The sequence below is a fragment of the Colossoma macropomum genome, unplaced genomic scaffold (assembly GCF_904425465.1).
Source record: "Colossoma macropomum unplaced genomic scaffold, Colossoma_macropomum, whole genome shotgun sequence".
Classification (NCBI taxonomy): domain Eukaryota; kingdom Metazoa; phylum Chordata; class Actinopteri; order Characiformes; family Serrasalmidae; genus Colossoma; species Colossoma macropomum.
This window is the reverse complement of record NW_023494793.1, coordinates 9,968,323-10,112,501: the sequence shown is the minus strand read 5'-3', so window position 1 is coordinate 10,112,501 and position 144,179 is coordinate 9,968,323. Positions and strand designations below refer to the sequence as shown.

Below are 144,179 nucleotides of genomic sequence, written 5' to 3'. Positions count from 1 at the left end.
ATTCGCAATCGTAGAGTTACACAAACAGTACAGTCCACTAGCTACTCCCTTAGGAAGGAACTAGCTACTGTTAATGATGCTAGAACTGGAAAAACTGAAAAAGAGCTTTAGCTCATTTAATTCATTCATTAAATTTATCTGACTTACAAAACACATCTCTGTAAGTTGGTTAATACATTTCAGGACAATGACTGTGAGAGGAAATAGCTGTATTTTCCTTAGGATTGGATTGGATACACATCCTACATGTGGTCATGTGATCATAATAAAATAGTGTGTTTTATTGCTATACTTCACTGCGCATGCGCACACCGCTGACAACTATCGCTTACCCAAATTCCATTTCTTTTAGTTTAAATATTTGCTTTTCCCCCTTCTGGCTGAAATGTTACACTCCAGAACTGATCACTCTTTTCCAGGCCCCTCTGGAGAAAAGAGCTCAAGGGTTGTGTGATTATATGTGTGTTGAACAGAATATCTGTATCTGTGTGACTCCTCCCTTTGAGTTTTCAAAGATGTATTATACAACAGTTAGTTCCGGCCACGCAAGCTGATTGGTTGAGAAGCGTTCTAACTGTGCTGTTATTTCACCATAACATCACAGGTTTTTAACAAACACTGTATCACTCCGCTGAGACGCCGTCGCTAAGTTTTTACTTCTTACTTTGCCACAAACAGAAAATGGACACTTTTAAGATCACATTTGACCGACAGCCGATTTGCTCAGACTCTGAAGATGAGACGACAATAAATTCCCAAACTGTCAGTCGGTCTGTGTGGAGCTGGAGAACGAACTGCCGGCTGTGCAGCGAGTGGGCGGAGCTCGTTACTCTGACGTAGCAACGAGCTACTTGTTAAGGAACTATAATTTGGCGGAAGGAACTGCGAACATTAAAACATATTATACGCCACATTTACAGCCCAGTTTATTTATTTCTTACTTTATTTATTTAACTGTTGTATAAAAGCGATAGAACACTAGGAGAAGAGCGATAGGTCGTGTGTTATCACGAATAACATTAGGGTTGTGACGATTTACGGCACTCGCCTTCGGCACATGCCTGCGACCTAATCACAGCCGTGATGTTATTTCGCAGTAACACACTCCCTCTCATGTTCTATTGCTTAAGTAGTAATGCACACCTAGATAATATTTAAGAAATCATGAGAATAAATGGAAAAGTCAGAATGCAGGAAGACACAATTAAGTGAAGATTTATACTGAACACACAAGAATAATCAGTGACATGAAAAAACTACTTTCCATGAAATACAAGCAAAGCAGTGATATACAGTGAAGTACAGTTCCATAACATCTTCCCCTTAACTTGACACCAGATTCATTTTAGATCATATTCGTCATGAGCCCTAAGGAGAAAAAATAACTGATTTACAGAGAACTTACTCATAGTCCCAACCTCAACACGTTTATGTACGATAACACACTGATTGAATAATATTGATCACTGTGTTATAATTTGTGTCTCAGCTAATCAACAGTTTTCCACCTAACTTTATATTTACAACAAATGCATTATATTGAAAAACCTAGAATTGAAATATACATATATATATATATATATATATATATATATATATATATATATATAAGACCTCACTAAATGATCCTTAATCAAAAAACACCTCAAACATTTGCTTGGAGATGTTTACTGAACAGCTAACGAGCAGCACAGCAGAGCTCACTGGATCTAACACTGCGTCCCAAACCAAATACTTCTGTACTTCACCTACTTCACTAATGAGCGCACTTCTAATGGTATATGCGCTACTTTTGCGTACTATTTAGTGTGCTAGTATGCGGTTCGGGACGGGAAAATAACAATGCAGCGGGAAATCTCAGCCATTTGGATTTTAGCTTTCATTTGTTATCACTACAGCAACAAATCAAATGAAATCAAGTCAATACAAATCAAAACACGTTGGTTAATACACTTTAAAAATAAGATTTAAAAAGTGGTTAAAAAAGCACGTTTTACTGCCTTTGCTGAAGTGGTTTTGCTTTTGTTATCACATCACAAATTGTGACATCATCTGAATACTACCAATAGAGTGACACAACTAAACATCAGATGCTGTTTACAGGCAGGCAAAAATAACCACACTTCCATCACAGACAAAACAAGAATTTTGTCTGTTGAATGATGTGACATAATAGACTGTGCTTAATGTGACCAAGGACATGAAGGTGGCCCTGCAAGGTATTCAAATATAAAAACTTTTGTTTTGTTTTGAACCACATGTATCCTCATATTTTAGTAGTGTAGTTTTAGAAATAAGAATATGTGAACATGTTGCTTTCATTTGTGATTAACAGCAGAAAAGACCTTGATGTGAGGTGTTTAAACTCATCTATTCAAAACTCGCTCATATGACTAACAGTGATCACAAATTCGAACAGAACTTTTCTTCGACTTCATTCCAAATCCGGGATAGAGGGGCTGAGCGAATGTGGTGTGGACTCTGTGGAGGAGGGTCATTGTGTCAGAGACGCTGTAGAAGGACAGAATTCCTGCACTGTGATCCACATACACTCCTATGTTGGAGGAGCAAGGTTGTACACTGAGATCCATCTTACCTTGATTTTCTCTGAAACACAAGTTGGAGTCAAGACACTCCAGACTCCACGATTTATTACTGGACCCAAACGCACTTTGACTTCCGCTGGTCTTCCAACTGACGTCTTTATATGACACAGCTACAGAAACATGCCCACTGATCTCAACTTCCCAATAACAGCGTCCAGACAGAGGCTCAGTACAAAGAACCTGGCACCAGTTCTCTGAATATCTTGTTATAATAGACCCATAATAACTTTCCTGCCTCTGTCCAATCAAATCCACTTGCTGGTTCTCTCCATACAGACGAAGACTTCTGTGTGACATACAGGGATTTAGTGTGAGCTGATAGAAACCTGATGAGAAAAAAGACAAGAGTTAACATATTTGTGCAAATACTATAATACCAGCATGTACACTGCAACATTGTGGTTATTTATTGTTAACAAGTCAAGGTTTCTTACTGATTCCTATTGTTTACTGTGACATACAGTCAAATCTAACCTCTGTGAATGTGCAGTGTTGGAAAGCAGCTGTGTATTTTAATTTGATCTTGGTTGTGCTGAGAAAGACCCTGGAAAATGTCAAAGGTGGGCATTTACCATAATCGCATCAAGACATTGGTGCAACACTGGATGCTACAAACCCAATTCCAAAAAAGTTGGGAAAGTATGTGAAATGCTAATAAAAACAAAGAAGTAATTAGGATATTTTGTTTGACCTGTATGTTTACTTGTAGTGTAAAACATGTAAGTGAGCTGAAGTCCTGTTTTGAATGTCTAGAAATGAGATATCTTAAGGTACTGCATCATGTGCCCACCAGGTGGCTTTCCCAGTTTGCAGCTTCCTAGCTCGCTAATGTTACACTTGCAAGCACTGACTTAATATTAAGCTTGAAATTCTTTTGTGTTTTGTATGATGTTGAAATTAGCACACCTCGTACATAACCTGAAAAATAACCAAAAACGGAAAGGAGTACGTCTTCTGGGCCTCCAGTTTTGCAAATAATTAACCCCTCCAAAATATAAGGTTAAAATATTAACAAAAAAAAACAGCATTTGATAAGCTTTTTGCTGAGCTGATAGGATTTCCAGATTGCTACATCTTTGAAGGCTGTTCCATTGTAAAGGATCTTTTGAATACATCCCATTAATTCAAAGTACATTCACAGCGGCATCACAAACACAACATTTTTTCCAGCCTTCTGACAGCCACAGTTCTTTGTGCACGTGCGACTCGAATTTTAAACATTAAAACTTTGCTGGATTCACCCTAATGGTTATATTAACGTGTTGTAGTACTGTATTGTGTAGTAGTCGCTCATCTCAGCCTCAGATGCTCTGCCCACACGTTATAGTGATACCAACTGAATGCTGAGCCGGTCACAACTACAGAGCATCTTGAACACACCAAAGCATAAGTGCACTGTATGTGTGCAGTTACAGAAAAAAAAACCTTGTGTGAATGTGATACATAGCAAAGACAACATATCACTGTTGTTGGAAGAAAACCTTGTATCTCCATGTTTGCTGTTTTTCAGTTTTTTGACATGATTTGAAAGTACCTTTTGCCCTTTACACTGTTTCGAATGGACCAAAAGAAACAACTTGGAAAAATTCTGGTTCCATTTACATTAAAAGTAAAATATGTTTTTTCCTTCTCCTGTAAAGTTACCATTTTGGAGATACGAGGTTTTCTTCTGACAACAGCGAAAGAAAAAGGACCTACATGTATGCTAAAAGTGCTTAAAGGGCCATGCAGCAATGTGCTTGTATGGAGGTGGGACTGTGAATGTAATGTATTGTGAGTGCAATGTATTCATTTCTGTTACTCACATTTCAAGAATTCCTCTCTGGTCTTTGGTTCAGCAGGCTGGACAGTGAGAACTATTCAAAATAAAAACAAACATCATAAATTCTCTTACTCTGTATCACTCATTCACTACCCCTCCTCCCCTTTAAGTGCTTGTAAAGTTAATGAAAAAGTAAGAATGTCATGACAGTCACCTGCCATTAATTAAAACACCAGTAACCAAAGATTCCTACAACAAACTTCATCAGTCATGATGTTGTAGACTTCATTTGTTAATACCTTTAGATATTTCGACAATTTCCAGCTTGCTGAATCCATTCACCTGTTCCATTTCAGAGACGAGTTTCTTCATGAACTCTATAGAAAACTGGGGACTGGTATTGATAGTGGATAGGTCTGTAACTGCAGGAACAGCAGGGAGAGACAGGTAACTCTGCAGACACATATAAAAAAACACATACAATACACAGAGTAAGAAATACAAGAAACTTTAGAGCTCCAGCACACTTTAGTAAGTTTATAGTAGATCCATTAGAGAGCACTTTGTGAAGGACACACCTTCTGTAGATGATCAGAGTCAGTGATGTTACCTGGAGGAAATGGATGTGATCCTCTGAGTGTGAAAGCTGCTCCAGCTCAGCGTCTCTCCTCCTCAGATCAGCAATCTCCTGCTCCAGCTTCTTCAGGAGCTCTTCAGCCTGACTCAGTTCAGTCTTCTCCTGAGCTCTGATCAGCTCTTTCACCTCAGAGCGTCTCCTCTCAATGGACTCAATCAGTTCAGTAAAGATCTTCTCACTGTCCTCCACTGCTGCCTGTGCAGAGCGCTGTTAGGAGACACACAGAGAGGAGGGGCTTCATCTGACGCAGCTCTTTCACTTCACAGTGGGGTCAGTGGAGTCTTCACTTAGGTTAATCTGAGGAGAGCCAGACTCAACACTGAGTACCTCCAGTGTTCAGTTAATGTTTAGGTCAGTGTACTCACCCTGAGATCTTCCATCACCTGTCTCAGCTCCTGCACATCCTTCTCCTTCTGCTGGATTTTCTGCTTGCAGTCTTCTCGGTTTTTCCCTAACTGACTCTAAACAAACAAACAATATATTTTAGTCATACACGCACAGTAGCAATGGAGTCAAGGCCATGCCTCATAGAACTGAGCTCTGTGAATCTTTTTCTCTTTGCAGTAAGACGGGGGTGGGAAATATGACAATGTTAATCATTAATGAGACAAGTCTTCATATTACAACACAGTACGCCTTTCTGAGCATATTTTGGATATCACAGTACTTAAAGAGGACCGGGTAACTGCATGTTTCATCACAGAGAGAGCACAATTAGGTCTGGGTAATTAGATTTAGTACAGTGTGTGTGACTACTCACTTTAAAATCACTGTATTCATAGTGTTTTTTTTTTTAGTAAATTATAGTTTTAGATTAGTATTTTTTAGTATCTGTCTCTTTTTCGTCTCTTCTAACTTACTAAACCTTAAAAACAAAATATCTTATATATACTTCAGAACACTTATATATATGTGTTCCGAAGTATCATCTCAATGTCCGATGTCTGCCATGTCGCTAACCAATAGTTTTTTTTTATCTTTTATGTATAATTAGCAAACTAAAGTTAACTCATTCATGTTCATGATTCTGAATAGTACAGTATGTCAACCTGTATGACTTGCAAATTCATCTCTTCACGAAAGAGGCTTTGGTGGCTTAGCTCGTTTCTCATGTGAGGCAAAGTCTGTGAACAGTGTGTGAACAACGACACAATTTTACATAATTCAGTATACCATCACTCACAGTCTGAGTGCAACACTTATTAACCTCTTATTGACCAGGGTATATTTTGGTTTGTCCATCTGAATTTACATGACCAAATCGTAAGACAAATTATTCAGTAAATGCATGAAATAAACGTACATTTTTATTTTATTTCTTTATTTATTTTTTGTAAAAGCTCCCCTCAAATTAACAAAACATGTGTTTTATGATCACACATACTGCTATATGCTTACAATTCACTGCTGAAAGCCAGACGCTCTTTTAGACGCTCTTTGTATTATTTTATAAAAATAATTTTTACAGAGCAGATCACTGAAGAGACGCCATCTGTTTATAGTTTATAGCCCAGATTTGTGGAAAAATGGGTCGACTTTCAGTAGACAAAAAAAAAACTGAGTTCAGCTTCTTTTATTATAAGGGTTTAAAACATCACCCATCTATTTGACTGGAAAGAAGACAGTTACAGCTCTCATACGACCCCCACCTTTTGAATGTAGCTTATGAAATATGAAAGTTATGAAGAATATGACGAAGTGCGTTTCGGAACCACTGGTAGTTTTCTTAAATGTGTTTTTGAGAAAGATCTTAAGAAAAAGTCTATATCAGATTTTTGTCATATTTTTAAACTCCAGAACTGTTCGCACCTTTATGCTCTTGAGTGTGTGTAGATTCTGTTCTTACCTAAGAACAAATACCAAATAAGAAAACATTGATACAGTCAGAATCTTCATGAAAAGTAAGTGGGTTTTAAGAAGAAATGTCTTCTTAAGAACGGTTTCTTAATGAGCTCCAGTGTTATTAACTGTCAGAAGTGTATGGGCAAGACTACACTGTAAAAAAAATGTTTATGAAATTTACGGTGAAATACTGTTAAATAGCAACAGTAAAAAACTGTAAATGGAAAAATGGGAATTTCTGAAACTTGAAAAGACCGTAAATAGCAACACAAACCAATCTTGTGATTTTTACTGGTAAATCTATGCAAATTTTGCTGTATTAAAATACTTTCTACCTTCAAGAGTGATGGAGAAATGCTCTTATGTGTTAAACTTACCGTTAATTTTACAAACACAAACTGGCACATATATTGACTTCACTGACTTGTAGGTCAGTTGGCTTTTTTTATAAAAACCCCAAAACTATATGTATATATATATGAGTAAAACCTTGATTCTAAAGAGAGATTTGTTAGTTAAATAATGAAACACTACTGTGAAATACTGTTATATAGTGTACAGAGGTACTGTTCTTCATACAGTATGTCTCTGGCAGCTGTGGTCAAGCATCTCCTCATTGTATGAGCTCATCGAATCACAGGTATCAACTTACATCAATCGCATAGTACACCAAACTATTTTATTACGATAAAAAAGGAAACTGTGACCCACGTAAGGCATATTTAGAGGAATTTCCACAAAGCTCAACATTACTTCCCATATGAGGAAGAAATATATGGACAGGTATTTTTATATATATGAAACACGTTTTAAATACATTCCAGTCCAGGCCAAAATACATTCCAAACACTAAAATGCATTTCAACAATTGAGCTCCTTTCAGAGATGAATTACTTCATAACTAACAAACTATCCTGGTCTGAAGGAACATGACTTACCTGTTTCTCAGTCTTCTCTGCTGCAGCTGACACTGTCTTATGACCACTGTGTTCATCCATTACACACAAATAACAAATACACTGCTGGTCAGTGCGACAGAAAATCTCCAGAAGCTTATCATGAAGAGAGCAGATCTTCTCCTGCAGATTCATGGAGGCTTCAACCAGTTTGTGCTTCTTTAATGCGGGAGATTCATAATGAGTCTGAATATGAGCTTCACAGTAAGAAGCCAGACACACCAGACAGGACTTAACAGCTTTGAGTTTTGATCCAGTGCAGACGTCACACTCCACATCTCCAGATCCAGCAGGAGGAGCAGCAGGAGATCCAGCAGGAGGAGCAGCTTGGAACTTTGTCGTCTTTATTTTTTCCACCATTTCAGCAATGAGACTATTCTTGTTGAGAACAGGCCTTGGAGTGAAGCTGTGTCTGCACTGGGGGCAGCTGTAGACCCCCTTCAGATCATCCTGATCCCAGCAGTCCTTAATACAGCCCAGACAGAAATTGTGTCCACAGGGAATAGCCACTGGATCCTTCAGTAGATCCAGACAGATCGGACAGCTGAAAGAGTCCCGAGCTGTTAGGAAGGCTTCTGCCATTTTACTGCACACAGAGACGGAGGACAAACTGGTGTAAGAGGCGGAGCAGAGAGAGAGAGAGAGAGAGAGAGACTTTACTTTCGCTTCTCCAGAACTGCTCTGTCAGAGGGAGGGGCTTATTCACAGACTGAGCAGTAAGGCTGTTCGATTCCAGAAATTTGAGTCGACTCCGATTCAGATTCCAAGTGACAGGAATCGATGGAGTCCATACATTAATCTCGTTTCCAAAAAAAAAACATAACAGAGAAAGACATCTGGCAACAAAAAGTACTGTGGCGTCCTGCATTTGGCTCGCGCTGCTTTGAGCGCGCGGGAGGCTTGGCCATGCGAATAGGCTCTTGCCACAGAGAGAAGGTTCTTGTAAACGAGTTGTTGTTGGCTTATTGTTGTGTGTTATTTGTGTCATTCGGTGCTGGGCTGTGAGTGAGTCAGTATCTGCCGTGAAGGGAAAGATTATGGCTAGATGTGCCCTGATATCTGGGCCGTTTCAGCAGCGCTTCCTGTTCAATAAAAGAGCATTCGCCTTTAAAGCGCAGCGTTTCCTGCGTCTTATTCTACCATGAGACCGCAGACATACTGAACCGTCGCGCTCAGCTCCGCCACCAGCGCGCCCATCCGCTCCTCAGGAAGCAGCCGCCTGGCCAGCCACGCCGCCAGGCCGCCACGCTGGGACGGCACATGCAGCTCGGCACACCAACCGGCCTTTAATCCGTTATGGCACGTGGTGGACAGTGACGAAGCAAATGTAATTCGTTACTGTACTTAAGTAGTTTTTTGTGTATCTGTATCTTTACTGAAGTATATCCGTTTTGGGTGACTTTTTACTTTCACTCCACTACAGTTCAAAGTCTCTTACTTTTCACTCCACTACATTTTGCAAAATCTGTCGTTCCTTTTGGTTTATGTGTGTATAAAAACATGTCTAAACGAAAGAAGCGTGAAGCAAAAACACCAATCAGGGCTCAGGGCGCTTTGTTTTGACCTGTTGGACATACCGACCCAGTGCAGCACGCGGTTCAACGACGGCGTTTTATGGCCACTGTTCATAAAAATAAAAATAATAGACTTCGAGAATAAAGTTGTAATATTTCGAGAAAAAGTCGTAATATCTGGAGGATAAAGTGGGCTAGCTGTAGGGGGGCTGCCATAACGTGTTGGGGTCTCGGTTGCTGTACTGGGCCGGAGCTCCACTCACTCCTGTCTCTCTGTGGATCATTTTGATCATCATTCTCACTGTCTGCGAAACTTCACGCCCTCTTTGAATGGGGGGAGATGTAGTACCGATAGCCGTGTAGACGGTCCTGCCTGCGATTCTACTTCAACAACACAGACAGACAGTTTCCTCCGAGTCTGTCTGGCTCTTCATTCTAGATAGTCGGTTCTTATACTAATAACAGGCTGGTGCTGATGTGCAGGAGAGACAGGGAGACTGAGTGTTTCTTTATGGGTGAATCGATATGAAGTAAAACTCCACCAACTCAACGCCCCTCATTTAACATGAGGAGGGGCTGCCTTCACTTTGCAAAGTCTTTGGCCACAATGTTTCCTGGTATTAATGCCACTTTAATGTTGTAATTCTACGACTTTATTCTCGAAGTCTACTATTTTTATTCGTATTAACAGCGGCCCTAAAGCGCCGTCGTGCGGTTCAGCGTCCGAGCAGCAGAGTAAAGGTTTGGGAGAGTTTATTCCAACATAAATGATGAACTAACCTAACTTTGAGTAAATAGACCACAGTATACAAATATGTACACATATTCTGTTGTGACTGGCGTGTGTGCTTTTTATTATACAAACATTTTTTCATTTTATAGTAAATTCATTTTGGCTAGTTTATGTTTATGAACAGAGACCTACAGACGCAGTTTAGTAAAGGAAACTCATTTGTGAATCTGAGTTTAAAGTTTTTATTAAACTTAAACTTGTAACTAAGTTGCAAATAAATCTTAAACTGAAACTTTGCTTGTTTGTAAAAAGTTATTTCAGAGCCACTCAGTTCTACCTAATGGAAACTGTTTGCCTTCAGTGTTTTGTGCTTATGATAATTTTAATAGACATCAGCGTCACTAATTAATGACGTTCTATTAAAATATTGGAGAAACAAGAGTGACACTGGAGTATTTTCACCTAAAATGAGTTAATAAAGCAGAGTCTTGTTACAAAAATGATAATAGGACATTAGAGCTTTCACTTTTGATACTTAAGTACATTTGAAGGCAAATACTTTTGTACTTTTCCTCAAGTGGAGGTCTAAAGGGAGGAACTTCTACTTTTACTGGAGTAATATTTTACCTTGGGTATCTCTACTTTAACTCAAGTACATGATTTGTGTACTTCGTCCACCACTGACCTCTGGACGAGCCACGTAAAGCATTGTTCTTTTGCGCATGCGGGTCAGTGTAGGAGCTGATCTGTTCAGACTGATGTCGCATACAGGTCACATTTAAAAGATAATGTGAACAGCCAAACAAAATCAGATTTGGTGAGAAAATCTGATTTGGGCCACTTTTACCTGCTGTGTAAGCGTAGCCTCTGTGAGCACGCGGATGCGGTTAAACTTGAGCTTCACTGTGTGGAATCAAGCCCGAAGCTTCGGAGTCGACTCTCGATTCACAAATGCCTGGAAACAAGGACTCGATTCTTTTTGGAATCGACGCCTGGCCTACTGAGCAGAGTGAATCTAGTATCGTTTCTTCAGAACTGTGCTGTCTGAAGGGGTGGCAGACAGTGAGAGCATGACAAAGTGTGCTGTTCAGACGCCCCGCAGTTCATGACCGTTTTTAACATATCCACAGATCTTTAAACTTTTAAGGCTGTTTGTAATTTTGCTAAAGCTGCCCCCACACCAGTTGAACTACTGCTGTATTTATATACTCTTACTTTACTTTTTAATTAGAAAAATAATGAAAAGTACAACCTTAATGCACATCTCCTTTCAATTAAATCTATATAACACTGCATCGATGCATTCTCATGGCTTAATATATCATACTAACTATATACTTCAAAAATAGACGTCCTTAAAAATACAGCCCAGATAGAAACTGTCCAGCGTCATTGAGACCTTTCGTTTGAATGAGAGATGAAATATCTCAGGAGTGGGAGAAAATATAACCATGGGCGTCACTTTGTGTTGTAAAGAGCTGGAGACAGAAAAACGATTAAAACATGGTATCAGAGAGAAACTGATTCACAATCATAGTTACACAAACAGTACAGTCCACTACTGCTACTTACTGCTACTCTATGGTTACAGATGAAGAGCATGTCCCTCATTACTGATTATGTCTCTTAGATGTGGCTGTAGTGAGAGATTGATACACCAAATGATTTCGCAATCTTAAATCAGAGATCTCCTCATGTTGTTAGGTGAGGTACAACAGAGATGAAATCATAAAGGTAACTAAGTGCAGATAGTTTAAGTTACTTCTCCAATTGAATTGCCTGAGATTCACTAATACAGCACAAACCCCCCAAAACAAATACATACGTTTTAATCTACCTCAGTAAGTCGTTGAGCTCCACTAGGCCAAGCTAGCCTGACTGGCTAAATTCACAAGGAACCAGCTGAAGTTAACGATGCTGAGACTGGAAAAAAAATCTAAATTATATCATCAGCTCATGTTAATTTATCTTATAAGACATGATTAGTAGGTTAATAAGTTTCAGGACAGTAATTGTGAGGACAACTAAGAAACTGAGTATTTTTCTCAGCCATTCAGCTAACCATTGAGCTAACAGCTAATGTAAAAAAAAAACAAACAAATAAAAAAACACAACAATAAAGGGAAGCAAGTTAATGGCAGCTTAATTCCCAATAAAGGACTGTAAATAATGCAGTATAAAGATATTTTACTGCTGTAAATTTATAGCATTTAAATGGTATTTTATTGACATTTTATTAAATTTTTAATTTAGATGAAATATCTCAGAAAGTAGGCCTAGTTCATGAGTGCACATCATCTCTATTTGGTTCACAGTAAAATACTGGCAACATACAAAAAACATGCTTGCTAGTTTACTGTATGTACACTTTCTGTGCTCTTGAGCTATAAAGTGTACATATATAGTAAACTATCAAGTGTGTCTTTAGTATGTTGCCAGTACTTTACTGTGAACGAGCTAGAGGTAATGTGTACTCTGGCATGAACTAGGCTTACTGTTAAAAGAAACAGTACTTCACTTAATATGCTAGTATGGATAACAATACATGAAAGGTAGAAGAAACCCTTTACTATATAGCTAACTATAGGCCCATAGCTTACATTTCAGCACACTTTATATATACAAATGGAAAAATAAGGAAAAAGGTTTGTTTTCCTTGCTAAACGTAATTTATTCCACAATGTTAGATTCAAACATATTCATGTTCTTTACTCAGAAAAATCAGTACAGTAAAATGACCGATTTACATACTAAGGTGCAATCCAACACTGACCCATCCCATACACCCTTCCTTAAGACCTTATGAGGGTAAGGCTGAATGTATCGGTATTTAAATGTACAGAAAGGCTGTGAGGGAAGTGATCAGGCTGGATTCGGCTGAAGATTGAGGACGGCACCGAGTAGAGTCTGAAGGGACGTGACTCTTGATGGATGGAGTAAAAGCATGGAAATACAGAGAAGAGAAAGCAATAGATGGAGATGCTTTTCATGGGCAGAGAGTGAACAGTGAAAGATATCAACCTAGTTTTACAGGAACAACTGATTGATCAAGGACCTGAGAAGCTTCTGTTAAAGCAAGACGTACTGAATGAGGCTGGACTTCAGATCACTGAACTGGACAAATGCACTAGGCCAAAATGGAGGGATGTGTGGATAAATGGTCAGAATAATGGACAGGTGGCATCTCAGTGCTGAAGGATGTATTTGGTTGCCATGGCAAGCAGAGGGGCCCCAGTGGGGACTCCTGGGAAGGGCCCACTGGATCCAGCGATGTCAATGTGGGAGTAGGGCAGGGGTCTGTCAGAGTCGACTCCATGCTGAGAGAGAGAGTGAGATCAAGCATGATTAATCATTTCAGTGATCTAATCATATCATTGTTTTCCCGTAATCTTCCTTCAAAATGTAGTGACTTTTTCCTGCCTCTAAAACGTCTTCTGGTTTTCGATTAAATCACTGCAGACCAGCAGGCAGAGAAAAGTAAAATTAACCAATCTTTTCATATTTTATTGCAATTATTTATGTGGCAATTTTTCATCAGCTAAAATTTCATGATCATAACCAGCCTAGTTGGAAACTGTACAATACTCCATCTTGGAGAACTAACTAATAATGTGAGAATACTGCAGGTGTGTATGAGCGTATGGGCTGCACAATATATTGTTTATAAAATGATATAACGATGACGGCGCTGAAGGCTGCAAATACAAATGAGCCCTCCAACCAATTAAATCACAGTTCTGGACGAGGTCCTGTGGCTGTTCTGACGAATCAAAGTATTCACAATAATCCAACACAAGTAAAGTATGTGGGTCAGAATAATGCAGGGCAATCTTTAACCATGTAATGCAACTGAATATGCAACAATATAATCGCAGTACTGGTTTTCTGTCCATATTGTGCAACCATGTTTTGTGCAGTCTACCTTGTCCAGTCCAGAGGCCATGATGAGGAAGGCTGCGGGGGCCTGGTGTCCCCTTGGCGTGGCAGAGGAGGGCAGATTATTGGACTGAAGAATGTCCTCATACTCTGACTTTCCTTTGTGGAAATCATAATCCTCCCGACGGATGGTGGACACTTCAAACAAATCGCCCAGAACCTCGCCCGCTGAAATACACACACACACACACACACACACACACACTGTAAGTACAAACATCACAATTACAATAATTACTAGTTAAAAAGTCTTTTGCCTTCTTACACATACCTTTCTGCCACTGTAAGGCATTGCCTGAGCGGTGAGCAGCTCCATTATCCATTATAATCTAGTGAGACAGAAATGAATTACATGTAAACAAGCAATTTTCTTTCATTTCTTCAGGAAATCTTCAGAAAAGCTATTCAAGAAAATAATCCAGAACCAGCCCATCACTAAGTGAGATAACCATGTCTAATTGTTGGTGGAACCCAGAACCCTGGCTTAAAAACTAATGAGACCGAAGCTATCACACATTTTAAGGTCACCATGATATACATTAGCAGTGGAGTTTCAAACATGTATGAACTCACAGAGTAGTTTGGTCCCATGGCTCTGATGGCGTGACCAGTCAGGGTGGCAATGGTGAACAGATGTGGAGACGCTTCTTTCACCGCCTGAAGAAAACAAACTCTTATGTGAACACAAAACGGTCTAAAGCCCTGTTGAAGCTGGATTAGGCTATATTTACCCAGGGAGGTTCTGTGATGTTAGTAATTAGTAGCACAAACACTGATTTCAATCCAGTATGAATCTGCAGTGTGTGTAGTTTTACAGACTGACAGTAATAATTGTGGAGCGATTTTAATCCAGTATGAATGTACTGTGTGTAGATTTTTTTAAGTGTCCTGTTCTAATCCACCTCATGTTAACGGAATAAAATAACCTGCTAACAGACACTTCAGAGTAAGGTGTTGTTTTTATTATTGAGCGTCTTGTGGCAATCAGCCAATCAAATCCCACAATACACGTTATATTGCCAAAAGTATTTGCTCATCTGCCTTCACACGCATATGAACTTGACTGACATCCCATTCTTAATCCATAGAGTTTAATATGATGTCAGCCCACCCTTTGCAGCTATAACAGCATCCACTCTTCTGGGAAGGCTTTCCATAAGGTTTAGGAGTGTGTTTATGGGAATTTGTGACCATTCTTCCAGAAGCGCATTTGTGAGGTCAGACGCTCATGTTGGACGAGAAGGCCTGGCTCGCAGTCTCTGCTCTAATTCATCCCAAAGGTGTTCTATCGGGTTGAGGTCAGGACTCTGTGCAGGCCAGTCAAGTTCTTCCACACCCAACTCGCTCATCCATGTCTTTATGGACCTTGCTTTGTGCACTGGTGCGCAGTCATGCTGGAACAGGAAGGGGCCGTCCCCAAACTGTTCCCACAAAGTTGGGAGCATGGAATTGTCCAAAATCTCTTGGTTCCTGCTGAAGCATTAAGAGTTCCTTTCACTGGAACTAAGGGGCCGAGCCCAACTCCTGAAAAACAACCCCACACCATAATCCCCCCTCCACCAAACTTTACACTTGGCACAATGCAGTCAGACAAGTACCGTTCTCCTGGCAACTGCCAAACCCAGACTCGTCCATCGGATTGCCAGATGGAGAAGCGTGATTCGTCACTCCAGAGAACACATCTCCACTGCTCTAGAGTCCAGTGGCGGCGCTTTACACCACTGTATTCAACGCTTTGCACTGCACTTGGTGATGTAAGGCTCGGATGCAGCTGCTCAGCCATGGAAACCCATTCCATGAAGCTCTCTATGCTGTTCTTGAGCTGATCTGAAGGCCGCATGAAGTTTGGAGGTCTGTAGCGATTGACTCTACAGAAAGTTGGTGACCTCTGCGCACTATGCACCTCAGCATCCGCTGACCCCGCTCTGTCATTTTACGTGGCCGACCACTTCGTGGCTGAGTTGCTGTCGTTCCCAATCGCTTCCACTTTGTTATAATACCACTGACAGTTGACTGTGGAATGTTTAGTAGTGAGGAAATTTCACAACTGGACTTGTTGCACAGGTGGCGTCCTATCACAGTACCACGCTGGAATTCACTGAGCTCCTGAGAGCGACCCATTCTTTCACAAATGTCTGTAGAAGTAGTCTGCAGGCCTAGGTGCTTAGTTATACACCTGTGGGCATGGAAGTGATTGGAACACCTGAATTCATGAATGATTTGGATGGGTGAGTTAATACTTTTGGCAATATAATGTACATTATACATCCTCCTCTGGGAAAAATATGGCTGCAAAATCACAGCTGAAATTAAACGTTAGTTTGGCATGTTTGTGTGTGTGCATACCTTCTCCTTCATCTCACAGAGAAGGTCCACATTGACCGTCCGGCCTTCAACATCAGTGTTTCCCACACGCACTCTACGACCCGCTCGAGACACAATCAGTTCATCAGCCACGTAGCAGTCTGAAGAGAGACACACACTCTATTACACACAACGCAGCAACATTACAGTCAGCATGCAATTAAAACTTATTTAATGGAGTTCAGTACCACAGACAGGAAAATACAATATGGTGAAACACCAGTGTTCAAAAAGTAATTTGACTATTATTAATCATAAACAAATTATTATTATTAAGCTATTATTATTAATAATAAAAAACAAATCAACAAATGTAGTTTTCTCTTTGAAAAAGTGACAGAAATCCCTCGTGTAGATTCATATTGTGAATCTTTTTTTATTGTTGATCTGTCATCTACATAATTTATTTAACAACTAACAACTAACCCACACAACAACAAACTGACTTTTAAACAGGAGTGTGCTGCACTTCGAGAGCCCCTTTGCATGGCCACACCCCTTAAGCTTTTCATAGCAGCGCGGAGTTTGTGGCGGACGCCACAATATCTAATCACAAGGCTAATAATTTCACAAGTACCATAAACAGACATGCGAACTCACAAGCAGTGAAAATGGGACACTTCAGACACCAAGCTCTAGTACAGGGTCAGGAAAAGTGTAATTTTAAATAAATATTAAACATTATGCTGCACTCTGGGAATAAAACACAACAAATAACTGCTGTAGAAGTGTGTTAGATAGGGTGGTAGATCTGCAACACCAAGACTGTCCTACTGTAGAATGATTCAACTGTAGAATGAGTTCAACAACTATGCCAATACAAGTCATGTCAAAAAGTTGTACTGTTTTCAGGTATTTGGAATTATTTGTTTGAAATAATCTCTCATGTACCAAAGTTAAGTCAGTGTGTATGAAATTTCAAAGTCATTTCCTTTTGAGAGCCCTGATTTCCAATCCTACAGAGCCCCTAAGGGGCCGTGGTTAAAAAAAAAGGTAATGACATTGCATTCCCTCGCAAATGTTTTGCACTCCCTCGCAAAAAATGTGTTCCCTTGCAAATAGTAAGTAAGTAAGTAAGTAAAGTTTATTTATACAGCGCTTTTTACAACAGGTGTTGTCACAAAGCAGCTTTACAAGGAAATCAGCATTACAGAAAGAAATCCGGGTCCAAGCCCCCATGAGCGTCGCCAGTGGTGACAGTAGCAAGGAAAAACTCCCTAAGAGCAACAGGAAGAAACCTTCAGAGGAACCAAGACTCAGAAGGGGAACCCACCCTCCTCTGGTCGACACCGGATAGTAAACATTGTTAGTACAAAAACAGGGAAAACAGGTGGAGCACTGATTAATTTGATTAGTTTATGCAGCAGCATCAGCATCAGTGGGGTCAGGTTGTGAGGGTGAGGTTGCATGGTGTGGTACAGCATGGAGCTTGATGGTGGTCAAGCCGGTCCAAAGGGCTGGCGAGCAGTGGCACCCAATCAAGGCAGAAGAGGCAGCAGCATCAGACGCACAGGATGGGCAGCTGTTCAACTCGGCAAAGGAAAGAAAGACAGGAAAAACACACAGAGAGTCAGTTCTGTAATGAGTGACTGGCAGAACTGAGAGTCAGTTCTGTAATGGGTATCAGTTCTGTAATGGGTGTCAGTTCTGTAATGGGCGACTGATCACAGATTACAGTGTTAGCAGAGCAGCAGAGACTCTGGCAGGTATAGAACTGACAGGGAAAACTAATTACCAAAGGCTTGACTATACAAGTAAGTTTTTAGCCTAGACTTAAAGACCGAGGCTGTGTCTGAGTCCCGAACATTAACAGGAAGATTATTCCAAAGCTGGGGGGCTTTGTATGAGAAGGCTCTCCCCCCTAACGTAACTTTATTAATTCTAGGTACTAGTAGTAAGCCAGCACCTAGTGATCTAAGTAGGCGTGATGGTTCATAGTGAGAGAGAAGTTCACTCAGGTACTGAGGGGCGAGTCCGTTTAGAGCTTTGTAAGTCAGTAAGAGAATTTTATAATCAATGCGAAATTTAACTGGTAACCAGTGTAAGGTTGATAGAACTGGGCTGATATGGTCAAACTTTCTGGTTCTAGTAAGAACTCTGGCTGCAGCATTCTGGACTAGCTGAAGCTTGTTAAGGCTTTTGCTGGGACATCCAGCCAGCAGGGCATTACAGTAATCTAGCCTTGAAGTAATAAATGTATGAACTAACTTTTCTGCATCCTGTAGAGATAATGCATTTCTCAATTTAGCAATATTGAGGAGATGCAGGAAGGCTGTTCTAGTAATATTAGTTATGTGTGCGTCGAAGGACAGATCAGGGTCTATAATGACACCAAGGCTTTTTACAGATGAGCTTGATGCAACTGAGAAATTGAGAAATTAAAAACGTTTAAGTGTTAAATTAGACAGTCTGTTTCTAGCCGCTTTTGGACCAAGAAGTAGAACCTCTGTTTTATCGGAGTTAAGACGGAGAAAGTTACTCGACATCCAGTCTTTTATGTCTTTTATACAGTCCTCAATCTTGCTAAGTTTAATTTTATCATCCGGTTTGCTTGCTAAGTATTGTTTTGCGTTCCCGTTTTCTGTTGTGCTGTTTTCCCAGTTTTTGCCAGTTTTTTGTAACAGTGCCAAAGCTTTGTCATGGTTTAATGTGTCTATACTTCTCAAAAAGGTCCTTAAATACAGCCCAGATGGAAACTGTCCACTGCCACTCACACCTTTATTCTATATTTAGATGAAATAGTTTAGAAATAGGTAAAAAAGTGGCCACAGGCATCACTTTGTGTTGGAAAGTGGTTCTCACAGGGTTACACATACAGTACAATCCACTATTGCAGTAGTGGGTCACCGAAAGCACACATGTAGTGTTTTAGCTCCCTAAAAAACAACACTTTGTTACTGATTGTGCCTGTTAGATGTGGCTGTAATGAGAGACTGATATACAAAATGAATCCACAACTCTATCTGACATCTGTCTTGAGAAAGTGAGCTGCAGGCACCGAATGCAGCGCTTTCTGAGGAATTATTTTTATGCACATCAGAGATGAAATATGAAATCAAAAGATAAGCAAACTATTACCAAGTGGTCAGAGTTTAGGTTAAACAGCTAAGCTACTTCACCACATGAATTAACTGAGATTCGCTTACAAATACACCAGAAATAACGATCAACGAGCATGGAACTCTTCTAGTCTGACATGCTAAATTCATAAGGAACTAACTGATGTTAACGATAGTCAGACTAGGAAAAGTTTCAAAAGTTTATCGTCAGCTGATTTTATTTATCTTGTAATTACACATCATTATAAGTACGTAAATATGTTTCAATAATTGTAGGAAGGATAAAAGAAATACAGTATTTTCCTCAGCTGTTCAGCTAACTGTTGAGTTTGCTGTTAAAATGCACATGTGATCATGAACAAGGACTATTTACTTTAAAAAAAAAAACTGAAAAAGTTACAGGAAGTTACTGGCAGCTTAGTTGTCAATAAAGTACTGTAAATACTCAGTTTTGCACTGTAAGATATTTTACAGTTTTTTTTCTGTACTTACACCATTAAAATCACAGCAACTGCTGCAAACACAAATGATGCTTTTTTGTATCTACGGTGATACTCAGCATGTTTTACAGCTAAGAGTACAGAAAATGTATCTATATAGCATCTCTTATGTATAAATGTATATATAAATCTATAGTAACCCTGCAAACACAGTTACGTTTCTGAGAAATTACATGTCAAAGTTGTGACAACGTTGTGGGCACCAAAACAACAGGTTGTCACAACATTGTTACAATTTTGACATGTAATATCTCAGAAATTTCAGTTATCTGAAAACATTGTGACAACGTAGTGGAACAAACTACTAGAATCCTCATAAGTTCCATCATATTATGAATGGGACATGGAATTTTGCTAAGTTGCCAGTAGACAGTCATAAAACTGTACAGCGACGTTACTGAATAATGAGGTTGTGAGAATGTTGTGACAATCTTGTTCAGACAACGTAAACAGCACCACCATGTAACAACGTTGTAGCAACGTTGTAAGAAAGGCAACAATGTTGTGAAAATTTTGTGTGTTTGCTGGGAAACTAGGTGTGTTTTGGTCTGGGTGTGTTTTTGTATGTTTTCAGTACTTTACTGCAAACCTACTAGAGGTGATGTTTACTCTGGCATGAACTACTGTCAACAGAAACGCAGTACTTCATTTAAAATGCTAATATGGATAGTGGGGGCCAGTTAACACTTAGGACCATGAGGTCATTTGTGTAACGCTAACTGGCCCCTTGTAGTTTTAATTTATAGCATAAGTTCCTCTTTTGAGTCTTGGTTTCTCTCAAGGTTTTTTCCTCTCGCTCTTAGGGAGTTTTTCCTTGCCACGATCACCCTCGGCTTGCTCATGGGGGCTTACCCAGATTTTTCTGTAGAGCCGATTTGTGACAACACCTGTTCTCTTCTGAGAACTTCTGAGGCGATACGTCTGCGCGTCCGCCATGTTGGTGCGGTCAAAATCCGTTTGTAAACAAATACACGTGAACTAAGATATTATACGTTCTCATGATTTTATCGGCCATAACTTCCTTATTACTCTTTAACTGATTTTCACCTAATTTGTTATAATCCTCAGACATGGATTAATCTAGGTCGCTCAGACTGCTCTCGGTAGCTTTCATTTCTGTTTAATAACTGATCAGCAGGAGAGTATTCAGTCTACACCTGACGGTAAAAACCGAGTTGAGCGCGAGATCCGGTAGAAACATAATCTCACGATTAGCAAACCCATCTGTGTGTGAATCACTTCTAATCTTAATGCACATAAAAATAAAATAAACCCCCAAAAACACACTAGGAAGGACGATGCTCAAGTTGGCTTCCTATTCGAGTTTTTCTGTTCCACCTTAAATGTTTCAGCAGATACATAGACCACTGTAGTCGTGCGTCATTCTGTAGTCCTCGCTATGTCCATATTAGGAACTCCTCTGAATTACGAGATCGTTAAAGAGCTATAATACTAATATTGCTACATGTGAGCTAAAGCTACTGCGCATCAATGTCACTAAGCTACACGACACTAAGGCGGGCTGTGGCGGAGCTCTGACGAGCTGTGCTACCTTATCGAAATGTTCAACTGTAGCGCATTTTTACAGATATACCCGTAAATAAAACCTCTAGGTGGGATATTTTGATAGACTAAAACTCCTTATCAAAAATACTACCCGTGTTAAAACTACGAGGCTGAATTCAGCTTCTTTTTTCGCAGCTTCTTGTTTGAATGTTCCCGTTCCACCTTAAATGGTGCAGCAGCTGTGACTAGCTATCACAAACATTAGCAAACGAGACAAAATACTGACCTGTCGGTTCTGTGAAACAGAAAAAAATAAGTTAATGTTATAGTCAATTTATAGTGAACTTATAGAGAAACCTCCTCATATCATGCCTTTCAACCCTCCATGAAGCTGAAGTCAGCTTCTTTTTCGCCGCTGCTTGTTCGAATTTTCCCGTTCCACCTTAAATGGCGCAGCAGTGCAGAACGTGACATAACAACCACTGTAGTCCTGTCCTCATTTTGTAGTCGGCGCTACGTTCTTATGTCCATATTAGGAACTTCTATTTCTGCGGTTTCACAGAACCGACAGGTCAGTATTTTGTCTCGTTTGCTAATGTTTGTGATAGCTAGTCACAGCCGCTGCACCATTTAAGGTGGAACGGGAACATTCAAACAAGAAGCTGCGAAAAAAGAAGCTGAATTCAGCCTCGTAGTTTTAACCCGGGTAGTATTTTTGATAAGGAGTTTTAGTCTATCAAAATATCCCACCTAGAGGTTTTATTTACGGGTATATCTGTAAAAATGCGCTACAGTTGAACATTTCGATAAGGTAGCACAGCTCGTCAGAGCTCCGCCACAGCCCGCCTTAGTGTCGTGTAGGTTAGCTTAGTGACATCAGATTGATGCGCAGTAGCTTTAGCTCGCATGTAGCAATATTAGTATTATAGCTCTTTAACGATCTCGTAATTCAGATGATCCAGGGTGTATTCAGGAGAAGAATGTTCTCAGGGCAAAACGTATCGGGCTCTGAACATGTTTATTTAACACAGGGGGCGATAGAGGCGATTTTTCAAAAACCCTGTTCATTCTGCCCATAGAGAAATGGAGCTCAGACCCGGAGTTCCTAATATGGGCATAACGAGGACTACAGAATGACACACGACTACAGTGGTCAGAGCCGGTTTATGAGGAGCCTGGCCACTTCCTATTCCCCCCGTTATATCAAAGACAGGACTGCTAAACAGCAGAGGGCGCTCGCGAGTGAGTCTTCAATGAATGGGAGTGAATGGAGCTCAACGGCTAAAAACGAACAGTTAAAATAGTTTGAAACAAAACAAGGTCATCTTGAACATTTGACATGTCTGCAACTGTAGGTCAACTACAGTTTTCCATAGTTGACCTACGGTTTTCCGAAAACCCTGTTCATTCTGGCCATAGAGAAATGGAGCTTAGACCCGGAGTTCCTAATATGGGCATAGCGAGGACTACAGAGTGACACACGACTACAGTGGTCTATGTATCTGCTGCACCATTTAAGGTGGAACAGGAGAACTCGAAGAAGAAGCTGGCAAATGCTAAAAATGTCCACCCTGTCTTCCCATGACAGGGTAGACACATACATTCCTTTTCTCATGTTGTAGTTGTTCGAAACAATTTCGGAATAAAATCTTAGTTCCTTTGAACTGTTGAACTGTTGGTGTTAAAAGTGTTTTTGCAAGGTTTTAAAATAATTTGACCTCCTGTCACTCATCACATAACAGGGCACTTAAATAGTAAGCATGACCAAAACACAGACACATTCAGTCACTCACTCAAACACTACTCTCCCTGTCAAATACAAGCTTAACTATTTATTATGAACACACTGTTAATAAAACTACTGCAGTTTTTTGTAAATATGAAATGTTCCTGTCCACTCTGTCATTTTCATGTTGTGTGAAAATAAGTAATTCTTCACAGGTAGACAAACAATTATAATTGATTTATTATTCACAGTGAGTTGAATAATTTTATTCCAGTTTTTGTTCAAATATTTTGCTGTTACTATTGTATGGGGAAAATAGGATGTCCGATGTTGAAAGTAATTTTATAGAAAAATCCATAACAAAGATTTTGAGGGGCCTACAAATTACTATTGAAAAGAGGACACAATATCTGCTTGAAAATGACTCTTTAGTTTCTACAATACTTTAGAAAGTGTTTGTCCATGGCAGGGTGTGGTTGCGTCACATAATGTTGGTTTGTCATTGCAAAATGAAATGAGTTGATATATTTTCTGGTTAGTCTATAAATCTTAAAACTGTGATGAATATTCAAAGGAATTTGTTTTTTACCTATGAGCTCCCAAAGGCACAGTATACTGATAATGGCCCAACTATTATACAGTATCCTGCACCTCCAGTGATACCAAACAGGCTTTACAGCTAAAAAGTACAGGAAGTGTTCATCTATTGTGAACGAACAAACTAGTTTCAACAAGTTGCCAATACATCACTGTTCACCAGTTAGTGGTGATGTTTACTCTGGCGTGAACTGTCAACATTAACGCAGTACTTAAAACGTTAATTCAGATATATGAAATACACTAGTGGGGAATATAGCATTTAAGACCATGAGGTCATTTTGTGTAATGCTAAATGGCCCACATCTTTCATTTCAGCACACTTTATATTTTAATTTTGCCTTCATCAGTGAATAAACCATCTTGAGATACTCACAAATGGAAAATGAAGGAAATAAGCGTGTTTCCTTGCTAAAAGTGATTTATTTCAGAATGTTGGATTCAAACATATTCATGCTCTTTACTCAGAAAAATCAGTACAGAAAAAGGGACGGATTTACAAACTAGAGCAAAATCCAGCACTGACCCATCCCATACATCTTTCCTCAAGACCTTATGAGGGTAAGGCTGAATGTATCAGTACTTAAATGTACAGAAAGGCTGTGAGGGAAGTGATCAGGCTGGATTTGGCTGAAGATTGAGGACGGCACCGAGTAGAGTCTAAAGGGACGTGACTTTTGATGGATGGAGTAAAAGCATGGAAATACAGAGAAGAGAAAGCAATGGATGGAGATGCTTTGCATGGACAGAGAGTGAACAGTGAAAGATATCAACCTAGTTTTACAGGAACAACTGATTGATCAAGGACCTGAGAAGCTTCTGTTAAAGCAAGACGTACTGAATGAGGCCGGACTTCAGATCACTGAACTGGACAAATGCACTAGGCCAAAATGGAGGGATGTGTGGATAAATGAACAGAAGAATGGATGGGTGGCAGCTCAGGGCTGAAGGATGTATTTGGTTGCCATGGCAAGCAGAGGGGCCCCAGTGGGGACTCCTGGGAAGGGCCCACTGGATCCAGCGATGTCAATGTGGGAGTAGGGCAGGGGTCTGTCAGAGTCGACTCCATGCTGAGAGAGAGAGTGAGATCAAGCATGATTAATCATTTCAGTGATCTAATCAGTTCATTGTTTTCCCGTAATCTTCCTTCAAAATGTAGTGACTTTTGCCTGCCTCTAAAACGTCTTCTGGTTTTCGATTAAATCACTGCAGACCAGCAGGCAGAGAAAAGTAAAATTAACCAATCTTTTCATATTTTATTGCAATTATTTATGTGGCAATTTTTCATCAGCTAAAATTTCATGATCATAACCAGCCTAGTTGGAAACTGTACAATACTCCATCTTGGAGAACTAACTAATAATGTGAGAATACTGCAGGTGTGTATGAGCGTATGGGCTGCACAATATATTGTTTATTAATTGACATGACGATGATGACACTGAAGGCTGCAAATACAAATGAGCCCTCCAACCAATTAAATCACAGTTCTGGACGAGTTCCTGTGGCTGTTCTGACGAATCAAAGTATTCACAATGATCCAACACAAGTAAAGTATGTGGGTCAGAATAATGCAGGGCAATCTTTAACCATGTAATGCAACTGAATATGCAACAATATAATCCCAGTACTGGTCTACCTTGTCCAGTCCAGAGGCCATGATGAGGAAGGCTGCGGGGGCCTGGTGTCCCCTGGGCGTGGCAGAGGAGGGCAGATTATTGGACTGAAGAATGTCCTCATACTCTGACTTTCCTTTGTGGAAATCATAATCCTCCCGACGGATGGTGGACACTTCAAACAAATCGCCCAGAACCTCGCCCGCTGAAATACACACACACACACACACACACACACACACACACACACACACAGTAATTACAAACCTCACAATTGCATCAGGCAAAATATACCAGTTAAAAAGTCTTTTGCCTTCTTACACATACCTTTCTGCCACTGTAAGGCATTGCCTGAGCGGTGAGCAGCTCCATTATCCATTATAATCTAGTGAGACAGAAATGAATTACATGTAAACAAGCAATTTTCTTTCATTTCTTCAGGAAATCTTCAGAAAAGCTATTCAAGAAAATAACCCAGAACCAGCCCATCACTAAGTGAGATAACCATGTCTAATTGTTGGTGGAACCCAGAACCCTGGCTTAAAAACTAATGAGACCGAAGCTATCACACATTTTAAGGTCACCATGATATATAATTGCAGTGGAGTTTCACACATGTATGAACTCACAGAGTAGTTTGGTCCCATGGCTCTGATGGCGTGACCAGTCAGGGTGGCAATGGTGAACAGATGTGGAGACGCTTCTTTCACTGCCTGAAGAAAACAAACTCAGTGAATACAAAACGGTCTAAAGCCCTGTTGAATCTGGATTAGGCTATATTTACCCAGGGAGGTTCTGTAATGTTAGTGATTAGTAGCACAAACACTGATTTCAATCCAGTATGAATCTGCAGTGTGTAGTTTTACAGTCTGACAGTAATAATTGTGGAGCGATTTTAATCCACTATGAATCTTCAGTGTGTGTAGATTTTTAATAGTCCTGTTCTAATCCACCTCATGCTAATGGAATAACAAAACCTGCTAACAGACACTTCAGAGTAAGGTGTTGTTTTTGTTACTGAGTGTGTCTCATGGCAATCAGCCAATCAATTCCCACTATTTACATTACACATCCTCCTCTGGGAAAAATATGGCTGCAAAATCCATCTGAAATCAAACGCTAGTTTGGCATGTTTGTGTGTGTGCATACCTTCTCCTTCATCTCACAGAGAAGGTCCACCATGACCATCCGGCCTTCAGCATCAGTGTTTCCCACACGCACTCTACGACCCGCTCGAGACACAATCAGTTCATCAGCCACGTAGCAGTCTGAAGAGAGACACACACTCTATTACACACAACGCAGCAACATTACAGTCAGCATGCAATTAAAACTTACTTAATGGAGTTCAGTACCACAGACAGGAAAATACAATATGGTGAAACACCAGTGTTCAAAAAGTAATTTGACTATTATTAATTATAAACAAATTATTATTATTTAGCTATTATTAATAATAGACAAAAAATCAACAAATGTAGTTTTAACTCATTGAATAGGTGACAGAAATCCCTTGTGTAGATTCATATTGTGAATCTTTTTTATTGTTGATCTCTCTGTCATCTACATAATTTATTTAAGCAATAAACGGCAATACAGACATTTGTATTACGTGAAAACGCAACGCGTCTGGTGTGAAATAATGAGCGTCGAGGCATGGTTCAGTATTACCCTTCACGCTGCGTAATGAAATGGGCTTAACCGTACCTGAGCCGACGCTGTTGCGCACCATCGCCATGGTACCCACGACTTTCAGATGTTTGGGCTTCAGTTTGGCCAAAATCTGATAATAAAAGCAATCTTGTTATTCACATCCCCATTAAGATTTACTGCATGGCGATATCACAGTACACAAACATGTGGTGACATTTAACAGAAATGGTATGAACTGAAAATTGATTTTACAGAATGCACTACAGCACTGTGCTTTTGTGTTGTGGAAAAGCACTACCTTTAACCCTTTGAAACTCTGAGAGTCTGTATGTTCCAAGTACCTGGAAGAATCCAGCGACAGCAGCGGATCCACACTTGTCTCTATGCATTCCAGCCATGACCCCTCCAGCCTTAATGTCCGCTCCGCCTGTGTCATAGGTGATGCCCTGCAGGACCGAGCAGCAGCACAGTCAGCATGATCAAGTATGCAGAGACACACAGACATCAGTGGGGTAATGATTCGAAATGTTTTTGATTCAGTTGACCTTCTGATCATAATGCCATGATTTGGTTTGATTTGAATGTGATGGTTTGTTTTTAATACAATCTCTTCTCAAAGAATAACTTTTATTTAATAACATATTGAACTGCAGCATATTATCACTGTCCAAAAAATTAGTTTACATTAAAAAAGTGTACATTAAAAAAATTATACACTATGAATAACTGAGCTAGTTTACACAGGATTCCAAGCAATTACTGAATAATAAGCCTTAGTGTGCCATAAGCCTGGGATTTTAAGGGTTAATGTAAAGACATTTTATTCTATTTCTTTTGGTCCATTCATCATGGAATTCTCACACTGTAAAGGGTATATAAAGGGTAACTGCTTTGCTCAAATCAAAGTAGAAAATAATAGAAAAACTTGGCTTTTTTTGGACAGCGACGATGCGCTCATCAGGCCTTTGGAATGTGGCCCAAGATAAACTGATTAATCACTAAACTTGATGAAAATGAACAAATATCCAGGTGGTACTTTCAATAAAAACATATTATGGAACCAAACACAATAGTACTCAATTCACTCACAGATCGTAGACAAAACCAGAGACTGTTTTTCCTATCTGTTGAATCTGTTTTGAGGTACATTTTTCTGCATCCGCTTTGTTTTTGCCTGCATTATTTCACTTGGCTAAGCAAATGCAAACATTATTTCCTCTGATAAAGGGAAAACGCTATGTACCTTGCCCACCACCATAAGGGTCTTCTGAATGGGTCCCTCTCCACAGTACTCAAGGTGAATCACTCTGGCCTGATGACGCGGCACAGCTGCAAAACACACATACATTGTTCAAGTTTATTAGTAAAGTGTCTTTTGAAAGACAGAGCAGTGCAAACTGCTTTCAGACTGCTGAGAAATGACATCTTACTATTAGCACATCGATTGACTGCAGCCAGGCAGGGGTATTCTTTCTCCAGAGTGCTCAAATCACTCACTACCTTCACCTGAGAGAGAGAGAGAGAGAGAGAGAGAGAGAGAGAGAGAGAGAACAATAAAGATGGTACTGTATGCCTTAATGATTAGTCTCCATTAAGAAACTGCCTGATTCAGCAGTTTGGTGCTCTGTATTTACCTGCACAGGCGAGTTCTTGAAGAGCTCTTTAACATACTCAGCCACGCGAGGTGCAGCCATACGCTCTGGATCAGAGCCACCAATGTCCCGATACACAAACCTACACAAAACACACAAACACAGGATGTTTACACACAAACACAGGGTCTGAGAGAACCACTGCTGGGTCAGACAAAACCAATTCACATTAAAAAACAAAACAGACAAAATAACAAAAAAAAACAAACATACATTTTCTGTAAACAGTGTTTTCTTAAGTAAGGCTCAATTTCAGTAATTAGTCTGTAACCAGTTCAATTAATCATATAACACCTAAAATAAAATATGTCTGAAAAATCAATAAAACAACCATAAAATTGATATAACTGGTCTAAAATGTCCATCATAATTGTGCAAAACACTGCCCCACTGTTAGCTATGAGGCACTGGTGCTGGGTGTTCTCACTGGACTGCTGAACTCTCCGGTAAACTCATTACTGAAACACAGGTACAGTACATTTTCACTTTTCCCTTTTTTATATTTTCAGTTTAACGAGTAAATAAAAGAGTATATAAGAGGTGAAAGGTACATTACTGTATATGGATAAAAAAGGGAGCACTTAATTATTAAGAAACAGGAGAGACTGAGGTGTAAAACAGACCATGTGACTATAGTATTATTCACTGTGTGACGTAGGTCAATTTTTCCAAAATGGACCTCAGTAAATTTTGAGTCTTTGGCCCAATCCCATTTCACCCCTTGCCCCTACACCTCTGTTTTCCATGTTCACTCCAAAGGAGGGGGGGCGGGGGAGTGTAATAAGAAAAAAAGAAAAAACAGTAAGATGGCTACGCGAGCGACTAAAGAAACCCACAAATGTAAGCATTTTCTGTTAAAAATAAATAAAAATAAACATTGTATTGTCTTAGTTTAATGTCGTTTCAATGTTTTATGGTGCTTTTCTTCATAAGTTATGAAAAATCACTAGTTGTATGCTGATATCTCTGTAGCTAGCTAAATTTCACATAGATTTTCAAAATTTCAACAAGAAGCTGACCAAAAGTTGGCTTCAGCTTCATATCACTGAAGAATTAGGGGTGGGTGATGATACATAATTGTCATATCCCCCCTCTTTAAAGGCATATGATTCCCTAAATGTAACTAAAGTCCAGCAGTGAGGAGCTGAACTTTACCCTCCTCTGCAGTCACCGCAGACTGGCAGGGTCGCCTACAGAGCAGCGCTAGTAGCCTGTTAATGAAGTAATGCTCTTCTTTATTTGAGGGTCCCATTTTGTAGGGGAAGATTTCAACCACTACCCCTTGTAACTCAGTTCCAAGGGGCAAAGTGACACTCAAAAACAAGGGGTAAAAATAAGAAATGGGATTGGGCCTTTGATCCTAGTTACGGCCCTGAACCTGACCCAGGTTAATAGGAATATATTGTTGCTAACAGGGTATGATGTAAATAGGAATAAGGCTTCTGCAACAGCACCTGCAGGTGTTAAATGGACATGATATGACTGAGCTGTCTAAACTAATTCATGCCCTGCAGTGTTTTGTAGTTAATAAAATCAAAAATACAACATATTCTCTGCTTGTGTGTTAAGATGTCATGTTCTCTCCATCACTAAAGGCAATGCTAAGGACACTCTCTGGCATCCACTTCTATCTCTTGGCTTAGAGAAACTATCTGTTCTATACTAAGTTGAAAAAAGTTCATTATAGAATTTCTTAAACAGCCAAACATGCAGTCATTTTACTTGTATTCATATTCACAGCTTGCTGCATGCTAAGTAGGGTGTAGGAATGCGTAGACACTGATGACAGCAAGCCGAAACATCTGCTGAGTCTGGTTTTGGCATTTTGGCACTTCATGAAAGAAAAACACACAGTCTCCTGACTTTGTCTCATCTTTTTTGTAGTGTGTGAGCAACATTACTTCTGTTAATCTGAAATACTTCAACACTACAATAAAAATCATTTTCTAAAGTCATTAAAAAGTTAATAATCACTCTTTTCTCACATGGTTAAAAAAAAAAAAGTGCTTTTGAAGTTTTCCACCGAAATTTTCTCTCGTGCAAACGCACACTTACCTGCCACTCTCCAGAGCAGAGGCCAGTTCAGTGATCTGCTCCCCCTGCGTCTGCTCCGTCACCCACACACCCAGCACTGCCACCTTATGAGGGGAGGTCTTCACCTCCCTCAGTTCCAATGGCTACAACACACAGAACAGAGAGACAGAGAGAGAGAGAGAGAGAGAGACAGAGAGAGAGACAGAGAGAGAGAGAGAGAGAGAGAGAGAGAGAGAGAGAGAGAGAGAGAGAGGCTGCCATCTCTTGTGATCTGACACGGTAATGTTTGGTCTGATAGAGAAATATTTCATTCAGTCTGATTGTTCCTGAGGACATAAGAAGTCACATGAGTCACATAAAGGAAACAAAAGGGCCTCACCATGTAGAGCACCTGTAAAGCTCCCAGTACAGCCACCAAAGTGCTCCTCTCATAGCTGCTGTGTGGAGGACACACCAGCAGAGGGCGCTGTATGCCTGCTTTAATTGCCCTGAGAAAACAAAACCAGGAGTTTCAGGCTGGTAACTGAGACGGCGCGGCTGGTCACCCTTCATTTCCACACAAAGCTACAAAAGCTTTAACAGTGCAGTATCAAATTGCCAAACTTCTTCCTTAAACATGGTGTCAAGCTGCAGTTCTGCAGGGCCACAATCCTGAACTGTCGTCTAAACGGTTCAGCTAATCATATGTGCTAAAAATTTCACTGTACAGTAAAACTAACTTCTCTGCACTTAATAACACACAGCCTGCACTGTGCTGTGGGTCGGCCTGTTCAGAGACTGAGAGATATGAATTTAAGAGCTGAGAGAAACGGTTTAAGTATATGGTGTCAGTGCAATTAATCAGGAAAGTCTAAAAAACTATGGCACAATCTACAAAGCCTGTGACGTCTTTCTGGCTAATCATATAACACCGTAAGTGTGACGATGAATCACAGAACTCAGTGCTGTTACTTTCTTACTCAGCAGAGTTTGCTGGAACCAATCAAAACCTTTATCGTCTAGGTTCAGTGGTTATCAACTCTCCTGGAGATCTACCCCACTGCATATCTCGCCTCCAACTCAAATATCAAAGACCTGATCCAGTCAATCATTGACTTCCAAACTCAGAAGACAGATACACTATATGGCCAAAAGTATGTGGACACCTGACCATCACACTTACATGAGGTTGTTGGACAATCCTTTTTCTAAAGCCATGAGCATTGATATGGAGGTGTTGTTGCTCCTTGACGCTTCCATTTTACAATAATAGCATTTACAGCTGACGGGCAGATCTAGCAGTGTAGAATTTTCACAGACTGACTTGTGGTCAGGGTGGCATCCTATGACAGTTGTGCGTCAAGTCACTGCGCTCTTCAGTATGACCCATTTTACAGCCAATGTTTGTCTATGGAGACTGCATGGCTATGTGCTTGATTTTATACACCTTTTAGTAATGTATGTGGCTAAAACACTCAAACTCAATAATCAGGAGGTGTGTCCACATACTTTTGGCCATATAGTATATATCTCCAGGACCAGAGCCACACTGTCCCTTTATGAATATGACTGGTGACCCCTGTTATAATGTCTGGAATCAGGAGTTACTACGGTCACACAGAAACGTTGTGAAACAATGTGAAACAATGTGAAACGTGCCGAGTTGAGGCAATGTGCGAAGGTAAATTAGGGTTATCTAATGTAGACAAGATAACATGAACTAATTATAGGTGCTACAGATAGTGACTGCAATATGTCTTGTAATAAATAAAAATGAAATTGACTATTAAAAATTAAAAAGTGTTTGCAGAAGTGTCAGAAACTGTTTATTGGACCATGAAAAACGCCTTTAGGTTAGTCATGATAACTGAATTTTTGCTGATGATTCATATTCATTTAAATAATTGCAACTTTTAACAGTTGTCACTTGTCATTTGTTCACTGGATGCAACTTTTATAGTACAAGCACAAAGTAACCAAACTGGCTGATTAGCTTTTTTTTTGCTTCCCAGCTGTCGACAATTTTCGGCTCCCAAAGAAACAGCTTGAACTAAAATAAACAAGCCACACTCACTGTTGCCCTCTACAGGTGTTAGAGCACCATTCAGAAGTTGTTGTTTTCATAAAGCCTATTATGCGTCTCAATAAATGCACAGGAGACCAACTTGGAGATATAATTCCTCCAGTTAGTCCTATGACAACTTCGGGGTCTCATCCCAGTCGGCCATGCCTGGTAAACCCCCACCGGGAGGCATCTAGGGGGCATCCTGATCAGGTGCCTGACAGACTTCGACTGGGACCTCTCCATTGGGAGCAGTAGCAGCTCTACTCTAAGCTCCTCCCAGATGTCCGAGCTACCCACTTTATCAAGCAGAGTGTAGCCTGCCACTCTGCAAAGAAAGGTCTTTTCCGACTCTTGTATCCACAATCTTATTCTTTCGGTCATTACCCAAAGCTCATGACCTTAGGTGAAGGTTGGGATGTAGACCGACCGGTAAACAGAGAGCTTTGCCTTGTGGCTCAGCTCCCTCTTCACCACTACAGTCCGGTACAGTGACCGTATTACTGCTGCCGCCTGTCCCAGCCTGCAGCCGATCTCAGGATTCCTCTTCCCATCACTCATGAACAAGACCCCGAGATACTTAAACTCCCGTACCTGGGGCAGGACCTCTCCCCTTACCTGGAGTGGGCATACTATCCTTTCTAGTGTAAACACATGACTGTAAAATCTAATGACTGGGGAAAATAAGTTCAATCAGGCAAATATGTAATCATTGTGACAGGCCTAAATGCCTTGATTATGAAAGACCCACAGACTGGTCAATATGTTCACAGCATTCTGTGAACCACTTACTGCAGCCCTTTGTGATTTCACTATTGCAAAGCCTAAGATTGCAATAACAGTTATCAAACAATATACTGGGCAGAGTTCAGCTGAACGCTGCCTTACTGACCTCTTAATTCCGTTTCCAGCAGCATCGCTGAATCGTCTCACGTCATCATAGTCCCGATTGACTGGCCCAGTGGGAGCAAACACCAATCTGTTACCTGGTAAGTTAGGAACCTTTAGGACGACCACTTCCTCTCCCAGCCCACTGTCCACCTGCAGAAGAGAAAGGCATGATGGTAGATGATTTTAGTCATTGCCCATTCCATTAGGCAGCTTGGTCTCCCTCTATCGCATGATGCCATCAAGCTGGAAGGGTGAACTTTAGCACATGCTTCCTCAAAGACACATGAAGCTCCACCCAAACTGCTGCTAAAGCAATGTCATCGTCATTGTTCAACATGCTTGGAGGAGAAAACTGCCAAACCTGTTATATCAGCAGGGAGGCGGAAGACGGAAGGCCAACCTTTCCACCAACCAGAACAAGGTTCATTATGCTCTCTTGGACTGCCGGACACAAATGGCTGTGGCTTCGCCAGGGACTGAGATACCAATAATATCTGATAAAGTATGCACTCATTCTTTTGGCTAAGCCTCATTGCTCAAATCCGATTTTTTGCTAAAATCCGATCTCTGCGACAAGATGGTTCACACTCGTTTAGGCAAGTGACTCAAATCTGTCATTATTGTGAACGAACCGGCGAAAAAGGTGAGATGAGCTGCTTTTCCACCGTTTACAGGTTTTAGCCTCTGTTTGGCGCTGCTGCCTTGGTAACACTGAATGATGGTGCACGCTCAGTGGGAAAAAAACACATGAATTACAACCTGAGCGTCACATTAAGGTAACACGGCCATGAATCGGATACATATCCGATCTAGAACCATATATGAAAGAGACTCAGGTCAGATTTGAAAAGATCAGATTTGCGTGTCCACACAGCTCTGACAACATCAGATCTGAGTCACTTCAACTTGTGAACGCAGTCTAAATGTCTTTGGCTATTTTGTCAGAAACAGTCACATCTGTGTATTTACTGTATTGTATTACTGAATTGTACCAAAATAAACAAATTGTCTCACATCATGTAGATATTTCGATTTTGTTTTCTAAAGAATTTCTAAAGTGTTGACTTAGTACTGAACTAGTCCTGAAGTCAGTGTCACGTCTCCTTGCCTGTTTTATTCTGCCTCTCTTTTGGAATTTCTTTCCAGTCTTTGTTCACAAAACCAGCCCAAAAAACTGAGTAAAGCTTTTGTGTGCATTTTCAACTTACTGCTCCATAGTCCTGCAGAGGATCTTTCAGACCCTCCAGCTCTTTGGGGAGACTGTCAATGTTCTGCGTCACCAGAAGGATGCCATCATAACTGTGAGGAACAGAGACAAACAGCACAGTGTAGGGTCACATCACTCCCTTCTTCACTACGCAGCTCATGTTAATCCCAGCTTGAGACAGAGAGTAACAGCTTTAAACTTGCTTCTAAAACCCTTTAACTATGAGGTCCTGTGGTTTCATCACTAAAAACTACCACATTATTAATACATGAATAGATGTGGACAGGAAGATCAGAGTGGAAGTCTGGGGGCTGTTAATGGGGTAACTGTGGAAATAAGGCTGCATGATATGGACAAAGTTCTAGCATTGCGATATTTTGCAAAATATTGCGATTGCAATACGCCTTTTATTATATTAAAAATACAGTGAACAAACAAGGTGACATGGTTAAAGACTGGCTTGAATAAAATAATTTACTTTTGTTGTATTACATGCAGGGAAGGGCAATATAACAATATTTATCAATATCAGGATACATTATGTAAAATATCAGAACACTGAACAACTGCATGTTTCATTAAAAAGCATAATCTGTCCTGTTTAACTGCATGTAGTGCAGCGCAGTATGTGCATAAAAATCACTGTATTCATATTTTTGACAATATTTTGTAAACATGGCTCTTTTTTGTCTGTTGCAACTAATCAAAAACTAAATATCATAATGCAGATCATGCATCATGAAAATGTCTCAGTATCGTAATGCCATTTTTGTGCCACCCAAGTACGAACGTTTTGATTCTTCTTAACGGCCACAGACTCACCCATCCGGAGCTGTGACTGTAATTGGTTAGAGGGCTCATTTGCACATCACTACCATATCAGAACTGCGAAGGCAGGAATATTTTGTGCAGCTCTGTGCAGAACTTAGTGGGGCAGTGAGACAACAGTCACTGGGGGTCAATCTTTATACAGCCATCACTCACTACTGATCTGATAGCTGAGGGTGAAGTCTAAAGTGCAGGTGGTTATGAAACAATCAGTGACAGACCTCTGCTCCGTAATTTACTCACTTTGTATCCTTGTAATCAGTGGTCCACTGGATGGGCTGGACGCTAGAGGGGCAAAGAGTAAAGAAAGGCATTTTATGTTATGCTGTAGGCCACCTTTATGCAGATAAAATGTAAAAGAATAAATAAAAACATTAAAATCATGCACAGTGGCCTTTTTATATAACACTGACATTGAACTCCAACATATTTTCTCAGCCCCCAATTTCTCTTATATTCTGCCTCACACTTCTGAGGATATTAAGACTATATATGCTTTAATGTGCATCTGCAACACAGTCTGACTTTGTGTGGTAGATCAGTTCAATCTCACGAACTTAAAGGGGAACTCCACTGATTTTTCAAAACTTCTACAGAATTAAATGGATAAGATGTAAACAGAGTCATTCAGAGTGGTTTGGTGTGAAATGCTCTGTTCCAGAGAAACAGAGTCAAATTTGTTTACAGAAGTGGTGATAGGAGCCAGAGATCCACCTCTAAAAGCTTCCACATAGAATGTTAATATATTATGAATATGCTGCCTGAGACACTGTTTTATGATAGTTTTGTGATAAGGTTTTGGCTAGAAATGTATTTTAAACCATTTATTTTATCCATTTATGGTGGAGGGATACATGAAAGATGTTGTAAGGCAAAACAATCCCCAAAGAAAACATTTTTTTAGATTTATGACTATTTTACCATCATCAACATTACATATAAAAACTCACGTGTAGGTTCACTGGAGGTTTTGGATAGTAAATAAAATGACTATATCTGTGTTGTAGACATGGTGACCCCTGATTCCTGTTCCTAAGAGTCTGTAAGTTTCTCTACAACGAACCATTTCACATCCAAACCAGTTTGAATGACCATGTTTACATCTTAAGGACTGAATTATGTAGAAATCTGGTGGAATTTAAGTCTATAGCAAAACAGGAAACAAAACTGCTGACAGCATCAACTAAAAATCTCAGGCGACAATTGAGGAAATTAAACTAAGCCTCCAAAACTGGACAGTAATGATGTTAAGGCTCGGATTCTCAACTCTTACACTAAAATGGCTGCAGAAAAACAACAAAAACAAAGCAGGAAGATTATAAAAGATTAACAACAGAGGAGAAACAGCTTCAGCTTAGCAAAACCAAGTCCAGAAATAAAGGCACAACAAAGCTTAAAATACAATAAAAACGCCGTTCAAAACTCAACAAAACCTCCAAAAACAGTAGTCAAGATGCACATTAAACAAAACCGCAGGAAAAAGCCTGTTTTTAATAAAACTGCACGTTAATACGTCTTAAAAGTGATACCGGTACCTCAAAGACATCTCGACCGTGAGCTCTTCCCTTCTGGACTGAAGCAGCGATCAGCTGACATCACTATCAAGATGCGGGTCACGTGACTTCGCTGTCTCCCCCGTGACTGTGGGATTTGTAGTTTTCTTAAATCACACAGTCTCGATATATTAATAAAATTATGCAATATCCGTGTTTTTTATTGTTTTCTCTGAACTACAGCGCCTAATTGTATATTATCATAGACAACATAATAGCTTGCATTATCATCCGACCACATTTCAGCGCATTTCTGTATATCCATCGAACTACACTCCTAACTTAGGAAGCGGCGACCCAGCAGCTTTGGTCAGAGCACTTGGAAGGAAGGTGAGTGTAGTGCTTTTAATGTTTTGGCTGTGCAAAGATGAGCGTTTGTGCAGTTTAAAAGCTACCGATGTGAATGTAGTTGCTATAAAAGGCCCGTGTTTTGCTGTAGACAAAACTTTCGACGTACATGACTGTGTTTCGTTAAACTGCTGCTCACTGTATGGATTCCTGGCTGCACGTGATCTGCTGTCATTTTTAAGCTAATCTGGCAAAATGCTCGTGTTGTACTACCACTTTCTGGTGCACGGAAGCCAGCATATATATACCAATCAGCACAACATCAAAAACACCTCCTTGTTTCTACGTTCATTGTCCATTTTATCAGCTCCTCTTACTATATAGGTGCACTTTGTAGTTCTACCAGAAAGACTCCAGAGACGAATGTGAAGGAAGGAAAATAGTTTAATCTAATAGTATTTAACAATTCCATAGATAACAACATTTTGTAAGTTAAAGTCCTTGGCGCGGGCCCCGTCATCAGCCCAGGTATTTTGACGTGTAGAGCTTCGCAGATCCTGCCGTACAGGGACGGCAGGGGGCGGAGCATACCCCAAAAGATTTGTAAGAGATAATGGATACCCACCGGGAAAGGCTTTACCTGGATTGACTAGTCTGAAAAGGAACATAAGAGATATTAGCAAGATGCATCAGTATATATCCAATAAAAGTACAGATTGTGGTATTAGTAACAAGTGCAATTAAATTACTGATTAAGTGTACTAAGTGCTTTTAATTATTGCATATGCTAAAATGGAGTGATAAGTGAATGGGCTCATCATTCTAAATACCATTGTGGTGGTGTAATAAATGACAGAACTTAGTTGTTCTAACGCATCGGTCACCTGGAGTACATAGGGCGGCTTTAAGCTTAAAGTTTTCATCAGGTTAAAAGAAAACTCAAGTTTTAGAGGCCGAGGCCTCGACGCTGTAAATTGTTTGCAGAGAGCAACAATTTCATGCTTACATTACGTAAGGAGTACTGCGGTATTTACTATGTAAACATCAGATACAAAGACTGCTATACATGCACCATGTTTGGTTGGATGACTAGCCCACACATGCACTATGGTTGGGCGACGGGCCCACACATGCAGTATGATCGCTGGGCGACGGGCTCACACATGCATAGCGTTCGTTAGGGCGATGGGCCCTCACATGCATTGCGTTCGTTAGGGCGACGGGCCCTCACATGCATTGCGTTCGTTAGGGCGACGGGCCCTCACATGCACTATGTTCGCTGGGCGACGGGCCCACACATGCATTGCGTTCGTTAGGGCGACGGGCCCTCACATGCACTATGTTCGCTGGGCGACAGGCCCTCACATGCATTGCGTTCGTTAGGGCGACGGGCCCTCACATGCATTGCGTTCGTTAGGGCGACGGGCCCTCACATGCATAGCGTTCGTTAGGGCGACGGGCCCTCACATGCATAGCGTTCGTTAGGGCGACGGGCCCTCACATGCATAGCGTTCGTTAGGGCGACGCGCCTTCACATGCATAGCGTTCGTTAGGGCGACGCGCCTTCACATGCATAGCGTTCCTTAGGACGACGCACCCTCACATGCATAGCGTTCCTTAGGACGACGCGCCCTCACATGCATAGCGTTCCTTAGGGCAACACGCCCTCACATGCATAGCTTTCATTGGGGCGACGGGCCCTCACATTAATTGCTGCGTTTTGCACAGGTTATGAGCCAAAATAAGCATAGCGTTTGCTCAGGTTACGAGCCCATGTGGCGTTTGCTCAGGTGACTGGTCCATATATGCAAGTGTTTGTTATGATGATGGCCCATTTATGTATTGAGATTGCATGGCATTTGCTCAGCAATGAGCTCAGATAGGCATGCAATGGTTTGGCAGATGAGCTCATAAATGCAGAACAAAAGCACCGATTGCCAAAGATTAAAATGTATAACGTTAAAGAGGTTAAATCAAAAATATGAGGCTACTCCTGCAACCGAAAGTAAGCCGGACGGCACAATAAAACCTAGACTCCCACTTAACGCCAAAGAGAGGCCAATCCGATGGGTGAATAGGCCATATTTGAAAGGCGTCCGTAATATCTGCTTTAGCCACGACCCGCAACCTTAATAAACCAGATAGCATCATCAGCAGAGGCATAATACAGGGAGAACGGCTCGAGAGGAATGCACTCGTTCACACTAGCAACCAGATCTGAATGAGGAGAAGACAAATCAAAAACAAGCCGCTTCATGCCAGAATACTTGCGAGTAGCAACACCAAGGGAATTGACTCGAAAAGGAACGACGAAACGTGAGCATCTGAAAGCAGCAAAGCAGGTGTGCAAGTCAAGTCATTTTAAAGACAGGTGGAAGCTTGTGATTGGTCAGAGTAATGAGTGACGTAGCATTGGTGTCTTCCTGGCAGAACTTGCGCTAAAGCTTTCATTTCTACAGTTACAGACTGTAGTCCATCTCTTTCCCCTTTTACCCTGTTATTTGATGGTCAGAACCCCCACAGCAGGTGCTGTTTGGGTGGTGGATCATTCTCAGCACTGCAGTAACACTGACGTAGTGGTGGTGCGTTAGTGTGTGTTGTGCTGGTACGAGTGGATCAGACACAGCAGTGCTGCTGGAGTTTAAACACTGTGTCCACTCACTGTCCACTCTATTAGTCACTCCTACCTTGTCAGTCCACCTTGTAGATGTAAAGTCAGAGATGACAGCTCATCTGCTGCTGCACAGTTTGTGGTGGTCATCCTCTAGTCCTTCATCAGTGGTCACAGGACACTGTTGGCTGGATATTTTTGGTTAGTGGACTATTCTCAGTCCAGCAGTGACACTGAGGTGTTTAAAAACTCCAGCAGCACTGCTGTGTCTGATCCACTCAGACCAGCACAACACACACGGACACACCACCACCGCATCAGTGTTACTGCAGTGCTGAGAATGATCCGCCACCCAAATAGAACCTGCTCTGTGAGGGTCCATGGGGGTCCTGACCACTGAAGAACAGGGTAAAAGGGGGCTAACAAAGTATGCAGAGAAACAGATGGACTACAGTCTGTAACTGTAGAACTGAAGTGCTCCTATATAGTAGGTGGAGCTGAAAAAATGGACGGTGGTTTTAATGTTGTGGCTGATCAGTATATAATGTTAGTGTTTTGTAGATTAGTGAATCCAAGATTACTAATAAGTGTTCAAACGCGAGGCTATGCAGTCTATTCAAATGTAAACAGTGGTTACAAAGCTGGAATTGGCTTCTTATTTATATTTTCCTGCTGCAGCATTTAAGGTGGAACAGACACTTATCCTCTGCTATCATTTTCAATCATTTCTCTCTTTTCAGTAATCCCCCACGTTTTTCTATTCTTGCTCCTCTTTTCTAATTCTGACGTATCCTCTCCTTTCTTTCTGTTTTCTTTGGCTCTGTTCGGTGTGTGGTGAGTAGATGAGAGTTTTGTGTGGTTTGTGGTTCAAATTGAGGAGACTCAGAGATGTATCCTTCTTAGGCACATTCAGACGCCCCCTAAGCTCAGACGCCATGCGACTGGTCCAGTTCTCCCGTAAAGGAAATGAAGGGGGGATCAGGGTTGGTGTGGAGCACGAACAAGGCCATGGTGTCATTGACCTGAAAGCGTTTGACCCTTCCATGCCACCCACGATGAGGGAGTTTTTGGAGCTGGGACAGAAGGGCATGGACTGTGCTCAAAGGTATGAGTGGAAACTGTGCTTTTTGCCTAGCATGTCCATCAATATCAGCTGTTCCAGTTTTCTACCTGTACAGGCGTCTGATCAGGTCCGTGTCTCATAACCGAAATACAAAGTAAAGAGCATGTCTACATCAGCCTGTACCCCATCTGCATAACCTGCAGCACCTGTTTCACCTTTCATATCATTCACTGGGTGCTTCCGACACTACAGTGCTGTGAAAAAGTATTTGCCCCTCACCTCATTTCTTCTATTTTTGCTAATTTGTCACAATTAAATGTTTCAGGTCATTCAACTAATTTTAATATGTGATAAAGACAACATGAGTGCACACAAAGTGCAGCTTTTAAATGATTATTCTATTTCTTGAAGATAAAGATTTATTCAAAACCTATATCACTCATGTGAAAAAGTAATTGCCCCCTAAACCTAATAACTGGTTGTGCCACCTAACATTTACGGTAACTTGCAACCTTAAGTGAGGCAAATGGGGCCTGCAGCTCTTTAGATGTTCGTCTGGGTTCTTTTGGGACCTCCTGGACAAGTCATCAATGGTGAAATTTTGGTAGGTCGGTCATTCCTGGGAAGGTTCACCATTGTTACTAAGTTTCTCCATTTGTAAATAATGGCTCTGGCTGTGGTTCACTGGAGTCCCAGAGCTTTAGTAATGACTTTGTAACCCTTTCCTGACTGGTAGATTTCAGTGACTTTGTTTCACATCTGTATTTGGATTTCTTTATAACAGGGCATCATATGCTGCTTTCTGAGACCATCTAGCCTGCTTCACATTGCCAGACAGGTTCTATTTAAATGATGATTCAGACCATTCAAGGTCTGGCAGTAATCATGTTTGGGTGTGTCTAGTAAAATTGAACCTAGTAGTCAATTAAATGTGGTTAACCGGTTGATTTAGTAGCTAAGGGGGCAATTACTTTTTCACATACAGCCAGATAAGACGGAACAGCATTTTTCCTTCAATAAATCAAATCATCATTTAAAAACAGTATTTTGTGTTTACTTGTGTTATTTGTCTAATATTAGTAGTAGTTTGATGATCTGAAACATTCAAGTGTGACGAGTATACAAAAATAGAAGAAATCGAAAAGGGGCAAATACTTTTTCACAGCACTATGTCTGGATAAAATGTACAATACTCTGTAACTGTGATAATAAATGCTAATGTAAGTAATCATGTACCATGGTACTGTCATACACTGTATGTCCAAAAGTATCCAGACAGCCTGACAAATTAATGAATTCAGCTGCTTTAAGGTACAGCCATTACTGACACAGGAGTTCAGTTGCGCAATAGAGCAGGACACTCTGGAGCAGCCGCACGAGTCTAAAGTCACCAAGCATGGGGTAGAGGGGTATACAAGCCCTCCAACACTGGGCTGTGGAGCAGTGGGACTGCATCCTCTGGAGTGATGGAGCGCCATCCAATACCTTTGGAATGAGTTGGAGTGTCCACATCTAATCACCAACACCAGTACTTGACCTCACTAACAGCTCTTGTGGCTGAATGCAGTCAAATCCTCACATCAATGTTCCAACATATAGTGTACAGCATTCCCAGAAGAGTAGAGGCTGTTACTGCAGCAAAGGGGGATAAACTTCCTATTAAAACCCTTCATTTCAGATCAAAAAGCTGGATCAGCAGGTGTCTACAAACTTTTGGACAGGTAGTGTGTGTATATAATGTCATGTCATGAGTCATGTTACATATAGATATTTATAGCTACATAATACATATGGGACATACATACAACCCCTCCCTCTCTTTCAGAGCTCTGTCAAGTGGTCAGTGTATAGTCCCTCATTCTGATATCACGCTGCTGTCTCCAGTGACCGGCCCAGATAAGGTGGTATGTGTGGGGATGAACTACAGGGACCACTGCTTGGAGCAGAATGCTCCCATCCCTACAGAGCCAATCATCTTCAGCAAATTTCCTTCCGCCATCACTGGCCCATATGATGACATCATGCTGCCAAACACGAGCCAGGTCAGATGAACAGGACTATGTCTACAGCTGCTTTAATTTTTCAGTTTTTTTGGCAAAACGATGCGGTCACATAGCAATGGGACAAAGTTTCCTGTTTGAAACTTACAGGCCTTAGCTGTACTTCCACTCACTGGCCACAGTACAGTTACAGATCTGACGATGCACAGTTTATTACCCCCACCCATTCATCAGTGGCCAGTTTCTGACCACAGGAGTAGCTCTGTGGTCAGAAACTCACCATTTGTGAAGGGTTAGAGGATGCACATCAACAAATGGGCTACAGTCTCTCACTGTGCACCAGCAAAGTGGAGCTACGAGGAACAAGTCTGGAATAAAGTGCCCAAGTGTCCTGCAGTGTAAGCTACAGCACATTAAAGGGGAATTCCAACTATTTTTGCAAATTTCTGCATCGTTCATTCATTGTAAAGGAAGTCATTCAGAGTAGTTTGATGTGAAATGGTTCATTGTAGAGAAACAGCTCCACTTACTATATAGGGGCACTTTGTAGTTCTACAGTTACAGACTGTAGTCCATCTGTAGTTCATCCAGCAGCACTGCTGTGTCTGATCCACTCAGACCAGCGCAACACACACCACCACCACGTCAGTGTTACTGCAGGGCTGAGAATGATCCACCACCCAAATAGAACCTGCTCTGTGAGGGTCCATGGGGGTCCTGACCACTGATGAACAGGGTAAAAGGGGGCTAACAAAGTATGCAGAGAAACAGATGGACTACAGTCTGTAATTGTAGAACTACAAAGTGCACCTATATAGTAAGTGGAGCCGAGAAGATGGACAATGAACGTAGAAACAAGGACATAATGTTATGCCTGATGGGTGTGTATATATATATATATATATTTCTCTAGAATGGAGCAATGACTCTGTTTACATTCTAACCATTTAATTATGCAGATTTTTTTTAAATACAAACAGAAATTTCACTTTAAGTAGTTGGTCATCATCGTTAGTAGTGTAGAAGTCTTGGAAACATCTGAGTCATACATTATTTGTCAGTCTGCTTCGAACAACTGGTAAAGTAGTGTTCTGTTCTGTTTCATTTGATTGAGTGAGACACTCGTGGGATTGGGTCGGGGTGTAAACCGAGTTAATGCATTCACAGTCACCTCCAAAGCTACAAAAATCACAAAAAACTCTGTATGACAGATGTGTTCAGATCCATGTTGGGGCTAAATTTGTACACTGTGACTAGAAGGGCGATCAGCTGATTAACATTTGTTTTTTAGAAAGTTCAGAATCAGTATAATCAGTTTGCAAATAAATAAACAAATATATGAATAAAAAAACAAACCTCAGAAACGGTTCCTGTGTGTAAGCGAGGCAGCTTCACTGAGCAGCACATTATTAGCTATTCTTGCAGTGGCCTTAAAGCTAATCTTGTGTCCTGCAGGAGGTGGACTGGGAGGTGGAGCTGGCCTTCGTGATTGGACAAAAAGGAAAGCACATCAAGGCAAGTTTGCTGCTGTGTTCGCTGTTAAATATAATAAACATTTTAGAGCAGCATCACAGGGAGAAATCAAGGTCTCACTGGACATTTTGGTTTGGGTTGAGAAAAGAACATTTGTTTGTGACTCATTAATTTAATGATCAAGTCTCTGACGGTTCCTTTTACGAACACCATGGAGTGATAGAAACTCTGTCAGAGAGGCAGCTTCATCATTGGTAGGAGAGGGTTTGTTGATTGTAAGTTTGTTTGCAGTTCTAGGCGAAATCATGCCGATACGGGTCTTCAGGCAGCTTCAGGTAATGTTCACATCAACCATCAGAAGGAGGAAAAAATGTGACCAGTGATTTTGACCGTAGCTTAATTGTTGGTGCGAGACAGACTGGTTTGAGTATTTCAATGACTGCTGGGATTTTCATCTGGGATTTTCATGCAAATCAGTCTGCAGAGTTTACTCAGAATGGTGCAATAAAGAAAAAACATCCAGTGAGCAGCAGTTCTGCAGTCGGAAAAGCCTTGTTGATGAGAGAGGTCAGCAGAGAATGGCCAGACTGGTTTAAGTTCAGAGAAACTATACAGTAATTCAGATAACTCTCTGTACAGGTGTGCTGAGCAGAAAAGCATTTTAGAAAGCACAACACATCAAACCTTGAGGTGGATGGGCTACAGCAGCAGAAGACCACGTCAGGTACCACTTCTGTCAACCAAGAACAGAAAGATGAGGCTGCAGGGGGCAGAGGATCACCAAAACTAGACAGCTGAAGACTGGAAAAATGTAGCCTGGTCTAATGAATCTCAATTTCTGCTGAGACACACAGGTGATAGGGTCAGTTTTGGTGCCAACAGCATGAATCCATGAACCCAACCTGCCTGGTGGAGGTGGTATAATGGTGTGGGGAATGTTTTCTTCACACACTTTGGGCCCGTTAATACCAATCAGTCATCGCTTGAATGCCACAGCCTATTTGAGTATTGTTGCTGACCATGTGCATCCACAATTTTATTTTTATGGCCACAATTTTATTTTCTAATGGCTACTTTCAGCATGATAATGCACCATGTCACACAACAGGAGTCATCTCAAACCGGTTTCATGAACGTGACAATGAGTTCAGTGTTCTTCAGTGGTCTTTCCAGTCATGGGATCTGATTCCAATAGGACACTTTTGGGATGTGGCAAAACAAGAGATTTGCAGCTTGAAAACTGTACCTGAAAAATCAGGAAATTCATGGAACCTCAAAGGAAAGTTTCTAACATCTTTCTGGAATCCATGCCAAGACGAACTGAGGCTGTCTTGAGAGCAAAGTGAGTGTAGTCAGTATTACTATAGTGTTCCTAATAAACGTTTGGTGAGTGTATACCAGTGAACTGATATTTATCTTTGCAAGCATCGTTTTAAATCACAAATGCAATTAAAATTGGAAATGCATTACGATTTCATGTTCACATGTTCATCATGTTTAACTTATGTATGTTAATATTATAATTAATGTTAGATCATTTCTAAAAGAGCAGAAAATGGTGTTAAAAGTAAAAACTGTTGAGGTCTTGATGTAACAGTGATGGTTCTTGAGGTTCGAATTAAGCTCTACACTACTTGTTGACCATTCCGACATACACACACCATTTTCCTCTCAATACAGTAAGTATTACTTCAGGTTCAGTAATCTTGCAGTTGTAGACATGGGTGGGGTTTATTTGGGATTCGCTCATTTAGACCATTTTCTCGTTCTCAGGAGGAGGAGGCTCTCTCTTACGTTGCGGGATTCACCGTAGCCAATGACGTCAGTGCTCGTGACTGGCAGCTGGAGAAGAATGGGAAGCAGTGGCTCCTGGGAAAAACATTTGACACGTTCTGTCCTTTAGGACCCGCCCTCGTTACCACAGCAGCACTGAAGGGTAGGCCCAACAGGGAAATATAATCACAGAGGGGTTTCAGTGTTTGGTGTGATGCTGAAAATATCACAGAGAGTCATAGAGTTGCTGATGATATAAATACAGCATCATTGTGATTAATGTGCTATTTTTAATCAGATGTCCATAATTTGGGTATCCGTTGCCTGGTTAACGGCGGTGTCGTTCAGGACAGCAACACCAATCAGCTGATCTTCAAGACAGAGAAGCTGATAGCATGGGTGTCCCAGTAAGTGACCACAGACCTGCCATTCATCATTCTCAGTTACTTTAAAGTGATGGTTTGGCCAAAAACACAATTTTATACAGATTTTTCCCTCAAAAACAGCCCTTATAGTCAATCATTGGCGTCCGAAGTTTGCTTCTTTAGTTTTGCGCTGGAGCTACGAGGCTATGCGTGTCTTTGTGTAGGTTTGACACTGTATTTGACCCTTTAGTAGAAAAACCTACTTTTATCTGCACTTGCAGTCCATTTTATCAGCTCCACTGACCATATAGGAGCACTCTGTAGTTCGACAGTTACAGACCATCTGTTTCTCTGCATACTTTGCTATCCCACCTTTACTCAGTTCAATGGTCAGGACTCCCACAGGACCACCACAGAGCAGGCATTATTTGGCTGGTGGATCCTTCTCAGCGCTGCAGTGACACTGACGTGGTGGTGGTGTGTTAGTGTGTGTTGCGCTGGTACGAGTGGATCAGACACAGCAGTTCTGAGTGATGTCCACTCACTGTCCACTCTATTAGACACTCCTACCTTGTCAGTGCACCTTGAAGATGTAAAGTCAGAGATGATAGCTCATCTGTTGCGTCACAGTCTGTGTTGATCATCCTCTAGTCCTTCATCAGTGGTCTCAGTCCAACAGTAACACTGAGGTGTTTAACACACTAACACGCCACCACCACATCAGTGTCATTGCATTGCTGGGAATGGCCCACCACCCAAATAATACCTGCTCTGTGGTGGTCCTGTGGGGGTCCTGACCACTGAAGAACAGGGTAAAAGGGGGCTAACAAAGTATGCAGAGAAACAGATGGACTACAGTCTGTAACTGTAGAACTACAAAGTGCTCCTATATGGTCAGTGGAGCTGTTAAAATGGACAATGAGATACAAGGGGATGTTCCTAATAAAGTGGAAGTGATGCAATCTGTTTAACTTTGTAATCCAGTCTGGTTTTGCTCCATCCATTCTGGAAAGCACCATGTTTAAGATGACGTTTTAATGAATTGTTGGTTTTATTGCAGGTTTGCGACTCTGTACCCAGGTGATGTGTTTTTGACAGGCACTCCCCCAGGAGTCGGTGTGTTCAGAAAACCCCCCATTTTTCTGAAGGTGAGCTTATCTTTGAGGAAACTGAATCTTTAGTATAGCGTTATTACTGCTGTTTAGCAACAAACCCAATAAAAAAACTTCCAACTAATTATCTTATTTTTTTATATATATGTACATTCTAAATTTCATGCCTGCAGCAAGTTCCAAAAAAGTTGGGACAGGGGCACATTTACCACTGTGTTACATCACTTTTCCTTTTAACACTATTCAGTAGTCATTTGAGAACTGAAGACATCAATTGTTGGATTTTTTTTCATCTTTATACAAAGCCACGCTGACTTTGTCTTGCTGAAACAAGCAGAGATGTCTCTGAAAACGACGTCGTCTAGGTGGCAGCATATGTTGCTCCAGAATGTGTATGTTCCTTTTAGCATTAATGGTGACTCCACAGATGTGCATCCCCATACCATGCCAGATGCTGGCTTTTGAACTTTACGTTGATATCAGTCTGGATGGTTCTTTTCCCCTTTGGCCTGGAGAACATGGCATCCATTATTTCTGAAAACAATCTGAAAGGCTGCCAGACCACAGCACGTTTCCACGTTGCCTCAGTCCATCTCAGATGAGCTTTAGCCCAGAGAAGTCAGCAGTGTTTTAGGATGTTGTTAACATATGGCTTCTGCTCTGTGTAGTATAATCCTAACTTGCATTTGTAGGTGCAAAAAACTTTTACTAACGAGGATTTTCTGAATTATTCCAGAGCCCATGTGGTTATATTACATTATAGTATACATTACAGAAGCATTTTTAATGTAGTGTCATCTGAGAAATCAAAGTTCACATGCATTCAGTATTGGTTTTCAGCTTTGCCCTTCACACACACAGATTTTTCCAGATTCTCTGAATTTTTTGGTGAAATCCCTTAAACTGTTGGCTATTCACTCACATAGTTTGTCACAAAGTGGTCACTGAGCCTTTCGTGAATGTTCCTTTTATACGCAATCATGATGGCAAGTTACCTGTTCACCTGTTGACCCATGGAAAACAGAAGTTTTGATCATTCCACAAACTTCCCAGTTTTACGCTGCCCCTATTCCAGCTTTTTTGGAATGTGTTGCAGGTGTCAAATTTGGAATTTCAGTTTCTTCTTTGAGCTGTTTTCAATTAAACACCTGAAAAGGAGAGTTTACAAATCCCTTCTGGTTTTGCATTTTAGCTGTCCCAAGTTAGTCAATACACCTTTGATTTACTACACAAATTAATGAAATGTAGCTACATATTTACATAATGAATTCGACGGAAATAATAAATTGCATTTGCATTCAGTTTACATTCTGTATCAACAGGTTCAATCTGCTCTTTTTCCTTTTGTTTCAACATCAAATAATAATGTCAAGATATCAAAAAGGAAACAATAATAACTCTCAAATCCAAACTGTAAAAAGGCCTCTTCTAGTTATGAACTTCAATGAAGTAGAAACTGAATTTTTACAATCTGCACTTTCCACAGAATTTCTCCACTTGTTTCAATGAGATACAAGAAGTAATGAGTGTGATAACGTGCTTTTATTGTGGTGATAAGAGCTAAATGTCAGGTTACATCTAGCATGCTAATTTTCCTTTAAAGCTTGAAAAGGTCATCAGTGCATTCTATATTAAAGTTTCTTTTCTAATGAGCAAAATTATCTACTGCAACCCACCCACGCGCCCACCCACTCAGAGAATTTACGCCAGTCTTTAGTGGGCTGCGTGCAAAGTTCCGTATCAGTGAAATGCAGGAAGTACACTTTCTTGGCTTTTGGCTGACCTTAAAAGCACCTTGTGGTCCTCTGGGCGATTCTGAGCACCCGACCTGAGCGCAGATGTTGGCACGGAAACTGACAAATAATTTTAGTTTTCAAATACAGTGGGCAGCCAAAGGGGTTCAGACTGAAACGAACACATTACGAGACTCATAAGTAATTATGGATTTATGCTGAAAGCTGCGCTGGCCTCTCTTCTCTCTAACAGCACATTGGCATGCAGCACCACAGTGAAGGAGAACAGCAGCTTCTGTTCTGTCGCACCGCTGTGATTAAATCTAAACCTTCATCAAGTTACTAATTTCCCCCAATTAGATCCTTTTAACATCGGCTTTCTCTCCACACAGCGCACACTCGGCACAGACGCGCTCGAGACGCGGGCAGGCACTGTGCGGCGCGCTTCATTTACACCAAATATTTTCTCATTGCAGAAATGACTTTGACATTAATCATGAGTCATTATGAATGTAATTTACACAATCCTGAAGTGTGAATTATTTAGAGACCTGAGAGTTAGACTGGAGTACATCCGCTCAGTCAAACAACGCACTAACACGTTTAAATTAATGTGCTCCAGTGTGACTTTAAAAGTAACACTTGGAAACGCGTCACTGATGATACCCGAACTGCAAGTGAAGTTAAAGTAGACTTTCACTGCACTAAAACAAAGTTCTGTCAGAAACATTTGAAGAGTTTCATTCCAGAGTGCTGTAAGTATCCATTTGTAAGAAATGTTACATCATAGCAATTGGCGACAGCCGATTTGGTCAGACTCTGAAGATGAGACTACACTAGATTCCCAAACTGTCATCACCACTGAGCAGCTTTTCAGTCGGCAGCTGTGACAGAAGAACAGCTAAACAACCTGGAATCAGCCAGAAATGAACCCAATACCATTCGCCAAACTAAATGGGCTGTAAGATGCTTTACAGACTGGCTGGAACAAAACAACATTAATACTGATCTGGCAAAAAAGACAAAACCGAGCTAAACTTGATATTGTGGCAGTTTTATGGCTCAGTCTGTACTTTAAAAGGCGAGGCTTACAGCAGACTGTGCAGCGAGTGGGCGGAGCTCGTTACTCTGACGTAGCAACAAGCTGCTTGTTAAGGAACTATAATTTGGCGGAAGGAACTGCGAACATTAAAACATATTAAACACCAGGTTCACAGCCCAGTTTATTTATTTCTTACTTTATTTATTTTAACACTCGAGGTCTTGTTTTATTTTGCAACGACACACTCCCTCTCGTTCTATTGCTTAATTAAAGATTGAATGAATCTTAATATGCAGTCGTATACAAAAAACACCCTGGTCAAATTTCACATTCTGTTGATTTTCTAAGTGAAAATAACATCTTCCACAAAAACACTTAAAGAGGAACCAGTTTTTCAAAATAACTGCATAATTCAGTGGATGAGATGTAAACAAAGTCATTCAGAGTTGTTTGGTGTGAAGTGGTTAATTGTAGAGAAACTCAGATTTCTTTACAGTGGTGATGATAGGAACCAGAAGTCACGATGTCTACAACACAAACATAGCCATTTTATTTACTATCCAAAACCAGCAGTGAAATCTAAACGTCTTCTAAATTTTTATATGTAACGTTGATGATGGTAAAATAGTCATAAATCTGAAAAAAAGAGTTTTCGTTGGGGACTATTTTGCCTTACAACGCCCTTCATGTATCCCTCCACTATGAATAGATTAAATAAATTGATTAAACTATAAACTATTTCAGGCTAAAATTTTGTCATAAAGCAACATCTCAGTCATCAGGCAGTGAATTCATAACAATTTCATGTAGTAACTTTCTGTGAGGGAGCTTTTAGAGGTGGACGTCTGGTTCCTGTCACCACCACTGTAAACAATTCTGACTAAGTTTCTCTAGAACAGAGCATTTCACACTAAACCACTCTGAATGATTTTGTTACATGTTAACCTCTATATTATGCAGAAATTTGGAGAAATTGGAGTTCCCCTTTAAATATGGTGTTTTCCTGCATGTTTTGGTTCACAATTTCTATTTATTTTCTGAGATTGACAATTAAATCTTAAAAATATGTATAAATTGCCACTTTTGCACAGGCCATTTATGTTTAATACCATCCCAGTATTTTAAATTCAGCAAATTAATAGCAACTGTGTATTAAAATGTGAAGATGTGTCAAATCAGCAGAGTTGTTTGACTGGGGTGCCGGAACTTCTGCATACAACTCTAGCACTGATATTTCTTGCATGTTATTGTATATCATGAAAAAAAATCTTGAAAGCAGTCTGTCATGCATTTGGATCAAAACCCTTTAACAGAAATTCCACGAAAGCCTCCAACACCAAGTATAATGTTACATCTAACAGTATTTCATTTGTCCACTCTACTTTTCTGCACTGCCACCTTAACTCTTCTATCCTAAAAACCAACCAGTTACTGCTGTGTCCTCCCAACAAAAGCTGTTCTAAAAGATGACCACCAAAACTGTCACAAGTGCAGTCAAGTCATTCCCAACCTCTCGCGACCACACAGTAAATTGGTTCTCAGAATATGTCAAAAATAAGGGCTTCGGTTTGGTTATCAGGGCTTCGAGCGAGAGGCTTGATTTGGTCAAGGATCCATATCTTTGTTTCTTTGTCATCTAAAGTACTCTTAAAAGTCTTCACCAACACCAAAGCTCAAATCAATATTACTGTCCCTGCTTCCATCTTTCACATCCATCAGTAACCACAGAAACAGCGCCTAAAGCTTTCATCTTTGAGAGACGGGAGGAAAGAAGCTCCATTCTAGTCTCGCAGAGCCAGACGTGATCTCGGAACGAGAACATCTGGGAACAACCATGAGAAGTTTAGCTCTAAATGTGGGTGGGAACGAAGGTTAGGATGGGAACATATAGAGGTGAAAGTTTATTTTTTGTATCGCAATTCAAAGACATGCAATTTTCAAATCGCAAGAGCTGCAATTTTAATTACTTTAAGGTTTTAAGTGGGGAAATTTGGTCCTCATGACATGGAGCTTGTAGATAAACTGGACCAATCAGAAATCAGAAGCAACCAAACATCCCTGTACTGTATATATGGCAACACAACCACAACTAACTGGCAACTAACTAACTGTCCTCCAGCCAGAAAACGTCGATATTGTCACTGTCCAAAAAAAAAACCATCTCCATTTTGTCGATTTTTATTTTTCTACATCATTTCAACACACCAGCTCTGATTTACGCTGAGTGAAAGTGTCATGATGAATGGACCAATAGAAATGCTCTAAAATCACTTAGCATAAAAACTCTTTACATTCACTTACATTGAAAGGTAAAAGTGTTTTTGCCTTCTCCTGAAAAGTTACTATTTTGGAGATGCTTGTTTTTCTTTGGACAGCAATGATATGCTGGCCTTTCTCGGCCTTAAAAACAGGACTGGACCTTAATTTACAGAAAATAATCACAATTCAAGTCACAATTACAATAATGGTCAAAAAAACTGCAATTAGATATTTTCCTCAACTCATTCAGTCTTAGCAACAACTTAAGTCTGAATTTCTGAGCCATATAAGTGCCTTGTGAAGCCTGTCATTAGCACATGGATGTAATGCGAGTTAGCATGGCTATAAAGTCCCCCCCAAAAACTCCAATTAAGCATGTAGATATGAGATGTAAATCCCATGCAGTAAAAGTAAACATTACCTCTTGCAAGGAAAAACTCAAGACATGCACTAAAATGGATAACTAGTACTTTGGCTGCTGTGAAAATCAGATAAATATTTTAACAGTTTACTATCTTGAAAAGAGCCTGAGGATTTTATTGGCCAATAAATGAGCACATGTTTTACTGAACTATGATAGATTAAAATCAGTCTCAACATTCCGAAATGAGTTCATGTGAATGCATGTACTTCTGTTCTGTCCTGTGTGTCTTGCAGAGAGGAGACGTGGTGGAGTGTCAGATTGATGAGATTGGATCCATCAGGAACACAGTGGTGTAACTGCCCGGCTGATTCTCTGACACACACGTCCTGCTGCCTCGAGATGAAATAATACAAAAGGACTGATTTAATATTCACTTGAAAAAAAGGGGAAAAGCAACCTAATCTAACTTCTAATGAAATCAGAGCCTTGAGCTTAACTAAGATCTTTTGCTGTCATGCTGAAATGTTTAACAAATCAGCCTGATTGTAACACTGCGGTTAAACCTTTTGAAATCATTTTCCTGTAGATCACTTTTACACTGTTCTAAACACGCTGGCCAGTTTATTGGAAACCCCTCTCTTGCAGCTCGACCTTGTTGCTGTTCAGTTAGAGACCAGCTCGTATTAGCCATCCTGTAGCCCTTCACCTGGAGTCTGTGTCTGATCACAGAGCTGCTCTTGGCTGGATGTTGTTAGGTGGTGGTCCACTCGCACTCTAGCAGTGACACTGATGTGTGTACCAAAGCACAGGTGTCAGAACCACACACGTTTCTAATGACGGGCCAGTGAGTGAAAGTATCTGACCATTGAAGAACTGGGTGAAAGGGGACTAATAAAAGTATGCAGAGAAACAGATGGACTACAGTCTGTGATTGTAGAAGTACAGAGTGCACCTATATAGTAAGTGGAGCTGATAAAATGGACAATGAGTGTAGAGATACTGAGAATTTCCTAATAAAGTGCTCAGTGAGTGTAGCTGTTTCTAATGAAGGAGACGGTCAGTAGTTCAAGCAGACTCCAGTAGGTGTCACTGTACTGCTTTTCTTTGGGAGGAAAGTCTACCTTTCATTCTTGGCTCTGCTGGTGCCTCGTTCTTAAATCCACGCATAGGAACATTTGTGCTTCTTTGTCTGATCTCTCGTTAAAGCGTGCCTCACACATCAGACACCAGCCTGATAACAGACTGCCGCTGAGGTTCACACCTTACCATCTGAGAAGGAAACAGATGTACATTTAAACCCATTTTCAAAATTTCTACATAACTAAATCAATAAGATCCTAAAGCCGTCAGAGCTGATCGATGTGTAATGCTCCATCAGACTGTTAACAGTGGTGGTGATAGGAACCAGACGTCCGAGTTTAATGCCTTTAAAAGCTCCTTCACAGAAAGTTATTACATAAAATCGTTATGAATACACAGCCTGATGTTTTATGATAGTTTTGTGACAAAGTTTTGTCCTAAAATGTATTTTAATCAATTGATTTAATCTATTCATAGTGGAGGGTTACATGGAGTTGTAAGAAAAGTCTTTTTTTGGTCAGATTTATCACTATTTTACCATCATCATTACATATAAAAACTCAGAAGACATGTGTAGGTGTGTCGGTTCACTGGTGGTTTTGGATAGTAAATAAAATGGCTGTATTTGTGTTGTAGACATTGTGACTCCTGGTCACCACCACTGTAAAGAAATCAGAGCTGGAGTTTCTCTACAGTGAACCATTTCACATCAAACCACTCTAAAAGATTTACTTTACATCTCAGTGATTTAATTATGCAGACATTTAGAACAATTCATGGTCTCATCAGGAACTTAAGAGGGTCCATTACTGAGTTAACTGAGAGCTGGGTAAATTTGCCATTTGCATGATTTAGTAAGTGTGCCACTGCGTGGGGAATATGACAATATGTGCTTCTTATTGTGAGAACATCACTTTTCTGAGTATATGACTGTGTTGTCAGTACTTAGAACACTGGAAACTGTATGCATCACTAAAAAGACCTGCATAAACTGCTTAACAAGTAGCCATTTGGATGATTTTGACATCATTTCATTTAATTCTATTGTTGATTTTTTTTCTCCTGTTCTTTCTTAAATTGTTTATTTTTGCAATTAATAAACAAAAAAAATAACTGTACTCAGTTTTTCTTTGCCTTTTTTTTAACAGCACTACTGTTTTGCTGGGGCGGCACGGTGGCGCAGTGGGTAGTGCTGTCGCCTCACAGCAAGAATGGCCTGGGTTTGATTCCCAGCCAGGCGACCAGGGTCCTTTCTGTGTGGAGTTTGTCTGTTCTCCCCGTGTCTGTGTGGGTTTCCTCTGGGTGCTCCGGTTTCCTCCCACAGTCCAAAGACATGCAGTCAGGCTGATTGGATGTGCTAAATTGCCCCTAGGTGTGAGTGAGTGATTGTGTATGTCTGTCTGTCTGCCCTGCGATGGACCGGCGACCTGTCCAGGGTGTATCCTGCCTTCCGCCCAATGACAGCTGGGATAGGTTCCAGCACCCCACCGCGACCCAGAAGGATAAGCGGTTTAGATGATGTATGTACTGTTTTGCTGGTGCTTTCTGTTCATATCAACTTGTTCATGTCAGAAAAGCTAAATATGATGGACATGGTGATATATTTTTGCCTTCTTGCTCACCCGCTCTAAAAGTCTCAGAGCCAGCTGAGCTTCAGCTCTAATCAGAATTCCTCATTTAAAAATGCAGCACTTAGCTCCCACACCTTTATTCTCTCGGTATTCACCTCATCCCCCTCTCTTCTGTTATTCAGTCCATCTGCAATTCTCTCTCTCAATTATTGATTGCTCAGTGTGAGGGTTATGCAGGAGGTCCTTGTGCAGCTCAGCCGCCGAGCCTCCGGAGGTCTTACTCAGCACCCAGTGTACTACAGCAATCAGCACTGTCTGTTAGCATCGCTCCCCCAGGGCGGCACGTTAAAGGCCTTTATCTCTGCCTCTGTGTGTGAGTATGTTTGTTTTTGTACATTTTTTGGCCAAAACTGTTTGGACAGAGCCAGTCTACCTGGTCACCAGCAGAAAAATGCTCTGACTTCGTGAAGAGCTTTTTTACACAAGCTTCATGTTTCAACTGAAAGAACAAAACTAATTTCTTGAATTATTAGTTCTCTGGAGTGATGGAGCTCCATTCAGTGTCTTTGGGATGAGCTGTTCAGATTTAATCATGCAACATCAGTACTCGGCCTGACAGATGCTCTTGTGGCTGAATGCAATCAAATCCTCACAGCAATGTTCCAACATCTAGTGTAAAAACCTGAAGAGTAGAGGCTGTTACTGCAGAAAACTCCTTATTGATTTCAGAGACAACTGGACATACTGTATATATAATACATACAAGATATTGCTGTGTGTGTGTGTGTATATATATATGAATGTATAAATACACACATACACACAGATCAGGCATAACATTATGACCAACTCCTTGTTTCTACACTCATTGTCCATTTTATCAGCTCCACTTACTATATAGGTGCACTTTGTAGTTCTACAATCTGTTTCTCTGGATCAGACACAGCAGTGCTGCTGGAGTTTTTAAACACTATGTCCACTCACTGTCCACTCTATTAGACACTCCTACCTTGTCAGTCCACCTTGTAGATGTAAAGTCAGAGACGATAGCTCATCTGCTGCTGCACAGTTTGTGTTGGTCATCCTCTAGTCCTTCATCAGTGGTCACAGGACGCTGTCCACAGGACGCTGTTGGCTGGATATTTTTGGTTGGTGGACTATTCTCAGTCCAGCAGTGACACTGAGGTGTTTAAAAACTCCAGCAGCTCTGCTGTGTCTGATCCACTCAGACCAGCGTATATGTACTATTCCACTGCATGTATTTTTGAATTCACACACAATGTCTTTCTGACTCAAATATGAATGAAAACATATGTATATAAAAGCATCAACAAAGATTCAAAGAGAAAAGAGCTGCAGGACGACCTGCAGAACAACAGTTACATAGACAACAATAAGCAACGAACTTCACTACAATTATCTTCATTCCAAGCACAGAGATGAACGTCTAAAATCTGCACACGACCATTCTTAAGAAGAAATTTCTTCTTAAAACCCACTTACGCAGTTTTTACACAGATTCTGAGATTCACCAGTGTTTTCTTATTTGGAATTTATTCTTAGGTAAGAACAGAATCTACACACACCCAGGAGCACAAAGGTGTGACCATTTCTGTGGTTTAAGAAAACGTCATCTGATGTAGACTTTTTCTTAGGACCTTTCTCAAGAACACATTTAGGAACAAACTTAAGAATATATTGGAAAATGAGGCCCAATGCATGTAGAAATAAGAGATGTTCCTAATAAAGTGCTCAGTGAGTGTAGCTTATACTTTCACTCGCTGGCCACTTTATTAGAAACACAAGTGTTGTGTTGACACCTGTGTGGTGGTACACATGTCAGTGTCACTGCTACATTGCGAGTGGACCACCACCCATAAAAATCCAGCCAAGAGCAGCTCTGTGATCAGAAACTGACCACTGATGAAAGGCTAGAGGATGGCTAACACAGACTATGCATCAGCAGCTACGATCTCTAACTGAACACCAGAAAGGTGGAGCTGCGAGAGAGGGGTTTCCAATCAAGTGGCCCACAAGTATATAACAGTATAAAAGTGATCTTAGGAAGATACTGGTGAATAAGGCCCAATGTGGTCTGGTTTGCTGAGATGAATTGACCAAGATTGAACTGAGATAGTTTGAAAAACGTATTACTTCTTATCGCAGACATCTTGAAACTGTATTTGTCCACAACAGCTTTGCAACATAGTCCTTATGTTATTAATTTGTGGTGCATATTTTTTCCAACATATTTTGCTTTTTAAACATATTTGTTTATGCTTATGAATACATACTTTTTTTTTTACCCATTTCCCCTCACTGTATAAAAACCTGTGTGTGTGTGTGTGTGTGTGAGCAATGAGGAGGTTCAGGCCAGTGTTAAGTGATTGGTTGGATGCCCAGAGAGGGGGCAGGCATCGCCGGCCTTTAATCAGGAGCTGATTGAGGGGGTTAGAGTTGAGGGAACGGTACACTAACTCTGTCACTCATCATCAAAATCATCAGACTTGTGTGTGTGTGTGTGTGTGTGTGTGTGGGGGTGTGAGTGAGGGAGAAAAACTGAGGCAAAAACATAAAAAACAAAACGATCAAGTCTTTTGTACTGAACAGACCTGTATTCATGTCTGTAAGCCAAAGCAAACATTATGAAACCAACATTTCTATGAAAAAAAGGAACATCTGGTTGACCCAACACAATTATTATCCATTTTCTGTCTTTTGTTCCTCAAGAACATTATCTAACTCTCTATTCAATCCAGCGTTATCTAACACTCATTAATCTGCATAACCCAACCTGGGCTTATAAGAACAAACTGAGAAACTGACCTCTAACGTGGTCTCGTATTAGTGGAGCCAGTGGGCAGTGCTTTGCCTTTGGTTAGTTTGGTCAACTCACAAACTTTAAACATATGAACGACACTATCAAATGAAAAGCTGGATAGAACAACACTATACTGTAAATAACAGTAAATAACCTGCCTACCCTGAAATTTAAGACTTTACTGAACTTACTAATATTAACTGAACAGAACAGTAATCATTGTGAACCTGTTTACTTGTTCGATGTTTAATCAAATCAAATTTTTAGGTAGCAGATACTAATGTTTGTAATAAAGCTCCAGGTTTTTTCATACTGGCCAAGCTAACATATTTCCAATGGTTACTTACTTACACCATAAATCAGAGATTTTCTGTCCCTCAGTCTGATGCATTTGTAACTGAAACTGAAGCAATCTCTCTGCACTGCTGATGGACGAGGAGACGGCTGTTTTTCCTCCGTTAGCCGTAGAGAAACTGTGAGACAAAGTGAAGAAGCTTCTGTTTGTTCTCAGGCTGGAGGAAAACAGGACTGGTGTCCAGGTATACACCCTCAATCTGCCCTGTCCTCCGTCAGCACCTGCTCCAAAACAAACATACTCTCAGCGTACGCTAGCGCTCACAGACGTTTCACGCAAGAGTGCGTGTAAAGTGAGGCCTATTCCAGGGAAGATTTGAATGAGGTACAAACATAGATACAAACAATACATACAATACAGCCAACAGAGAGCTGAAGCCACCACTTCAGCAATATGCAGCAGAATGAAATGTTTATACAATAACTGATCTTTAGTATTAAAATGCACTTTCACTTTGACTTTTTTCGTGACAATAATGCACATTTTTCTAGCATCTCTATGGGAATTCCTAGATTACACTGGCACCAAACTTTCACTTCTCCACAGTGGATTTAAGATTACTTATAGCAGCTCTACATAAGACATGCAAACTTCTGAATTCTTCAGAAAATATGTTAAATATGATTTCAGTTATTTTACTTCATATGCATGCAATTTGTGACTTTAAACATAAGTTACGTGCATTCCTGCATTCACTGCAGTTTAAGGTTGGATGGGCCAAAACCTGTTTAAAAATAAAGATGATAAGATCCAAATCAGATCAAAGACCACCACCTTGTCTCTACGCTCATTGTCCATTTTATCAGCTCCACTTACTATATAGGTGCACTTTGTAGTTCTACAATTACAGACTGTAGTCCATCTGTTTCTCTGCACACTTTGTTAGCCCCCTTTTACCCTGTTCTTCAGTGGTCAGAACTCCCACAGGACCACCACAGAGCAGGCATTATTTGGGTGGTGGATCATTCTCAGCACTGCAGTGACTCTGACGTGGTGGTGGTGTGTTAGTGTGTGTTGTGCTGGTATGAGTGGATCAGACACTGCAGTGCTGCTGGAGTTTTTAAACACTGTGTCCACTCACTGTCCAACTGTCCACTCTATTAGACACTCCTGCCTTGTCAGTCCACCTTGTAGATGTAAAGTCAGAAACGACAGCTCATCTGCTGCTGCACAGTTTGTGTTGGTCATCCTCTAGTCCTTCATCAGTGGTCACAGGACGCTGCCCACAGGACACTGTTGGCTGGATATTTTTGGTTGGTGTACTATTCTCAGTCCAGCAGTGACACTGAGGTGTTTAAAAACTAAAAAAAAAGGTAAAAGGGGGCTAACAAAGTAGGCAGAGAAACAGATGGACTACAGTCTGTAATTGGAGAGCTACAAAGTGCACCTACACAGTAAGTGGAGCTGATAAAATGGACAATGAGCACAGAAACAAGAAGGTGGTCATAATGTTAGTGTGTGTGTGTAGCAGTGATGTAGCCATATATTTGAATAGCAACATCCCTTCCTATGAAATAATGGATCAGACACTCTAGGTTATATGAGTCATACAACAAAACTTTTACATGGACACTTTCACATAAAATGTGTAGTCAAACTGAAAAAGTACTCAAACATTACCAAACATTAGTGTCTCTTTTATGCAGGTCAGTATTTACTATTTTACTCTGGTTAATATTTTAATTGCATATTCCTTCTTTTAAACGACAGCTTGAAGCCTTCCAGGTCTGGAGTGCATGAGCTTGCACAGCAAGACTTGGATTATAGGGTTTTCTTCCATGGACGGCCAGGTTTATAACAATTTCCTGTCTCTTTCCACCTCTTCAGTACATTTTCACTCTTGATTCTGGAATTTTCAGGTTATCTGCAATCTGTCTCACAGACATGCTCTTACCAAGAGACAATGTTTTCAACTCAATATTCAGGTTTCCTAAAACAATGTCTTTCGGAATGTTAATGAAATATTGAGTCACATTTTATGAATTTGAACATGATGTGTGAGTACATCCAAAGTACTGACTTTTAGATCCAAAGTATTGATTGATAAGTTGTAATATAGTTGAAATTATGTATTTTCAAATATTCAAAGCACAATTTCCACAATACATTAACATTGATTTTATATTAAGTACATTAAATAAATAATTCCAAAAAACAATGGATCATAGAGTTGACTGAAGACTAGTATTGAGCACTTCCTAGTGCAGCCCTATGTTCGTTCAATGGTGCACAAGCTGGTGTGTAACACTTATGTTAGACCTGAATATGGATACATATATAACTCAAAACATATCAGAAAGAGGCTGGTCTTTTATAACTAAGGTCAAAGCCACACAATGTGTATTTCTGCAGGTGGCTGCAGTGAGTGCTGAGAATAAGTGCTCTGTGGTTGCGTGCAATAAAATAAATTTATGTCAAGTCCCAGGAGGGTTTAGGTGGAAAATCAAAAGACAAATAAATCAATAGATAAGAAAGAAAAGAAACACACACACATAAACATGTTCTGGTTTATTTTAGAGCCATGTTACTGAGTTATGTGTCCAGTTTGTTCCTGCTCTCTGGTGTCAGGTGTGCGAGAGCGTGAGGAGGATGGAGAAAGGCAGGTGTGTGTATGTGTGTGTGCTGGTGCTCATGTTTCAAGGAAACTGTAATAGAACATCACTCACCCCAAGATCAGTCAGGGTACGCACTGTCATTCTCACCAACTTTATCGAGGAGCTCTCTGCAAGACACACAAAGATTTTAAGCAGTACTCGATTGTCTCTTCTTGGAACACCTTACTTTTAAATATATCACAAATCATGCCAAGATTACTGCTAAACTATTGTTCTCAAATCAAATCACCCCATGAAATTAAAACCAAATACACTGAATCGGTTTATTAATACTAAGCGCTTTTTAATCCTCCTCAGCTAAAAACACAAAGATCTGGTCTTCTGCACTTAGATTGGGAGCAGTCATGGATTAAATTGCACTATCACTGCAGATTCTCCAATTCAAATAGTCTCCAGCTCAGAACTTAAACTTTGGTGAACTTGGCTAACAAGGTTCCAAGGCAGACTGTAGGTCTAAGATGAAATTGCTTTATCATGACTGAAAAGGAAAGAAAAAGGTCTATTTTTTTCTATTTACACTGCTGGAATGGTGCTCCTATGCTTACAGGGAAAAAATAATGTGGTGAGATTAAAACACTGACTACTACTGCCTTTACAAGGGCATCTCCACTTCTTACAGTCCTCGCCTCAGTAACACTGTTTTCACTCTGTTCCGGTTTAGCTACTCAACAATTAAACTGAAACACTATTATTTGTTGCTTTTTTCCTAGATTTAAAACATCAATTACAGAAGAAACACCATCATCTCATTTTTAAAGACAAGTGATGACGGAGCTGAATTTACTTTAGTAACACTTTGCATATATGCTACTGCTGGACAGCACTGAAAATTCAACATCAATACTTTCTAAACATCTTACAGGATCATGATATGTAGGTTTTCACTGATAAAAGTAATGAGCCCATTCTTTCTGAGAACTGCTACTGTATGTTAGAGTCATTTAAAGATCTGACATAGTACTGTGCGAAAGTCAGAGACCCCACTTCATTTATTTAAGTCCAGACCTCAATATTACTGAGCGTGTTTGAGATTGCTGGACTGTAGAAAATGCAAAAAACACTTTCTAAGACTGAACTTGGGAGGTGTGAAAAAAAAAATCTGTCCTGAAAAGAACGGAAGCTATGATACAGGTAAAGAGTGCACACACTAAATACTGAAAAATTATAATATAGACCCATGCGCCAAAAGAAACTAGTACTGCGTAGGACCCCCTCCAGCCTGGGGAAGTGAAGCAACTCGATGTAGCATCGATTCCACAAGTGGAAGGAGGACGTCTGGAGGGATGTTGAGTCATACCGTCTGGACAGCCACCCGTGGTATTTTGCTCTGTGGTATTTTGTAGGTGTAGGATCTCGGGTGTGAATGGACCTCTCCACCATATCCCATAAATGCTCGATTGGGCTCATGTTGGGCGAATGTGCAGACCAGACTATTCATCAGAATGCTCCATGAACCAATTCTGAACAAACTGGGCCCAAAGGCATGGTGCATTATCCTGCTGGAATATCCCATCATTGTTGGGGGGGGTACATGAAGTCCATGAAGAGCTGCAAACGGTCCAAGCAGTGAAATGTAGCAGTATGGAACTACCACCAGCCTGCACAGTGCCTCATTGACAACTGGGGTTCATGGCTTCATGGGGTCTCCGCTACACACAAACCCTACCATCAGCCCGAAACAATTGGTACTGTTACTCACTGGACCACGCTACATGTTGCCAGTCCTCTAAGGTTCAGTTAGCAACCTCAGGAGCCCAGGTGAGGCGCTGTGTTCGGTGTCATGGTGTTAACAAAGGTACTCTGGTGAGTCTTCTGCTCCCATATCCCATGGAAGCTAACGAACACTGTATTGACCTGCGGGATATGCATGTGAGACCTCCTTCACTGAATGTGGATGTGATTTCTGCCAGAGTCACTTGTCTCTTCGCATGGACATTTCTAGCCAGATGCCACCAGTCATGATCATTAAGCACCTGTGAGTGGCCACTTCGCTGTCCGCTGTTGGTAGAAATGCCTTCTATGACGTATTCCTAGTACACACATGACACTGTGGATCAAGGAATGTTTGATGCCCACACAACTTCGGAAATGGAATGTCCCATCAATCTGGCACCTACTATTATACCTTGTTCGATCTCCGATAATTCACGTTACCTTGCCATGGCCAGTGTTCAACCTCACTCACAAGACAACACTTGCATTGGCGTTCCCAAGCCGTCCACTGAGGTACTGCCACTTCATGATCCATTTACATAATGCTATCCTATGACTTTTGGCTAGTCAGTGTATTATACATTATATTAAGTTGTTGAGGCTTCTGTGTAATTTTGTTTGTAAATATGTTTCCTGTTTTTCCTGACACCAAAAAAATTAATAACATAATGACCATTTTCACAGGAAATTAAATAAATGAAAGGTGGAGGGTGGTCTCTGACTTTTGCGCTGTACAGTAACTGCTTGTGGTTTGGAGCCAAGGACAACCTTAAATATTGAGGGATAATCAGACAAAAACACATTTGCAGAAAGGAAAATGACTATCCAGTTTTTATGTAGTTTAAACAGTCCTGTCAAAACAATCTGAAGCACCCAGAGAATGGAACAGGTTGCAGTTTTTGTTATTCATCAATACTGCTAAAACTAAAAACAGTTTTTTGTTTTGTTTTGTTGTGTGACCCTTAAATAGCATAAAATACAAAATGCACAAAATAATCATTCCCTCAGCACAAAACATGAACTCTGCCTATGTTGGAAATTCAGTCAAAGACATGTCAGTGGGCAGCACGTTGTGCTTGAAGGTCTATGAGCACTGATGCTGGGTTCTGGGTGAAAGCCAGTTCATTTATGGCCTCTGAAAGGTCATGGATTTAGCTGGGGAGCTGCATAATTTGCCAAAGAAGTCACTGTCAGCAAAAGCCACATTTAGCTTTAAGCTCTGATAACATTGTTTGCTTATGGTAAGTGAATTAAAAAGATGAGAAGAGGCGGTATGTGTGTATGTGTGCGTAGGTGTGTGTGAGTGGGTCCAACCGTGGTGCACTTTGTCCAGCTGAGCTCTGTTCCTCAGGTGTGTGTGGAGTTGAGTCACAAATGCCGACTCTATGGATAAACAAAACAAAAACAAAAACAGTCTGTCAGAAAAGCACATGCACTCCCTCAGTCGTCCCAGTCTTCCACCACTGCTCGAACACACCTGCCTCAACTCAGCAGCTAATTACCAACACAAAAATATGTATTGAAGTGGAGTGAAAACATGCGTTTAGAAACACAACAACATCTGTGCATAGAATAACTCTCACTCACAGAGTGTCCGTCTGTGGACTGTAGTCCATATCTGCAAGTTGCGTAGCCAGAATTTTTATTTTGGGTGGGTGGTTACAGGTTGAGGAAGGGACCCAAGGAGCAAACATTACATACCAAAGACATTGCTATAGTGAGGATGACCACCACCAACGAGCCCACTTCACTGTAGCTAAGTCATTAGAAAATGACCCACTTCATTTACATATTCAGAGGTAAACATTTTTAAATATTAAACATAACAAGTGTGTATCTAATATTTAACTGGTTAAAATTAATTAACAAAACAACTGACACAGTGACACTGAGGAAATTAGCTTCTTATTTAAATTTTCCATTCCACCTTAAACGGAACAACAGTTACACTGTGGTGCCTTAGCTAATGTTGTGTTTACATGCAAAAAAGTGTCTCTAAAAGGAAAAAGCATGTTTCATGTTTTAATTTTAGCACTTCTTTTAGCACAGCCAATGGCAACATGCAGCCATGTAAACATTGCCATGCTGATAGTATCTGCTAAAAAATTGTGATGATCTAAGGAGAACTTTGATGTACTTGTGAGAACCACAGTAAAGTAGAATGCGGAATACAACACTGTTTCCAAAAGTTGGGATGCTGTGCAAAGTGTAAATAAAAGCAGAATGCAATGAATGCAAATCATTTGTACCTATTTCACTGAAAATAGTACAAAGACAACATATTGAATGTTAGAACTGAGAAAGTTTATTTATTTTTATATTTACCCATTTTAAATGTGATGCCAACAACATGCTTCAAAAAAGTTGGGATGGGGGCAACAAAAGACTGGTAAAATTGTTAAACAACAACTGACAACAGGTCAGTAACATGATTGGGTATAAAAGAACATCTCAGAGAGTCTTTCAGAAGTAAAGATGGTTCACCACTCCGTGAGAGACTGCACAGGCAAAAAAAAAAAATTCAGGAATAAAATTTCTCAATATAAAATATTAAAGAACTTGAGGATTTCATCATCTACAGTACATATCATTAAAAGATTCAGAGAATCCAGAGAAATCTCTGTATGTAAGGGACAAGGCCAAAAACCAGTATTGGCTGGCTTTGATCTTCGGGCCCTTAGGTGGCACTGCATTAAAAACAGACATGATTCTTCAGTGGAAATCGCTGCATGGGCTTCCAAGAACACGGTTCATTGCTGCATCCACAAATGCAAGTTAAAACTCTACAATGCAAAGAAAAAAACATATATAAACAGGATCCAGAAACACAGCCGCCTTCTCTGGGTCTGAGCTCATTTAAAATGGACTGAGGCAAAATTTGAAATTCTTTTTGGAAATCAAGCACATTGTGCCCTCAAGGCTAAAGAGGAGAGGGACCATCCGGCTTGTTTTCAGTGCACAATTCAAAAGTCAGCGTCTGTGATGGTAGGGGGGCATTAGTGTACATGGCATGGGTGACTTGCACATCTGTGAAGGCACCATTAATGCTGAACAATATATAAAGTTTTGAAGCAACATACGCTGCCATCCAGACGGCGTCTTTTTCAGAGAAGGACTTGCTTATTTCAGCAAGACAATGCCAAACCACATTCTGCACGTATTACAACATCAAGTCTTCATAGTAAGAGAGTCCGGGTGCTAAACGGACCTGCCTGCATTCCCAACCTGTCACCGCTGTAAACATTTGGTGCATTATGAATGAAAAATACAACGAAGGAGACCCCAAACTGTTGAGCAGCTGAAATCCTATATTAAACAAGAATGGGGAACATTTCACTTTCAAAAATACAGCAGTCGGTCTCCTCAGTTCCCAAACGCTTACAGAGTAAGATGATGCAACACCGGGGTTGGGAGGGTTATTTAAAAATGTATTCCGTTACAGTGATCACCTGTTAAAAAGTGTAATTGCGGCCTAATCCCAAGGTTTACTATATTAATGTAATCTGATCTGTCTTTTTAGACTTGTATAGTTAAATAAAGACAACAGAAAAAATCATTTCAAGTTTTTTCTATCAATAATTTAACACAAAGCAAACTCAAAAGCTGCAGTGTTTCATGAAACAGAATGATTATTGGTGATTTAAATATTGCGCCTTGCATAAACGGTCACTGATCTCACATTTAGTGAAACAGCCAAACTTTAGTGGGGCAATATATGAAAATATTTCAAACCTAAAGATGACAAATTTGTGCATGTACACTTGTGGGCAGTGAAAAAGGTGGCAAAGTTCAGAAATCAAGGTAGAGTTTCTCAGGAAAAAAAAAAACCTGACTGACAAGAAAACAAAGCAAGACTGAAAAGGAACACAGGGAAAAAAGTAACCAATGAAAATTGATCCAGGTCATTACTAAGCATACTGAGGTCAAAAGATCAATTTATTTTGAGACCCCTCAACAACAATAATTATAAAGAGAGGTCATTCTAAAAACTTTAATGATCGTAATTTAATGATTGCTCCCTAATCAGCTCTCAGTGGTTTCAGTTCAAAGACATGAATGTGTACTATGAGTTTAAAAAGGCATTAATTTTACACAAAAACTAAGTAGGAGCTGATTGTATTAGTTACAAATAATGATCATTTACACAAATGAACATTTTGCACCTATCATTTGAAAACTACTGGAGAAAGATTGTTATCACTTCTGTGAAACTGAAACAGACTGCTTTCTTTTCACATTTTGGAACTATAGTTAATGTTAATTTTCTTCAGCATTAAAATCTAGCAAGTTCACATGTCTTCTGGAAAACGCTGCAGATCTCAGTTCTGACAATAAAAATAAATACTTACTAAAAGTTCTGCTCACTGGCTGAATAAAAGACCGTGAACTGGTGCTGGGGAGTAATAAATTACAGTTACTTTTTTCTGGTATCCTTATTACATAAAGCTGTTACATGTATCCTATTACTACCCAATCCTGTGCAATGCAGTGGTAAACATGCCCCCGTCCCAACTTTTTTGAAACATGTTGCCGGCATCAAATTCAAAACGGGCATATATTTTTAAAAAGCCATAAAATTTCTTAGTTTCAATATCTGTCTTTGTACTTTTTCTAATTACACTCAGGGTTTAGATGATTTGCACTTCGCTGTATTTGGTTTTCATTTACATTTTGCACTGTGTCCCAACTTCTTTGGAAACAGTACAGTTTTTGTACAGTTCTATTGCATATGTCTTTTGGCCCTCGCTTGTGATTTTGTGTGTGTGTGTGTGTGTGTGTGTGTGTGAGAGAGAACTAACCTGTGAGTGGTAACGGCAGTAGGTGTAGGCTTTCTATAGCCCAGCACAGCACCCTCAGTTGGGCGCTCAGTAAACTGCAGAGGAAGAAGAGCAGCTCAGGACACTGAGCTGGCTGACTCAACTACAGACAGAGAGAGAGAGAGAAAGAGAGAAAGAGAGAATGGAGAAAGAGAACAGGGAAAGTGAGAGCCGGAGAATAGGGCAAAAAATATTTTAATATTTTACCTATGCAGAAAGTGTGCATGTTTGTTTACCTGCATTTGTATGTGTTTGTTTACCTTTGTGCGTGTGTGTGTTTGTGACTCTAAAGACCCGTTTACCCTGCAGGTGTGCATGTTTTGTTTACATACATTTTCAGGTTCTAAGGCCCAGTCACATTTCTTATTTTTACCCCTACCCCTTGTTTTCAAGTGTCTTCTTGCTACTTGGAACTGAGTTATGAGGGGTAGTGGTTGAAATCTTCCCCTACAAAATGGGACCCTAAAATAAATAGAACATTACTCCATTAACAGCTACTAGCGCTGCTCTGTAGGCCAGTCTGCAGTGACAGCAGAGGAGGGTTAAGTTCAGCTCCTCACTGCTGGGCTTTAAGTTACGTTTAGGACATCATATGCTTTCAAAGAGGGGGACAATTATTTATTATCACCCACCTCTAATTCTTCAGTGATATGAAGCTGAAGTCAGATATTCACCAGCTTCTTGTTCGAATTTCCAGTTCCACCTTAAATGGTGCAGCAGTTCTGAAGACTGAGGCACCAGAATGTAACTGCTGCGCCATTTAAGACGGAATGAGCATACTACTAGCGATTTTTATGCTTGTTATGAAGAAAAGGACCATAAAACACTGAAACGACATTAAACTAAGATAATACCATGGTAATTGTAATTTTTAAATGGAGAAAATTCTCACATTTGTGGGTTTCTTTGGTCGCTCGTGCCGCCATCTTACCGTTTTTTCTCTTTTTTCTCATAACACGTAACACTGGAGTTTGTTTCTGAAAAACTTCCGTTTGGAGGGCCGTGTAGCCCTAAAACGTTGCCCTCCATCTCAACAAGAATCGGGACACCCTACCCCTAGACGTGAATGCGCGAAACAGAGGGCTAAGGGCTAAGTGGTAGGGGCGAGGGGTGAAATGGGATTGGGCCTAAATGTTCTGACTAGGAAAAGACAAAACACTGGGTTTGCATTTGGAGAGGAGCTGTGCGAGACCATGTTTAGAGGGTACCTCTGTGAACCTTCGGCCTGCATGCTGGGTTTGTGTTTGGGAAGGAACTCTGCAAGTCTCAGCACCAGATCTAAGTTTTGAGAACGACTCTGAGAGCCACTAGTTGGAGAACCGCTGAGAGAGCCTGTTTTGATGTGCTTTGTGAAACTTTGTTAGAAGTGCTTTGCAAAATATCGTGGGAGAACTTTTGTCTGAGTGAGCCTTTGTTTGAAGAGCACTAGATGAGTCTTGGTCTGAAAGTGCCCTTATTTGAACTGGGATTTGGGCTTTTGTTTATGATGTACTTTTTCCTCGTCGTTTTATGTTCACTGGTCAGAGGGATGCTGCCTACTCCTCTCTTTGAAGCACAGTTTCAGAGGATGTGTGCAAATATTTTTGTGGTACAGGAAAAATCATCGTCTTTAATCTTAAGGTTATGCCTTGGAAATTTGATTCCACTGATGTGTGAATCAGTTCTGCAGGATTATTTTATAGCACTGTCTATAAATTGTTTTCAAAATTGTACCATGGCTGGTAAGAAGAATAAGAAATATGATCTCCCTGTTAAGGCAGCTAATAAGAGATGTTTAATTATTCCTATGCTGCTGGGAATGAGCTACCAAATCTTGGTCCATCTACTGCCAGTTTTTTCATTTTTAATACTCTGGCGGATTTTAAAAACAGCTGGCGTGGGTATATTTCACTTAAATGTTCGTGGTCTGCTTCCCAAAATGGATTCGAAAAAAATACTGATGCTGAGGTTCTGATTTTTTCAGAGTCATGGTTTAATAAATGAGTTCATATTGAGGGATGTAATTTATTTAGGACTGATCAGACAGCCAAAAAGGGGTGGAGGCATTGTAATTTATATTAAAAGTAGGTATCAGGTAAACATGTTACAATGCTAGGTCTATTAGTAGGCTGTGGAAGGCTCTGGAATCAGTGATCTCTAATTCTCTTCAGTCTCAACTGTTGGTTGTTATAGAACTCGCACAGCTCATTGTGATGCTGTTTCTTCTTTAACACAACTACTGTCTTCTATAAAATACAATAAAATTATTTTAATTGGAGACCAGAATTGGTTACAGCCAGTGTCTGACGGTTTTAAAGCATTTTGTGATTCTTTCAACCTTTTTCAGCTAGTACAGCTGTACTACGCCAAACAAAGTGTCCTAATAAGTCATTGTTAACTGATTTAATACTTACAAATTTAAATATACAACTGCTTCAGTTTTTGTAACGGTATTAGTGACCATTACAAAAAGTACAGAAATATAAATACACATCGTGGTTAGACGGAATTTGAAGTGCTTTGTTGAGCAAACTTTTACACATGACTTACTCCAATTTGATTAGGAGAGGATTTATTTTATCCCTGATGTTGAAAACTCAAAAACATTATGATAGTTTTAATGAAATTGTTAATAGACATGCACACTTTAAAAATATAGAGTTAAAGGTTGTGAAAATCCATAGTCGAATCGGACCTAGTTAGTCTTCTACATGTCTGTGATTTGGCTTGGGCAAATACAAGACGCACTGGTCATAAATCAGACTGACTGATTTTTAGACAATTACGAAATAAGTGCATAGCTGCAATAAAAAATCTAAAACTAATTAATATCTTTCTGAAATTACATTATACTGATCTGGAAATCTGCTATTGTCCCTCTTGTAAAAGAAGGAGACGGTATAATGTTAAACAATTACAGGATAATTTCTAAACTTTTAGGTTTACCTTTGTTTTTAATGAAGGTACACACACCGGCGCTGGTAGAGTCGGAGTGCAGTGGTGCTCGTGACTTCACCAGCCAGTCTTGTAGGTAAACAAACAAATGCTCATGCTAAGTTACCTCAGCTAATGTTTCTATTCTAGCCTTTTTCAGCTGGCATCTTTCAGCTCCAAAACAGCCAGTTTGTGATGAGGTAGTAAATGTATGCCAAGCGTGATAAATGATGCTGAATGCCTTATTTCATTCAATTTATACGAGTAGTGTGTACAAATTAATTTGTACCTGGTTATGTGGCGCGTCCGGTGTGCGGTGGCCTATACAACGTCCCCCCCGCACACATTTTAGCAGCAAAGTAATTCCTGAACTCTATGAAACATCATGAAGAGCTCTCTTTAATCATTTAAAATGGAAAAGGCAGAGCTCCTACAGGTTTTCAAAGCTAAGAAGCGCTTTTATTTTTAATGTTTTTCTCCCTTTTTGATTTCATACAGTCGAGACAGAAACCAGGCCTAGTCAGTCATGCTGCTATTTTTCTAAATAGAATGTTTCATTTGTCTATAAGTAAAATAAAGAGATCATTGTTTGATGTGTTTTTTATAAGATATCAAAACCGTACTGTTACTGTGGCCCAAAAACCGTGATACATATTGAACCATGAGCCTACTGTACTGTTGCACCCCTATAGCTCAGGCACATTGATGTGTGTAAATTTACAGAGATGTGCTTGGTGTCCCTAAACTAGCTTAAAACTTACTAACAACAAGTCAGAAGAAATGACTATCTTAGAGAAGTGCATTTTGGTCATATGAGCATTTGATAGCTGAGTAAAAATGAGTCTAGCCAGTGTCTTCATTCTGACACCTGCTTAAATTCTATTGCCAGCAATAATAGCTCTTCTGTCAGTCATAAACACGGATCTAAATCATCATCTTTAACAGCGCTAACAAAGATGTCAGGTAAATATTGATGGAGGCAGCAGCTCAGACCATCCATTAAACGTACATTTATGTGACAGTATATAGTTTTACAGGAGAAAAATACAAGGCGGCACAAATTAAGCCCGTAAATTAAAAAAAAAAAAAAAGTGTTATGAATTTTGTATGTAACCGACACCTCCATAGTCTAGTAAAATCAAATCTGTGGGAAACACTGAGTAGGTGTGTATGTGTGTGTGTACCTTGTATGAGCGTTTGTCCTGTTCCTCACAGTCTGAGTCACTGCTCTGGTCAGGGTCGTCTGTAGCAGTCCATGATAACACACCCTGCCTCCTCCAGTAATCACACACCGGAGTTGCCTGTGGCACCTGTGAACACCTTGCTCTGATTCACTCATGTTAAAGTGAATCTCTGAACGTAATGCGGCTAAACAGTCTCTCAGTTTTATTCTAGCACTAAAAGCAAAGATGTGGTTTGTGACTGTGTACAGTGCCTCCTGCAGAGACTCCAGTGGACACTACTGCAGTGTAGAGCGGCAGATTTAGTGCTGCTGCTGCTGTTCTGCAGTGCTGTAGTGTAGTGAGACTGAGCTGTCTGGATTTTCACAAGCTGGACTTTAACCCTTAGAAGTCTACATCTATTCATGTCAATTTTCTATGTTGTATATATTAAAGTCTTTAATTGCATAATTTATTGCAAAGTTAGTTACATAATGAATAACATTTACATTTGATTTATGTTACAGGTATCAGTAGATTTGAGCCTGCACTTCTGAATTTTTTCAATATGTTTCAAATGAAAAAGACAAAATTGGGACAATTTTTCATTTCGCAAAACACAACACACTGAAAAGACTGAGAATCTCACACTTGCCACAAAATCTATGTGGTTCAATGAGATGCAAGTGAGAAAGAATTCATGTAAAAGGGCACCATAGTTTTGTTATTGAAGGCTTACTGTAACTGCTAGGGCTTAAATGGGCTTGTGTGTGTGTGTGTGTGTGTGTGTGTGTGTGTGTGTGTGTGTGTGTGTTTGTGGTTTGTGTGTGATTTATATCTGACCTCCTCCATGATGAGAATTCCACAGCGCACCATACTGTCCACCGCATCCAGAGCAAAGCTATGAGCTGTCTGACACGGCTAAAGGGGGGATGGGAGGTTACATAGAGAGAGAGAGAGAGACACACACACAAACAAAGAAAGAGTAAAAGAAAAAGGAAGCAAGAGAGAGACAGAATAAAGGCAGAAAGAAAGGAAGAGAAAGAACCAAAGAGAAAGAGAGAGAGAGAAATATATAGAGAGAGACAAAATGAATGAAAAACAGAGAAAGAGAAAAAAGGAAAGAGGTAGAGAAAGAGAATGGAGACAGAGAGATCAGAGATATTAGCAGAAAATGAGTCCAGCTGTCTGTATTCTGTTGTATATTGCATGTATATACTGTGTTTTACAGTATGTATGATATTTTGTATATTGAATGTATATACTGCATATGTATATTGTATGTGTGTACTGTATGTTATATACTGTATATGTGTATTGTATGTGTATACTGTATGAGTATATCAATGTGTATGCTGTATACTGTATGTGTTATATACTGTATATGTGTATTGTATGTGTATACTGTATTTGTTGGTTTTGTTCTCGTTGATGTTCAGAGCTGAATTAAGTGTTTATTTACTGATGTGTGAGTAAAATTCACCATCTGTAATAACATTCTGACCCTGACGGTGAAGAACCCTTCAACACACACACACAGAGAGAGAGAGAGAGAGAGAGAGAGAGAGAGAGAGAGAGAGAGAGAGAGAGAGTGTGAGTGAAAGAGAAAGGGAGAGAGTGTGTGTGTGTGTGTGTGAGTGAGTGAGTGTGTGTGTGTGTGTGTGTGAGAGAGAGAGAGAGAGGGAGAAAGAGAGAAAAGAGTTCCCTCAATCAGACCAAACCAAATTATAACAGTTCAAAAACAAAACCACATCACCCACTAAACACACAGACACACACACAGCAAAATGCAGCGCTATCTGGCCTGAGCACAGTGACTGATGTTAAACAGAACCCTGCTGACAAGGTAGAGACTCACTGAACGCAGCCTGGCCGTACAGACCGGCCGCTATAGAAACATCACAGACTCACTGAACGCAGCCTGGCCGTACAGACCGGCCGCTATAGAAACATCACAGACTCACTGAACGCAGCCTGGCCGTACAGACCGGCCGCTATAGAAACATCACAGCACAGATTCACTGAACGCAGCCTGGCCGTACAGACCGGCCGCTATAGAAACATCACAGCACAGATTCACTGAACGCAGCCTGGCCGTACAGACCGGCCGCCTTCAGTGAGTCTCATTTCTTGATGTCCATTCCTGTTGTTTCTTCTTTATGAGACAGAGAGAGAAAGAGAGAGAGAGTGAGAAAGAGCAACTGAACGAGAAAGAGTGAGAGAGAGAAAAAAGAGAAAGAGGTATTCGGATGTATGATGGCAGTGAAGGTAAAGACTGTGAGTGATCAGAACACAATTGTGATGTACTGAGCGTATGTGTGTAACTGTGTCAGCGGGTGAAGCTCCTCACTCTGTGTGTGCGTGTGTGTTTCTCACTGGTATTAATCCCACAGGCAGTAGGTGTGTGAGCTGCAGGCTTTTCTCAGTCAGTTCCTCTTGACCCAGAGCAACATCAAACTCCATCTCTCCTCCTCCTCCGCAACCTGCAACCTCTCTCAGCATGGCAGAGACTGCACACGCTACAGATACACACACACACACACACACACACACACACACACACACAGTCTTGTAATAGGGGCGCTGAGCTGTGTATTACTGCAGCTACTCGGTTCGTCTACCTCTGTTTTTATCCTCAGTAACTAAGGATGTGCACGAGTGCTCAGGTAACTGCTTGTAGAGCCAGTATTTAAATACTGAAATCACTATTCGGGTATAGGAAAAAGGTCCATGGTCATATTGCAAATCTTTAAGCATCTTCAAGAACGACAGTGTGAAGTAAATGAGTGATACACAGCTGTAGAGAGAACCATAGAGCACCACTGTTGTTAAGTAAATGACACATTGGAATGTTGACTTTTTCCACAATTAACACAGCTCATCAACCCTGTCGCACAGCCCCTCACCTCCCACTGCCTCGTGGACGAAGACCTGTGTGAGCAGCTCGCACTGCTGGCAGAGCGCAAGCAGGGCGTTCGGTTCCGGCCGGGCCGTCAGCACAGGGTCTCCTGCAGGTGGCGCTGCGGCCAGCAGCAGGTGGGGGCGCAGGAGAGAGAGTGAGAAATACACCACCTCCACCAAACTGCCCCCAAAACCTACATCAAAGTTCCTGAACAAGACCTCCTCCAGAAGCCAACACACATCTTTACACAACATAGAGAGACGCACACCCTGAGAGAGAGAGACAGAGAAAGAGAAAGAGAGAGAAAGAGAGAGAGAGAGAGAGAGAGAGAGAGAGAGAGAGGGCAGTGAGAGAGACAGAGAGAGGAAGGGAAGCAAAAGAGTGAGAGGTATGACAGAGAGAGAGAAAAAAGAGGGGGAAGGAGAGGGGAAAGAGGGGAGAGAGAGAATGAGGGGTGAGAGACAGCAATTTGAGAGAGAGAGAGAGAGAGAGAGAGAGAGAGAGAGAGAGAGAGAGGAAGGGGAGAGACAAACAGAGGAAGATTGAGAGAGAACATTAAAAAACGTAATAATTTGATCGTTTAAAGCTCCTTAGCTCCTTTTTCATAATTGAAACTGAGACTTTTTAAATCTCTTAATGTTCACTTTTCTTATTGCGATGATGCTTTGGGAATTCTGTAAGTAAATACGATCAAGCTAATAAAGCTTACTGAATTAGTTTAGAGGTTTTCAAGACAGACAGACAGACAGACAGAGCAGAAACACAGACAGTCACAGAGATAAACTGAGGAGGGAAAGCACACAGGAATTTACATGGATAAAAAGACTGCATTTCCAAAAGTATATGGACACTAGAAGTCTGCATGGGTATAGAAACTTAAGCTTAAACTGAACTTGACCCACCTTCGTAACCTTGAAGCCTGATCCAGTCAGGCTGGAATGGTTTCTGTTCCTCCTTAAATGGTACAGCAGTTACGTTCTGTATCCCTCTACATCCCTCTCATCATTTATGGTGTAATTGTGACTGATCACTGCTTAACTTTATCTCTGGCTTATGCCAAACTTGGGAGCTGTTCCAAATGCACGAAAGGATGCTGGGTGGTAAGGCCTTGCCAACAGTCGGCGTTCCGTCTTGTCTCAAAGGTGTGGAATGGGTCCAGGCTCTATGAATGCAAGTCAAGTTCCAACAATAACAAACTGTGGAGCTTCCTGTGTGCATAGGGGTTTCAATATGCTGAAAAGGCCTTCCCCTAATGGCTGCTGCAAAGTCTGAAGCACATGATTCTGCAGAATTGAAATTAACATTTTCTTTCATTGAAACTAAGCCAGGGGTCGACAACATGCGGCTCTTTTACTGCGCTGTTGCGGCTTCACAGTAGAATTAGGTTGTAGGTAATAATAAAATAATCCTCCACTGCTGTAAAATGAAGCTCTGCCGATCGATCAAACACAGTTTTAGGAATAAATGGTCTTAAACGCTGGAGTTAATGTAGTCAACCCTGAAGGTTGGCGCACAGACTGCTGGTCACCATAGCAACACAGAAAACAGCCCCGTCTAGCTACTAGTAGAAAGAGCAAAGGAAAATATTTAAGACGAACATCTATAATTTTAGGAGACAAATGGACGTATTTGCATTTATAAGCACTCCAGCTGGTTTGCTGATACATTTAATCTGCAGCAAGAAACTGTCAAACACCAAAAAGCTGAAGTCAAATTTTCCTGTTCCACATGGTACAGCAGTTAAATTCTGGCACTTCAGGCACCATTTAAGGTGGAACTGGACAATGTGACCAAGAAGCTGGTGAATGAGAAGCTGGCTTCAGCCTCGTAAAAAGTTAAATGTTGAGAGACATTTTACAAGAAACTTTTCCACTTTTTACAGCCAGAGATGTACAACTGAGCTAAATCTTAAAGCAGAGCAAAATTAGTCAGTGTTTTCGTTTATATTATGTTTTTTAGTCTATACTAGTACACAGCAAAGATGGTAAAACGTTACTTCAATAAATGGACATAAGATGCATAACAGTAACAACACAAAACCAAAACATACTTTTAATCTTTGTCTTTTTTATTTCCATTACTGAGTTTATTCAATTTTTTCTACGTTGATTAGTCAGTTGCTTTTTCCCTATCAGCATCGTAGACAACATAATGGTAAAGTAATAACCTAGAAGTTGTTAGGAGCCCCCTGGTGGCTGTGAGGCCTTAAGCAGCTGCTAAAGTCACTTATTAGGTAAAGCTGGTGTTGGCTGTAACTGTCAGATTGTGGTCTATGGCTGAGCTGTTGTTGCTCGTATACATTTTCACTTTACAATACCAGCTTACAATAACTTCCAGTCGACCGGGGCAGCTCTAGCAGAAATCAAACTGACTCAATGGAAAGGTTTCATCCTATGACAGCGTCACTGAACTCTTTCCTGTGACCCATTTCATCTCCACTGTGTGTTTATAAAGACTGAATGACTGTATGCTTGATTCTATGTACCTGATTGCAATGGGTCAAACCCATGAATTACAAGGGTGTCCATATACTTTTCGGCCATAAAGTGTAGATACAGAGAGACAGATAGAGGAAAGGGAGAACAGACAGAGGGAATGAAAGAGAAACAGGAACGCAGAAGCAGAGAGAAAATGAGTAGAGAGATTTATATTGTTCAACTACAAATGGAGGCTTGTAGGTTTTATGGACCTTTTTTACACTCTGTCAATAAATAAATAAATAAATAAATAAAACAAACCACCAAATACGAAAGTTATAGAGACTAATGTAGAACAATACCAATCCATCATAGAGACAATGTGTAGCAGAGCCATTCAGAGGAATCAGACTTTGTAATGCCAAACAGCAGAGCTCACCCACCCTGCGATGCTTGTGCAGAATCAGACAGGACACTATACCAGTGGACATCACAGCCATGCTGCTGGTGACCGCTGTGAGAGAAATAAACAATCACACAAATAATGCATCAGTGACGCCTTGTGTGTATGTGTGTGTGTGTGTGTGTGTGTGTGTGTGTGTGTCTCACAGTGGATAAGGTGCAGTGTCAAAGCGATGGTCATTTCCCTCTCAGCATGTGGCAATTCTGGCAGGTAGGTTGGGGGCAACAGCCAAGATACGTCCTTCTGCCCAAATATAGAGTCCATCCTGAGGGACAGAAGGAAAGAAAATGAAGGCAAGCTACAGCACACTACTGATGCATGTTACAGGCTTTTAAATACAACAGTCATGTTGCTGAAATGTGTGAGACATACATGTTTACTTTATACCATGTCAGGCTGTGAGGTGTATTATATATATGTAAGCACACAAAGTACTCTGCACAATTTACATACCACCTTTCATTTATTTAGTTTCCAGTCAAACGGCCATTAAGTACAAGTTATTCATTCAGTTCAGCAGAAAAGTACACAGAAGCCTAAAGTGTATTATAAGTTTTTTCAGCATTCAGTGCGTCACTCTTTACCTTTATTACAGCTTCCATTCTTTTCAGGAGACTCACTTTCAGTTTCTCAGAGAAACCTGTAGGGATATTTTTTCACATCCTCTAAAGTTCAGTCTTAGAAGTTGGTTGCATTTTCTGCTTCTCACATTTCGAAAAATCCACAACACACTCACTGATGTTGAAGTCGGGACTTCTGAGAAGTCCAAGTAAGAGCTTCTTGACAGCTACACATCCTTTCAGGCTCACAGCACTGAACCGTCTTCTCACAGTGTAAGGATTTTTTCAGATCAGAATCAAGAGTGGAGCTTGATTTTCTCCTCTCTCTCAAGGATGAGAGCTGTAAGAACTGTTTATCTGATGGTGGCAGTTGTGGTGATCTACCAGGTAGATTAGTAGTCCTATCTCCTCTGAAAATGATCTTTTTAATTTAATGTTTTATTTATTTGCCCCTTCCTTATGCAAGTGAATTATCTTCTGTCTAATCTCTTATTATGGCACCCGTGAAGGTCTGGCATAAGCGAACAACTGGTTTTCATGGCTGATGTGTTGGATACAGGAGAAATGGGCACAGGTGAAGACCTGAGAGTTTGACAAGTTCGAAAATGTTATGGCCAGATGACTGGGGTGAAACATTCGCTGCGTATGAAGGTGCGAAGCTACAGAATGGTCAGTGTCCAGGCTAACCTCTATCCAAAGTTGCAAGTACTACAATGGGAATTTGAGTGTTGGAAACGGACACTGGAGCAATGGAAAAAGGTTGTCTGGTCCGATGAGTCCCATTTTCCTTTATATCACGTGGACAGTGGGGTACGCATGCATTGTTTACCTGGGGAAGCGTGTGTAATAATTTTCTTTTCATTTTAAAAAATGAAACAGAGCGTAACCATTTTGCTGCTCCTGAAAAGGCAGATTAGGAAACACAAACACACACACACAAACACACACACACACACACAAAATGATATGTATGCATCTCCACTCTCTACAGCTTCTATTGAATAGCAGTTGTGTTTCTGTCAAAGGCTTTAGTCCCTCGGCAGAGTGAAAGATCCTAAAACATTAATTAATAACAATGCGGTACCACCAACCGTTTGAATAAAAAACGCTGAGGTTTCCTAAATGCTTTCCGCACACTGTGAAAGCTCAGCAGTAATTCTCACATGCGCACACACAGATAACTGTACAGTCGCAAAATAGAGAAAAATGAGAAGTAGTGAAGGCCTGCAACCTTTTCTTCTGCCATCCCCACTGAACACAGGCCAGAGCTGTGCGGCTGATTGACAGCTGCTCCTACGGGAGAAGATCGCGCTCCAAAAGAGTCAAGCGCATCTATATTCTTGCGCAGAGCAAACAAACACATAATGCTCTGACAGTCTGATGCGTGAGTGAGCCAGAGATTCAGAGATTTCAGCCAGTGACTACATGCTGAAGAGACGGAGAATGCGAGGCAGAGTTAAATATGTAAAATGTGTCAAGTTAATAAGTGTGAAATATGAGAAAATGTTCAAAAGTTCAGTTCAGTAATATAAAGGTTTTTTTTATTTTTACTGTAAATACATGCATGATTCTAATACTCTAAATGTAAATGATCCTAATATGATGCTCATATCTACAACACCATAGTTCATCATTTCACCAGAGTTGACAAAAGTGTAAACAGAGTATAGTACAGTACAGTATATTTATTTTCATTGTTTAATTATTTTGTTTTTTCCTAAAAGACATACTGAGTAAACTGAATGAATGCTAGTTTATGATAAGGCAATAAGCTATAAGAGGACGTGTGTTACTGTGACTTTATTACAGGTATGGCATGACGCAATATAGAGTCACTAGAAGACATGGCCTCTTTTATAAAAAGGCATAAAAGCATCACCATATGTTTAAATGTTATATATTATTCTAAATATATTATTGACCATGTTATAATCAATAATATTCACAATAACTAATTCTTCCACCAAGATGTAGTTCAGGGCCTGTATTCACACAGCATCTCAGATTAGGGGCGCTGATCTAGAATCTGCTTCAGTCAGTAAAGTGAAAGTAAACAAGAGAGGAATCCTAAATCAGCAATTCTACTCTAAGGAGCTTTTTGGACATGGGCCCTGGAGTATGCTATTGTTGCCAAGCAACCACGGACTGCTGAGGGACAACTTTCAGGAACATTCATTCACCCATCATAATTTGTGCTCATCAGGGGTGGGAGGTAACAAAGCATAAGTACTTTGATACTGACTTAGTATACATTTTTTTTACCCATCAATACTTTTCTTGAGTATTTCTGTCATGTAATACGTTTACTTTTCATTATATTTCAAAAGAAAAATACTTTTTACTCACTAGATTTTCAAACCAGACTCGTTACTCTACATTTTTATTTATCTTACAGACAACTTCTGTTCAGGCACCTTATACAGCACTAAATTGTTAGCAATTTGAAATCCTACTGGATATGTCACCAGAATGGGGTTTTCACATTTTTACAGGTCACCTGTGATTGGCTGTTTTCACAGCTACCAAAGAACAATGTAAAGAGAAGCAGCAGATGAGGTGGATCACAGAATCCGAAGAGATAGTGGTAAGACAGTGTGCATTCCGGAAGGTGCAAACACATCGGAAAAAATCCTCATAAACTGCATTACTTCCAAGAACTACTGGTTCAAAAACAATTCCTGGCATATGCTCTATTAAGAAAATAAATAAATAAAAAACAACAACAAGAAAAATTGTTGTTTGTACAACTTTGCAGATGATGCATGCAGGTCTACCATAAACAATTATTTTCACTCAATGTCATGGTTGTGTGCATCTAATTACCACTCAAAAAAGAACACCTTCTTTCAATATTTGAACTAGAAATGCATCATAAGTAAATACTTTTACTTTTTTTACTTTAAGTGCATCTTGTGCACTTCTGCCACCTCTAGTGCTCATTACAAAGTACTGAAAACTTATAAACACTGTCTTTGCATCTTTCAGCAACTACAGGATCTGGACTACCAAATACCAAATTCTAGGTATCTTTAAATTAGATATTATTTATGTATCTCACTAACTGTGAAGTTGCAACCTTAAACAAATTGGACTCTTGGAAACAAACTAGGTACCTAATTTCTATATTTTATCATTATACAGTCTGCCATCGACTCAAGTCATACAAGCAGCTTGGGAAGAAGAGTTGAAATGTTTGTGGCTGGATGCCTTAAATATGAGATGAGATAGTAAGAGAAGAGAGATGTGGAGATCTACAGAGCGTGACAGAAAGACAGACAGACAGACAGACAGACAGATAGATAGATAGAGGACATAGAAATAAATTTGATGGACAGTTAACTGCGCAGAGGATAGATGGGTGGATGCATGCATGCAAGGACAGGGACAGATGAGAGTTGGGCAAAAAGAGGATAGTCAAAGAGAGGATAAGGGAGTGAGAGAAAGAGAGAGTGTAGTCCCTCGGTTGCTGCACAATTTATTAGCTTTACCTTGTCTGTCAGTGGTAAAGGACAAGCAGGACCGCTGTTGACCAGATATTATTTGGGTGGTAGTTAATTCGCTGCACAGCAGTGTCCCTGACATGGTAGAGCATGTGGCGCTGGTATGAGTGTGTCAGTGTTGCTGTGGTCACGCATTGGCCACTTTATCAGAAACCCCTTGCTTGTTCCACCTTGTAGGTGTTCAGTTAGAGACTGTAGCTCGTCTACCATAGTCGACCATATAATAAAATAGTGAGTGTAGACAAAGGACATTATAATGTAATAAACTGTCAATTTGGATGTAGAAGAGAAAGGGAGAGAGAGAGAGGGGGAGAGAGAGAGAGGCAGACAGGCAGAGAGAGAGAGATACTGGGCTGATCAGAATGTAAACCTGTTGTGCTGGATGACAGGTAACAGAAGCTCCTGCAGGGGGCACCGTCCATCCACACGACATTTCCCACTGTCACACATCTCCTATTCCCAGGTGGAGAGAAATGGAGAGAGTGTCAAAGACAGATAGATGGATGGATGGATGTATAGATAGATAGGTTCATGATGAATGAACCAATAGAAATGCTCTAAAATCACCGGGAATAAAATGTCTTTACATTAACTTACATTGAAAGGTAAGAGTGTTTTTTCCTATAAAGTTTTTCTTTGGACAGCGACACATAAAGAGGGAGAGAGAGAGAGGGAGAGACACAGATACACACACAAATATTGTAATAAAGAAAAGGCAGGAATACAGAGTGAGAAAGAGTGAGAGAACAAGAGAAGACAGGAAAAAGAGAGATAAACAATGTTAGAGAATGTAAAGAATAAACTAACAAATGAAGATAAACAAATGAGAGAAAGAGACCAATTAAGAATGAAAGAGAGAGAGAGAGAGAGAAAGAGAGAGAGAGACAGTGTGTGTGAGAGAGAGAGAAACGATCAGAGATAGCGAAGAAGAAAGACAAAGAGATACATAAATAGACAGATGATGAGGGAGACAAAAGGAAGACAAAGAGAGCATGAGAGGGAGAGAAATAGATAGACAGAAAGAAAGACAGAGACACAGAAGAAAGGTAAGAAACAGATTAAGAAAGAGAAAGACAGATGGAGGCAGAGAGGGTAAGAAAGAAAAGATTAAGCAGGAAAACAAAGAGAGATAAAGGCAGAGAAACAGAAAGACAAAACATAAGAGAGAAGGAGAGACAAAGAAAAGAGCACAAAAGAAAGACATAAAGAAAGAGAGAGACAGAAGGAGAGCGAGTGTGAGAGACCAAGTGAGCAAACAAAGTTGCCACTTTGACCAAACTTTTTTTTTCTTATTTTGACTCAAGTGGTCTTCCACATGCCTTACACCTGAACTCCAGCTGCTGTGTGTGTGTGTGTGTGTGTGTGTGTGTGTGTGTGTGTGTGTGTGTGTGAGTCATACCGTCAGAGAGAAAGGCTGAGCAAAATGGATCCTCACACCTCCTCTGTGATCACCACTCAGAAGGGAGAACACAAACCGCAGAACAGACCGCACGCTTGCCTGGACGGACACACACACACACACACACACACACACACACACACACACACAGTGAGTCAGTCTCAGAACAGAGAAAACAGTTCTCATCTTCATAAGGCTCTAATGGTGAACGGCCATTAGTGGAGAAATTAGCCACTCTAATCATCATAATAACTGACAACTATTAGAGAGGAACATTAGGACAGTTTTAGATTCTGTCTGTCTCTCTCTCTCTCCCTGAAAAACAGGAATACCAAGAAGCCTCATTTCCACATGCTCACGGAATGGCACATTTGCAGTCCTGACCATTCTTTATTTAGGAATTAATTATGTATGACTTACTGAAATATCAGCAGAACAGCACAGATCATACTGTAGCACTGACAGCTGAAATAAACTCAGTGTCTCTCTCCGTTTGTCCAGCAGATGATGATTATTTTGCTGTTGTTACTGATGTTCCGACACATTTCACAATGAGAGGTCAAAACAACAGCTATTTGGGAAACGTGGGGTTTGCGTAAAAGGTATTTGCGATTGTTTGCTCTGATGAGCAGAAGAACATTCCCGAGGCCGTGCATCCTGAGTTCATTTCTGCTGAGCACAACTGAGGAGTGTCAAGCCAAACAGCAACCAAATCACTGCCATGATTGGAACAAAACATTCCTATTTTAAACCTCTGCAGTCACGAAATGACCAACCCCTTCCTGAACTGAGCTGAGTGCATCAGGCTCCATTCACATTACAGTGTTCAACTGGTTCAAATCCCATGTTCTGATTATAGGTGAAGACCACTAAGTTCTTTGTTTGATAAGTACATCCTGATCTTCTCAACAGTGTGCTTGGGGTTGTTATCTTTCTGTAGAATTAATTTCCTCTCCACTAAAAATTTCCACAACAAAGCATAATAGATCCACGCCCATACTCAACACTCGACAAGGCGTTCTTTTCATCAAATGCTGTTCCCTTTTTCTCCAAACATACCTTTGGTGATTGTAGCCAGAGGGTTTTAGTTTGACTCCATCAGCCCAGCACGTGTTTCCAAAATGCATCTATCTAGATGTTTTGTATTCCTCAGACATTGACTTTAAAGTCACAGATGAAGCTTCCTTCTGATCACTTTTCCGTGCAGATTATGTTTGTACAAGCAACCCAATGCTGTACAGTAGATCGGTACACCACCATAGTGTTAGCTAAACCTTCCTGCAGGTCCTTTGTCATATGGGGGTTTTGCTTTGCATTTCCAGGCAGCATATGAGCAGTTCTGTCTCAGTTTTGATGGTCTTCCAGGTCACTTCCACAGTTCCCCTTAACTTCTTAATGACATTTCAAACAGTGGAAACTTTGATATCTTTTTATTGCCTAACGCTGCTTTGTAGGCATTAATTGTTTTCAGATTAAATTAATTGTCAGTTCCTCAGCCAGCTGCTTAGGCATCAACATTCATAGAAAGTGCTATTTTTTAAAAACAGTCTGCTGCAGAGGGACTTCTCACTTCAAAAAAATACGTAATTTGGCCAGGGGTGCCCAAACATGTACACTTAATAATTATTCATCAACTTATTTAATTACTGATCACTGTGTTTGTCTCTGTGTGAGCTACTACCAAGACCAAGTGATCTTACAAGGAAAGTAAGACCAATTCTGAATAAATGCTACTATTAAATACCATTGATTCTTAAGTACTTCTTGGAGTTTGCAGTACCTCAGGCAGTGTGTCCTGCTGTGGTGGACAGTCATATGAGATTCCAACTGGCACCAGGCTGACGTCGGGCACCAGGCCCTGGGTGACCGCCTGCCGGACGCGAGCCAGCCACTGACCTCCATGTCCACTCTCCACACAAACACAAAGGCTGAGCGACTCTCCTGCCCTCAGCAGCTCACCAATCAGCTACAGAGTCAGAGAGAGAGAGAGAGAGAGAGTCAGAGAGAGAGAGTCAGAGAGAGAGAGAGAGAGAGAGAGAGAGAGAAGAGGAAAGTTTATGTGCAATATAGTGGGCTGTGAGAGGGCTGTCTGCTGAAGCTGATATAAAACGTCACAGATCTGGACGGGTTTATGATGCTGAGAGGAATTATGGTCGATTGAGGACAAGAGAAGTGAGGAGCAATAACTGTAAAAGAAGTCCTATAAAAAGAAGATTAAACATGGATTGGAAAATATTTGTCAGAGAGAGGCACAGAGAAAGTGAAAAAAAGAGAGAAATGGAAGGAAAGAGAAGTATGAGGGACTGAAGCATTTCTTTTCCCCATCCATGGTCCTTCTGTATAGGGGGCAAAAACTAGATTTCTATTGAACTGAGCTACAGAACCTTAACGTCATGAAATCAATTAGAGAGAAAGCCTATATAGGCTGTAGTCCATTATCCAAACTAAACCGACAGTCAAATAGAATTGCACAAGCATTACTTTTGTGAGTGATCACTGAAACACAAAAAAAAATGAAGGCAAACACTGGCAACGCACAACATATATATACATACGCACACATATATATCTCGCTGTTGTTGGAACAAAACCTTGTATCTCCGAAATGACGACTTTACAGGAGAAGAAAAAAACCTTTTCTTTTAAAAGTTTTTTCCCCCCGAAGTCATTTTTGGCCGTTTCTTTTGGTCCATTCATCATGAAATTCATACACAATGTAAAGGGCAACAGGCATTTCCAAATTATGTCAAAAACTTAAAAACGCCAAAAATAGAGATACAAGGTTTTATCGTAAAAGCCGCGATATACCGTTAACTATATACACTGATAAGCCAAAACATTATGGTTCATTATGTTGATTTTCTCGTAACAGTAGTGCATGTCAAGGTCTGGGATATATTAGACGGTACAGGAACAGCTGGTTCTTGTAGTCAGTGTTGGATGAAGGATAAATAGGGAGGCATGAAGACATGAGCGAATTTGACAAGGCCTAAATCGCTATGGCCAGATGACTGGGTCGGAACATCTACATAACGTCAAGGCTGGTGGAAAGCTGCTGGTCAGACAGTGTCTGAGAAGGGACAAAACATGAACCAGCGACAAGGTGTTGGGACCCCACTGCTCATCGTTGAGGACAACAAAGGCCATCCCGTCTTGTCCGAACTGACAGAAGGGCTATTGGGGCACAAGTCATAGAAATTTTTAAAGATTTAATAAAGGTTAAGGGATAAATGTGTACCTCCTGCGCAGCTGCACACCAATCAGACTGTTGCTAACTCCATGCTAACCCCCGTCTGCCATCAAATAATGGGCATGCAAGTGTTGGTACTGGACCTTGAAGCAACTGAAGAAGGTTGCCTGGTCTGATGAGTCCTTCTGGGACAGTGCCCGGACGGTTTTGTTCCCTTTTCCCAAAGAATGGACTGGAATGCCAGTGAAGTACTTGGCATTCATTGCAGATAGTTTATTTATTAAAAAGAAAGAAGAAAAGAAAAAGACCATTCTGCATTGCAGTACTTGGCAAAGTAATAACATAAATTCACTACAACAACCATAATACAGTGCCCTCAAACCTCAACAGTGCGCATGAGTGTAGTAAAACTGAAAGGCAAAATAACAAAAGCAAGGTGGGAAAGTTTCACGCTTGTATTTTCTCTGAATTTTGCTTAAAGTTTAGTCTCAAGTCTTGAGTCATGAGTCACTTAAGTGCAAGCCCAAGTTGAGTCACAAGTCATAGAGCTGTATTTTACTTTCCCTCCAGTTCTCACTGTGGTTTAAATCTGTTGATTGTGCAGCTGTGGCATCAGCTGAATTTCCTCTCTTACTTGATGATATGGTATTTTCTTGTTAGCCGACATTTCTGAGGGTTCCCTCTTTTAAGTGAACAGAAGGTTTAGATTCCATCAGACACATTAAAACCAGCTGCTACACATTAGCGTATGACATATATGCATCTGGGAATTTCTTTTTGAGTGCCAGTGCACATCTGCAGAGGCACAAAGCCCATACAAATTCCTCACATGAGGCAGCATTTATGTAAGTACTGTAATGGTAGCTACACGGTTGGTGTTAGGCATAATGATTAACCGATTAACTGTCAGCTGACAAATAAACAATTCTTTGACAACAGCGACTGGTTTTAAAAAAAGTGAATTTAATTTTATTTCATTTGCAATAAAACAATTTCTTATCAGGAAAGGCTGGGTTATTATTCAAACTGAGGGACTTTTTTTAATTGTACACATGCAGGCGCAGTAGACAACTGGTTCCTCTAGACAGGCCTGCTGAGAAATAAAGCATGAAGCCAAAAATAGCCTAAAAACAATGACAATGTACCAAGCGTTAAGACAGACAACTGCTTTGTTCATGTTGTCCGAGAGAAAGCGTGACGCATGGCGGTGTGAGGAATTCACACATGACTGCGCAAAATGACAGAGAGGGACATTGTGGCTTTTCAGAGGCTTTCGGCTCAGCCAATTAGATTTCAGAATCAAAATGATCAGTTTTTCTAACTGATATGTTGATGCTTCTTGTTCTTGCTGGCCAACAATTAATTGCTAACTATGATAGTTGGTTATCAGTCAAAAGAATTGACTAAAATTGACTAAAATTTACGCCCCTAATTGGCATGCCCACATTAGAAAATATTATATTATTTATTTAGGAACCTAAATCTGTGTTTTCTTTCTAATTAGGTTAATCTTGTTGTTGCAGGCAAACAGTAAACATATTCTAAGGCCAAACCCATTTCACCTCTTGCCCCTGCCACTTAGCTCTACCCCTCCGTTTTCCATGTTCATACCTAGGAGTAGGGTGTCCCGATTCTTGTTGAGATAGAGGGGTAGGGCGAAGTGTTAGGGCTACATGGCCCTCCAAACGGAGGTTTTTCAGAGACTCACTCCAAGCAGAGTGATATGATGACAAAAGAAAAACCAGCAAGATGGCTGCACCAGCGACCAAAGAAACCCACAAATGTGAGAATTTTCTCCGTTAAAAGTTACAATAACCACTATATTATCTGAGTTTAATGTCATTTTAATGTATGATGATCCTTTTCTTCATAACAAGCATAAAAATCGCTAGTAGTATGCTGATGTTTTGGTAGCTAGCTAGCTAAAGTTTCCATTCCACCTTAATTGGTGCAGCAGTTACATTGTGGCACATCAGGCATCAGAACTGCTGCACCATTTAAGGTGGAATGGGAAAATTTTAAAAAGACGCTGGTGAATATCTGACTTCAGCTTCATATCACTGAAGAATTAGGGGTGTGTGATAACCAATAATTGTCCCTCTTTGAAGACGTATGATGCCCTAAATGTAACTAAAGCCCAGCAGTGAGGAGCTGAACTTTACCCTCCTCTGCTGTCACTGCAGACTGGCATGGTCGCCTACAGAGCAGCGCTAGTAGCTGTTAATGAAGTAATGTTCTTTATTTTAGGGTCCCATTTTGTAGGGGAAGATTTTAACCACTACCCCTTGTAGCTCAGTTTCAAGGGGCAAAGTGACACTCAAAAACATGGAATAGGGGTAAAAATAATAAACGGGATTGGCCCTGATAATGTTCCAATGACCAATAAACTTTACCATATTTCTCTCCTCTGAGTGTAAACTGGGTCCATGACATTTTTCATCCAGTTGCTGGTCACATAAAAGCTAAACGATGATGTTAGATCTGTACATATGGTCGAGCAGGCTAGGAGTGTTGGACACAGAGCTGTCAATCAAGCTGCTCATAAGCCATGCCCACACGGTCCTCAGATAGGTCTGATCAAAGTTTTTAAGTCGTGTTTTATCATATTTATATCTTTTATTTTTCATTCAGGATTTGCTGGATGTTTCATTCAATACTCAAGTTTAGTATCATACAAATATTTTAATATTTTAATATTTTACTCCTGGGATTTAATAGAAATTATTATCCAGAGTTTTCTTATAAATAACATGCAGAACCATTTTAAACTTTAATAGATTTTTTTTGAAAAATTTAAGTTCAATAAAATAAATCTAGCGCACATCTCAGTACCTATAAAAGGTGCTGCAGTGAGAACCTGCATCTCCACAGGGGCAAAAATGTTTAAAGTTTTATATGGCATTATGAAAAATGGATGGTAGAACAAAACAAACAAACACCAAGTAAATAAACATCGTGAGTGTGACACATTGACTGGTGTTCAAAGACACGTATGCTCACACACGCTCACACAAGCACTGTGCAGCGAGATGTTTGCAAAATCCTTCTTGAAGAGGCTGATAAGCTGATGTGCTGCTCCGTGCATTCATCCAGACAAACTTCAATTTTCTCCTCTTTACACACACACACACACACACACACACACAGACACAGACACACGCCTTCAGCTGTGTGCGTTCTGCGGTGCTAATCGTTTCACCAGCAAGCGAAACACTAACACACTTGCGAATGCACACACCCTGCTGTTCAGCCCGTTAAATAATTCTAGAGCACATACTGAGGCCTGTTCTTTCTGTAAAAGTTTGAAGAAACAGGCGCCTCACCAGAGAAACCCATAAAAACCCATACAAATCCAAAGAAACCCAGTATAGCACTGTATTCTCTTTCAACAACTACATGAAAGGCATTCACGGCTGCATGATTACTAAACACCATTGTTTACAAGTTTGAAGTCAATGTTTTAAGTGACACACAACTCATTTTGTTGAAGTTACATGTATAAAACTGTGATGCTGATTCTATACAATTTCATAGGTTTTTATATACTGTAAACTGTAAAAAATGTATTTGAGATGAATAAAGCTGTAGACGATTCTGAAATGACTGAGAAACCATTATAAAAATAAGAAAATATATAATAAAATTAAAATGTCTGGAATGCCTCATATTTCACACATGAAAGTTTGAAGAATCACAGTTTTTCAATAATATTAAACCATTTAGTTTAATTGCAATTATGAAAATGACTAAATAGCTGAGTCCTGTGGAACCTCAAATGATTAAAGTCAGGAATGTTACGTGTCCAGAATGATGAACAGAGCTGTAGATAAAACCAGAAGGTGAAAGTTTGTGAGCAAACTAAGTTAAAAGTGATTCCAAATTCTTGAATGGTAATGTAAGTTGAGGAAGAGAAGCTGCGTAAATCATTTCAATTAGACAGCTACAGCATAATTTTGATCATTTACTAACTTTTTGCTCCAAAATTTAAGAAAAATCCAAACTTCCAGAAATCATAAAAATGTTTTGTCTAGATATTTAAACCTAAGCTGTATAAGTAAGTCATGTATTTAATGTTATGAACATGGAAAGTGATTAGCAATAATATTGCAAGTATAGCTATTCCTTTTACACATTTTAAGATTTATTTACCTTTAAAAGCTCTGCCAAACAGGTCACAGGCCATTCCAATTCCCTACTATAGCAGAACTGTGTATGCTGAGTAATGCAAAGTGAGCTGGATAATTCATATCTATTACTTCAAAAATAAACTGGGTATGTTAACTGTTGACATCGACTGCAAACGACACAGATGGGCTGGACAATGGCCTACCAACAGGAGTGTCAATCAAAGTTTTGATTACTGATCACATGTGGGTGGTATTTTAGTAGATAGTATTTGAGTTTTTAAGTACTGCAGTTTATCATCTGTATATACTTCTTTAAAACCTGCCTTATCATCTGTATATACTTCTTTAAAACCTTTAAAATAATGACAAACCAGCTTAAATTTTGTCCACCCGCCAAAGTTTTTTCCCACTAAATCCATCCAAAATCCGTTTCATTTGGCAACACTACAAAGACTGGTCTCTGACAGTGCTGTACCTACTTGCTAGATATTGCATTAACAAGTCTAATCACTGCAGAACTGCACGTCAGACATGTCAAACTGCAGTACCCACACTGCTCTCCTTCACAAGTCAAACATACCAAGCAAAAAGGCTGTGTTGCCTTGGAAGTCAGCAGGCATCAACAACAAACAGAGAATCAGTAACTACTATGGCGGAACTGCAATCGATCCTGTGAGTAGTCAGTCAAACACGTGCTTAAGTCTGCATGGCCTTGCTGTGCGCTCATTCATCTCTTCTAACGTCAACACAGCTGAAAATAATGTGTAGCATGCAAAGTTTAAAGACTTACGGAGGTCATGATGAGCGAGTATGAGCTGTCCATTTCTGCTTGCTGCTCCGTGTCTGCATGCTGGGGGAGTAAGATGACACCCAACTTGCGAAGAACAGCCCTGAAGAGGCAGAATCTGTCAATCAAGCTGATACAGGCTGAAGAACTAATAACTTCATGCTGATTTGTGGTTAAGAATAAATGACATCATGCTTTTTTCCCTTTAATTAATATGTAGCACTTCAGTTCATGAGCACTGCACAGGAAAGTTCTTAGAAAACAAATAACCATGGATTGACTGTTATTACATTTTGTATTACCTTTCAAAGAAAAAAGTCTTCTTTTTACTTATTCTGGGCATGAAAAACTCTGCACCATAAAGCTTCATTAAAACAAAGGGCAAGATAACCTGCGTATCAATGCTGTCATAAAAAACCTTCTAAGTATCTTTTTTTAATCGTTTGTAAACACAAGCGTCTCTTTTACATTGTATGAAAACTGCGTGATGGAAAAAAACCTTGCGATGATAATAGAAAGTTCATCTCAAGATTTGGTAACATGAGTGTTGGGGGACATCATAATGCCCCGTAAAGCACTTATTAAACCTTAACAAGCCCATTGCTTGTAATTAACTGGCTGCTCATCAACACTTTAAGCAGTAACTAGGCTAAATTCAGCATTTTGAAGAGCACTTTTATTTGTGCAGTATAGATCATGATCTGTTGCACAACAATTTACACGTCAATAATTATTAAGCCCAGCCACATCCGATTTATAGCTGGGTCATTAATGCACCACCACGAGGCCGTGTATCAACTACATATTCATGTCATTGAAATATTGTATAAGAAGCTCCCAATTCAGTCTGGAAAAAGGAGCTGTTAATCTGTTAATACAACTGAGTGGAAAATAATATGGAGAAATATATTTCATGCATCAAAGAACCCCAATCATCAACTGATCCATTTTAAATATTGTCACAGGTTATACTGGACACCACGGATATGCCTTCTTACAAAAACTGCATTAAATCCCTATTGCAACCATTGTTGCAACTCATGGGAATTTTTTCGCATATGGTATGAAAATGTGAGGATGTTAAAGACTTCTGGATAAAGGTTACTGCCATATTATCTGCCCTGGTGGGGCAAGAAATTCCTGTGGATCCCACTGTATTATCACTAAACGATGACTCCAATTTAAATTTAGCAGGGAAACAAAGGAAGACATGGCTCGCTGGTTTAACATCGGCTATGAAAAAAATAAAAAAATTCACTGCACAGAGGTGGCTTCACCCACATAATGCATTTCAACTGCATGACATAGTTATGCAGTTGAAATAGCCACAGGCCAGAATTAATTAAGTTAAAACTCTCGAGACATGGAAACAGATTTGTTTTGAAGTGATGAAAGGATTAGAACAAATGTAATGAATGTTATGATGTACATTTTATAGGCCATTTTTTTTGGAATCTCATGCTTTTAATTAAACCTTGTTTAGTAAATTGTGGTGGATGGAGCAATGGGATGGAGAGGGATGGGGAAGGAAAGGGGGCTGTTTTTGATTTCCTTCAGTTCTGTATTATTGTGTATTATTACTGGTATCAAATAAAAAATTGATCACAAAAAAAAAAAAAATTAAGCCTTATAAACTCTACAGCTGGTGAACTTATTAAGCAAACAACAACAACAAATCACCTGGCTGCTCTTACCTACTTTATTGGGATTTACACTTTAATGGGATTACTTTATTGAATGTATGTAAACGATCTCTGTTCTGATTGGCTGTCGTGTATTGTTCCTTATTCAAAAAGCAAATCAGGTTGAAACACTCCTTATAACTTCAGTGTGAATAGGCGGGGCTAAATTGCAGTAGGTTGAATAGGCAGATATACACTATATGGCCAAAAGTATGTGGACATCTGACCAACACACCTACATAAGCTTGTTAGACATCCCATTCCAAAATCATGGGCATTAATATAGAGTCGGTCTCCCTTTCCAGCTATAACCACCTCCACTCTCCTGGAAAGACTTTCCACAAGATTGTGGAGTGTGTCTGTGTGACATTCAGTAAAAGAGCATTTGTGAAGTCAGGCAGTGATGCTGGATGAGAAGTTCTATTGTCGAATTTCCAATTCATCCATTCCCAAGGTGTTCAGTGGGGTTGGGGTCAGGGCTCTGTGCGGGCCGCTAGAATTTCTCAAACTCAACAGACCATGTCTTTATGGAGCTCACTTTGTGCACAGGGGCTCTGTCATGCTGGAAGAGGAAAGGGCCTTTCCCAAACTGCTGCCACAAAGTTGCAAGCATATCATTGTTTCCACTGCCCCAGAGTCCGGTAGTGGCGAGCTTAATACTACTCTAATCCACTTCTTGGCACTACAATTAGTTATCTTCGGCTTGAAAGGAGCTGCTCAGTCGTGGAAACCCATTTCATGAAGCTCCTGATGCATAGCTCTTGTGCTGATGTTGCTTCCAGCGGCACTTTGGAACTCTGTAGTAAGAGAAGTAACAGAGCATAGGCGACACTCTTCAGCACTTGGCGGCTCTGCTCTTTGAGTTTGCAGCAAAAATGGCATTCTAAGACAGTGGCACGTTTTAAGTCTCTTCAGTAGAACCCATTATACTGCCAGTATTTGTTTACAGAGGCTGCCTGGCTAGGTGCTTGATTTTATACACCTGTTAGCAATGAGACTGACTGAAACACCTGATCTTAATAATGAGGACAGAAACTACAAACTTGTCCACAAACTTTTGGCCATATAGCATATATGAATGCATTGTTTTTTTTTTGTCACATCACAAAAACAATTTCAAAATAGGCTGTTTTTGCAACTTAAGCTTCTATATATGGACTGTATGGACTAGGGAGTGAACATGATGTTTTAAAACTTCAACTGTATTTACATGCTATATTAAAGTCTACTCCATTCTGCATTCATTTTATAAAATGTGTCTATGATGAGGGGCCTTTAACGCTTAATAAGTGCATTACAACAATGATATAACTTCTGCCTGTATTGAAAAGCTGCCAAACATCTTTACTTTCGCTTGTAAATTCACCTTATCAGAGATATGAGGCTATTCTTATGATAGCAACGATATGTCAACATATGTAAAAACATCAAACGCACGTAGAGTTTATGAATGATATCTGGCCATTAGTGTAAAGCCAATGTAAATCGTCCCACGTGTAATCTGCTCTGGCTCATTATAAATCTGAGAACATTTAAGCATGGTGTCTTTAGAGCATTAACTTCCAAGCATGTTTATGTACCACTTCTGAGACTTAATATGTTATGGTGTCCCAACAGTACAGTTTGAATAAGCAGCTATTAATTAGTCTTATGATTTCGCCAATAACTACAAAATCCAATCTGTGTGGAGCTCCATTTCCTCACTACAGTATGTAAATGCTCATTCCCCATCTGCTGCACTGCACTAACTCCTGATGATTCCTTTTTATTTCTGCCTTATTTATACACTCAAAGAATGCACTATTAAATGCATAGACCAGCATGCAGTGGCAAGAGTAATATGTGCCTTGATAAGACCTTTCAAAAGTGCTGTGCTAAGCACAAAGAGTGTACTGAAATTAATTGGATCGTTCAAATTGACCTGTCCAATAAAGCTTGCGGCTAACAGTAAATGATCTACGGTTCTCAAACTTACAGAGTGGACATTGGTCAATGTGTCGCTTTCAGCCAGTCACAGTAATCCATGTCTGAAGTTAGTATCACTTATGAAAAGTTTCAGTATTAATGACGAGGAAGAGTTTAAAGTTAACTGCACAATTTTCCTCAAATGCAGTTCATGAAGACGTGTCTGTAGGCTAACACAGCTAACCAGTAATGGAAGGTAATACTTGGAAAAAAATTAACATAAAATGTGACAAATATTGCACAGGCCACATTTTATGTTTTTTATTTTATGTTAAATTCAGCAAATAAAAAATAATTGTGCATTAAAATGTGTTAGAGTGTGCTCTCTGTAGAGGATGTGGAGGCCTAAGGTTTGCATATGATACATATGTATGTATTTACTCCCTTTCTCTCTTCACACACAATGAAAAAACCTACTTTACTTTTAATGTAAGTCAATGGAACCAGACTTTTTTGAAATTCATTTTAGACCGTTTGGTCCATTCATCATGAAATTTACAGACAATGTCAAGGGCAACTGATCCACCACCCAAATAGTACCTGCTCTGTGAGGGTCCATGGGGGTCCTGACCACTGAAGAACAGGGTAAAAGGGGGCTAACAAAGTATGCAGAGAAACAGATGGACTACAGTCTGTAACTGTAGAACTACAAAGTGCACCTATATAGTAAGTGGAGCTGATAAAATGGACAATGAGCGTAGAAACAAGGAGGTGGTCATAATCATCACTTGTTTTTGTTATTTTCTACTCTATTCTGAGTAGTTTTGAGGTAGAAATGCTTTGTAATATTGATCTCATAGCAATATCAGACTATCAGTTTTATTATCACATCTCCAACTTTCACACCAGTGAAAATGACCACAATGGCCTTTCTAATGTTAAGAAGTGCAGATCTACAGTGTAAATTCTACGATCCACAGCACTGAAGCCTGCTGGACAGCTTTCTCTGTGGACAACAGAGCTGGCATTTGTGATTTTAAATGCCAAAATCCGCTTAATTCTCCAGCCAAGATAAATCAACAGATAAGCTGCGCGTTTATCGTTCGCCCTCTGTGTACTGGTGCGTGCTTGTTTACCTTATCCAGCCGTGCTGGACCTGGACTGGGCAGATGCTGTAGGGAACTCGCAGGTTGTGGAAGAAGAGCGTCAGGGAGATCAGAGCTTGATCTAAAGCACTTTGATGAATATATACATACACCAGTGGTCCATTCTGTAACACAAAACAGTGAATGACCCTTTTTACCGAGCGCACATGAGCACCACTCACAAATCACACTTCACACCGCATAAATGGTCATGAACTTTTGTTTTTGAGCTTGTTTTGGAGAGGTGTCCTCTGAAGCACTTACAGCACAAAGACACAAAGACAAACACACACTGGGCCCTCGAGTGCTCGCTGCACTCAGGGCCACTAACCATCCTCAACGTTGCTCAATTAAATATAAATGTAACGCTGCAGTTAGAGGATGCTGGTCTATTTTCCATCTGCTCTGCACCCACATCTTGACTTTTAAACACCGTACAGGCTTTCTCACATAACATTACTGCACACATATATACACAGTGCATGTCAAACAAAAAGCAGTGGTCTCTGGAGCAGTGGAACTGCATTTTCTGGAGTGATAAAGCACCATTCAATATTTGTAGTGTGAGCGAGAGTGTCCAGAAAACTAGTCATCCAACATTAGTACGTGACCTCACTAAGCTCTTGTGGCTGAATGCAATCAAATCCTCACAGCAGTGTTCCAATATCTAGCGTAAAGTCTTTCCAGAACAGTAGATGCTGTTTCTGCTGCAAATGGGGACAAAGGTCTTATTAATACCCTTCATTTCAGAAGAACTGCTGGATAAGCAGGTGTTTACAAACTGGTTGGTTGGTCGGTCGACGCAGATGGATAGACCAGTTGGTTGGTTAGTTGATGTAGACAGATAGAACAGTCAGTCGGTCAAAGCAGACAAACGGACCGGTCAGTCAGTCAATATTGACTGACCAACAGGTCTATCTATGTAAACAGACAGAGCGGTCAGTCCTTCAGTCAATGTGGATAAATAGACTGCTCGGTTGGTTGGTTGATGTATGTAACTCACTCAATTGGTCAGTGTAGATAGACTGGTTGGTTGGTCTGTGTAGAGAGACAAACGAGTTGTTTGGCTAGTTGGTCGATGCAGACAGACAGACAGACTAGTTGGTCAATTGATTGATGCAGACGGAAGACCAGTTGATGGGTCGGTCAATGTAGAGAGACGGACAGACTGGTCAGTGGGGTGATGTAGACAGACAGACAGGTCAGTCAGGCAATGTAGACAGATAAACTGGTCAGCAGACTGGTTGGTTGGTCAATGTACACATATAGACTGGTCGGTCAGGCAAAGCAGATAGGTAGACTGGTCAGTTGGTCGATGTAAATAGAAAGATGGCTTGGTCAGTCATCAATGTAGATAGATCAACCAGTGGATCGGTCAATGTACAGAGATCGGTTGGACCTTCTGTCTATCTATATACATAAATACATACATGGGAAAACATAGCATGAATTCCGTGTGTGACCAAAATATGTACTTGCACTGTGTGACATTATCGTTCATTTTACTGAAGTTGTCTCACCGGAAGCTCACAGTGTTTTTTTTTGTGTTTGATATGACAAAATGATCTTCTTTAACCTGTTTTGAATGTAGCCTAGTTCTGGATAAAAACAAGGGGTAAACAAATTGGAAATAAAGCGTACATATGAGAACCAAGAACAGAGTCATGTTTAAAAATAGTGTAACACTGTCTGAACTACCTCCAGTTTCCTCCCACAGTCCAAAGACATGCAGTCAGGCCAACTGGACATCTGTATACACAATGAGTATACACAAAAAATGTTACATTTGAACATAATTATTGATGATTTTTGGGAAGACTGGGCGCACAGGGTTAAAATAAAAACTAGCTCAGCATTAAAACTAGCTCAGCTACTTAAAAACAACCGTTCCAGCACCTCACTGCTGCACCAGTTAAGGTAGAACGACAAATTAGAATATTTAGCTGGCGAATAAAAAGTCAACTTCAGCCTCGTGTGAATGTTTTACCTGCAGAAGCTGTTAAATTGGTTGAACAGAAAGAGCTGTTTCCTCTTATTTTGCTACCATGAAGAAAACGATCAGTTTGCCTGGTCAGTTTCTCCAGCAAGAATTTAAGCACAACAATATTGCGTACCAAACAGTTTAGATCCAGCCTTCATGTAAAACATTTACAATATTCGTTGGCTCTCATTATTCATCGTTTCCTGATGTGTAGCACAAAAACTGTACAGTTACAATAACAAAAAGCACTTCAGAGATGTACGTTTAATCGTGCGATGGCAGACAAAATTGTGAGCCTTTGCAAATATTGTAAGGACAGGTGAATTTGCATATATTTGTGTTAGCAAATTCCTGGAGGGACTAACTAATCACACAAACCGGACACAGAACCACCTATTAACCTCAGCGTGCTTATGAGGTGCCAAAGGCTTAGTTCCTTAACCCCAGCTTCATTTTTATCAGTCTTTCTCGGTATGATGAGCAGGGTTTGCCTAAATAAGACACATATTGAAACTCCTTTGGCCCAAAGGTGGTTTAAACACTTGAAAGATTTAAGTGCAGATGAGTGCTGACATGACAGCCCTATGGTGGTAGGGCTGTCACTAACACTGTCACAAATAATTACACAGCAGGTTTTTCTGTGAATAAACCAGTTTGGGCTTTAATTTGTGAACTCATTGCAAACTAAAGATGAAAAACATTCTCATTTGATATCAAAAAATGTAGGTTTTAAAAAGCCAAGAGTCCACAAATTTTGATGGGAGGCGTATACTTTATATACAAACTCAATTCCAAAAAAGCTAGAACACTATGTACAACGCCAATAAAACAGAAAGCAGTGATATGCAAATGCTGTTCGATCTGTATTCAACAGAAAATAGTACAAAAACACATTATTTGATTTGATTGTTTTTTTTTTTGTAAATGTATGCTCATTCCAAATATGATGCTTGTAACACATTCCAAAAAAGTTTACCACAGTGTTACATCATATTTCCTTTTACCAGCACTAAACAAACCTTTGCAGACTAAAGACACCAACTGATTCAGGTTTTATAAGCCATTCTTCAACTATACAAGGCTTCAGCCTTTGTCGTTGTATTTTGTACTTCATAATAGCGCCTACCCTCTGTCATTCGTTTCTTGGCGTTCTCATGTTGAAATAAGCATGGATGTCCCTGAAAAGATGGTGTCTCAAAGGCAGCATATGTTGCTTCAAAATGTGTACATATCTTTAAGTGGTAATGGTGCCTTCACAGAGTGCAGGGATGTATACACTGTCAGATCCTGCCTTTAAAACTTTATGCTGGAAACAATCTGGATGATACTTTTCTTATTTAGTCCAGAGCATGATGTCCATTATTTCCATAAACAATCTGCAACGTTGACTCACCATACCACAATACATGTTTCCCCAGTGCATCAGTCCATTTCAGATGAGCCTGAGCCCAGAGAGCCAGCAGTGTTTCTGGACACTCTTGACACTCATGGTTCCACTGTGCATGGTACAGTCTTAACTTGCATTTGTGGAAGCATAGACAGACAGTGTTTGACAACAGTGTGTCAAAGTATTCCCGAGCCTTTGCGGTGATATCCACCACATAAACATGCCGGGTTTTAATGCAGTGCTGGGTGAGGGATTAAAGGTCACTTGGGTTTTTTGCCCTTGCAGTGATTTTTCTAGACTTCTTGCACTATTAAATGTTATAATGCACTGTAGAGGATGAAAGTCTTTGCAAACGCTCATTAAAGAGCATTTTTTAAAAACATTTGTACCAGTTGCTGTTGTATTTTTGGCAAAATGGTGAGTTTCGATCCATTTTTGCTCATAAAAACTAAGCGTTTTCTGGAGGCTCCTTTTAATCAAGCATGATCACATTACTATTTTTTAAAAATGTTTCTAGTCTTATTTTGCCCCCGTTTAACATGTAGCAGGAACCAGTTTTAGAATAAGCACATATTTACAAAAACAATGAAGTCGATAAGATAAAACATCAAATATCTTGTTTTTGTACTGCTTTTGTTTAAACACAGGTGGATTTACACATGACTGCTTTCTGGTTTTATTTCATATGCTGTCTTAACTTTTTTAGAATTGGTGTTTGTACTATTTTACTCTATACATTAGCTGTGCCGCTGTTTCATTCACGGCTTAGAATACAGTTGAGCTGCGGGACATGCTTACCTATGAAATATTATGTTGAATATCTAAATCACCACAACATTTATATTTAATTATGTGCTCTAAATGATGTGAATCAGTGAAAAGGAGAAGGATTTCCAATACAACTAGCCCCCCAAAGACTTGAATGCTACTGTTTTAATTCTACTTATAAAAAATTACTTTTATGATTTTAAGTTCTCTATCCAGTTTTAGATCCTCTCAGTGGTTCTTCATGATGCCATCACAGGGAGTGTCTCCTTACTTTCAGCTTCCTTGTTACAGGTCTGGACCCATATTAAACAAAAAATGTTGATTTCTGATTTCTGATTTCTGTGAAGCCGCTGCAACAGTGTCCACTGCAAGAAGTATTATACAAATAAAATGGGTTGCTGTGAGCAAGCTGACAGCAGCAGTGTAACCATTCTAGAAGACGTGTCTGGTGAGAGAACATCTGAGGAAAGGACGTCCTCTCCTTAAGTTTCAAAATCAAAATTCAGTTTGCCATACCTGGACAGATAAAAAAGGACTTTAGGGCACCAAACAGCATAGAGAAGTGAGGCTTCTAAGGCTGCACACCCTGCCTCTGAGGCATGACACACTGCACTGTCCAAAGCTTCTCCTGTCCTTGAAGGAGAATGGCTAGCTGGTGCGCTACGTGCTTCTTCACCGCATCAGTACATCGCTCTGCAAAGAAAAGAGCTGCTGTCCCTGCCAAGCGAATTTCAGCCTGGACTCTCAACCATGAAGGGCACAGGGCACAGCTTTGATTAGAGACACAGGGCACAACACAACTTTAACTAAAGCACTCCTAAGCAGGATTATAAAAACTGCTGGCTGATATTGAGAACTAATTATTTAACAAAACCACCACAAAAGTAACTGCCATCATCGACCACAGATTATTTTTCAAAAAAAAAAAAAGGTTACTGCTGATTATTTAGCAAAAACACATCAGATGTCGACTATTGATTATTTAAAATTACCTAGAAAAAATAATAAATCAATTGCTGATTATTAGCGAACAAACAAACAAACCAAAAAAAAGCCGATATTGACTGCCAATTTAGTCGTATCCAATCCCACCCGCTAGTTAGGTCTTCCCTAGTCACACAATACCACCAGCACTAGTGCTAGCGAGACCTGTGTAGCGCCAGCGCATCTTTTCGAACTGACGCTTATGCAACGTCACTGGACACCCGAGTGCGCTTGGAGGAAAACACCAACCGCCAGTTATGTTACATCAGCTAACAGACGCCAGCGCTGACTAGCATGCACTGAGTGATGAAGGAAGACTGGGGGGCCATCCTACCCACCCAGAGAGAGCGAGGCCAATCGTGCTATCTTAGACTCCTGGCCATGGATGACTGTAACATCACCAGGGATCAAAGTCAAGACCTCTTGATGACATCTTACATCGACTGACAATTATTCAGCAAAAACACTGGCCAATTCTGGTAGTTTGGTCGTTTTGCATTCACAAATTTTACATTACAAAAGTTTAAAAAGGTTAAAAAGGTTACTTATCATATATCCATTGGCAGTAATACTTAGCACACCAGTCAGACATCAGACAAGTGGATTGGAAATGTAGTTTTTCAACGCTACTGTAGGAAACTGCTTAAGTAGGACACAGCTTAACTTTTAAAACAACTGGGCAAAGGCTGTTTGTGCTTTTTTTCTTTGTTTGTTGTTTGTTCCAGCTGATAACAATTGCTGGACGATGTCTTGTCATAGCACTTAGACGCTCTCAATTTTGATTGGTTCACGTCTGCCCACTCATAATGACTCTCACTTGCAGCTAGTTCAAGATCTCATTAATATAAATATATATACTTGTTGCTTTCTGTTTCTCTCTGCACATTAACGAGCTGTTTCCCTGTTTTCTGCCATGGTGGAACCTTGCTCTGTTCTCTTGGTTTTTAATCATGGACTCTCCTGTTGTATAACTGCATGTGCGAGTTTTGACCCCTGCCTGTGACTATGGTGACGAGTAACTGGAAGCCCCCTAACAAAACTACTCTGCACATGTTTCCCACCTGCTCCCATTCATTACAGTGCATCACTAATGAATAGTACAGAGTATCACACATTAGTGGAATAAACAGAAACAAAAAGGAATTAACCCCTAACTCTACATTTCTCAGGGTTTATAAACAGAAGGAATAAGATACAGCTCCAAATCAAGACTTACTCTACAACAGAGGCATGCAGGTCAGCGCTGAGCGTGAGCTATAGATGCTGAAAGGACAAGAGGGAGAAATAATACGCCTGATAGAAAAGAAGGAGAAATGGAGTGAAGAGAGATGAGCATGATGTGTGAGTGATGGGACATGATTATGCTGCAGCATGAGGTGAACGGGCGAGGAGAAGGTGATGAAGAGCAGGAACAGGAGGAGAGAAAGATGAATGGAGGAGAGAGGAGGAGTGTGATAGAGGGAGAGAAAGGGAGTGTGATGAGCAACGTACCAGCTGTGTGGCTCGGTGGAGAGCAGCCAGCTGATTCAGATTAACCTGCACGCTGTAGAACATTAACCGGAACACCTTCAACAACATCCAGCTGACCAATCTGAAAAAGACGGGGGGGGGCAGGAGAGAGGATAAAATAAACAAAAATAAAGGAAGAAATACAAAGAGAAGCAAAGAAAAAAAGCAAAGAAGAGAGAGAAGAGAAACAGAAAAGAAAAAGAAAATAGAAAAAAAGAGACAAAGACAGAGAAAGAGAAAAAAAAACAGAAAACGAGGCAGAAAGAAGAGATAGTGGGGGAAACAAGCAAAGAAGAAAAAAGAAAAGAAGAAAAACAGAGAAGCAAAGAAAAAATACAGAGAGAAAGAGAAACAGAAAGAGACAGAAAGAGAGAGAATGAGAGAGAGAGAGAGGCAGAGACAGAAACACAGATAGAGAGTGAGAACAAATGACGAGAGAAACAGAAAGAGAGAGATAAAAAGAAAAAGAGAGAGAGAGAAAGAGAGACAGGCAGAAAGAAAGGAAAAAGGAAAGAGAGACAGAGAGGCACAGAGAAAGAGTGACAAACAGCGAGAGAGACAGACAAGGATAAAGAGAAAGAGAGAGAAACAGAAAGAGAGGCACAGAGAGAGGAGAACAGGAAGTGAGAAAGAGACATAGATAGAGAAGGATAATGAAAGGGAGAGAGAGCGCGCGCGAGCGAGAGAGAGAGAGAGAGAGAGAGAGAGAAAGAAGCAGAAAGAGAGGCACAGAGAGACAGAGAGGGAGAACAGGAAGCGACAGAGGGACACAGACAGTGAGGGATAAAGAAAGGGAGAGACAGAGAAAGAGAGAGAGAGAGAGAGAAAGAGAGAAAGAGAAAGAGAGAGAGAGCGAGCAGAGAGAAACAGAGAGAGAGAGAGAGAGAGAGAGAGAGGGAAAGAGAGAATCAGTGAGAGATCAGAGAGCGTCTGTATTAAAGGGTACAGTATTGGGAGGCTTGAGTAAGATCTGATGGTCAGACCGGAGCAGAGCAGGGGACACAACAGTCTGAAGCACAGACACAATCCTGCCAGCTCCTCCAGCTCTCTCCTTCTCCTCCTCTCCCTCCTCCCTCACATCCCTCTCTCCTGTACAGAGCACCGGCATCAGCCTACACACACACACACACACACACACACACACACATATATATATATTTATCAGGATGTGGGGCCATGTATATTTCCCATATATATTACATGTATATTGTCAATGCAATTACAAAACCTTGAAAAGGAATCGAAAAATATGTAGTTTCACACCAAAAAGCTGTATTTACCTGTGACAATATTGTATATAATACATTTCTGGAAAGAACAACAGCTCATATATAATGCAATTTTTATTTCTCCAATAAAGGCGGTGTTAATCATAATATAGTATGTATGTGTAAAATTCGGTCACAACAGCAAATATCATGAAGAAAAACTCCAGAGTTTCCAAAACTGGAGTTCAGAAAATTATTAAAAGCTACACAGAAAACAACCACCTGAAAGACCTGGTAGACACCAAAACTGTCCCCATCAGATAAACAGCAAGTTTAAATCTTTCATCTTTGAGAGAGAGGACAAAATCAAGCTGCTGCAGATCTGAAAACAGTCCATCCTTCCACTGTTAGAAGATAACTGAACTGAACGCTATAAGTCTGGAAAGGATGTGTAGCTGTCAAGAAGCCTTACTGAGAAAAGAAAATAAGACAAAAAAGAAAAACATTTACAAATCAAACAAAGAAGCTGCTGGTGTTCAAGGCTGAAATCCCTATTTTGGGCTGTAAAGCTAGTATAGTTCGCTGCTTTGGGTAAAACTCAACACAAAGCTTTGTTTCCTCTGAAATAAAGTCACTTTGTCAATGTTCAGAGTGCTGCAGATTCATTTACAGCTGCACTATGGTTTTTTGTTAAAATTGAAAGAAGTAGCATTATTGAGTCAGGAGAAAAGTCTGGTGAGTCTGAATAACCCAACATCTTTTTGAAAACTACTTAACCTGTTGTTTTAACAGAGGCTACTGCAAATGTGCGTTCATGAGGTCCTTCTGGTGCAGATTCACGGTGACTTGCATGCTAATAGCACTCCCTGCTGAATGAACTACAAACAGCAAGTGATTTCCAAAGCCATGCTTACATGCTTTATGTGTTAAAAACGAGGTGTTTTCCATCACAGTGAAATTCAGCTATCGACGCTTTGAAAAACATATAATATTATATTTTAATAACGTTCATACTTTCACTCATGTGAACTCCCGGGACACTTCAGCTGTACAGAAAAGGTTTTCTCTGACATTAATTTGACATTTATTTCTCTGAAATAAAACATCATGTATACATATTATTTAACATGATTAGTTACCTTCTTCTGTTCCTGTGTCTTGACCACATATGGGGCTCATTCCCTACCTCTAGAAAATCCTGAGCTAGAGCTAGCTGCTGTAGGCTAACACCCCATCACTTTAGTGTGCATGTTTTACAGCAGCGATTCGCAATGAAGCAAGCTGAAGTTCAAAAACACATAATTTATTTTTGGTTCCATGCATTCAAGCTAAACTTAACGTAAAGTAAAATAAGGTAAAGCTACTATTGCAGTGTGCAGCTAAGAGAACTAACTGTAGATCTCTCTCTCCTTCTTATAAACAGAAAAAAAAACTGACTATTGGGGTTCACTGGGAACAAGAATCCCAATTTCCCAACATATTTAGCATGCCGTTTAACGCTATATTAGTACTCTTTAGTTCTCTGTCAGTTTCCCATTATCGCCTTTTAAGCATCGTCACTGGGCTATTTGTTAATTATAGATGATATCCAATTACATCGCCCTATCACCCAGGCCTCTCTGGAAACCCTAAGTGTAGCTTTCAGTTTATTTCAGTTTCAGGCTGTTCTTGAACCCCTGCACCCCCCATCCATCCCCCCAGAATGGCTGTGCACGGGCCTGCTCACAAGACAGGTTAGGCCTATAAAGTCACAACATTTTTTGTTCCAAAAATGTTCAAAAACACAAATGCGCACACAAATAACACACCGAGTCACAGGACAGCGCACTTCCCCATCAACAAAGCTCACATTGTCCTCACTGCGGCATCGCACGCACACAGCCAGCGTCCCTAAAGAAGGCTGTTTATACTCCCCGAGTGAAAAACGTCTGAAAGTGAGAATGTTGGTTTAGACTATAAAAAAAGTTATTTAAAACGTTAGGGCCCCAAATGAAGTTAAGGCCCGTGGCGAGAAACAGATAAGATGGAGTGAAGGGAAGGGTGTGATGCACGATGGAAGAGTTGAACTGAGGTGAGGAATGGTAGGAAACAAAGGAAAGATGAGGAGAGGGAGCTTTTCACAGCCCCAGCCTCATAATACCTTAGCATTACTGCTCAGTCTGCCTCACAACCCAATACACCAAATCAACATAAGTGTCCAATCAGCTCTCGGCTGCCTGACATTCATCAAGACGCTGAAAGGGTGGAATGTATCTCCAGCAGCATCTTCTGAATGATACCTCGGAGTGAGACTGGAGGCTGCACATTGTAACAGCCTGAGCTCATCTTGACTGTTAAAATGGAAAAGAGGAAGTATAACAGTGACAAATCATTATATAGGTGCATATTCACAGTGACTTTACTGTACCTGTCTGTGCTGTAGATCCGGTTCACTCTGTCTCCCACAGAACTGGTATAAACCTTACGGCCCAAAACAAACAGCACACAACACACTCTCCTGACTAGCCATCCACGGTACCTGGAACACAAACAAGCAAACAGAGACATAAGCTACCATCCACAAGTTTAGAATCAACAATGTAAAGCCTATGGAGTTCCAGATAAATGTAAAAAATTATTAAAATATGCGAGTCCTATGCAACTAGTAATTTGTAGGAGCTTAAAATAAAAAAAATCAAACATTCTAGATGTGTTCAGAGTTGTATGCGACTCTAAAATGACAGCAAAAATTATAAAACACAAGGTGAAGTAATCATTCTTTTTCTTTTTGAACATGTTTGTATATGTGAAGCATGATGGTGGGAGCATCACAATATGGGGCAGTACTGGGGCATTACACGTCATAGATGGAGACATGAATGGAGCAATATACTGGCTCAAGTGAGTGGAGAATCTAATCTCAAAGGGGGCAAGATGGATGTTTCAACAAGACAACAACCCCAAACATACAGCCAAAGTAACTCAGCCCTCTTTTCTAAAAAAAAGGTCAAGGTGCTTGCATGGCCTAGCCAATCTCGACTCAATCCTGTTGAAAATTTATGGAAGATTTTGAAATTGTGAGTCCATCAGAGGGACCCTTTATAACCTTGGGAAACTGAAGACAGTTTACCATAAACTTTTCGAAGCTGCATTTGCAAACAATGGCTTTGCAGCAAAGTACTTTATAAGTACAAAGTCAAAAGACATTATGTGTGCTAATTTAAAGTTCATGTATGCACTGGAAATGTAAAACAAAAGCATATGTCTAAATATCTAAATATCTGTTTTATTTATTCTTACACTTCAGTGCAAAAACAGTTATCTATACGTGTATGCTTTCTACATCGTTTATAGTCAGTTTCACTATTACTTGTGTATGTGTGCAGGAGAGAGACTGTATTCTGTTTTACTATTATTATTAATTAAAACTATTACATACATTTGACGTTGAGTCCAGCACTGTTGATGAGTGAGTGGCCTTCTTGCTAGATGACTGAAGAGTTTTCATAGCAATCTACTCAATTTTTATTTGCCTAAATGGCAGTGCTCTGGTTTTGTCTGCATTGTTAGGGTAAAACCTACAAGCTGTGTAATGCATATCTGGTATTGGTGGGTCAAAGTCAACCCAAGGAATCAGATTTTTCCACAAAAGGAATAAAGTTTCTTACTCGTTTCATCTCAAATTCCATGCCAGGAGGCATCTTGACGGATGCCTCCTGCTTCAAAGAATTACCAACAAACACCATGATAGACTAGATGTAACTCAACACACAACTGGATTAGATCATTTTTCACGCAGTGAAGTGGTGTTTGGATGAGAATACTAATAAAGGCAATATCAAGTATGTTGTTCGCTGAATGAACTGCGCCCAAAAACTGTTGGATTGCGTAACAAAGAAAGAGATTTTCAATGCTGCTCTCCCGACTTAACACTTTACTTGCTCTTAGCAATTGTTAATATTGATTCTTGGAGTGGTTAAGTAATGTTTACAGGTCGTGCTTAAACACTGCTAAAATGAGCATTTTCTCCATTTTGGATATCCAGTGCTGCTATACATGCTCACAACCAACTCTAAACAGTAGTGCTATTGGTCGACTTAATTCACCTGTCAGTGTTTACCAAAACTGAACTTGATGTGAAGTTTCACATGCGAAAACTGATTCACTCTAGAAGTCTGTGATGGGAAACTGTTCACAGCAGTGAATACTATTGAAATCATTTGAGAAAAAGCTACTGTGACTGGACCTTAAAGCTAGACACGTAACATTACACGTCTCCTTAAACGCTCAGATTCTTCTTCCATTCCCTCTAATTATCCTGTACATCTGTGCTCTATTTACCAATATAAATTACTGTTTTATATTAAGATCGGTTTAAATGTTTGAGCCCACACTGTATACATTACTGCATAAACGTTTTTTAATCTGCTAAGTGATTCCAAACTTTTGAACCACAGTGTACACAGACACACACACACACACACCCCTAACATATTGTTTCCCTCAACAAATGAGGCAAAATGAAAACAATCTCGACTCAATTAGCATGAGCTAAACCAATCATATGCATGGTGCTGGAATATTAGCTCCTCAAATGAGTGAACATGTGTTTTCATTTGGTTTCCTTGCTTCGGGACACATCAAAAGGCTTGACAGGATCGTCAGCATGTGTGCGTTGAGGCCTTTTGAAGTGGAAGGAAATGAAAGACGCAGAAATTGAACGTTTGTCGAAAAGCTCTCTTGTCTCCGGATTTGAGATACGCGAGCGCCAAATCCTATTTATCTACTCTAATCAAGTGCATGAAGTCAGCGCACGCGGCCGCAGGAGAGCCACTCCATTCTAATATGCACAGCCATGGTAATACTGACAGTGGCAGTGGAGAACTTTACACCGCTGAAAGATTTTTTAAAAGGATTGCAACCAAAAAATGAAATTTAAAAATGAGTCATTAAAGGACTAATTGGCTGTATCATAGAGAAATATCTTCTATATCAGGGGTCTTAAACCTCAGCAAACCTGGGGGTCACTAGCCAAGCGGTCTTCTCTAAGGGCAGCCAGGTGAAAAAAAGGCAGGGAAAAATGTGCCCCGTTTTATGTGTGAATTTTAACTACATATCATTACTGGCAAAAAAAAAAACAAACATTGCTATGTTTCTACATCAACTGAACACGGTGGTTGTCCTTGACATTGTGTGAAAATTTGATGAACAGACCAACAGAAATGCTCTATATTTACTTGCAATAAAAACACTTTTAACTCTTTTTACCTTTAACTTACCTTAAAAGTTAAGAACGTTCTTGTCTCCTGTACAGTTACTAATTTGGAGATGCATGTCTTTTCTTTCGACAGTGACGACATACACTCATTTAAGCACATCTAAGTCAATATTTATTACTAACTCTTCTGTTACCACAAAAACTAGTACTACTACTAATAATAATACAAGTAAAATATTATTATTGTTATTATTATTAACAGTAGTAGTATAAACACATTGAGTGCTTGATAAATACTTTTGTCTTCAATTAAACTTGGTAAACTTACATTTAACACTAGAATTATATTGGACTCTGCAAGTGAAGTGTTGGCAAAATGAGAGGCTATTTGGCGTCCTCAGTGGATTTGTCTAATAATTTAACTAACTAAGGTCTAAATCTATAGATAAATTTCGCCTATCCAGTGTGTAATGTTCATGCTGGGTCAGGTTTTCATACCTGCCAACTTTATCCTAATAGAAACATGGAGTTGGGTGATGGAAAACCTGTAGAATTTGATAAAATCACTCCAGTTTGGGCTGTAAGTTTATTTTGAGGATCAGCCAATGTTATTTTACATAATTTATGGTGGCTGAAGCAGATCTACCGATCGGATATTTATATTCAGAACAATAGAGGAAAAAAAAAGGGTTTGTGGACCAAATTTGAGGAAAAACTTGAAATATGTGACGGGCTGTTCAAAGCTGCCAGTCTGAGACCCCTGTTCTGCTGCTATTGTATGAATTGTGGAAGGCCGTAGTTAGCTAAGTTAGCTTACAGCCATTTGTAATGCTAGCTACATTCTGAAACAAGGTAGCCCTCATTTACTGGTGTTACCAGCTGACTAATTTCAGTAGCAGACACCTTGAGAAATTTAAACATTGGAATTTAACACACTTGCACCCACACTCCACTATGAAGCAAGTATACTCCTATATGACCAGCCAGAACAACCCTCAAACAAGACCCCATGGCCAGCAACATTAGCTTAAGCTTGAATGGAAACTTTTCTTGCTTTAAATCAGGGGCAAGAAACTGAGAGCCAGAGTCCAGTTTGATGCTCTAGCACACCAATTAAACTGGGCGATTAACGGATGAGATTAATCAGGTGTGCTTGAGCAAGAAAATCACCAAACCGTGCACGAATCTGGCCCTCCTGGACCAGAGTTCTCCACTCCTGCTTTAAATGAATCCTAAGAGAATGAATCTGAGTAGTGCTATCAGTAGTGCTATGCTGGATTCATCTGAGTAACCTGATGAGAGATCCAATGGTTTTGATTACATTTTTCATGATTCATGAAAGACAGCTATATTTAGTATGAATTTGTTTATATTCAGCTAACTGCTAAACATGCTAGGTAGTTACGTAGTAAGTCTAGCTGAATGGATTTTAATTACTCAGCAACAGGGGCGAGTGTTGCAACTATTGATAGTATTTTGATGTCACGCAATCACGTTGCCTCCATTTTGGCAGGCAACTTAAAGTTCACTCAGGAGCGCAGTGACAAAGCCATAACCGACCCAACAAAGGCAGTAAAACATATAATTTTTTTTCAGAAACTCATTTTTAAAGCATATTAACCAATATATGTATGTACACTGAAGTGATGTACTTTATTTGATTTGTTGCTGTAGTGATAACAAATTAACAACCAGAATCTAAAGGGCTGAGATTTCCCACAGCATTATTTTCGCATCCCAAACTGCATACTAGCACACTATACAGTATGCAAAAAAGAAGTGCACTAATTAGTGTAGCAGTTAAAATATGTAAGTGTGTGTTTTGGGACGCAGTAGCCAGTGAGACACGTTCAACAGTGCAGCAGCTCCAGTGGCTGATTATAGCTTTTCTCAGTTTCTCGTTAGCTGCTCATTAAACATTTCCAAGTGAAGATGCAAGGTATTTCTTAATTAAGGATGCATTTATTAAGGCAAATTAATGTATTGACTGAGGTAAGCTGACGGCTTCGTATTCACCAACTTTTTGTTTGAAATTCGTTCTATGTTTACTATAACTGCAGTAAAATTTAAGGTGGAATGGAAAATTCCAAAAAGAATCTGGCAAGAAAGATGCTAACTTCATCTTTATTTATTGGTATAAGCTTATTATTTATGCGCTTTGCCAGTTTTGACCTTCACTTTTATCAATTTTTGTGAATCTCACACATTAGAATTTCCTGAACTCTAGAGAAATGCAGGTTATAGGGGTCCAGTCCACCAATCTAGCTGATCTTCTCCCCGTAGCATTTTCTGGAGACTGTATCTAAAGTGTCTGCGTATCATGTTTTTCATGGTCATTCTGGTCTGTTTTGCTTGGTCTTCATCCACCTGCAGGGTTGTGGCTGCAGCAACGGCTACGAGACAAACTCTATCAGTGCATATTCAGAGTTACAGCTTGCCTACCAAAAGTACCTGAAGCATATCTACCAATCAGACACAGATATTTAGCTTCAGAACAGTAGAGGAAAAACTCGTTGCAACCAGACTTAAGAATAAATTTTAAATATGTTACAGGCCGTATGAAGCTGCCAGTAGTCTGAGACCCCTGTTCTGTTCTGCTAATGTATGAACTGTGGAAGGCTGTAGTTAGCCAAGTTAGCTTAAAATCATTTCTAATGCTAAATTCTCAGACAAGGTTGTCCTCATTTACTGGTGTTACCATCTGTCTAATTTCAGTAGCAGACAGACCGAGACATTTTACCATTGGAATTAAATATACTCCCACAAGTTCCAAACAGTGGGACGGGGTGTTTTTAATGACATAATCCATTTGTGGCCAGACCAAGAAATTGTTGGGCAATGCCACAGCCATCTGTGGCCCGGCCAAGAAAGCATAACTGCCATCACTCTCTCTTGGTGGGTGGAATAGTCCTCCCTCTCTCCCCCGTGACTCAATACTAGGCAACACAGACATGTCTTAGCTGATGTAACAGAATTGGTAGTTATTGTTCTCCTCCAAACATGTGGAGCTCCAGTGACTTTGCCCTGGCAGGAGTTGTAGTGGAGATTCATGAGTCTCAGAAAAAGCACATGCTAGGTTTCACCCTCCCAGCTTGGTAGCACTGTGTGATGAACTGGACATGACTGAAGCAGGAATAAACATTGGGCAAAAAAAAATAAAATCTCTGCAGTATCTGCTTAGTATGACTTGCTAACACGTTTGGTCAGTTATGTAAGTGATGTTTCTGCTGTGTCATATTGCTCGACTCCACCCCATCTGCTAATCCATGAATTGCTTATATAAGCTCTTCAACCTCCATTTCTCAGATAAAGCACATTTTTCATCTTTGCATCCTGTGGTCCTGCCCTGATGGGCTGACTGACAGGTGGACGGCTGTGGAAATAAAAATGCAAACTGCTTAGAATGCACAGAACCAGAGCAGCAGGCAAGAATATAATGTTAAGAGGGGAGGTGCTGTTTCTCTTTTTGCACTTCAAATTTGTCTTCATTCTAAAGGAGGATCTGTCTTTGATGATGATTTTTCTACTGTTTGATTGGAGTGAAAATGCATAAGTTAAGTGACAGTCCAATTTTCATTTTGACACCATTATTACAGTATCACTTGAAATATCCATTCACTTGGGCAAATACACTTTAACTTGCATAAGGCTGATCATAATGTGTCCAGATCTCTGTGAAAATGAAATGTCAGTTCAAGTACAACAAATGGCAAATGTATTTCCATTCAAATAAAGGAATAAACAGACTTTTTATACGTTACATCTTTGCTTGAAATTTGTGTTGTGCTATTATGTTAAAGTCACAGCTGATCATTTATTTGATTTCAAGTTAAAAGTGGCCATTAAGTACAATTTCTTTTTCAGGAGACATTTCTGAGGAGATCAGATATGAGAGTCCACTTGTATAAGGAAGAGGAATATAAAAGGAAAACAAGTGAAGAAACAGGAGTTTCCAGAACTGGAGTTCAAAAAATGATTAAATGCTACAGAGAAAATGGGACTCCTAACAACCACCTGGAAGACTTGATAGACCACCAACACTGTCCCCATCAGATAAACAGCAATTAAAGCTTTTATCTTTGAGAGAGAGGAGAAAATAAAGCTGCTTCAGATCTAAAAACATCCACAGGTGTTTCTGTCCATCCTTCCACTGTGAGAAGACGACTCAGTGCTATTGGTCTGAAAGGATGTGTAGCTGTTCAAGAAGCCCTCACTGAAAAAAATAAAAAGAACAAAGAGTTCATGGTGTTCTCAATGGACTGGCCACCCCAGAGCCCAGACCTCATCATCACTGAAGTCTTTTGAAAAGGATTGAGGCTGTAATAAAGGGAAAAGGTGGACACACTAAATACTGAAAAATATATTTAGTTGTAGAGGTTTCTGTGTAATTTTCAGTTAAATATATACTCTGGAAATGAAGGGTGGTCTCTGAATTATGCAGAGTACTGTATGTGCTAATCCTGTGGGTGTATTTCACAAGGCCCCAGCTTCATATTCCTCCAAGTGTTATAAAGCACACTGTGAAACTCTTTTGGTACAAAGGTGGTTTAAAAAACCTGAAAGGTTTGAGTGCTGATTAGTGCTTATGTCAAAACTAGGGGATAAAATGGGTGTCATTATTCCTAAAGCAGGGCTTTTCAGATGTTCAGTACTGCAGTTTTTGCAAAGAAAAGAAAAAGAAACAGAAAACATGCTGTTTTACTTGAAAAAAGTTTTGAAAACCAAAGCATCCTTAACGTTTGACAGGCACTGTAGGTTTTGACCTACACTGGTTTGTTCACTTCAAGTTTGGAGAACAGGGAGAACCTTACCTGGTGTGCGTTTCCTTCACACAGAGAAGATTCTGAAAGCCGAGAGACGGTGTCTTGTGCAGTAGCTTCTGACCCTAAGAGACGGAAGTAAAAGCTTTGCTTAAATACACAGTCACAGGAACTACAACTAGTCTTGCCCCCTGCAGATTCATGTTTCCTCCATCACTTTAATCAGCGCAGTGAACGAAGACCAATTATTAGCAAAAAATGGAAGGTCCAGGTGTTATTCATGTGACAAATTTGAAACGAGAGACGCTAAGTGGGAAATGATACATTAGACATCTGAAATAGAACTCAACTCCCCAGCTGGGCTGGAGTAGCTGAGATTAAAACCCTTACACACCTGGGGATTCGAACCAATAACCATCTAATTACAGCTCCATTACCTCCACTTCCTACCACCACACATGATGCCTCTACAGGGACGGCGAGCTTCTAGAAAACGAGCTTAGTCATCCGCTGCTTCGCAAAAAACTCGTGACAGAGTGGTGGGGAAGGAACCCCTGGAGTGTTCATTATTTTTTGCTGTCTTCCCCTAACTGCTGTTTTTTTCCACCCAGTAAACAACATGTTTACTTGTGCTCCAAATCACTTTTATGTGTTCTCTTGATAATGTTGTATAAAGCCTGCATCCAAAAATTCACAACCCAAAACTTTGTACTCGTAATGTACTCCTAATCAATAGCCTTTCATTTTTTTGTTCAAGCTTTTATAAGGAACAAACACACTCACCAGACTCTCCGGGGTGCACTGATGGCAGCATTGCCCCACCAGGGGCCTGAACTTGCCAAGGAACGGAGCCACAGCCTTCAACTTTTTCCGAATCTTCACCCCCCAAGATAACTGCAAAAATAAACATACAAAATCACACACTGACACAGCTGCTTGGCTTTGGGCACCCACATCAGTGAGAACAGAATGTGTTGGTCTTCTACTATGAAACCGTCGCTGAAAGTGAGGGAAAAGAAAAAAAAAACTGTCAATCTGTCAACACTTTACACCAAACATTTCAGACATGATACCACCACCACCGTGTTTCACAGCTGGGATGAGGTACTTTTGCTTAAGTGCGGTGTTTGTTTATTGTCAAATGTTTCTCATGTATGCCTTATTTTACCTTATCAGTCCATATAACATTCTTTCAGCAGTCTTCTGGCTCATCCAGGCGATCTTTAGGAAACGTTAAGCAGGTAGTAATGTTCTTGGAGATTAGCTGCTTCCTCCCTGCTATCATTCTATACCCAATATTCTTGTTCAGTGTTTGTCTGATGGCAGACTCATGAATACTTATTAAATATATCATTTAATGCTAAATGCTAATGCAGAATGCTATATCCCTTGTTTTGGAGATTTTTGTCATTGAACTTGCCAAGGAACAGAGGCATGGTCTTAAATTATTTTGTTCCAGATAGTCAACCCCAAAAATAACTGTGCAAATAAACACACAAAGTCACTTGCTGACACAAATGCTTGCGTTTGGGCACCCATATCAATGGAAAGAGAAGATGTGATGTCTGTTTACTATGTAACTGTCACTGCATGTGAAGGAAAAGAAACACCACCATGTTTCACAGCTGGGATGAGGCTCTTATCCTGGAATGCAGTGTTTGGTGTTCATCAAATGTAACATTTTTCTTTTACATCTGGAAGTTCTATTTCACCTTATCACTCAATATAACGTTTTTTCAGTAGTCTTCAGGCTCATCCAGGTGGTCTTTAGGAAACTGTAAACAGGCAGCAACGTTCTTCTTGGAGAGTAGTAGCCTCCTTGCTATCATTCCATGCACAATTCTCTCGTTCACTGTTTGACCTGATGGTGGACTCATGAACACCGACATTAACCAGTGCAAGAGAAGCCTGTAGATGCTTAGAGATTACTCTGGTGTTTCTGTGTGATCTGTCAGAATTGTATATGCCTTGCTTTGGGAGTGATATTGATGGGGCCTTAACTTGTCAATAAACAGAGCCACAGCCTTCAACTCTCAGATCTGCACCCCTGAAGATGACTGCACAGATAAGTTACACGCTGACACAACTGCTTACATTTAGGCACCCACATCAATGGGAAGAAAAAACTGTGATGTCCTTCTACTATGAAACTGCCTCTAAAAGTGAGGGAAAAGAAAAGAAGAGTCAACATGTCAACACCTCTCACCAAAAATGAAATGTGACACTCCAGCCATTGAGCAGTCTACAGTCTTTCTTGAAGCACTACAACTTCTATTACTTTCTCTCTCTTTCATCTGTCCATCTCTTTAACTGACACCTCCATGATTGCTCTCACAGTCCGCTGAGCCAGGATATCATCTTAGGAAAAGCAACAATACATGGGAGTAGCAAAAAAAAAGCTCAAACACACGAACACAAATGCATTTCATGATTTTAAACATGATATAGACAGACAAACAGCTCCTGCGTTCATTTACTGTTTTCTTTAATATTCTTCAAATTATTAATGGAGTTCATGGTTCACTTGTATGACAAAAAGGACAACAAGCCAAAAGCTGAAGTTAGCAGTGTAGCTATCTGGCTTTAGCTCCTTTTCAGCTGAAAGAGTAACAAAGTAATCATGGGCATCTATTTGTTAAATGTGCCAGTAATACACCTTTCAAGTCCCTGTAGTAGTCTTCTGGTTTGAAGTGCTGCAAATTATTGAACATGCATAACTTTGCTTTGGCATATCAACATCCTTTCCAACAGCTATGAACCACTTTTTGAACATATGTCCTGAGGAAAATGGTGGAAAACACCTTTACATGTTTAGCAAATGCTTGTCTTACAGGAGACAGACCTGTGATGGGAGTGTTATCCAACACGCAAGCCAGTCGCTCTGCCTTCTTGTATTAGCATCCATTTTTTCCACAGCCAGGAACACTTAGCAGGCATTACTTAATTTAACTGTGTCATTGAGAAACGGAAAAAACTATTTTGTTTGCTGAAGTTACACAAATGCTAAGTTGAATGCATATGTTAGCATATAGATCAGTGGCTAGGCTAGTCAGTATTAGATGACACCACAGGGATTTCCAAGGCCCAATCCCATTTCTTCTTTTCACCCCTACCCCTTGTTTTCGAGTGTCACCCTAAACCTTGGAACTGAGTTACAAGGGGTAGTGGTAAAAAACTTACAAAATGGGACAACCCTTAAATAAAAAATAAATAAATAAATAAATAAAATAAAAAAAAAATTGCTTTATTAACAGGCTACTAGCACTGCTCTATATCAGCTATTCGAATTTTCCCATTCCACCTTAAATGGTGCAGCTGTTACATTCTGGCGCTTCAGGCGTCGATACTGCTGGACTATTTAAGGTGAATTGGGAAAGTTAGCTAGCTAGCTACGGGAGACATTAGCATGCTATTAGCGATTTTTTATGCTTGTTACGAAGAAAAAGGCCATAATACATTAAAACAACATTAAACTAACTAGGTTATCGAATTTTTTAACAGAGAAAACACTCACATTTCTGGGTTTCTTTGGACGCTCGCGCAGCCATCTTGCCGGTTTTTTCTTTTTTTCTCATATCACTCCGTTTGGACTGAGTCTCTGAAAAACCTCCATTTGGAGGGCCATGTAGCCCTAACACTTCGCCCTACCCCTCTAAAATTGGGACACCCTAACCGCAGACGTGAACGCACAAAACAAAGGGCTAAGGGCTAAGTGGTAGGGGCAAGGGGTGAAATGGGATTGGGCCCAATAGTTGTACGATGCATTTGCGCAAGGTATGCTGGGTATTAAAAGAACATTGATGAACAGAAACATGGAAAGACATACAATAACGGATCATGAATACACAGAATATTAAACAACACAAAAAATAACATTAAACTCTATAGTTTTAGGCCAAAATGAGCTTTTAACATGGACACGTAAAAAAGCTACAGAGAAGTCGTTAAGACCTAAACATTTGATTTACATTGTACATCTGGCGGTCTCTTAAAACTGATGCTTCTGTACATGGACTGGCAGTAAACAAACTAAACTGAACTAAATATTTATGAGCGAATACAAGAGCACATCACAAGCGATGATGTGACTGAACGAGAAGAAAACTAACTCTGCGTGAAGAGAAGTGTCAACATCACATAGAATAATTTCTCAAGCTGAATTTCAATTGAGGGTGACATCAATTCAGGCTGATATTGATCTGCACATTACAGCACAGACAGATAAGACACTGGCCCGGAGACAGGGAGATTGATTTATCATTTAGAAAAACGTCTGCAGTTGATGGCATTACAGCGTTTCGGATAAATCTGTGTGGGGAAATTCCAATCAGAGCACTCAATTATTCAAAAAGATTGCATAATGGATGAGGATCCATGACACGCAGGTTAATTCTTTTAATACCCTCCTCTGCTGAAATCCAATTTTTACTGATGATGATGTTCTATTAGCCTGCTCCTGCAGGCACCCCCAAGTGCTTATGGTCAAACGTAATGACCATGCAAAAATGATCACTTGACAGTTAGGCAGACTGCGTGGTCCTGGAACTGTTTTATTAAACTTCATTTTCAGTTTTGCTGGAGTATTCTTCACGGATGGGAATCAAATGTATTGCTTCACAGAGTGGAAGAGAATTAGTCATGAAGCTGTGACTAAAACATTTGTAATGTTGATTTACAATGAAACAAAAATGAGAATAAATTAGATGTGGGTAAATCACCGGAACATCCACTGCATGATCAACTAACACACCAAGAGCTTCAGATTTGTTCTGGTTAACATGAACCCTGGTGCAACTGCTGTGTTCTTAAGAACGAGTGAGAGTGCTGCCACATAAATCCTGGTGTGCACCACATAAGTGGACCAAGACCCCTTGTGGTGGTCATTCTTGGCCCACTTCCAAACAAACTCCTGTAGTTCCTTTGAGGAATGAACACAAGACAGCCCGAAGACACCTGAACAAACCAAACACAGGATGAGCCGTCTCCTCTCTTCAGACCTTCTTTGGTAACTGCAACAGACATTTTCACACGTGCATGGATTGCATCATCTCTTCAGTCATGGGCTGGAGGTTAGAGAACCAGCCCTGTGACAGGAAGGTCGCCGGTTCGATCCCCTGAGCTGACAATATGTGACTGAGGTGCCCTTGAGCAAGGCTCCTAACCCCCAACTGCTCCCCGGGCATGCGGATAGGGCTGCCCACCGCTCAGGGCAAGTGTGCTCACTACCCCCTAGTGTGTATGTGGTGTTTCACTGCACGGATGGGTTAAATGTGGAGGTGAAATTTCCCCGTTGTGGGACTAATAAGGGTCACTTAATCTTTAATCTTCATTCAGAACTGGTAATTATACAACAAATAATTTCAGGGAATATACTGTATGAAACTATATAACTCATTAACGTGGGAAAATGTGAATGATAAAATTAAAAACTGTTGATCAGACTTATTTGAGAACTGTGCAGGTGTGGTCCTGTAGTTAACATGCTTGACTGACATCTCTTAGTCTAGCACTCCCAGCCTGCTACACTACTAAACCAGAACTAAACACAAGAGTGCAAGCGAAGCAGGAACAAATGAATGAAACAGGGTCTACAACAGACAGTGCAGGAGACACTGCAGTCACCATGACTGACTAAAACATCATCCAGCTCATATGTGGCGATGCTTCACCTTACTGTATCAAGGGAATGCAGTCAAGGCCAGCTGGACGAATGGACGAACAGATGGACAACATCCAAACAGACAGTTAGCTTGATAGCTTAGTTACATTTGAATGCTGGGGTAGCTTTCGCTCGGTATGTTTTTTTTTTTGGCCTCAAACAGAGAGAAACCAGGAGGAGTAGGTTATGCTTATGCAAGCTTTACCCAAGATTGAGACCACCCAGTTTACACAGAAAAGGGAGAAATTTGGTAAAATATATCTGTCATTTATCAGACATAGGAAAAGTATCCATACTTATACATATTTTGTAGATGTGCTCACAAAAGCACTAAGCAAATTACAAAGAAAATACCTCTAAAGTTGTGTCATCATTCTGTATTATGTTTCATGCCTATGTTAAGAACTCCAGGTCTAAGATGGTTTTCTCCATCACAGAAATGAATGTCGTTTTGGAAAACGAGCACTAACACCAACACATCATAGGACTGGCAACTTCATCAATATACCCCTACCAATCCAGCAAGCTTTGTCAAATGTGGTAGTTTGGAGGCTTTGGCAGTTTTAGGCTGCATTTTGAGTAGCAGCTGTTGGTATATAATAGTACTGAAGTTTAGACTTTAAAATTTGGTTGATTATTTAGAGGATCCAGTGACACTCAGGTAAAAATGTACCTGGGAGTTCCCGATACGAGTACAACACTGACTACAGAATGACGCCCGACCTCAGAGGTCTATGACCGCACACATTAATTATATTATGTGTTAAGCTGCCAGTTTTTGCCATTTCATAAAAGCAGTAAGGCCATGTGTTACAGGGGTTTCATCCTGCTTTGCACTGTGAGAAAACCACCATAAAGCACAGCCTTTCCTGTTTTTTCTTGAATGACAGATAAAACAAGACATAAATAAAACCCATACAGCATGGTTTAGAACATCTGGTGGATATTATCCCAGCTACCAAAAGTCTGCCCAATCATTTGTGATCTTTATATGACTTTTGATCACATATTTTGGTTCAAGAACCAGAACTTAAAAGCAGCAACGCATTAATGTATCTTTTTCTGCTTTGCTCTGCACTACGGCTTGAAATACGTCTCTGAATATATGGGATACAGAAAACATGTGATCCAAGTGGTCACATCAGGGTTTGGTTTTGTTTGGAATCAATTTTCCAAACATGTCTTGCGCACGAGTCGCGTTGCCCGTTCGGCGTATCCTAGCCCACTTCCCAGATTTCATCCTGCATTTCCTGCTGGTTTCGTTTTTCTCGTTACTTTACATTTGCTTTCAGCTTTCAATACCTTAAAACAATCTGCTGCTCTGGAGTCACCTACTCCTGTAGTTGACAAAGTTTAACACCAAGGTTGACAAGGCTTACACTCATGAGAAAATGGATGACTGAGAAATAAAGAGATTCAATTCAGGCAAGTACAGATTAGAGCAGCCAAAAGGATGTTTAATTTGTTTGGTCATTAAGTATTAATTTATGTTGTATGTCCAATATGTTAATATGTTCTATGTAAATAAATAGAGCTTTCAGAATTAAACAGCTAAAGGCTAAAAGCCTGGCCAGCATACTATTTTATAGTGTTTTACAGTTCATTTACCTGTCAAATATGGCAGTATTGTTGTCACTACACAGTTTAGACAGAATTTTGTTAAGCTAAGGTCAGTTTTGGACACAAAACTTTGGTGATGCAGTTCAGATCCAGTCCAGACAGAATTTCGTCAGGGCTCAGGGCCGTTTTGGACTCAAAACTTGTTGATGCAGTTTGTTTCCAGTCCGGACAGCACTTTGTTGGGCTCGGCTCAGGTTCAGGTCGGACCCAAAACCTGATGATGTGGTTTGGGTCAGGTCTGTACAGGTTTTTATTGGATTCATCTCAGGTTTGGGCTCAAAACTTGGTGAAGTTCTGGTCAGGTATTGGACAGAATTTATGACCAGCTCAGATCAGGTTCGGACTCGAAACGCGCTGCTGTGTGTTTGTTCTGGTTTGGACATTTTTTTTGGACTGTATTTGGCTTTGAAATAACGTTTAGATCTGATTAAAGCTCTGAAACCCATCCACAGATATAAAAGTATCCTAAAGTTAAGTGCACCGCAATGTTCTGGAAATGTTCTCGCCGGTCTAATAGAGTGAAATAAATGAAAAATGCTTGCTGAACCCATGAATTAGCACTTAATTCAATCATTCCTCAAATCTTTTGTCCACAGTCAGTTCACAAGGTATGTCTAGACTAACCAGATTTCAAGCATGGCTCAAGGTCAGCTTTTAAATGAACAGTCCAGGACAAACGTCTTGCTTAATATAGTCCAAAACAGCCCATTCTTTCTCTCTTATTATTCAGATAAGTGAAAAAAAAACAACTCCATCTAGGCTTGCAAGAAATTACACAGCTGATTTTCCCCAAAGCAAGTGCGCCTCACCACTGTTTACGTAGTGGCAGCATCTCTGTGCATGCATTATGCACAGCCTGTTCTGGGCTTTGAATCTTACTATACTCATCTCTGAGAATTATTATGATATAATCATCGTACAAAACTAACCCAGAATTAAACCAATCAGACACTCAAGATAACTAGTCCTGACTGTTTAATCCATGGGAAACTGACTGCACTCTTTGCACTCCAATACCAGTAAATGAAACAAACATAATACAGCAGCGCTAATGCTAATAAGTGCAATTTGGTGTTAATCAACATAGCTACAACACACTTCACAGAAATGATACAATTTAACTGTGTTTAACACCTGCGATTTGCCCGAAATTCCCACGATTCGCAGAATTAGACAGGAACACCCGCGACCAGTCAATACACTCACACCACACACACTGCAAAACCCCATTGATTTGTTAGAGTAATTAGTAAATGAAGTAAATGCTGTAAATGAATAGCGCTGTTTGTCATTAGACCTCTCGACAGTGATGGAGTGAGCGCAGCAGTAATTAGAGCTATCAGTTGCAGCCTTTTGTGAACCAACAGCAGAGGCCAAAATCGTGACTTCAATTAATACATGATTAATATTGCGGCCCTGAAGCTAAAAATAATAGTGGATCTTTGTTTCAGTATGCAGAACACACTGCCCAAACAGACAGCTTCAGGGTGACTAATTCTCCCAGGGCTTTGCTTGGAATCCTTGCTACTGTATTAGTTATGTATAAGTATGCATGCTTTGTCTTAGAGTGTTCGGACCAAAGCAGAACATGCTACCTTTTTGCACTTTAGTTCTGGTGCTTAGCATCCATAATGACATATTTAAGATCAAACCAAAAAGACGTAAATAAAAGTCAAGCGAGTAAAAAGGTCACAACTGACGGGGAAGATTTTAATTACTGTGATAATGCCCACCCAACTTTCTGAATCAGGCTGTTCTCTGTTCTATCTGGGCTTTCTGGTTTTATTTACAGTCATGTTTTATCTGTCTTCTGACATTAGAGCAACAAGCCTCCCTGAGACTCCCTGTGTTACCGTGATTTTGTTCTGAGCTTTTTTTTTTAATTTAGAGGGTGGGGAAATGAGCGAAGACTATGAGACAGCTTGACTGGTCCCCTTTTATGGAAGATGCAATATTAGCTCCTTGCAATTCACACAGTCTCTGTAGTTCTACACCAAACATTCAGTCAAAACTACAAGTGAATATATCGCTGTTGTTGGGAGAAAACCTTTGTATCTCCAAAATGGTAACTTTACAGGGGAAGGAAAAAACCTACTTTACTTTTAATGTAAGTCAATGGAACCAGACTTTTTTCCATGTCATTTTGGGCCGTTTCTTTTGGTCCATTCTTCAAGAAATTTACACACAATGTACAAAAACTGAAAAACGACAAAAATGGAGATACAAGGTTTTCTTCCAACAGCTATATGAATTCTTTAATATGTTGGTAACACCGTATTTGGATGGTCCACTGTAGATACTTTCTAGATGATGAGCTTATCTTCAACTAACATTCAACTAATTATCGATTAAATGCGACAGAACTTGCAGTTGCAGGTGAAAAATTCTACTAAATCTGACCCTAACACTAACCTAACTAAACCCACACCTACTCCAAAACCTAACACTAACCTAACTAAACCCACACCTACTCCTAAACCTAACACTAACCTAACTAAACCCACACCTACTCCAAAACCTAACACTAACCTAACTAAACCCACACCTACTCCTAAACCTAACACTAACCTAACTAAACCTACACCTACTCCTAAACCTAACACTAACCTAACTAAACCTACACCTACTCCAAAACCTAACACTAACCTAACTAAACCTACACCTACTCCTAAACCTAACACTAACCTAACTAAACCTACACCTACTCCAAAACCTAACACTAACCTAACTAAACCCACACCTACTCCAAAACCTAACACTAACCTAACTAAACCCACACCTACTCCAAAACCTAACACTAACCTAACTAAACCCACACCTACTTCAAAACCTAACACTAACCTAACTAAACCTACACCTACTCCTAAACCTAACACTAACCTAACTAAACCCACACCTACTCCTAAACCTAACACTAACCTAACTAAACCTACACCTACTCCAAAACCTAACACTAACCAAACTAAACCTACACCTACTCCAAAACCTAACACTAACCTAACTAAACCCACACCTACTCCAAAACCTAACACTAACCTAACTAAACCCACACCTACTCCAAAACCTAACACTAACCTAACTAAACCCACACCTACTCCAAAACCTAACACTAACCTAACTAAACCCACACCTACTCCAAAACCTAACACTAACCTAACTAAACCCACACCTACTCCAAAACCTAACACTAACCTAACTAAACCCACACCTACTCCAAAACCTAACACTAACCTAACTAAACCCACACCTACTCCTAAACCTAACACTAACCTAACTAAACCCACACCTACTCCAAAACCTAACACTAACCTAACTAAACCTACACCTACTCCAAAACCTAACACTAACCTAACTAAACCTACACCTACTCCTAAACCTAACACTAACCTAACTAAACCTACACCTACTCCTAAACCTAACCTAACTAAACCTACACCTACTCCTAAACCTAACACTAACCTAACTAAACCTACACCTACTCCTAAACCTAACCTAACTAAACCTACACCTACTCCAAAACCTAACACTAACCTAACTAAACCTACACCTACTCCTAAACCTAACACTAACCTAACTAAACCTACACCTACTCCTAAACCTAACACTAACCTAACTAAACCTACACCTACTCCTAAACCTAACACTAACCTAACTAAACCTACACCTACTCCTAAACCTAACACTAACCTAACTAAACCTACACCTACTCCTAGACCTAACACTAACCTAACTAAACCCACACCTACTCCTAGACCTAACACTAACCTAACTAAACCTACACCTACTCCTAACCTAACCTAACTAAACCTACACCTACTCCTAGACCTAACACTAACCTAACTAAACCTACACCTACTCCTAGACCTAACACTAACCTAAATGTTGTTGATAATCAACTGAGTATCACCAGAAAGTTTGGTTATAATTTGCAGATCATTTATAGGGGACCATCCAAATAAAGTGTGACCAATATAGTATCAAGTTAGTATATATTGTATATTGTTACAAGCTTGACATCCTGACAATAAAAGAACCGTCTTCAAAAAGGTTCTATATCTTCAATCTGAAGAACGACTTCATGATAAAGTATGCAAATGGTTCTTTGAGTGTTCATGGTTCTATAGAAAGCCACTGTCTTTATTAAAGAACCCTTGAAGAACCTTTTTTTTTTAAGGGTGTACCTCTGTAACATGATCACACTGTAAGCCAAATATGGATTTGTCTGCCAAATCCATGAATGTAAATAAATGTAAATGTAACTATATTTCAATTACACTGCCCATATCTACTTTAAACTCAAAGCTGTGTGAATGAAACTTGCAGCAGTTTTTTTATCTAGACTGTTTTTTCAGTTTTTCTTTTTACTTTTATATCCTGATTGGACATGGAAGATCTGCCCTGAGATCTGCCAATGATTTCATACATGCGCCTAGGGCTGTCCAGCTAAACCATGTATGGGGATGTGAAACGAACAGGCTCTGGAAAGATATATTTCCAGCTGGACTGAGTTAGCTTAGCATATAGCTCATCTTAGAATGAGGATAAAGATAGAGAGAGGAAAGCAAGGGAGGATATTACAGCAATATTGGGGTCGAGGGCATGGAAGAGCCTTAAAATTATCTATAGCCAAAGGGAAGGCCTTTGCAAACCCCAGCGCTGATAGAGATAAATTGTGCTGTGGCAAGATTTTTTTCCTCCTTCAGCACATATCATGAAAATCCAGGTGTGGACAGAAAAATATGTCTTGATGGTGATTTAAACGGGTATAGACAGTGACAAACTGCTAAGTGGGGTTACTCTGAGAAATATTGAAAGCCCAATTAATAATCATGATTAAGCGTGATCAGCGTCTTTCAATACACAGTCATGGCATGCTCAGATGAAACAGCCATAATTTGTCAAGTCAAACACTTGCAATTTGTCAGCAAAGCAAACAGATTTATCTGGGATTGTCTGGCGCACACGCACTCAAATCCCTGTGATTCATCATAGCACTAATTTGATAAGCAGTGAAGTTCATTCCCTAGAAAAAGCTTTACTGTAAAGGAGCAGGAATATTATTACAAGGAACATCTTTCATGATTAACGCCAGAAGCAGAGATGAGGGCTTGTACTCGTAAAGTTACTCAGAGCAGCAGTGCTGATCTAGGGTCTGGTCCTGTTGGTAAGGCCATCGCAAATATGAGAGAAATCTGGTCCTAGATCAGCACTCCTACTCTATAAAACTTCAGCAATAAGAGCTCAGATAAAGGGTAAGTACCACAGAACTACGGAAGTTAACAGTTAAAGGAATAGTTTGGTGTGCAACCAAATGTACACAATTCCCACCAAACCCCCACCCAACCGCTTTGGTGTCATAAATTTGCTTTTTTAGTTTTGTACTGGAGCTACAAGGCTAACATAGCTAACAAGTGACAGGGCCAAGGCTTAGACAGTTGTGGTAAGGCCAAGGCTTAGACGGTTTAGTAGGGCCAAGGCTTAGACGGTTGCAGTAGGGCCAAGGCTTAGACGGTTGCAGTAGGGCCAAGGCTTAGACGGTTGCAGTAGGGCCAAGGCTTAGACGGTTTAGTAGGGCCAAGGCTTAGACGGTTGCAGTAGGGCCAAGGCTTAGACGGTTGCAGTAGGGCCAAGGCTTAGACGGTTGCAGTAGGGCCAAGGCTTAGACGGTTGCAGTAGGGCCAAGGCTTAGACGGTTTAGTAGGGCCAAGGCTTAGACGGTTGCAGTAGGGCCAAGGCTTAGACAGTTGCAGTAGGGCCAAGGCTTAGACGGTTGCAGTAGGGCCAAGGCTTAGACGGTTGCAGTAGGGCCAAGGCCTAGACAGCTGCAGAAGGGCCAAGGTGTAGACAGTTGCAGTATGGCCAAACCTTAGACAGCTGTAGTGGGCCAAGACCTGGATAGTTGTGACAGGGCCAAGGCTTAGAGAGTTGTGACAGGGCCAAGGCCTGGATGGTTGTAAGAAGGCCAAGGCCTGGACAGGTATGACACAGCCAAGGCTTAGACAGTTGCAATAGGGCCAAAGCTTAGATGGCTGCGATAGGGCCAAGGTTAGCCAGGCGCGACAGGGCAAGGCCTGGATGGTTGTAGAAGGGCCAAGGCTTAGCTGGTTGTGACAGGACAAAGGCCTGGATGCTTGTAAGCAGGCCAAGGCTTAGATGGTTTTGACAGGGCCAAGGCTTGGACAGTTGTGACAGGGATAAGGCTTGGATGGTTATACAAGAGGGCCAATGTTTGGGCAGTTATGCTGCGTTTGCATGGTTGTGTTTAACAAAAAAAAAAAACTGGCAGGATAAAGCTACATAAACGTTGGCTTGATGACAGCATTACTGTCAAAAATACATGATTACTAGAGGAGAGCTTAAGCAGTATAGATTGTTTGTTCAAGGTGGAATAAAGCAGAAGGACATGGTCCTCTTATTTGTTGTCATATAATATTGGGTTCATCTGGAATTCAACAAGGGGATGTTCGGCATCTTTGGCTCTGTGGTCTGCAGAACGTTGCCAATTGTGATGGCAGAATTTTCTGTTGCAACTCCAATAAAGACTTAAAGACTCAGTCAGGAGTAAAAAAAACCAAAACAAAACAAAACAAAAAAACAACGCTTAATTATGTCCACGTGCTGCCAGTCAGGTTGGATTTGGCAAGAGTTTTTTGGACGACATGACACATCTTTAAATAGGTTTTGATCAAGTTCACTTTGAATACTCTTTCAATGCACTTGCAACCATAAGATTAACTCGCTTAGGGTCCGAAGCAAAACACACATTGCAAAATGGTTTTCTGGAGGGTGCGTGCAATTGCATATTTCTACCACAGAGCTCTCCAAATCCTGATAACTCACACAGAGCAGCTTTAAGCAATCTCAAATATACCTGTCTTGCATATGTTCATACTTTTGTCCAGTTTTATAAACCGTATGTCATGTAGTGTTAAAAGGTTTGCTGAAGAGGAACAGCTTCACAAAAAAAAACCAAATAAACAATTCCCAATTATGTACATCAGCCAAGAGATCATTTGTCCATATTGTGGAAAGTAATTTTTACCCAGTTTTCTCCCCAATTTAGTCGTTTCCAATTCCACCCGCTAGTTAGGACTCCCCCAATCACACAATACTATCAACGCTAGGAGGGTGAAGGCTAACACAGGCTTCCTCCGAGACCTGTGAAGCACCACCGCTTCTTTTCGAACTGTCGCTCACGCAACGTCATTGGACAGCTGAACGCGCTCGGAGGAAAGCGCCAACTGCCAGTTTTGTTACGTCAGCTAACAGACGCCTGCGCTGACTAGCATCGCGTTAAGTGATGGGGGGAGAAGGAGGGGCCATCCTACCCACCCAGAGAGAGCGAGGCCAATTGTGCTCTCTTGGACTCCCGGCTACGGATGGCTGTAGCATCACCAGGGATCGAACTTGCGATCCCCTGATGATAGGGCCAACGCTTAAACAGCCAGAAAAATATAGGATAAGGTCCCTTTAAAGTCAGGAAGTAGTTTGGGTAAAACTTTGGATTGTAATCACGAAGTTGAGGGTCTTGACATTCCTCTATCAATCACACTATAAAGTACATTTCCAGAAGGCAGTGTGTACTCACAGCAGGTCGTGTGGGCTGATAGATTTGGGGTAGAGTTGGGGTCTCTGTGGAGGATCCTCTGCTCGCATGACTCATGTTTCAGCGAAGGAAAGTTATTCTTCAACCGTCCTTGGCCTTGAGCTTCAAGTGTGAGAATTTGATGTTAACTCTTATAAAAAGGAAAAGATATTTTTCAGAACTGACAAACTTATTCTCTAAACAAAAGAACAAAACAAAACAAAACAAAACAAAAACAAACAGGCATTTAAACACAAACAGACAAACTCTTGCTGTCAGCTTTCACCAAACCATGGAAGCCGTGGCTATTTCAGTGTATTACGTACGCCCCCACATTTTTCTTTTATCCCCATTTTTCTTTTATACTCTTACAATTTCTGCCAAAATAGGCTTTAGACACATCATTTTCATAAAACTAGAATTACCCATGGACACCTCATAACACCAAAAAACAATATCTCTGACAGCATGATTAAACACGTGCTAACGTACCTGTTAGTGGTAGGGATGTAGTCTTGGCTGGCTTTAGGACAGGCAGCTTTAATATTAATACTGCTCGCTCCTGGAAGGATCTAGAAAAACAACAGTGGCATTAATACTAAAATCCTAAGAATGTAAAAAAAAATACTTTATCAGTCTCCCTCTGGTCCTCCCTCGCTCCTTTGCTGCGAGCGCTGGTGGAATTTTCTATTATCTCCAACATCAATCACACACACAGGACCTGTGACTTTACAGCTACAATTACTGCTGGTCAACTCTGTGTCCTCTGACCTCATTTTAATCCCTCGCTCCTCTCCTCCACTTTGCTCTCTCATCAACCCGACGACAACCAAATGGATGGTTAACATGAGAGCGAGTGAGGGACAGTGAGAAACAGTGCGCTATTTCGTGCCTGGCCTTTTTTTCACCTCCTCTTTTTCTCTCGCTCATAATTTCCATTCAAAACTGAGCCGAGACACCTGAGCTATTTCATTACCACATCCAGCTACACCGTACATTGTCTGTTAATTGTTATCATGATATTGGCCTTTGCAGTACTGATAGAAAGCTGCAATACAGGATTATTAATGCTAACAGAGAGTATAACTAAAACAAAAGGCAGAGGAAAAATGCACTCAGTACAGTAATTTAAAAAAAGCAAAGACTAAATAAAACAAATGCCCACTGCAGCATGAGATAAAACTAAATAGAATTATAGAGAATAAAAATGTTTTTGAGGATATTTGTTCAAATTTAAAGATGTCGTGTTACTGAGTCTAGAGGGAAAAAAATACATGCTAAAATATGGTGTTCATGTGCTGCTGTGAGTCGCCTTGTAAAGCCTGAAATAATTATTTCTTAAAGTCCGATGCTGTGGGTGGGATTTGGAGTTTTTGGACCACGTCTTTACATTTCAAAGCCACATGCACAGGCTCAAAAAGTAGGTCTGGCTCGATGTTTAGGTCAAATGCAACATCAACGTTATACTGAAGATATGATGACAATAGTAGATAATTCACTTAGATCCTCCAAAGACATCCAGGGAGCAGTTGGGGGTTGGGTGCCGTTGCATGTAATTAAACATTTCCACCAGAGAAGTCTCCAAATCAACAACTCTTACATGGTGCAGCTTTAAATACCCAGGAAATGGCGCTGTCTTTGAGTACTGTGAAGGTATTGTCTTTGGTGATGACTTTTCGTATCCTAGCTGACCATAGTGTGCTGTAGTACTACTTCTGCACTGCAAAACTCGTGAGAAGGAAACAACTGAGTCCAAACTGGTCCTCAATTTATGCTTTGGTTTCTGACAAAATATTCACTTTCATACTAAAAAAGTAAACTAAAAGTAAATAAATAATAAACTAAAACTCTTCAAACAAACCTAAAACTACTAACACACTCTTTTAATGAACTAAAGCAAAACAAACATTTTGAAACTATAATAAATGTGCTGCAATAAGCAAATGAGCCTTAATGATGTTCCAGAAGAGTGTCGTTTCTGTGTCTTATGAACTAAGGACACAATTAAATCAAAATCACATCAGCAGCATAAAATACTTAAATACTTAAAAAAAAAAAACACTATATTCCCATCAGACAGATGTTTAAATAGACAGATACACTATACTGCCAAAAGTATTCACTCACCCATCCAAATCATTGAATTCAGGTGTTCCAATCACTTCCATGGCCACAGATGTATAAAACCACGCACCTAGGCATGCAGACTGCTTCTATAAACATTTGTGAAAGAATGGGTCGCTCTCAGGAGCTCAGTGAATTCCAGCGTGGTACTGTGATAGGATGCCACCTGTGCAACAAGTCCAGTTGTGAAATTTCCTCACTACTAAACATTCCACAGTCAACTGTCAGTGGTATTATAACAAAGTGGAAGCGATTGGGAACGACAGCAACTCAGCCACGAAGTGGTCGGCCACGTAAAATGACAGAGCGGGGTCAGTGGATGCTGAGGTGCATAGTGCGCAAAGGTCACCAACTTTCTGTAGAGTCAATCGCTACAGACCCTCCAAACTTCATGCAGCCTTCAGATTAGCTCAAGAACAGCGTAGAGAGCTTCATGGAATGGGTTTCCATGGCTGAGCAGCTGCATCCAAGCCTTACATCACCAAATGCAATGCAAAGCGTTGAATGCAATGGTGTAAAGCGCCGCCACTGGACTCTAGAGCAGTGGAGATGTGTTATCTGGAGTGACGAATCACGCTTCTCCATCTGGCAATCCGATGGATGAGTCTGGGTTTGGCGGTTGCCAGGAGAACGGTACTTGTCTGACTGCATTGTGCCAAGTGTAAAGTTTGGTGGAGGGGGGATTATGGGGTGGGGTTGTTTTTCAGGAGTTGGGCTCGGCCCCTTAGTTCCAGTGAAAGGAACTCTTAATGCTTCAGCAGGAACCAAGAGATTTTGGACAATTCCATGCTCCCAACTTTGTGGGAACAGTTTGGGGACGGCCCCTTCCTGTTCCAACATGACTGCGCACCAGTGCACAAAGCAAGGTCCATAAAGACATGGATGAGCGAGAGTGGTGTGGAAGAACTTGACTGGCCTGCACAGAGTCCTGACCTCAACCCGATAGAACACCTTTGGGATGAATTAGAGTGGAGACTGTGAGCCAGGCCTTCTCGTCCAACATCAGACTCTGACCTCACAAATGCGCTTCTGGAAGAAAGGTCAAAAATTCCCATAAACACTCCTAAACCTTGTGGAAAGCCTTCCCAGAAGAGTTGAAGCTGTTATAGCTGCAAAGAGTGGGCCAACATCATATTAAACCCTATGGATTAAGAATGGGATGTCACTCAAGTTCATGTGTGTGTGAAGGCAGACGAGCGAATACTTTTGGCAATATAGTGTATTTGAAACCAAAGTATTCATTGGCAAATATGTACATAAACAGCACTAGATTTCTGTGGTCGACCTGCAAGTCTTATCACTGGATTCCTATTATAAACATATATACAGGCAAACACAAAGATGCGGATGCCCGTGGTCAAATTTAACACTTTTCTATGTAAAAATAAGTGAACACGTCTTCCACCGTGAAAACATCTGCACACTTTCACAGTTTATTTGCTGAATTTACCATCTTTAAAAAAAAAACATAGCTAATCAAAAGCTAATCATGAAACACTATTTTTTACATTGTGTTAAACTCACCAAATGAATAGAAATTGTACACTAAATTAGCTGAAAAATATTTTTTGTTGAAGAAGTAATTTTCAAAAAATGTCATTTGAGCAGGGGCAACGAAACTTTTGCATACGATTGTATACACTGAATACCACCATATGTTGCCATGTAGGCCCAATGATATCAATCCTTTCTTTGCTTGTCACATCGAAGGTTCATCAGTGTGTTAATGTTCTGCAGAAATTGTAATCTGTGACAATATAATCCCAAATTGGCGTTCTGCCCATGTCATTCGGACCTATTACCAACTAAACAGGGAATCTAATGATAAATACACACACAGGTAAACGAGGGAATTCAGACACACAAGTGTCCACTCTGTCTGGCCAAACAAGAGTTTAATCACTTACCTACAGGAGACATATAAAAGTGAATGAGTGTCACAATCCTGCAGTCTTCCAGCACTGTTAATTATAGTCTCCCTACTCATCCATTTTAACCTCCTGAAAGGCTTATTAATTAGCTAATGAGTTGAGTCAGGTGTGCTGGAGCAGGCAAACACAATGAATGTCTCAGAGTGAAGGCTGCAGCAGAGGCTAGCACTCGTATACAAAGTCTCCACTCCAGTTCTCACTCAAGAACGTTTGAGAAGGCCTGAGCACAGTGTACCGACGTCAAAGCTCGGCTTCAGTAATACAACAGGTTTAAATAAGTTTAATTAAAAGTGACATTTCATTACAAACTCTGTTGCTGTGCATCTCATCTACTGTTTCCACTGTAGCTGTTTCCGCTGCTTTTCAAACGGTTTTCCATTGCGTATGAAGTACTGAAGGTCTTGAATGATACCAGTTAAGTGCTTCTCAGAAACAAAGCATTTCTTGGCTGCGTTCTAAGGATCCTACAAATTGGGACAGGCTTCAGTGAGATAATGGCTTGGAAATGCAGCCTTCCTTGGCTGTAGCCTTAGCTTTTAGACACAGAGGATGCGTAGTGCAGGTTTCTTTCATGAGCATAGTGTTATGTTCCAATTTTGAAAAAGAAAAGGCTCAAAAGTTTGAAGGAAACCGTAAAAACAATTCTAATCTTTTTTTTTTTTTTTGGAAAATGAGTTCATTCTGTAAAGAAATTCTCAACATCCACTTTACAATGTGCTCTAAATTCTATTCGCTGAATGGCCAGATTGAAGCTATATTTGACAATATACACAGATATTTACTTTGCTGGTCTTCACAGCAAAAAAGGGCATTCTTCTTCTCTGGTCCTCCCCACAGGCTTCATCTCTAAATTTACGGCTTTCCCAAATAGCCTCCTTACTTCCCCTTGAGACATTAACCTCTGACCAGCCCTGAAAATCTGAAAAGTTTTGGTGAATACAGTTTTCACTCTGGAATTACACTGAAAATCTTTCTTAAATAGTTGTATTCATCTATGAGCAATGATTCTCCATTTGTTTGTCTTTTTTATTGACTATTACTGTTGTGTATTCATCTCCTGTCTTCTGTGATTGTTTTTTTGTATCTAGTTTCTGGGTTTGTTTGTTTTGGTTTGGCTTTGTATGTCTTTTTTGGCTTGTTTTGTTTTCCATTCTTTTTCCATCTCAGAGAGCCCTAAATTATCCTTTTGAACATTTGTTTTACATTTAAACTTGACTGTAACAGTCATTACCTGACAAGTGCAAAAAAAAGTTTTAGAGAAAGTTTCTACTGTAGGCCCTCAAAGTGATTTGACTCGGGGGTCTACAAATCTGCAGACAATCTAAAGAAAATACATTTTGATTTGGTATCATAACAGCAAGACTGATCCAACTGCAAACTCTTAAAATTATGGTTCTTCAAGGGTTCTTTAGTAAAGAAAATTGTTCTATTCAGAACCATAAACACTATTTTGAACAGGGTTGTAGATGGATGGATAGATGGATAGATAGATAGAACTTTACTGGTCCCAAAGAGAATCTTTAAAGCACCAAAAAGGGTTTTTCTATTATTTGAATGTTGTAGCTTGTAGTGATGGATAAGAACACTTTTTGGTAATAATAACCACAATTTACAATCCATTTGTCTTTTTGGTCATTTTACAGCAATATGAATTGTCTAATTTGGCTAATTAGCTACTTTGCTTGACAACTTCTTGGCTGAAATTAACTGATCTGATCTGAACTATGATATGAACTGATACTCTACAAATTGCAGTTAACTCACAAACAAACATTCTAGCTTACTTTGGCGCTCCTATTGGCGAAGTAATAGTACTTAGTGTATTTATCTTCACCCGAGAGAGTAAAGACTTTGCTTGTTGTTGGTTTTAGCTGAAAGTGTTACCAAAGACAGAACACCCTTTGCGTACCATTAGGTCCTGCTGGGGCCAATCTTGGTACCAAAAACCATGAAACTGGAACTGGATCTAGACCAACGGCCAACAGAAAATGCACAGTTCCTGCTTTATGGTGCTAAAAGTCCTGGTGCTCTGGTACAATCTAGTGAATTCTGGGCTAGTCCATAGAGAAGCGAGCCAAAAACTGGAAGGTTACAGGTTCAAATCCCAGGACTAACTGGGTATTTCTGGTTATGCCCCTGGGCAAGGCACTTAACTTCCCCTAGCCCAGGTGGTGCCGTTCTGCTGGTGCCTTCTACCAAAGTGGGTGTAGTTAGGCAGAAAAATATGGTTCCTTTGTAAAATCAATAAAAGTGTAACATAACACAACTTTGTGCTGTGGAAAATTGCAGCTTAGCTGTTCTCAGGTTTATTCAATTTAGCTACCTAGCATACAAACTGCTAGGACAATGTGTCCGAGTCCATGTTTGCAAGCGTTTGAGTCTGTTTCCTTTGTAACTGTACTGCACCCCACACTTCCTTCCCCAAGTAAAGACTCACAGTTGCACATGCATGACATGCATGTATGACAAGACAGCAGAAGACGGTTTAACGAATCTATTCATTGCAGGGTTTGTGATTCAAAACACGCAGGCTGTTCCGTTCTACACGTAGATTAAACCAAAGCTTAAGAGAGAAAAAAGGCTGAGGCTGTGAACAGAATTTCAATGACGTATTGAAGGCAGTTGTACAAAAGTCTTAAAAAAATCATGTCAGCTAACCTCAGTGACATTAAGAAGTTTCTGAAGGAAATCTAACTACCCTCATGCATTATTGAGACTGGCCACTATTTGGCATGTACAGTGCTTTGCTAAAGTATTTGGGCCCTTGTCCAAATCTGTCATTTTACTGAAGTACTCTTCATACATTGAAATTTTGTTCTCTTGGATAAGCTATTTTTATTTCAAAGCACCAAAACTCAATATGAATTATTAAACAGTGACACTGTATTATGTCAAAAATATTCTTAAGGAAAATCAAGAAAATGAAATAGTTGTTTGCATAAGTATTCAACCCCTGTGTTGCTGAAGGTCTGAGCCCACACAGGTGAAAAACAACCGCAAGAACAAGGACACAGTTGCCTTACAATTTGCTTCCATCTGTAAATCATATAATAACTCTTTCTTTCTGGATACATTTCACACAGTTAAAGAGAGGAGTTACAGACGAGTGTAAACTAAAAGGTGAAAGCTATATGAAACCATCCAGACAGTTTCTACAAAGTTCAGTTTTGTCCATAAAACTTCTCTGCTTGAGTAAAAAGAAACTTGAATAAGAAGGACAACAATTACTTTGAAGGAGCTACAAAGCTCAGCAGCTGAGAGTAAAGATGACATCTTAAATAACACTTTGGTGTTTGGAAACAAAGCCATTCTCAAAAGAATCATGTGACTGCATGCCAAACAACAATGCTGAGTAAAAAATAAAGATAATTTAGAGGAAAAAGTGTACACTTACATATTTTATAATGTGTCAGCAATTATCCAACTAACCTGAACAACTTTGTCTACTAAACAATGCTAGATTCAGTCTCAAAAATAAGCCAATACGGTACATATTTTCTCCTAAAAGACTTTAAACTATTTTAGCTGGAAAAGGTGGCACAAAATATTAATGAATGAAGACTTCTGCATACAGGGGTGGGCCAACGTTCATTTGGTATTCCGGTCAAAATTCTTCCTCATGTTATACCGGTACAAATAAGCGCAGAAAACACTACAGTGTAACTCAAGCTAAAGTTATCCCATTTAGCCAAAAGGCTGGGTCAGGGATGCTTCAGCCACATTTCAAATGAAAATGAAAACGCAGGAGACCCTCAATCACCTCCCGCTCTCTAGTTTGTTTCATCTGAAATAGTCCACTTCGTTTTTGAGGCAGTGAACATACGAACAAGGAACGGCTGGTCTTTTGGGGTTAGCTTTAGCCTAACATGGACACTAGACTGATGAGGCCTGGTACTGAAGTTTCAATGATAAATATTTTCCAGATGACTCGAGAAATTCAACAAAGCTGCAGTTTGGCAGCTTCCTATTTAAAAATTTCACCTCATATGGTGCAGCAGTTACATTCAAGCACCAGAATGTAACTGCAACTCCATTTAAGGTGGAATGGAAAATTAAAAGAAGCTGCCAAACTTCAGAAATTGTTATAAATTGGTTTATCTACATATTTTTAAGTTTTGTGACAATAAAAAATCTCAGTTCTTACTTTAGTTGTTAAAAATTGTCCTTATTAAAAGTACATCCCAGAGTAATAAGCAACTTAGAACCTACAAAATAGGTTAACTTAAGCATTTAAAAGAATTTTGTTTATATACCTGCAAGACTGCCGTTTTACCACCCACTACTATTTTACTGGTCAGGGGCACGTCAAGGAGTGATGTCCTGTCTTAAAGTCTATGCATGCAATTTGTTGTTTTGTTTTAGGCACATACTTGTACGACATATTGCAGAATTAAGCAAAGAGGCACAAGCACTCATTACGAATGTCAATGTGGAGATATGTATCATTTTTGTGGGATAGCAAGCTGTGGATGTTCTTGCAATATTGTTTCCTGATATTTTCTAAACAGTGTGCTAGAACATCACCAATGTGTTCAATTATAAGCTATACTCTAATAAGTATCAAAGTCTAGAGAGAGTTTTTTCACTTATTAAATCTAGAGAGATTTATTTTTACTTTATTTGAAAGTTAGTACATTCACATACAGCTAAATAAGCTAAATACACACAAACACAATCAAAGGCAGTCAGAGAGAGAGAGAGAGAGAGAGAGAGAGAGAGAGAGAGAGACGAAACTGTAATCTCTGAAAAGATAATCTGATTATTACAGCTAACATTACACTAGCATATTTGCTCATGAAGTAGCTACCTAACTTGTGCTTAAGTGAATTAATATTGTATCTAACATTACAATTTAGTTGTTGCATTATTAATGGAGTGTGAAACAGCTGTTATTTAACCTCTAATCTTGTTTGACTGGTGACTCCTCTGCTGCATCCACAAGCTGGGAGCTGACAGTTAAACTACCCAGCATTTAAAGCATGCTTGGAAATTTGGATGAATTACAACAGAATGCTGAAACAGAAAGAAAAAACAAAAAAACATAAAAAGAAGAATCTCTTACTGTGTAGACACTGATCCAGTTTATGATTTAGAAAAAGATTCACTACTTCGATGCAACCAAGATGGAGCCAAAATACAAAGCAAAACAGCACATGCAGCAAGCTATCACTCACGTTGATGGTACGCAATTATATATTTCTTTATCCCCCGATAACCTCAGCCCTGCCAATAAGCTAGCTGAACACAGAATCACATTATAAATGTGGCTAAAACAGCATTTCATCATTTAAAGAACATCACAAGCATCTTGCCCCAGTCTGAAAAGCTGAGCTGTGCATTAATCTCCCACAGGCTATGGTAATGCTCTCTGTGCTAGACTTCCTCGAAAGCCTAGCTTGTTCAAAATGCTGCAGCAAGACAGCTTACTGGAACAAAGAAAGAATGACTATATCATTCCCACCCTTAAGATGACCCCACTGGGTTCCAGTCAAATTCAGAAATTTTTAAAGTGCTACTTTAAAAATTTGAAAAGGTTTTACTGAATACTTTACCAGCCTGCTTACTGTGTATAAACCCAACGGAACTCTCAAGTCATCAGAAACTTTCACTCATTTATAGACTGAAAGCAGGTAAAAGTGCATTTAGCCACTACAGTCCTGCTCTGTAATTTTACAGGGCTTGACATGATTTTCTAATAAGAGCGTCTGGGGCCAACTATGAGAATTTTAGGGCTCAATGTGGGTGGGAATGTGCACTAACTCAGTTTGTTCCCAACCTAATATGAAGTGTCTAAACCAATCCAATGCCTTTTGAAGGTGGAGCTCTAAGTAAGGGATGATGGTCAACATTGGCCAACAGTGGCATTTTGCTAATATCAGGTCCAAGTGAATGCTGGGGTTGTGTAGGTGCAGAGCACAATATGTCTCGATCTGACCACCATATGCGCTCACAAGGCATTTGTAGCTAATTGTGCAAATGGTTCCGAGGACCACCTACTTACTGCGTGCTTGTGAGGCCATTAATAAGCTTGGGACAAAGCAGAAAACGAAAGTTTAGTGATGAAGAGATGGCAGTGAGAAAGTAAGAAAAAATGTATAACTTTGACTCTCTGTTTTGCTCCAGTCTCAATTAGTACTTTCTCCTGCAGGTAGAAGTCGTGTCAGGGTTAATACAGCTTCAAGAAATGGGCCTTTCATTATAAAAGAAAAGTCCCAAAAACTGCTGCTAATTTACATCTGCTTTTAAAAGGCGGAGAAAACTACACAAACTTTAGAGAATCAGGCAGGTAGAGAAATGCATGCACATGGACCACAGGCCGCAAATATATGGCAGGTTCATCAATAACGGACAGACTGCATCTGATTTAGCACCTAAAACTGGTGCAAAAGGCTTAGTACATCAGGCCCTCTGTCTTCAATCTTCTGACCAAATAAAGTCAGCTCACGGTCACCACAACCTCAACCATCAAAACTTTTTCCATCAGTTCACTTCTATCTTCCCCCTTTGTGCTTTTGATCTTCTTCAAACTTGTTTATTTGATGAGGATCAGAGCTTTATGTGTTTAAATAAATCATGCTCGCTCTTCTTACACTGAAAATAAATAAATGGTCTGTTCCCTAAATTACACATCCTAAGAGTACTAAAAGGTGCAAGTTATAATCCTTAATAGAGCCCAACAAACAGGAGTTTTTTGAAACTGATACTAAGACTAAAGGGATCTTTAGTATGAATAGATAAATCAATAAGCAATTTATAGTTTTCCTGCACAGATTAGGAAAAAAAACAACTAAACTGTCTGGGGAAAAAAGAACTCTGAGCTTCAAACCTTAAATAAAAATCCAAATAAAAACAGAAAGCAGTGATTTGTACATCCACTTCCACCCGTATTTAAAGAAAAATAGTATCAAAGCAAGATACTTTAATGTTTCACCTTATCAACTTCATTGCTTCTGTAAATATACACTCATTCTGAAACTGTTGCTTGCAACATGTTCCAAAAAGTTGGGACAAGGGCAAGTAAAGAAAAGAAACATTGTTTAATCGATTAAAAAATGTTTTAAAATATCTTAAACAGGTAATGCAAACATTCTTGGGTGTAAAAGAAGCATCCAGGAAAGGCCTAGTCCTTTATGAGCGAGGATGTGTTGCCGCATCAGCAAATAATCCAACAGTTTAAGAACGATGTTCCTCAACAAGCAATTGCAAGGATTTTGGGGTTTTTTTTACCTTCTACTGTGCAAAACAGCATCACAACATTCAGGGCATTTGGAGAAATCTTCATGCATACAGAAGCAAGGCCAAAGAAACAGCATGCTACTATGATGGAGTGATGAGGCAAACGCATTGCCCATCACCAGAGACTGTGTATGTGTGTGTGTGTGTGTGTGTGTGTGTGTAATACTTACCTGAACACCTACCTGTAATATTCACCTATTGTCTGTTTCCTAGCAGGGTCAGCAAAAGGGAGGCAGAGCAGATGGAGCCCACTCAAGAGCGCACCGGAGGGCCCAGGGCTAGCTCATGGGAGGGGTGATGTCTCCAACCTAGGTCACAAAAAACAGAGCGAGACAGGTTAATAAATGTGCGCACTAAATGAAACACCTTACCGGTAATATAATATGTTAAGGCCTTAAGAGATTGATTGTGATTTTATTTACCTTTGTTTTAATTCACTCCTATAGGACAGCAACACTCCTGCAGAGTGAGATGGTTTAGCTCAGGTGATGCAGGGGCAGGGCTAAGCCTATAAGAGGTATGGGAGAGGTGTAGCAAGGGAGGCTAGCTCGAGGATACTCACCTCAGATTGAGAGGAAGCTGAGCGAAAGGGAGCAGAGCCAAGCTAAAAGTATAGTTCTACGGCCTTGCGGCCAAGGGCTAATCATACTTTACTGTACTGCCAATGAGTCGGGTCAACATTTTAACTATCGTTTGTTTTGGGTTTGCACAATTTTTCTTTTGTATGTCTTCACATTCAGAGTCGTCCCATCTTCAGCCTGCAACTGCATTCCACTTACCATTCAGTCACAACCTACCCGGTGACTTTGTGTCTCCTCACAGGGCTCGGCGAAGCATCGTCACAGATGGATATCACCATATGGACTCAGGAATACTTTGACAAACCCCCTGTCAATAAACTCAGTTAAGACTGTACTATGCCTGGCAGAAGTCATATGTCAACAATGTCCAGAAACGCCACCAACTTGTCTGGGCTCAAGTTCACCTGACATGGACTGATGCACACTGCGCTGTGGTCTGACCAGTCAGCCTTTCAGACTTCATGGAAATGATGGACATTGTGTTCTGCAGGCCAAAGAAGTAAAGGACCATCCAGATTGTTACCAGTGTAAAGTACAAAAGACAGCATCTGTCATGGTTTGGGGGTGTGTTAGTGCCCATAGCATGGGTTACTTGCACATCTGTGAAGGCACCACTAATGCTGAAATATAAATAATGTAAAGTGCGAAATTTCAATTTAATACAGGTCAAACAAAATATACTTATCACTGCTTTCCGTTTTATTAGCACTTTGCATACTGTCCCAACTTAGTGAAAACTTACTGGAATTGAGATTTGTATTCATGCACATTTTTGAACACATTTCTAAGAAGTAAACATGCCCCTGTGGAGAGATGCCATTTACTCTGTTGATAAGCAATATGACAGCCAGCGGATATCTGCCTGGCCACTCGACAAAGCTGCACTGCTGACCGTTTCTGTTCCAGCTTTGTGGCACTGTGCAGCGCTTTGCAGCAGTGTTGTCTGGCAGTGAATAAAATGTGAGAAAAACAAAATGAATAAATAAATCAAGACTGCTCCTTAATATCACTTCAGTTCACATGACACCGCCTAAGAATGACATAATCCAAGATTCGAGAAGACAAAACTGCCAAGTTTTAAAAATTTTAAAACTTAATTTGATCTAAGTAGCAATCCACACTTGTCCAAAAAAGGATATAAACAGGCCTCGGCTGAACTTTTTCCTCCTTTTTTTGCTGGCACTGTTCCTTCACATGAACCAGTGTCACCTGACTGAGGGGGGAAAAAGAAAGAAACTTGCTAATTGCATTAGCAAACACTTTCATTTCAGTCCAAAAGCTGAAACCCAAGTTAAACCCAAGCTGGAAAAGCTCAGGCAGCACAGGAAACATTATTTGAGAAAAATATGAAGACACTGACTGGGTGTGAAATAAGGCTTGCTTTCACCTCTGAGAGGGAGAAAAAAAGCAGATTATGAGTTATGTCCAGATCTTCTGATGGACACTAATTGAAATAGGATTTCTCGTTCCCCACCAACAAGTTCGGTGCAGGTATTTGTGGAGTATGATGTAGTTATAAAACACAGGGCTTGAACAAAGTGCAGATTTCTGTCCATCTTAATCAAATATAACAGTTTAGTCAAAAACACATTTCGGGACGTTTTCCACTAATCTCAAACATGCGCCACTGTATCCAAATGTTTGCCAAGAAGCACAGAGATTACAGTAATGCTAGAGTGCAAAAGTTCATACAAGTGAATGTGTTTATCTTCAGCCTAAGAAAACAACATTATTAAAAGGTGCCACTAAACGACACCACTAAAGAACTACTTTTGGTTCCCTAAAGAACCTTTCAGTGAATGGTTGTTTAAAGAGTGATATTTGTAAATGAGGGGTATAAAAGCTGATATGCTTCTATAAAGACGCAAGTGAATATTTTTCTGTAATGGTGAGAGAAGGAATTCATGCATAGTGTTGCCAGTAGAATGTGACCCAAATGACTACTAGAGCAAAATCAAATGAAGCAGTTTGAGGATGGGCTGGCAGAGGAGGTGCAACATTTCAAAGATTTATAAGATTCAATTTCAAAACATTCAAAAACAGTGAAGCAAGTGTTAATTCTTGAACAGCTAACGGAAAATCACAAGGCATGTCTCTTCTTTTCTGTACATTTGGATTTCAGGCCACCCCACATCAGTCGTAGCATTACGGAGTAGATACAGTACAAAGTGCTGCTATACTACATAGTGTGTCGCAGTGACAGCGCCAATAAGCTTCAAGATCAAGTGCGTCCTATACATTTATACTCAATGTTTTTAAGCTGAAAGATACAAGGTGAAAAAAGACCAGTGAAGTTAGCTGAGGTAACAGACCATTAGCATTTGTCATTTGTTTATTTAATCTGACTTCCTTTCTATGTAAATTTAACCAACACATGAGCTGGATTTCAGCTCAGTAATCAGATCTCTCAGTGCATGTAGACTCTTACTCTGATTTCTTTCATATTTGTCAGTCAGCGCATGGGTGAAATAGACCACGGTACCAGAAATAAGCAAGCAGCGTTGCCGCAAGATGGTAGTAAAACACTTTTGGAGCGATGCCTGACTCATGTAGACCTGGAGTTTTCCCATTATCTGATTACTCATGTGCATATAAACAAGTTGATCGGATTACTGACAAAAACTGATTTTCTGCAGTTAACAGATTATTAAGTGCATGTAAATGCACTCACTGTTGAACAGTGCTTGGAATCACAGAGTGCCGCCGCGCGTCCACACTAAATGTCGGCGGCACTGTATGTACTTTTATTAAAAAATACTTTTACATTTTTGGATGCTGTGCATCGGCCCTTAGACACTACCCATTAGAGCTCACGTTCATATTACATTTTAAGTATGCTGGCAGCCCAAGCCCAGACCTCAACATCATTGAATGTGTTTGGCATTACTTAAAAATACAAGCAACTTCTAAGACTGAACTTTGGAGGTGTGGAAAACTATAGATAACTATTGAGAAACTGAAATTGAGTCTCCTGAAAAAAATGTAAGATGTAATAAAGGTAAAGAGGACACTAAATACTGAATTAAAAACTATATCAAATGATTATATTTGTTTGTTAAGGCTTCTGTGTAATTTCCCTTTAGATATGTTCCCTGCTTTTTTTTTGATGATAAAAATGAATAACTTAATGGTCATTTTGACTGGAAATTAAATAAATGAAACGGTGTTTTTTTACACACTGCTGTACATATTTGTACCCTTTGATCTCAGTGCTATAAAATTTCATCATGG

At 40.1% G+C, this 144,179-nt stretch overlaps 5 protein-coding genes across 6 annotated transcripts; 1 reads left to right on the top strand and 4 right to left on the bottom strand.

The window, feature by feature from the left end:
- Positions 1 to 1,199: 1,199 nt before the first annotated feature.
- On the bottom strand, positions 1,200 to 8,447 carry LOC118813225 (E3 ubiquitin-protein ligase TRIM16-like). The gene is made up of 6 exons (XM_036578439.1): positions 7,786 to 8,447; positions 5,371 to 5,466; positions 4,979 to 5,212; positions 4,668 to 4,821; positions 4,412 to 4,462; positions 1,200 to 2,932 (listed from the first exon to the last, which is right to left on the bottom strand). The coding sequence occupies exons 1-6, from the start codon at positions 8,383 to 8,385 to the stop codon at positions 2,394 to 2,396; spliced, it is 1,674 nt and encodes a 557-aa protein (XP_036434332.1). The 5' UTR covers positions 8,386 to 8,447; the 3' UTR covers positions 1,200 to 2,393.
- A 4,361-nt stretch (positions 8,448 to 12,808) lies between these two features.
- Positions 12,809 to 20,845, bottom strand: LOC118814043 (putative aminopeptidase W07G4.4). The gene is made up of 6 exons (XM_036579711.1): positions 20,762 to 20,845; positions 16,333 to 16,470; positions 14,560 to 14,643; positions 14,258 to 14,315; positions 13,973 to 14,154; positions 12,809 to 13,367 (listed from the first exon to the last, which is right to left on the bottom strand). The coding sequence occupies exons 1-6, from the start codon at positions 20,843 to 20,845 to the stop codon at positions 13,236 to 13,238; spliced, it is 678 nt and encodes a 225-aa protein (XP_036435604.1). The 3' UTR covers positions 12,809 to 13,235.
- Positions 20,846 to 24,141: 3,296 nt separating this feature from the next.
- On the bottom strand, positions 24,142 to 37,244 carry zgc:152830 (uncharacterized protein LOC767682 homolog). Its single transcript, XM_036578438.1, has 16 exons — positions 37,196 to 37,244; positions 35,904 to 35,945; positions 34,834 to 34,924; positions 33,627 to 33,775; positions 31,073 to 31,181; positions 30,715 to 30,836; positions 28,642 to 28,741; positions 28,438 to 28,513; positions 28,251 to 28,336; positions 27,349 to 27,453; positions 27,062 to 27,137; positions 26,504 to 26,622; positions 25,984 to 26,067; positions 25,682 to 25,739; positions 25,378 to 25,559; positions 24,142 to 24,808 (listed from the first exon to the last, which is right to left on the bottom strand). Exons 1-16 carry the CDS (start codon positions 37,204 to 37,206, stop codon positions 24,677 to 24,679), a joined length of 1,542 nt encoding a protein of 513 aa, XP_036434331.1. The 5' UTR covers positions 37,207 to 37,244; the 3' UTR covers positions 24,142 to 24,676.
- A 243-nt stretch (positions 37,245 to 37,487) lies between these two features.
- On the top strand, positions 37,488 to 55,485 carry fahd2a (fumarylacetoacetate hydrolase domain containing 2A). Of its 2 annotated transcripts, none has more exons than XM_036578437.1 (8): positions 37,488 to 37,543; positions 41,016 to 41,217; positions 43,001 to 43,217; positions 44,631 to 44,690; positions 46,422 to 46,584; positions 46,720 to 46,828; positions 47,847 to 47,934; positions 53,590 to 55,485. In XM_036578437.1, exons 2-8 carry the CDS (start codon positions 41,048 to 41,050, stop codon positions 53,650 to 53,652), a joined length of 870 nt encoding a protein of 289 aa, XP_036434330.1. In that variant the 5' UTR covers positions 37,488 to 37,543; positions 41,016 to 41,047; the 3' UTR covers positions 53,653 to 55,485. The 2 variants fall into 2 exon arrangements, with proteins under 2 accessions (XP_036434330.1, XP_036434329.1); XM_036578436.1 differs by having other exon boundaries at positions 37,518 to 37,543; positions 40,955 to 41,217.
- A 3,033-nt stretch (positions 55,486 to 58,518) lies between these two features.
- On the bottom strand, positions 58,519 to 117,760 carry gpat2 (glycerol-3-phosphate acyltransferase 2, mitochondrial). The gene is made up of 22 exons (XM_036579710.1): positions 117,727 to 117,760; positions 116,548 to 116,570; positions 114,996 to 115,106; positions 114,264 to 114,337; positions 106,489 to 106,773; positions 104,031 to 104,159; positions 103,030 to 103,129; positions 96,410 to 96,543; positions 91,690 to 91,789; positions 85,363 to 85,548; positions 83,583 to 83,681; positions 82,554 to 82,636; positions 78,270 to 78,388; positions 78,104 to 78,174; positions 75,248 to 75,512; positions 74,718 to 74,860; positions 73,185 to 73,262; positions 72,366 to 72,491; positions 68,251 to 68,371; positions 64,766 to 64,834; positions 61,790 to 61,845; positions 58,519 to 59,322 (listed from the first exon to the last, which is right to left on the bottom strand). Exons 1-22 carry the CDS (start codon positions 117,758 to 117,760, stop codon positions 59,227 to 59,229), a joined length of 2,502 nt encoding a protein of 833 aa, XP_036435603.1. The 3' UTR covers positions 58,519 to 59,226.
- Between the last annotated feature and the right edge of the window lie 26,419 nt (positions 117,761 to 144,179).

Coding starts and splice junctions, on each gene's coding strand:
- LOC118813225 (XM_036578439.1), bottom strand. CDS start 8,385: ATGGCAGAAGCCTTCCTAACAGCTCGGGACTCTTTCAGCTGTCCGATC. Junction 5,467..7,785: donor CAGAGAAGACTGAGAAACAG/GTAAGTCATGTT, acceptor TTGTTTGTTTAG/AGTCAGTTAGGGAAAAACCG. Junction 2,933..4,411: donor CAGAGAGGAATTCTTGAAAT/GTGAGTAACAGA, acceptor TTTTCTCATCAG/GTTTCTATCAGCTCACACTA.
- LOC118814043 (XM_036579711.1), bottom strand. CDS start 20,845: ATGGCGGACGCGCAGACGTATCGCCTCAGAAGTTCTCAGAAGAGAACA. Junction 14,155..14,257: donor TGCCTTACAGTGGCAGAAAG/GTATGTGTAAGA, acceptor TGTGTATTTCAG/CGGGCGAGGTTCTGGGCGAT. Junction 13,368..13,972: donor TGGCCTCTGGACTGGACAAG/GTAGACTGCACA, acceptor TCTCTCTCTCAG/CATGGAGTCGACTCTGACAG.
- zgc:152830 (XM_036578438.1), bottom strand. Junction 33,776..34,833: donor CTCTGCAGGACTATGGAGCA/GTAAGTTGAAAA, acceptor TCTCTTCTGCAG/GTGGACAGTGGGCTGGGAGA. Junction 28,337..28,437: donor AGTCAATCGATGTGCTAATA/GTAAGATGTCAT, acceptor TGTGTTTTGCAG/CTGTGCCGCGTCATCAGGCC.
- fahd2a (XM_036578436.1), top strand. CDS start 40,955: ATGAGAGTTTTGTGTGGTTTGTGGTTCAAATTGAGGAGACTCAGAGAT. Junction 43,218..44,630: donor TGCTGCCAAACACGAGCCAG/GTCAGATGAACA, acceptor TGTGTCCTGCAG/GAGGTGGACTGGGAGGTGGA. Junction 47,935..53,589: donor AACCCCCCATTTTTCTGAAG/GTGAGCTTATCT, acceptor TGTGTCTTGCAG/AGAGGAGACGTGGTGGAGTG.
- gpat2 (XM_036579710.1), bottom strand. CDS start 117,760: ATGGCTGCGCGAGCGTCCAAAGAAACCCAGAAAT. Junction 78,175..78,269: donor GACACTGCACCTTATCCACT/GTGAGACACACA, acceptor TTTCTCTCACAG/CGGTCACCAGCAGCATGGCT. Junction 74,861..75,247: donor CGTCCACGAGGCAGTGGGAG/GTGAGGGGCTGT, acceptor GTGTATCTGTAG/CGTGTGCAGTCTCTGCCATG.